This window comes from Oreochromis aureus, linkage group 20 (genome assembly GCF_013358895.1).
Source record: "Oreochromis aureus strain Israel breed Guangdong linkage group 20, ZZ_aureus, whole genome shotgun sequence".
In the NCBI taxonomy this organism is placed as follows: Eukaryota; Metazoa; Chordata; class Actinopteri; order Cichliformes; family Cichlidae; genus Oreochromis; species Oreochromis aureus.
Window position 1 is genome coordinate 25,206,505 of NC_052961.1, and position 113,737 is coordinate 25,320,241.

General features: G+C 39.1%; 1 protein-coding gene across 2 annotated transcripts; it reads left to right on the forward strand.

The window, feature by feature from the left end:
• Positions 1-44,295: 44,295 nt before the first annotated feature.
• sema3bl (sema domain, immunoglobulin domain (Ig), short basic domain, secreted, (semaphorin) 3bl) lies at positions 44,296-104,417 on the forward strand. 2 transcript variants are annotated; one of them, XM_039604478.1, is made up of 16 exons: positions 44,296-44,690; positions 61,701-61,861; positions 67,421-67,483; positions 74,169-74,288; positions 83,747-83,837; positions 85,826-85,942; positions 86,142-86,284; positions 87,946-88,060; positions 88,262-88,331; positions 88,453-88,597; positions 92,963-93,194; positions 93,328-93,419; positions 93,700-93,741; positions 93,854-94,079; positions 96,787-96,917; positions 98,332-104,417. In XM_039604478.1, exons 1-16 carry the CDS (start codon positions 44,582-44,584, stop codon positions 98,842-98,844), a joined length of 2,370 nt encoding a protein of 789 aa, XP_039460412.1. In that variant the 5' UTR covers positions 44,296-44,581; the 3' UTR covers positions 98,845-104,417. The 2 variants fall into 2 exon arrangements, with proteins under 2 accessions (XP_039460412.1, XP_039460413.1); XM_039604479.1 differs by having other exon boundaries at positions 96,790-96,917.
• The last annotated feature ends 9,320 nt before the right edge of the window (positions 104,418-113,737 follow it).

Genomic DNA, 113,737 nt, shown 5'->3' on the forward strand with positions numbered 1-113,737 from the left:
TGCTCTCTGATATGCGCACATAAATCTGTGTGGGGAGCTGTGATTTACTGTCCTTCACAGTCTATTCATGATTTCACTCTTCTTCAGCCCGGGCCAAATATTTCAACTTGAACATCTCTCTCAACATTAACCTGGTCATTCATTCAGAGCAATGATTTGTGAGTCTAGTCGGTGTGGCCTGTGTCAGTGAGTGTCTCTCTTTAACAAGCTTGTTGGTTCTTTGCTATAAAACCTGTTCACGGGGTCAGCTATGTGAGGCGTGCTGGATTTAAAAGCAGAGCCACATCAGAACTAAAAAGGAGCCGTGAAGGCTGGTGATTTAGTATGCTGCAGTTAAGTGAGCAGAATTCAAGTACTTTAAGTATTTCAACTCTGACATCGTGTGAATGAATGGAAATAAGCGCTTTCACCACTCTTCCCTACCGACACATCATGCCTCTGCCCTGTAGCTTGTAAGGACAAAGTAAATTAGACTCTGATTGGTGCAGATTTGCAGGTATATATGTTTGTGTATTAGTGTGTTTCTGTGTGAATAAATTACCTTTAGGTTCCAAAGTTTTTATCTTAATTAGTACTTTGCTAAACATAATGTGTTGCACATTTGCACATGTATTTGTGTATGTGTGTGTGAGTGTCTGTGTGGGTGTGTGTGTGTAAGCACATGTGTGTGTGTCTTCCAGCTGCCATTTAATCCATTCATCAGGTCAGGTTGCGCATCCACTGTGCTTCCCACATTCCTCCACCTTCCCAGGGCCCTGTGGACCCAGGGTGCAGGGCTGCAGGGTGTTTCCATGGTGCTGGGGTGATAGGGTCACCCCCTTTGCTACATCACTGATTGAATGAGAACTGAAGGGCTGAGATAGAGAGTTGTCCAAAGGCAGAGAAGACGAACGTGGATGTCTTAAAGTTGCAATCATCATGGCTAACCCAGGTCTTTAATTTGTTCTTCTAAAACTAGTGTCTTTCCAGCAAGGACTGACAAAAATGTTTACTTCCAAAACTCATATGGATTACAATACATGACAACAACAAAAGATTCAGAGAATCTGAAGAAATCTCTGTTTGTTCAAGCCTAAAATTAACATTGAATTGCTGTGATCTGTGACCCCTCAGTCAGTATGAACCATTAAATGTACAAAGCATTTTAAAAAAAAGTCACATTGGCATACGTAGTTTTTCTCTGATTCTGCCTGTTGTTACTTCATCCAGATATCTATAGCATATGGCCAAGATATATTACTGACATACGGACCCATATGAACGTCTCTTGGGGAGACGTAGCGTGCAGTCTTGGCAACGACAGGAAACTCTGCAAAGTCCATATTGTAAAGTTACGTTACCATCATTACATGCTACATGTTTTTTCTAAACACACTTGTAAAGTCAAAACACAAATGATTTAGCCGTCATTATGATGTCATAGATAAAACCATATGTGAATACTGACTCATATTTTCATGTAGTGTTTTTAGAGTGGAAAGGCCTTGAAAAGCTGTCAAGGTTAATAATAATGTGGTGCCCCTGAACTTCAAAAAAAGCTTTGTACTGTCCTTTTGTATCAGCAGAAGAAGCATGAACAAAGTTGACTGGCTGCACTGGATAAACAGTCCTGTCATAGTGTTTTTAAGTAGATCTGTTGACCAGTTTTTCTGCATGTATGGCATATATATGTCTGCTTCAACTGCTGAATTATTGTTCGTATATGTTTTGTTTGCCCACCAGGTGATAAGCAACAATAGGCTTAAGCTTGAATATTATCGCTTATCTGCCCGAGACTCTATATGTCTCTTTAAACTGTGATCTACTATGGTTCAGTGTGACTTGAGCCAAAGCCAAGTTCCAAAGCAAACTGAAGACACGGACAGGGCAAACCTAAACAGCAAACCCAAAGCAGGTGGAGGATAGTTCGAAGGAGTTTTAATAAACCTGCTAATGCTTTTCAATCCGTTGAGCTTATTTGTGTTAGCATTTGGTTGAAACATGAGTTGGGACCACAGAAAATATCATACCAGACCAAAATAAATTTGGATGGAGACAAAAATATATCCACCACATGTATGTGGTACTGACGTGTTGCTCTGATGTTGGAGTCTCACTGCGTGGATTCAGTCTCAGTAATCTGCCTCATCTCCCCGTCGTGGGACATGATATGAAATTATTTACATAACATGGCCACATATTGAAGAGTCAAGAGCAGAACATGTGTGTATGTGTTTCCCTCAGGTAGTGTACATTTAAATATTAAAGACAATTATTGTCTGTCTGTCTGTCTCTCGCACACACCCACACACACTAAGCCCAAACCTGGCCCTTTCTCTAACCTTAACCTTATCCTAACCTTAAACCTAAAGTTGTGTGATTTACGTTATGGGGACTTACTCTTTGTCCCATAAGGGAGGTGGATGCTCACAATGTGACTATGTAAACAGACTAATGTCCCCACAACATAAGTAATATAATCATTGGAACATACGCACACATATATGCACACAAGGGTGGTGTTGATTACTCATGTCTAAACACAGCATGTTTGATGAGGGTCGCCTCCGGCCTGCAGGTAAAGAGTAACTAACTGGTTCCAGATTGTGTGTGTATGTGTGTATGTGTGTGTGTGTGTGTGTGTGTGTGTGTGTGTGTGTGTGTGTGTGTGTGTGTTTGTGTGTGTGCGTGTGTCTGCTTTACTGGCATACAAATTGTCAAATTTGTAACTGAAGTTAGTTAAAAGTTAGGTTCACATTAACTTTAACATCTGATAGCTTTACTTTTTCCTGCTCATAACTTGGAGTTTCCCTTTTTCTTTTCCTTTCATTTGCTTGTACAAAAGTTTTGTTTTGCTCCCACCCCCTGCTGACCACAGCTACATTATCTTAATTTGGAGCCAGTAAGCTAACTTTACTCAGTATAACCCCTCACATAATGAAATGGGAAAACCCTGTGTTAATATCATGCCATGAGCTACAGCGAGCCATAGAGTTGAATTCAAAATGTGTCTGTTAAGGAATCATATTTGACTTGACCCAGACTTAAAACTGACCTACGTTCCTTCTGTTAAACTGTGACCTTCATGCCTGTGGATACACACGTGTCAAAACAACATTTATCACCTCTGGAACGGCCGCTATTCCCCGAGCACTCTCCTCATTTCTTTTCATCCCTCCCTTCATCTGTTTTCTCTTTCCTTGTAGTTTCTATTATCCCTACACTCCCTCTTTTGTCTTTTCCCACCATGATCTACTTCATTTCTTTCGCCTGATTACAACAGCAAACCTTTGGATTTTTTTCTAAATGTATTTTTTTATGTATTTATTTAAGAAAAATACATATTTTTTAACATCTTGTTTGCTGTACATATAGACTCTTGACTGATTTCCAGGGGTTTCTCCACATAATCTTTAGGTTGTCTGGAATAATGTGTCTTAATGCATTAGCAGCATACCCAACAATGATGGATTATTGTAGCAATTACTGGTTTCACATCATGTGATTAAGTTAAAAATCCAACTTTCTGCTTTTTCTTTTTATACATAAAGAAAAAGAAAACACACACATATATATATATATATACATCTCTCTCTCTCTCTCTCTCTCTCTCTCTATATATATATATATATATATATTTGTAAATAAGTTAGTAGTACGCTGGCCTCTCGTGTCTTCAAGCTTCTCCACGTCTTTGTTGACAGGGTTGTTCTTTTTTCATCTCTTTTCATTACTTTTATTTCTCATATACTGCTTCCTCTTGAGTTTCTTATTACACTCCCTCCCTTCTGAGTCTCATCTGCAGGGAAAAGATGAATGATGGGGCGATAAATCAGGAGAAGTGAAGCGTTGTCAAAGAACAATGATGAGGGTCAGCACTTTGGGTACCCTGCTATGTATGATTCCCACTGGGAAATCCAGATTCAGTATAATATTGCTGGCACTCTGTCTCAGTATCTTTATCTCTCTTTCTCCCTCACTTTATGCTCTTCTAGTTTCTTTCTTTTCACCCTTTGTGCAATTTTTCTATCTTGCACTTAATTCTAAATGTTTGGTGCAAAGTTAGAGACATGACATCTGCAGCGTCAGCTGAAGACTATTTTCTTGGAAGTGCATAGTTTGATTAAATTACATAGATCTGTAAGATAAAGAGTTTGCTCAGGCTCACTTGCTGAAAGTAAAGTCTGCTGGGCAAGGCCAAAAGCAACACCAACTCATGGTAAGAGCCACATTTTGAGAGCGAGACATACTGCAAAGGCAAAGAAAAATTGTCTTTGGGAGGTGGGGGTGAATATTTTACTAGTGTGACATTTCAGCATCATTCATAAATACTGTAAATACTCATTTAGTTTGTTTTTCAATAGTGTAAACTCCACATCTGTAACTGGACCTTCCTTTAAAAATACTATAAAGAAACTAAAACATGAGGAATTTTTGGACAGGATTTATGACACAGCTGGATTAAAGTTTGCCTGACAGAACGTTTGTATGTTCAGCCCCATAAAATCCAACACGTAGGAGCAGAAATGAGGGCAAATTAATTTAATAAACCAAAATATCACATATAATGCCAAATAATTTGATAATTGAAACAGATTTAAATTGAAATTGAAAACCACAAAATGTCTTTAAACAAGAGAAAAAAGAGGCAGGAGCAGATTTTATACAGTTCTTTGCCTCTCAGGAAGTAAATCAGCTAAACTAATCACTGATTCAGCATTCAGGACCAAAATCCCACAAAAGGATTTTAAACCCTTTACAAATTCCCCCAAGGACTGATCAGCATACTGAGGGAAACATTATCATGTTTCTGAATATGTGATTAATGTTCAAACATACACTCTAAATAACTCCATTCACTGTCCAACATACCTGCAGGCCTAATGCAGCAGTGGGTGCTGTTGATGGTTCATTTGTAAGTTCGAGTATGTGTCTGGAGTGTATTGTAAGTGCCTCGGGGTACAGGAGAAAGCGAGGTATTTTCATGTATGTCTAAAGGGAGAGAAAACATAGAGGCTGATTCTTCTGTGCTGGACATTGATGGAAAGATCACAGAGAATAGCGTTTCTGTTTTTGTGTAAATTCCGAACCCCAACCGAGTCTACTGGGCTTATAAAAAGAACTGTGGGACTATCCTGCTACTCTCATACATAAACACTTGGGGTGGTTTCTGCCCTATTGCAGTGTTCTGTGTATATAAATGTTGGTAAGACCTTAAAGGCAAATACCAGCTGAACTTTGAGAGCCACATACCAGCTTTGAAATTTGTTATTCCTAGGTCTTTGTAACAAACCCTTTCAGCCTGGAAAGGGTAGGACTCTTCCAAAGCCACAAGAGCAAAAGGACAGGGGGGTGAAATGCGTAACCTGGAGCTGCTCTGTTGATCCTAAATTGGAGACTGTATGTGTGGGAAATGCTTCTTCAGATTCCACTGGCTTCCGACTACAGCTGTCTAAAGTGAGAGGGTGTTCCTCAGAGATGTCAGTTCACTCACTAAGATTATACGATTCATTGGTGCATATGAAGAAAAGAGCTATCAACAGGCTGTAAGTTATTTTGGATGGAATATAAAATCTTTGAGAAAGTAATATAAAGCAACAACCAATACACGAATAAAGCTGAAACAATGATTGATTTCAAATATGAGGAAAAAAATCTACAGCATTCGTCAAATCCACTATAACTTAAGAAATGTTTTAGTTTCATTTATTATTTTAAAATGTAAATATAAATGTTACTCTCTCACAATTAACTCATAGCATCACACCTGGAGGCACTTATCTAACGCCAACAGGTCTTCTAGCACCCACTGTTGCTTTGTATTTCTGTGTATTTGAACTATTCATTTTTGGAATTTCTTCAAGGCTTATGGCCTCAACCACACAGGCCTCAAGATTGGTTGGTGACCCTGTGGCAACCACCAGCTGCTAAGCAAAAATTCATACTCCCCCGACCAGTTGGTGAGTGATTGTCAGAGGTTGCGAGCTGCTGCTGAATGAAGTCAGTCATAAGGAGGGTTAGAGGGAGCTAGCAGCAGTTTGCCAGTTCCCTGTGAAGCTTTAGGCCTGATTCTGTGAGTGGGACCTAAAGTTTCAAAGTACCAAAGATAAATGAGATAATTTGAACTAATTTAGTCATTCATCCTCTGGTCTTTTGAGAATCAACAAGAAAGACAGATTTACATTTTAGATTGAAAGAACCCATTTAGGTCGATGCAGCTGCAGGTGTGAAGACAAAGTGAGAAATTGTTCTTTTCTGTGATGGCCCATTCTGCATGCACATAATCCTTGTTTCACAATGAATATGCCATTTCCTTTCTCTAAGAATCATATCTATATAACTACTGTTTTTAGTGTTTGCTATTGCATAGTCCCTGTATATTTTGTACATTCCCTACTGAAGACTTCCTTGTATGTCAGGATTTTATTTTATTTTATTTTATTTTGAGCATTTGTTTATTTATTTTCATACAAAATCTAATGGAACAAAATAAAAACAGAAACATTTTCATTGTGAAATTCCCAAAACAAAATACAAGTTGTTGGATTTTGGTGTAACTTGCTTATCCTGCCTATACATATGCCCGGTCCATCAACAATGTGAAAGCAGTTTTTCGGTGGATTTTCCCTTTAAAGTTCAACCATGGGAAACCGTACTGTGACAACAGACTTCCTGCTGAGCGGACCAAATCACAGAGCTCTGTTCCAACTATACTGTGTGTCTTAGTATGTGGAGCAGCCTGTGTGTGCCTCTGTGTGTGAATGTGTATAGAGTCCATGCACACGCAAGCACGCACACACACACACAAATGTATATGTATGTGACTCTGGTCTGGATCATTTTTAACATGCATTCCTGCTATGATCTGTGTATCAGCTGCAGGTTCCTACAAGAATTCAGGATGAGAATCAGTTTGGACTGGATCAAGTGAGGCTACTGTGACATTTAATCTTCATAATACGCAGTGGATCTGTCAGTGTGTGCATGTATGTGTGTGTGTGCATGAGTGTGTGTGCTTGGACTTGACGGATTGCCTCTTTGGCAGAGAGATTTGTCACTCAGCAGGGGTGAGCATGGTTAAAACACACATTAAACAAAGACTGTTCTTAAGGGGATGAGAGACCGAGAGGAATGGAAAGTGTGTGTGCTGCAGGTTACGGATGGCACCCTCTGTGTGGATGAGGGCATCTATGTGTAACATGGTATAACAGATTAAATGAAATTAGTGCATGACTGTGAGAATAATGTTCAAATAATATGTGAATGAGTTTCTGTGTAGCTTATAAAGTCAGGTAACGGAGGTGTATGGCTGAGTGATGAGTGCATAATACTTGTTGAGACACACATATACACAAAAGTATTTGGACTTGTGAGAATTTATGTTTTGTGAGTATGTGTGTGTTGCATCCAAGCAAAATTACACTTGGGATTTGAAATCAACATACATCATGCAAACACTGATTTGTCACAGATAACACAAGCTGGTAAAACTGTATAAATAAGGGCCACACTAAAGCCTTTATTCATCATTTTTGACTCTGAAGGGTATGACCTTTACAAACTGAAATGTATTAATTCCATATTGAGTCCATACACTGATTAGAAAAGTGTTCACAAGGCTCATAGATCAAAAGAGCCAAGGCTAATTTTCAAAGAGGTTTCTATACAGGGTGGGCCATTTATATGGATACACCGTAATAAAATGGGAATGGTTGGTCATATTAAAGTCCTGTTTGTGGCACATTAGTATATGTGAGGGGGAAAACTCCTCAAGATGGGTGGTGACCATGGTGGCCATTTAGAAGTCGGCCATCTTGGATACAACTTTTTTTTCAATAGGAAGAGGGCCAAGTGACACATCAAACTTATTGGTAATGTCTCAAGAAAAACAATGGTGTGCTTGGTTTCAACGTAACTTTATTCTTTCATGAGTTATTTACAAGTTTCTGACCACTTATAAAATGTGTTCAATGTGCTGCCCATTGTGTTGGATTGTCAATGCAACCCTCTTCTCCCACTCTTCACACACTGATAGCAACACCGCAGGAGAAATGCCAGCACAGGCATCCAGTATCCGTAGTTTCAGGTGCTGCACATCTCGTATCTTCACACCATAGACAATTGCCTTCAGATGACCCCAAAGATAAAAGTCTAAGGGGGTCAGATCGGGAGACCTTGGGGGCCATTCAACTGGCCCACGACGACCAATCCACTTTCCAGGAAACTGTTCATCTAGGAATGCTCGGACCTGGCACCCATAATGTGGTGGTGCACCATCTTGCTGGAAAAACTCAGGGAATGTGCCAGCTTCAGTGCATAAAGAGGGAAACACATCATCATGTAGCAATTTCAAATATCCAGTGGCCTTGAGGTTTCCATTGATGAAGAATGGACCCACTATCGTTGTACCCCATATACCACACCAAACCATCACTTTTGTTGTTCCAACAGTCTTGGAGGGATCCATCCAATGTGGGTTAGTGTCAGACCAATAGCGGTGGTTTTGTTTGCTAACTTCACCATTCACATAAAAGTTTGCCTCAACACTGAACAAAATCTTCTGGGTGAACTGAGGGTCCTGTTCCAATTTTTGTTTTGCCCATTCTGCAAATTCTGTGCACCAATCTGGGTCATCCTCGTTGAGATGCTGCAGTAGCTGGAGTTTGTAAGGGTGCCATTTGTGAGTAGCTAATATCCGCCGAAGGGATGTTCACCTAATGCCACTCTCCAGTGACATGCGGCGAGTGCTATGCTGTGGGCTCTTGCTGAATGAAGCTAGGACAGCCACTGATGTTTCTTCATTAGTGACAGTTTTCTTGCGTCCACATTTTGGCAAATCCAACCCTGAACCAGTTTCACGAAACTTAGCAAGCAGTTTGCTAACTGTAGCATGGGAGATGGGTGGTCTCGTAGGGTGTCTTGCATTGAAATCTGCTGCAATGACCCGGTTACTGCATCCACCAGATATCAACACAATTTCGATCCGCTCCTCATGTGTTAACCTCTTCGACATGTCAATGGCTGTGAACAAAGAGAAACTTGTAAATAACTAATGAAAGAATAAAGTTACGTTGAAACCAAGCACACCATTGTTTTTCTTGTGACATTACCAATAAGTTTGATGTGTCACATGGCCCTCTTCCTATTGACCCCAGACCACCTTCAGATGTAAGCCAGGGCCTTAATGTAGGCTGCCTCTGGTTGTGGGATAAGCCAGAATGTAGATCAGACACAAATAGAAAAGCCCTGTTTTGTCCTCAGCTGCAAAAGGCTTGTACAAAATGTGATGACACTATTTAAAAGGAAAGATGTAAGGCACATAGGTAATCCTAAACCTTTTTAAAATAAACACAGGGCAGTGTGAAATGTAAGAGCAATCCTAAGCAACATGCCCTAAATCCCTGAAATTCTCTGTTTTTCTGTTAGTTTTGTAGGATTGCATTTGTAGTGGCGTGTCTGATTATCCTTCCTCTAAAGGTGGGGATTACCCTCAATGACCTCACAGTAAAGACACAACCATTAGGGACAACAAACACACATTGCTGTGGGGATGGTTCCAGGAGGTTTAAGTCAACCTGTGGTTCGACTGTGAGGTCACTCCAGTGGTATAAACACCTTTAAATCATCACATGATCTCATCAGAACACACACATGGAAAATACAGTACACTCAACTCAGGCACAGCTGTCCAGCTCTACATAAACTGAACTCTAAGCAATCATGGTCAAAGACAACATGCTAAAACAAAGCTAGTAATGAAGAATGATATTAAAGTTGAGTGTATGCTGAACCCAGAAAAGTTGTCTCCTCCAGCAGGGAACAAAATGAGAGATAAGCGGGTATGTTTGTAGCTACACTTCTAACCATATGTGTTTCTATAGCAGAATTGCAATGGCGACTGCTGTAGTTTCTCCTTGGGCTACTTTTTAGCCTTTGTGTTTATCCCTACACACTAAAAGAAAGATCCTAATGACGACACACACCAAGTACTGATTTGAGTCACTGTGTGGGGTCTTTTATTTTGTTAAATGGCAGTTATATGACAATGCATCTCAGTCATCAAAACAGGGGCGATTCTAGGATCAGAGCTTTGGGGGTGCTGAGCACCCAGAGCTGCCCAGCCAGGCAAGATAAACTTTACATGTCACGATGAGACTTCTTCCCTGTCTCTGTGAGTCCATGCATCCTTAAATGTCTCCAGTTGTCCCGAGTTCCCTCTGACTGTCTCCTTGGTGCATTTAACCTCCTAGGACCTGGCGTCCACATATGTGGACATCACATTTTGGGTTATTTAGATCAAAATACTAAATTTTGCTCTACAAGGGCCTGATATCCACCTATGAGGACCAGAGATGGGCAGTAACACGTTACTTGTAACGCGTTACTGTAATCTGATTACTTTTTTCAAGTAACGAGTAATGTAAGGGATTACTATTGCAAAAACGGTAATTAGATTACCGTTACTTTCACGTAGGAACGCTGCGTTACTGCGTTACTAAAACCATGATTTTTTGCGAGAATGTCTCATGACAGTGATGTAAGCGAGTGCGACGTTCGTGACAACAGCTGTCTGCAGATCATAATATATCAAGTGCGGGAGAGAGTGTAGCATGCAGCGTTCAAAGTGTGGAAGTACTGACCTTATTTTGAGTTTGATTCCATAAAAAGTGACAAAAACATTAGTGTCCGTTGTGCGTGGGAAGAAAACTTCTTTTTACAGCGAAAAAACCCCCTAAACTTCCAAGCAAGCACCGAGTGCGCTACGACGTAACGTGAAACTCACAGAGAAACTCGCGGATTCTTCCACTGACCGCTGCGGCACACCTGCACCAGGGTAAACCTCCGCCTAACCCAGTCCTGCTTTACAGGTGAAAATAGAGCAACAGGACCGCTAGTCTTTGATTTTATTTATTTTCTGCTGTGTTTTACTTTCATCTATTTGAAAGAGTGAGTGTAAACACAAAAAAATATTTTATTTTATGTGCTGGAATGTGCAGAAAATAGGTTTAAATGTTAAACAAATTTCTTCCAGTCAGAGAATGTTGCATATAATTAAGTTTTTGCTTGATGCATAAAGTTAAAAGATTTAAAGTTTTAAAAAGAGACGTTTCCATTTGATTACATGTTGTATGATGGATTATGCAGAAAAAGTAGAATTGGGCTGAAAGATCTATCACTTTATCACCTATTCAGGTTGTAAATCGTCTTTTTAAAAAGTAACTAAGTAACTAAGTAATTAATTACTTTTGAAAATAAGTAATCAGTAAAGTAACGGGATTACTTTTTCGGGGAAGTAATCAGTAATTAGTAACTGATTACTTTTTTCAAGTAACTTGACCAACACTGATGAGGACATTATACTGCTACTGTTCTATCAAAATTTTAAACGAATATCCTCATATGTGGCTCTGATTTTTCATAAAAACAAAAATAAGGTAAAAAAAAAAAAAATCTGGTAATTCTTTGTTTTTACATTCATTGGGCCCCAATATGCCCAAATATCAAAGAGAAATTAAAAATGCATGTCGTGGAAGAGTTCGGGTCTAAGGAGGTTAAACCCCTGTTCCTCCCTGTCCTCATCGTCTGTTGTCTTCATCTCCGCTATCAGTCATCATAATTTTACCATCTCTGTGCAAGTCTGCAAATTTCTTTCTTAAATCATAAGATTCTTAAATTCATCACGTCTGTCTGTGCCTGGGTCCTCGTCACAAAACATGACATCACCGTTTTGTACATTTTAACACAACCCCCACATGTGTGAAAGAAAAGCAAAACACTTTTTTGAGAAGTCTGTAACAAAACCATCAAATCTGATAAAGGTTATTTAAATGATGCTCATAGTGAGTAAGAAGTAAACTGAGTGCATGTTTTGGACAGAGATTCACTTTTAATGTGTATGTATAATATAATACAGATACATAAAAAACACTCCCAAAACAGAATAAATTATTACAAAATATTAATAAAAAACTATAAAAATGGAGGCAACTTTGCCTGTGGTAGAATGTATACAATGTATGAAAAAATCTTTACTGCAGATACTAATTTAACTAATTTAATAATACTAATTTTGTGTTGTAAGATTTATGAGTTTCATGCTTTCATAGTGGTACTTGACATTTTTCTCAGGTGGTACACACTGTAAAAAGTTTGAGAAACACTGATAAGTGTTTCTCTGCTGCATAAGTCTGTATGCGGCAGTCATACAGACAACTGGACAGTCCAAAAGTTGGCCTACCTATTAGTGGCTGAGGTTTTAGTAGAGTTGTGGCTGAACCACATAAAAATATATCATTAATTTTAATCTCCCCAATCAATGATAATGTTATGTTGGAATGTTGTTAAAGAGGGTCAAAAATGTTTCAACCCAGTTTGTTTTGCAGATTCTGTATAGCAGCTTTAATATAGGGAGGACACAACTTCCAGACTGTATGAGTAAAATCAGGTTTTTCTCTTTGTCAGTTTAACAGTTTCTGTTTTGCCTGTCACTGTTCCCTGTCTGTTTTCTTACCTGGTTCTTCCTGACCTTGTACTTTCTCCTCATGTTCCCCTCTTTCCTCTCTCTCTCAGTCTCTGTCAGTCTCTTTGGACTGACAATCATACACAAATAGATTGTATTCAATTAGATGAAAAAATTACATTAATATGAAATTTTTTTTTTATTAAGATCACTAACGAAAAGTCCTCTCTCAGTGTACTTTCAACCAAAAGGCAAATAACCAAACCACATGAACATCTAATAAAAGATATGAATATTGAAACACTGATCCAACATTATTTTTGATTGACGGATCATTTGATTTTACACTTTTACCTGAATGTGGCTCCTGTTTTTGAAAAAACTTCCTTATATCCATTATGAACCTGGCTGTCTCTTTGTACACAAACACACACACACACACACACACACACACACACACACACACACACAACAGGAGTTATATGGTTAATGAGCATTCAGTCAGTTAGCTAGTTAGTATCCATTTCAAACAGGACAGTGGTAACAACAGCAGGCTACGGACAATTTTAAGTTTTAGATTTTAAATAGGCTGTATACATTTCAGTGGGAGCAACAGGACGGTCAAATGTCGCTGAATTTACTACAGAGTAGTAGGACGGATTGTAGGGTAGCAAACATCATTGGAAAACACGTTTTCAACACTGCAGGTTACCTGGGTGTAAGGTTTTTCAGCTAAAAAGAAACATGACTCCTATCTAACTACATAAAGAGTAACTGAAGGTTAAATGCTGCTAATATGTCCTGTTTTAATCCAGGCACTCCACCTCCTCTCCGCTGCGTCTCAGCTACCATCGCTCTGGCAGCAACGACCCTAGAGCCAGAGTGGGGGCGAGCTGGAACAAACCATTTTGGGAGGGGGGAGGGGGGAGGGGTTATCTATAGTTTTGTTGTTAAAATGTTCCGTCTCAACCAAGTACTGTATGCTTTTTATATTTTTAGTAGTGTGTCACACAAACAGCAAATATTGTCAAAAAAAAGTAAGAAATCTTTGGGGGTGCTGAAGCACCCCCAAAAATGGGCTAAAGTCGCCCCTGCATCAAAATCAAAAGAATACTGCTTAGAGCCTATAAATCAAGACAACAGGAGCCAGACAACAGTAATACACTGGCCCGGCACAACATGGCTGTAAGCTAAAGTAAACAAATGGCTGGTGATAAAAGTCCAAGCCAAATACTGTTACACTGCGTGAATACTATGGAAGAGGATTAAGGCTAGTGGAAGAAAAATAAAAAGTGTCATTTAGAGATTGAAGTCAGACTTTCAGAGTTCTGACTTTTTTCTCAGAATTGAGAGAAAAAAGTCAGAACTCTGACATTCTGACTTTAATCTAAGAATTCTGAGAACAAAAAATTCTGAGAAAAAGTCAGAATTCTGAGAACAAAAAATTCCGAGAAAAAAGTAAGAATTCTTTGGAATTCCTGGAACAAAGAATTCCGAGAAAAAAGTGAGAATCCTGAAATTAATGGTAGAATTCTGATTGAAAAAAGTTAGAATTCTGAGATTAAAGTTGGAATTCCGAGATCAAAGAATTCTGAGAAAAAAGTCAGAGTTCGGACTTTAATCTCAGAATTCTGAGAACAGAAAATTCTGAGAAAAAGTCTGCTTTTAATCTCAGAATTGTGATCCTAAAGATCTTAAAAAGTGAGAATCCTGAGATTAAAGAAAAAAAAAAGAAAAAAGGTAAAAGAAAAAAAAAAATCAGAATTCTGAGAACAACGTCAGAAAGTGAGAATCCTAAAATTGAAGGTAGAATTCTGATTTTAATCTCAGAATTCGAAGAAAAAATTGAGAATCTAGAGATTAAAGTCAGAATTATGATTAAAAAAAGTTTGAATTCTGAGGTTTAAGTCAGAATTCTCATCTTAAACTAAAAAAAAAGAAAAAAAAAGTCAGAATTCTTAAAATAAAGCCACAATTCTTGGAACAAAGAATTCAGAGAAAAAAGTGAGAATCCTGAGATTAAAGGTAGAATTCTGATTTTAATATCAGAATTCCAAGAAAAAAATTGAGAATCTAGAGATTAAAGTCAGAATTATGATTAAAAAAAGTTTGAATTCTTAGGTTTAAGTCAGAATTCTCATCTTAAACTAAAAAAAAAGAAAAAAAAAGTCAGAATTCTTAAAATAAAGCCACAATTCTTGGAACAAAGAATTCAGAGAAAAAAGTGAGAATCCTGAGATTAAAGGTAGAATTCTGATTTTAATATCAGAATTCCAAGAAAAAAATTGAGAATCTAGAGATTAAAGTCAGAATTCTGAGGAAAAATAGTTACAATTCTGAGATTAGAATAGAATAGAATAGAATAGAATAGCCTTTATTGTCATTGTACAGGGTACAACGAAATTGGAGTGCCACTCCCTTGGTGCAAAAATACAATAATAAATATAAATGTAAAATATAAAAGGTGCAATAAAACAAACAATAGTAAGTACAATATATACAGGATAGCAGCATTAATATAATGACAGTAAGAATAGCAGCATAATAATTGACGGTGACAGTATGGAGTAGCTAAGCAGTTTCAATTGTTTTTGTGCTTATTTACTATGGTGATAGCTCTGGGAAAGAAGCTATCCCTGAATCTGTTTGTCCTGGTTTTATGTGACCTGTACTGTCAGCCTGATGGTAATGGTTCAAACACTTGATTGCTGGGGTGAGAATGGTCCTTGATGATATTGCCAGCTCTGCTGAGGTACCGAGAGTTTGCAATGACCTCCAGGCTGGGCAGAGAGCAGCCAGTGATCTTCTGGGCTGTGTTGATGACCCTCTGCAGTGCTTTCCTGTCTGCAGCTGAGCACCCTGCATACCATGTTGTTATGCCGTACGTTAGGATGCTCTCTATGGTGGCTCTGTAGAATGTCACAGAGATTAAAGTCAGAATTCTGTGAAAAAACAGTCAAAATTCTGACTATAATCTCAGAATTCTGTAACATCCTGAGATTAAAGTCAGAGTTCTTAGAAGAAAAGTAGAATTCTGAGGTTTAAGTCAGAATTCTGATTAAAAAATGTTTGAATTCTGAGGTTTAAGTCAGAATTCTGATCTTAAACTCAGAATTCCAAGAAAAAAAGTAAGAATTCTGAGATTAAAGCCACAATTCTTAGAACAAAGAATTCAGAGACAAAAGTAAGAATCCTGAGATTAAAGGTAGAACTCAGATTTTAAGATCAGAATTCCAAGAAAAAATTGAGAATCTAGAGATTAAAGTCAGAATTCTGAGGAAAAATAGTTAGAATTCTGAGATTAAAGTCAGAATTCTGTGAAAAAAAGTCAAAATTCTGACTATAATATCAGAATTCTGTAACATCCTGAGATTAAAGTCAGAGTTCTTAGAAGAAAAGTAGAATTCTGAGGTTTAAGTCAGAATTCTGATTAAAAAATGTTTGAATTCTGAGGTTTAAGTCAGAATTCTGATCTTAAACTCAGAATTCCAAGAAAAAAAATAAGAATTCTGAGATTAAAGCCACAATTCTTGGAACAAAGAATTCCGAGAAAAACGTGAGAATCCTGAAATTAAAGGTAGAATTCTGATTTTAAAAAGTTAGAATTCTGAGATAAAAGTCAGAATTCTAAAAACAAAGAATTCTGAGAAAAAAGTGAGAATTCTGAGATTAAAGGTAGAATGATTTTAAACTCAGAATTCCAAGAAAAAATTGAGAATCTAGAGATTAAAGTCAGAATTCTGAGGAAAAAAAGATAGAATTCTGAGAAAAAGTCAGAATTCTGAGGAAAAAAAGTCCAAATTCTGACTATAATCTCAGAATTCTGTAGAATCCTGAGATTAAAGTCAGAGTTCAAAGAAGAAAAGTAGAATTCTGAGGTTTAAGTCAGAATTCGGATTAAAAAAGTTTGAATTCTGAGGTTTAAGTCAGAATTCTGAAATTAAACTGAGAATTCTAAGAAAAAAAGTCAGAATTCTTAGATTAAAGCCACAATTCTTAGAACAAAGAATTCAGAGAAAAAAGTGAGAATCCTGAAATTAAAGGTAGAATTGTGATAAAAAAAAGTCCAAATTCTTTCGTCTCAGAATTTCTGAGAACAAAGTCAGAATCCTGAGATTAAAGTCAGAATTCCGAGAACAAAGAATTCTGAGAAAAAAGTCAGAATTCTGTGAAAAAAATGAGAATCTAGAGATTAAAGAAAAAGATCTGAATAAAAATCTGAATTCTGAGAACAACGTCAGAATTTTGAAAAAAGTTAGAGTTCTGACTTTTTCTCAGAATTTAGGGGAAAAAAAATAAATAGACGTCCCCAATTTTTTTCCCCCAGTGCCCCTAATCCTCTTCCGTAGAACAGTAGTTCACAGAAAAGATATTCCGTTTTTGCTGCTTGGTGCTATCCAGTGTGTGTGCATGTGTGTGTGTGCTCTTTGTTATGATTTTAATTTGTAACTTTTTCAACCCCCCCCCCCTCCAAAGCTGTTTTAAATCCCTTTATGACTCTCCTCTTGCACTTTCTTTTTTTTTTTTTCATTTCATTCATTTTTTTCATTCATTTTTCTGTTTTTCTTCAGTGAATGTTTACAACATATGGAAACACAACATGGAGTCACGGTTTGCATTTAAAGTAATTAGCTGATCCACATGAGTAGAACTTTGTTTAATAGGTTTTACTGTGTTTAATAATTGATCATTATTATTGTTACTCCAGAGAAATACAGATAAGTTTGTATTCATGACTTTCTGACGTGAATAAAATTAGGCGAGAGTCAAAAGCCTCTCATGTCAATAATCAGTGTTCAAAACTTCAATGATGTCTCACAACTGCTCCACTGAGAAATAAAAAAACAGACTTTTCTTTTCTCATGCAAATTGTGTCTATTAATTCATACGTGTGTGTGTGCAGCTGGTTGAGCGAAAAGCAGGAAGGATTTTCGAAGACAAAAGGGAGTCAGCTAAGAGGGCCACAGATGAAAACAACGGGGAGAGGATAAGATGAGGAGGGGTGCAATGAAAGAAAGCGAGAAAGAGAAAGGGAGGCAGAGGATCGAGAAAAGTGGGACGCTTTCCTGGAGGCCCCATATCATGAGATTCTCATTATTTGCCTCCATGGATACCAGCAACCACCCCCACCCCCCAAATTCTTTTTACCATTTATGTCATTCTATCTTTTCTTATTCTTACATCTTTAAGCTTCCCTCTACACTCTCACTCTCTTGAACTCTGTTTCCTTTCATGATTTACCCTCTTTTTATAACTGTTCCAATTACATGTGTCCCATATCACACTGAATGGTAATGGCTGGGATGTGTTTAGCTTCGATAACACACCAAAAAATATTTGCAGCGGAAGTGTTTTTTGGTATACACCCTGCTGCATTACTGAATTGCAGCACTTGCAGAGTTCAAATCACTACTGATTGGGTAAATCTTAAGTACTTCAAAGCCCATTGCACCTTGTTGTACACTAAAGCGAACATCAAGCCAAGAGACATATTTATTACATCAAGAGGAAATAATTTATCTTAAATGAGCAGCTAGGACAATTAGGACAATACTTCTTGTCTCAGATACTGTCCTTATTTAGAATAAGGAAAAGTTTAGTGGAAAAGTCTGCATTCTTTTTAATGGTTAGCAGGTGGTGACTCTCTGTAAGAAGAAAGAAGTCAGACTGTAAATCAATCTCTCATTAAATGACCCTACGCTGGTCACTTGCTGTATGACCTCAGCAGAGACTTTCCTGATAAGTTTATGGTCTCAGTTGCTAGTTTAAGATCTCAGTAAATACAACTTGACGTTGATTTTGTAAGTTACGTGTAAAAGGATGTTGAAGCAGTTGTGCTTCTGGAAATGTCTACTTGTGACTGGCAAGTCACTACTGCAAAGGTCAAAGGACTTAGTTCATGCTTCAAAATGTCAATGCCCATCTTTTATATACAGTCTACAGAACTAGCTAGGCCAACACGTCCTTCCTGAGTTTTTTTTTAAATCAAGTTGCCAGGAAGCAAGTGGACAATCCAGGAAGTTTCTGTTTACAGCCAAGAAATATCCCCCGTCATACGACCTGCAAAAAAAGCAACAATCTTATGCATACGTATTAACCAGTGTCAGCAGATTTAGTGTGGTTGGATGTGTTTAACCTGAACTTTTCTTTAACTTTTGATTTAAAAGCAAGATTCTTTTATTAAAGATTTTTAGCTCTCTGCTATGTGTGTGTGTGTGTGTGTGTTTTTTAAGTGATTAAATATTTATGTTGGTTTTCTCAGCATTCTGATTTATATTTGTGATCTTTATTTTCATACAGAGAAACAGAGTATGGTTCTCATTGTGCACAGCTCAAGCAGCCAAACTTCAATCTGCTATTTTGTCTGAGAGATATTTCAGTTCATGGAAGAGATCAAGAGCCAACAGTGACTTCATGGAGCATGTGATAGGTTACAAGACTTTGCATTAAGGGAAAGGCAAACAGAAAATGTCAACATGTATTTTTTATAGCTTTATGACTCACTACCAAATTGTTTGTGAGATTAGACCACCCACAGGCTACCACAAGGGTGCAATGCGATTATAATCCAGGAGCTAAATGGACAGTTTTTGTTAGCAAACCCTAACCCATCAGGCAGATTGTTTTCCGCCTCCTGACCATTGTTCAGTTTTCAAGGCAGAAAGGTAATCCTTTTAAATTTGAAAGGTATCCTTTTTCTTTCTTCGGGGGTTAAAACTCATAATCCTTTAAAAGTGGACCAGCTCTTGTTCTCTTTTCCCATTTTAAGAAGAAATTGTAATCTGCTTTTAGTTTGGCCCCGGATTTTCTTCCAACAGAAATCAGAGGATCTGCGAGAGGATCTCGATGATGGAGTGACGGCACAAGTGGAAGAATTAAATGTCTGCTTAAAAGTTATAAGGAGAAAGATAAAGTGAAAAATACAAACATGCCAAAAGAGAGAGGGAGATACTGTGAATGATTTTAATGAAATATTGGATGAAAACAATAGAAAGGAATAATGTGGGATCGACTGGAAACAATAAGAGGTGTAAAAGAATGAGAACGTAAATAAGAGGAAAAGCTGCGGGATGGAAAGAGGCAAAATAAAACAAGCAAACATTTGTGAACTGACATAACAAACCACACAGGATATTGAGCTGGTGGTCAGCCTGAGAAGAACGATTTTTATGGAGTGGTGAAGAGGCTGAACATGGCGTGCACACACACATGCACGCACACATATATTAGGAAACCAAATCTCCCAGTAGGAGCCAGTGTGGTTTTAACCTTTGACCCTGTGACCTCGTCTTAGTTACAACGCAGACAGCTTAGCCGCTGTGAAACCATCAGATACTTGTGGTAAAGTTGTAGCTGGGGAGTGATTATATGTTGTTAAGCCATCTCACCTGAATGAAGTGCAGTTAAAAGGCTTCGTCGTTTATGCAGTGAATTGCAGAGGTTGACATTTTGCTTCTTGTAAATAATTAAGAGTTCTGGAAGCAATCTGCCATTTCAGCGTGCAGATCTATGTATAGTTACACAGCCACAAACTGTGCAGGTACTTAATCATGTTGGTCATTGTTTCATATTTTTAAATAAAGTGTCTGTATTGTAGGGCAAGAATAGAAAATTTGCCCCACAAGTAACATTTTAAAGCAGATGTAGCAGCCACTGAGCCTCAGTTTGCAGGGGATATAAAACACAGTCTGTCTTAATTTCATAAGTTTGTTTCAGTTGCTAACTCTTTCTTTTCATAACTTATTGTTTTCAGTTCAGTTCCCATCCCTTGATTAAACTAGACCTTCTTTTATTCTTTCCTGGTCACATCTCCGATTTGAAACTTTCCTTCATTTTCCCTTTGCACGCATTGCTGCAGAACTTTTGAGATTAGATAGACACGTGGATGAGTAATTGAACAAAATTTCAAAGCTAATCTAAAGATTTTCTTCTTTTCTTCACATGGATTCCTTCTGATGGCAGAGCAAACACAGGGGTTAAAGGTAGAGCAGAGTGGTTTCAGTAAATCTCTGGAGAACAACCCCCCTCAGCTCTAATGCTAACTTTCTCGATTCCTCATTTCTTTTTTCTCCATGTGTCCTTTTTGAATTTAAGTCTCTCACCTTTCAGTGACCTGTTCAATGACACTGCACTGGGCAGCACCAGGGCAGGGCAGAAGTATTGACTGAAGCTTGGTTTGCTTTGTGTGTGCATGCATGCATAACAGCTGAATGTTCCACCGATCCACTGCTACGTCACTAAACCAGCTCTGAATGTGTCCCATCTCCTGTTCTTTAGCTCCTTTCAGACATGGAACCTTTAAAAATGCTGCATTTAGCAGGCAGTTGTTTTTTTAAGGAAAAAAGAAGTTTTAGCAAACACGTGAAAGAGCACCTGCTCAGCGCTTAAACATTGATAGAGAGTTACCAACTAGCTTGTAGAACATTTAGCAGCTAAAAGGCACAATATCTTCCCTCTGGAATAGAAAAGGACTGTAGCAGAGCTGCAAGCGAGGGAAAGGTGAATCATCAGTAATGAAAGGATTACAAACATGACTTTCAATTAATGCTAATGTTACTTTGTGGCTCCAAATTCTTCCAGTTATTCTGGGGTGGCAAAAAAAAAAAGAAATCCCTAGCTGCATTGTGACCACAGGAAATGCATTTTTGAATGAATGAAGCTCTACATTAATGAGCTGAAACCAGAGTCCCCAGGAGGTGATTGAGGTGGACCCTTTAGGTCATTTGTTCAAGCAGCTTGTTATAAACCATTGTTGGGTTCAGTCTGACAGTGCTCATTAAGGACTGTGGTCAGTACAGCTTTATTTAAGCAGAGGAAACCAATTGAGAGTGAAGCTTTTATTTACAACAGTTCCCTTTAATTACACAGTTTGAAATATATGAAGGAAGCAAGGAAAGAATTGAGATCTGAATAAGTCTGAATAAGCAGGCGATCTGTTTGTACGAATGGCTTATTCAAACGCAGGATTTTACCATATGAGACTTCACAATCGAGCTTCATTTTAACTGAGTGTGGATAATCACACCAAGTTAGTTGTGTGCCTAGAGGACAAAAATAGTTGATAGGGTCATATCAGAGCATACAGGGGCAAACAACCATGATCAGTCGGGCTGCCAACTGCAAAGCCATCACGGCTGCCTGTGGTTAGTTTAAATGGTGACAGATGTGGAGCAGTAAGCAGAGTAAATAACCATAATAATATGGTTAGGTAAAAACATTTAATATATAAAACTAATCAGATTTAAAATTTTTCAAATGTAAAAGTTTTTTCTTGACGTTTTCTTTACTTTTCTGTCTCTGAGCCGAACCACATCTTGAAAAACGGTCACTTCTGACTGCACTGCACAGTTTTTTCCAGCATACTCAGTCCTCAGGTGTTCCACCCAAATATGGAAGTAAAAAAGAAAAAAGAGAGAGACAGAAATTCTGTGTGTGGGGTGAGTGTAGGTATGTGAAGGGATTAGTGGCTGTGGCCATGGCTAATCTGCAAGTCCCCAGGGAGTCCCCACCACTGGACTGAGTTTGTGGAATGAATTGTGTGTGTGTCTGTGTGTGTGTGTGTGTGTGTCAGACCTGCCACTGCGCACACCAAGCTGCCTCCCTGTCTGCTCCATTGACTTGTGATTAAGACTTATCACATCAGGAAGTAACACTCTGCATGTGTGTCTTGATGTCTACGTATTTGTGTGGCTCTGTATCTGTGTCTGTGCTTAGCAACAGGCAGCCTTTTGCTCTTTGAAGTTTTTGGCCAAATCAAATTTATTTGAATCTGTCTGATGAATGGTGCAGTTTCTTTCACTTGCTGTTTCATGTGCGGTGCGTGGAAATGTCCCTCTGCAGAGCTGCTCATGCCTCTGCCAAAACAGAATGAAAGAGAAAAACCTTTCATTTAAAGCAAATGGGTGAAAGGCAGGTTCTGCTGTTGTATCCTATTCAAAGCATCTTTATTTAGCAGGAGCCACAATATTCTTTGTGCCAATTAACATATACACAAGCACAGTTTTTAAAGACTTGCATTCACAGCTGGGAAATAATATACTGAAATTCAATCTGACACTCTCGCGCATCTGGCATGAGTGATTTGGTGTCCCACTTTACATGGAGCTTCGCAATATATATTTCCTTATTCCTAATCCATCATAACTAGATAATATCAGACATGTTTAATTGGATCTGTTTCTCAGGAGTCAACACTGAGAGGGTTTTCATTCAGTATTGGCAAAGAAAGCAGAAAAGACTCAAGTGAGAGCAAAAGCTGCCCATGAATGCTTTTTCTCGTTTTACCACCTCCCAGTGAAAAATACATGTCATCACAAAGGGCTGTGTCATAAAGTGACACAGATCATGTGAATCTCTCAAGAAACATGCTGCTGAAAAAGACCCGTTAAGTAATGGATCCACCGGTATTAAAACTCAAAGGTGATTCCCCGAGAGCAAAGCAGCTGAATTCACACAACAGTTGTAGCAACAGCTCAAACAATTTATATAAGAGACAATAGGAGCAGATGAGTATAAGCAGACTGTCAAATAAGACCATAGGAGTAAAATTTAGAATTTTTTTTTGATTATTGTGTTTACTTATCAAAGGAGTTTAGATTTCGCTCAAATAAAATATGTCCTTTCATGCTGAATGTGTGACTTGCACGCTTGTTAGATTTATCAAAATTTCAGACTACTTTCAGACTACTCAGAGTGAAGAGTCAAACATGTTTCCACACAAACAAATCCTTTGCCCCACATTTAGTTTATTGGGCTCGCATCATCTACTGATCCACGATGGTTCCTGCCAAGAAAACACTTTATTCTTTGGCATTTTAAAAAGGAAACTGCCAACACAAGACCAAGGATAGTCTTACTCATGGCCAAACAAGAGGAGTGGAGTATAATCTATGAACACTGGGGAGCCTGGCATCAAATGACTGTGCACTCTAAGTGTCAGTGATGGATAAGTTTCATGCAAATACAGAAGTTTTTGCTTTTTGTTGTTGTTTTTGTGTATTTCTATCTTTTTCCTTACAGTAGTGGTGAGAAGCTGAACCATCAATCCAGCTGATGAATGAATAAAGCTCTATTCATTTCTTGAGGATTGGTATTTTCTTATAATACGGCATATCTTCAAAATTATACTGCGTTTAAAATATATATAAAACAATTAGTGACTTACAATCAAAGACTGATTGATAACAAAGATAATAAAGAAAGGTAAACTCTGAAATCACCCTGCCCATGTTACCCAAACACATCTGCTTCTGTGTGCAGAGATTGGACAGACCTTTGGGGGTTCCTCAGGGCTGCTGGTGGGAAGGTTAAACACTTTGTCTGTGTATTTGTGTGTGCAGGATTGTGTTTGTGTGTATGGTTTAACTTTGGGGAGTCATTTCAGCAGTCAAATCAAGGATTACGACAAGGCGCCGCATGGAAATAGGAAATTAGCCTGAGGGCTAAAGAGGGGTTTGAATGTGTGTGTGTGTGTGTGTGTGTGTGTGTGTGTGTGTGTGTGTGTGTGTGTGTGTGTGTGTGTGTGTGTGAGTGTGAGTGCATGCATGTTTCTGTGTGGCTCAAGTCCTGTATTGCTCATTTTGTGGGGACCTTAATATGCTCACACATTGTGGGTATGTGTCTGGGGCTTAAAGCAAGTTCCCACAGCATAAATGATTAAATATTAAGGTGAAGACTTGGTTTAAGGTTAGAGTAAGGTTATGTCATTGGTTATGGTTAGGGTCGGAGTTAGGCAAGCAGTTTTGGTTAAGTGTAGAGTAAGGTTCAGGGAAATGTAATGTCATGTCCTCTGACATAACAAATATATAGATAAAGAAGTACAAAGACACACTGGTCTTTATGCACGATTGCATATGCATATGTTAAATGAGCATCTGAGAGCATCAACAGAAACCAAAATTTTGTTGCATCTTGAAAATTAAATATATTTCATGCAAAACCTTTGTTGCTATTTGTCTTTGTTGCAGAGAATATTGTGTATATGTAACCCATCACATGTCGATGAAACAGAGGACTGAGTTCCAGACACTTGACCTCCCTGGTGACTATTTACAGTCTGAGGTTATTATTCGTTCTGCATCAAAACAGAACTGCTGTCAGTTTCACAGCTGTGTGCACCACCTAATTCATCTTTTTCTGTTTGTGTGTGAATTTTGTTTTGCAGCTGTTTGCATCTTGCTGTTGTCGTTACGAATGGCCTCTTATTGTTGTATTCTGTGTGGACCTTTGACTTTTTAAATATGATTGCATGTACATGTAAAGCCCTTTGGTAGTGAAAGCTGTGTTTAAATGTGCTTTAAATACATTTTACCTAATTACTTACTAAATCTACATTTCTTACAGTGTTGTGAGACTATGCGATTATATTAGTCATAAAGTATTTTGCATGATTAATCATATCTGACTCTATTGGTTTTTAATGAGTCTTATGTCATTGTTTAGCTGTCCTGTCCAAAACTTCTCATGTTTATGCAAATAGGGATGGAATTTTTATTTTTTTGGCTCATTTTCAAGGAACAGACAAACAGTTAGTTGCTTTGCCTGTTTATATAGTGTAACATTTAGCAGCTGGAGAGTCAGAAACTCCCCTATGACAGAGGAGTTGTTGCACATCAAAAACAGGAACAGAAATGTAATAAATAGAAATAAAATGCTAAACTTATATATAAAAAGTTAACAGTATCTTATTGGTTGGTTGATAGGTGACTAATAAAGTATGTACTAAGGTATACACTGAAGCGTAACCTGGCATGCACCTCCTGAGAAATGTTGTGATTGGCCTGTTCATTTTTTGAATTTATCACTGAGGAAATAACAATCATCACCTCAGTATAAAGAATAATAATCATAGCATCTATTCAAGGACTCACAAATGTCAGCAAAATTCCTGGAGTGAGACTGCTGAAACTATGGAAATGGACATGAGAGAATGAACAAAGGAGTGGAAAAAATTAGAGGGACAAACTGACCATAACAAAGAGCGGACCGAGGAGGGAAAAAAGTCCCAGCATTTTATTTCTAAAATTTTTTTGGCACTGCATATGAAACACCAGGACACGTCCACACGGTAATTAACACTTAGTATACCAGCACAAGCATAAATGTGAGCAGTGACGTCACCCATTTACATTGGTGCCCTGAAGAAATCTAAATTTGGCCTCAGGGGAAATTATATTGTATATTTGCTTCAAACCTTTAAACACATTTCACTGCTGAAATTTCAACAAATTTTTCCCTCTTTAATTAGAAAAGGCATATAGTGATAGATGAAGTCAGAGTGTGGCTCAATCTATGTCAGATTAATAAGTTTGTTAATTTGACACAATAAGTCTCATCAAATAATGTATCCTCTGTCCCACCATGCTATTTATGTGTGTTCAAAACATTTATTTCTGCTTTGATGAAAGTTTATTAGGATTTAATGTTGAGTATTGTTGTGAGGTTTACACTGTCTGATTTAAATTAATGTTTTTGGAAGGTCTCTGCTTCCCAGTTATAAACATTTGTTAGAAAAAGTAATCAAAAAATGATCCAGTGTGATTACTTAAATTACTTTGATGCTGTCATTAAAGCACTTAATGTTACCTAATTTTAGAACTGTAACTAGTAATAAACTATTATATTTCACAAGTAATCTTCCAACACTTATACGAACCAGATACCTGGCTGCAAAATATTCTGCAAACAATGTGACGTTTATGAAAATATTGACAATAACGTTGGCTGAAGTGATGCTCAACAATCCACACGAACCACTAAATGTAAATCATTAATGCAGTCTGGCTGCATGTAAACACAATTTGTAGCAAACCTGGTTTCCATGGTGGGTGTCATGTGCACAGGGAGAGACGTTTGTATTTGATGTGCATTTTATGTTTGTATTTGCTTAAGTACATGTGGAAATAAAATATATGCCAGATGAGTTCAGCTCCGCAACCCCTTCATCCCATGACCTTCTAGGGGGGATTAAAGAGGTTTCATTCACAAGAGGAAAACATTAAGAGTCTGGGCTCTGAGTTATGTTTGCCACACTTTAAAAGCCAGACTTAAAGGTGAGGTAGGTGGGAGGGGGGCTGGGAGGGATTAAAGGGGTAGTCTGTACTTCATCAGGGGTGGCAGAATCAGAAGAAGAGTCGAGGCCGCAGAAAAACAAACCCATATTTATAAAGTTAAAGCTTGCCATTAAAAGCACATTTATGTTTATGTGGTTAAAGCCGCTCATTAAATCGCACATTTGTGTTTAGGAGGGTAAGCCATCAACATTAAATATAAGAGAGGAGCTTATTTTGTTTAAACCAGTTACTAAAACACATTTTCCTGTGTTTATGGTGGTTTAAAACCATCAACTGAGGTTTTAAAGACACTCTCTATCAGATCCTGCCGTCAAAAGCACAAGTGCTTCGCATTCGTGTCCCAGCTTGTCTTTTTTCTCACTGGTTTCTATGTCAGCTATGGCATGTTTAGTTGGGGGTAGGATTAGGCATGAGCATCAGAGGTGCAGCTTATGATGAGCGGTTTAAGATGAAATCAGAGACCAAAGGATGAGATGGATTGGACATATGCAGAGGAGGGATAGTGGATATAATGGATAAAGGATCTTAAAGATGGAGCTGCCCAGCAGGCAGAAAAGAGGAAGACCACAGAGGCAGCTGATGGATGTAGTGAAGGAGGATATGCAGAGGTGGTGTGACAGAGGAGGGTGGCAGAGATAGAGAGAGGTGGAGGCAGCTGATGATGACCCATATAAGGAGCAGCTGAAGAAGAAGAATCCAATTTCTAATTTTATTATTAACATAGGAAGGGCAATTAAATCAAACTGAAAGAGGTATATAGTACAAATGAGACTCACTGACATTAGAAATCTGTAGTTGTACTAGTCCTTCATAGATATGTGCACATTGTTTTTTCCAATTACTGATTTATTTATTACTTTAGAGTTACCATCTGTGTGTGCCTGTTTGTCTGTGTCTATATGTCAGGTTGGGTATCAGACGCCACCTCTCTGGGGACATCTCAGGCCCTCCAAGGTTTGGAGGCCCATCTCCCCCCACCACTTCCCCTGCCGGTGGCGGACGCCCTCAGACATCAGTGCGTTGGTGGTTCTCTGTGTCCGGGGGTGGGCGCCCAGGTACCCACTGGCTCACTCCTTGGCGGCTGCTTATTGGGGCCTGGAGCCTGGGGCTCGCTCGGGCCACTTTGGGGATGGGGTGCCCTCGGCCTCACGGCCCGGGGCTCGGTCACTCAGGTACAGCTGGCTGCCGGCGGAGCTCACGGGCACGTCACTGCAACCCCCCCTGGCTTCTGCTCCGCGGCTGCTGAGTGACCCCTCATCTGGGACTCTCCTCAGCTCTTTCTGGGATAGTGGCGCGGCTGCCCTCTGTTGGTCTTCCTTGGTCTCTTGTGTTCTGGGGCCTCTGGATGTCTGGAGTCTTGATCTCCTCCATACCTGCTTCATGCCCTGGAGGTCGGGGCAGTGGCCCCCCACACCCTCTAGCAGATCGTTACATGAAGGAACCTTTTAAAACAAAGCGTTCATGCTCACAGGTGTACACACGGGTGATCACACACACAAACTACACCCTTTTGGCTCCTACCTCAAAGCACACTGTGCGCTGTCGATCTCACGTGCTGCACAATAATGTTTAATATTTAGTATTTACTGTCATATTCCCATATATCATTGTGATCTTGTTTATTACTCTCGTTTTCTTCTGCTTGCTTTCTTTTTTCTTTCTCAACAGGTGATCCAGGTGATCGAGGTGATATGTATTTTTTGTCTGCTTATTCTGTTGGTTTTTGTTTTTTGCCCTTTTTCCCCGTCCCTCTTCCCAGGTTTTTTTCTTTCCCTCTTTCTTTCTCCACGTTCTCTCCTCCAGTCAAGTCTGTCCCGTATTCAGCAAGTGAAAATAAAATAAACAATAAAAGGTGAATCAAATGGACCATTACGGCAAGGCTGGGATGGTCCATTTGGTAAAGTAAATCCGTTGGGCATCTTTCTTCGCCTTTAGACAATAATTCTGATGGCAAAAGAACCAAACGGGACAGGTTAAAAAAAAAAAAAAAAAAAAAAAAAAAAAAAAAAAGAGTTACCAGCTGGAAGATGATATTAAAAATGTGGTTTTATTTTGCTACAAGTTACTTTCTGTGAGACTTTGTGTTAGCAAATGAAGTCTGCCACTTCTGAAGTGCCTTTCAGCAGACTCTTGTTTGCACTGGAAATCTGAAAGGTGAATGAAATTCTTGGATAAAAGTGGACAAAATAAAAAGATCAATAACCATCCAGGACCAAAGTCAGAAGTTTTGAATTATATGTGTTCTTCCTACACAGTCACACTCACACTTTTTGAAATGTTAATTTTCTTTTCTTTTTTGCTTTTTGGCAATGCAAACCAAATTTTTGGCTCTAAAAGAATCCGCAAGCCAAAGAGAGCGAGCAGTCAGTTCCACTTCCACAGCAGCAATGCCACCAGTACTCTGTGTGTCTTGGAACGAAGGGGAAATATCACACTTCATGCAGCTGCATGTGTGCATTTCAACCCCATCCTTTACTGTTCATTTGATGCATTTCCATTTTATTAACTTTCCCCTTTTCCTCCAGTCAGTTCTCCTCATACATACTTCTGCTCTTCTATCCTTTTTTGCATGTTTGCTTTTCATATTTCACATAATTCCTGTTCTCTCAAATCCTTTCTTTCACTTTCAGTCTTTTTTCTGCACCATTCATCTCGCTGCTCCCCTTCACGTGAAGCCATAAACCTTGTGACCCTCATTTCTCAGGTGTAGTGTGAGGTGCAGTAAAATTTGTAGAGTGCATATGTGGGAGTGTGAGCAACACAAAGCGAGTGATGTGGGGATATGTAAAGGTAATTGGACTGGACACTGACTGTAAATCACAGAGGGTTTATGTTCTCTTAAAGGGAGTGTATTTCTGTTTTACCAGCTCACATATAGAGCAGAGTTCCTATGAGTGAAAGAACACACACACATCTACACACACACACAGACACACACACACACACACACACACACACACACACACACACACACACACACACACACACACACACACACACACACACACACACACACACACACACACACACACACACACACACACACACACAAAACCTGAAGGTAACTCAGGTTTTCTTAACCTATGCCTAACCTAACTGTATCCTTTACACATTAGTTGTATGGTTGGTTGAACCCAGAGAAATAAATGAACAATGAAGGAAGTGAAAAAATCAATGTGATTTGTCAGGTGGATGACAAAACCATACATTTATATAAAGAACATTTTTAGTTTTAAATGACACAATAAAGACAAGCCAGTCACAAAACAAAGAGAGAAATATATCGCCTCGGATGCATTTACATGCTTTCTCCTTACACACTTACACACCAGCACCATAAAGTGAAGCTGTTTAGCAGCAGCGAAAAAAAGGAATTGAAGCAGCTTTTTTTATAGACACTCCTGTGGACAAGTGCAGATTTATGTGTTCTGTAAATGTTCCTTATGTGTATAGTGTTATATCGCAATGGAGAAAGGGAACTCCAGAAATCTGTGTGTGTGTGTGTTTTTGTGTTGCCATCAGAGCTTGAGGATGGAGGGAGATTTACTGAGAAAGACTAATAAGAGAAGAAAAAAGGAAAGTGGAGAGATAAAAGAGAGAGGAGATGAAAAGTGGGACAGACAGAGGAAGGAAGGAAGCACTGAAGACATCAGACACTGAATGAGCGTGTGATGAAAGCAGAGCAGGGAAGTTGGAGATTAATAGGGTCATAAGGAGGCTGCCAGTGACAAAGACCAAAAGAGAAATAACTTTAGCAAATTAAAAAGAGACAGCAAGAGATAAAAGATAAACTTTAGACCTCTGTAACAACAAATTACAATACAGAAAGTTTGACTTAAAAGTGCTGAGAGAAGAAGAAAATGGTAAAGGTTTAAGTGTAAAATATAATATTTGAGAATAATAGAGTTTGTCAGCCTCTGTACCGCGCCATAGCATCAGTTAACATTTCAAAAGTCATGGATAAATTCTGCTTTATTTCAACCACGTATTATTTCCTGTTATTTTGGCAGTCGTGCCTCGAACAGTCATGCTAACTTTGGACTCTATCCTTTTCATGCAGACTTCAGACATACACAGAATAACACAAAAAGTGTGTGAACAGTTTATATTTGTATTTTTTTTCAAGTCCAGCCAAAGGTAAACATGGGAATGAATCACCTGGAATGGCCACTTGGTTAATTACATTCAGGATCAAAATCCATCTGGCAAAAAGGTCCCTGCTAATCACCTTCATCTTCATCTATGCTTGTCAGTTTGCTGCAGTTTGATGTATAACACAGATTTTCTGTAAAAGTCAACCATGTGAAACCTCACTTTACATCGATCGCTAGGTGTATTTATTCAAACCAGAGTGCACAGCACGGTTAATTAAAGCGGAGATGTGAGGATGGAGGCAGCTAGGCAACAGAAAGGCAGCGTAGCTGAAACTGATGTTCCTGTGTTTACTGCACCGCTGTGCTCACTGAGGAGGAACTCTTTTGATGCACAGAGTGAGACCTGTTGATGCCAGACCCTGAAAAAGTTTGATGTATTTATGGAGCTGTTTAACTGCAACTAAAAAGTTTATGACTTTGATACACGTCGCTCTTCTGTGGGTGGTGTTTCACCCCCAAAAACTGACAGGAGGGAAAGACCAAGGCTAGCTGTACTGTGCAGTCCCTTTCATTCTATGGTAAAGCTATTACAATGATTAAAAAAATAATTATATGTGCTGAGTTCACTTGTAATTTGAGTGCAAACGTTTGCTAAATAGAAACATTTGGAGGGACTGTATTGTATTGTAACTTTATTTTGAACAACAGAGAAAAAAAGAGAAACAAAAAAAGCAAAACAAAAGGAAAACAAAGCAATACTAATTATAAAGTACTTGCATGATCAAAAATGAGTAGGAAGAAGGATAAGCTTATTTATTCACAACCCCTTTCCACTATTTAGTAACTAGTAACATGATAACCCCAGTAACACGAGAACCCACACATATATACACATCCCTAGTGTGAAAATAGTGGGTGAGAGAACTCCCAATGAAAGCCCTGTTTCCTCCCTGTAATTTGCAAAAAACATATTTTTGAACCGCTTTTTAAACTGAGTCATGCTGAGACATTGCTTTAGTTCTTCACTTAGTCTATTCCACAGCTTCACTCCACACACAGAGATGCAAAAACTTTTTAGTGTTGTAGGGATTCAGGGATGTTTTAAATTTAATTCCCTTCTCAAATTTTATCGCCGTTCCCTTTTCTCTGACTCTCGTAGATATTCTCATGATTGCTGCTATTTCTTCTCCAGTAACAGCTTTTCTTCCTCCACTTGACAGCAACAGCTCCATTTCAAGGGTTTTAAAGAGATATTACATTAAAGAAAGTTGGAATATTAAAAACATTACAAAATCGATCTTCTTTTTTAACAATTTTAAGGTGACTCGTTTGGATCCACCTGCAGTTCTGAACTGACCCACCAGGGGCAGTGAAAATGCTTGGAAATTTAGGAAACACCTCATTGGTCGAAATGGATTCCAGCCATCCAGGTACAAAGAAAGCAATGCAGATTACATGTAATGCTGAAATACTAAAATATAATTAAACCAGTGTCTACAGAGACGGGGAGAGATTGAAAAGTAAAAATGACTTCTCAAGACACACAATTATTTTTTCATTTCTTTGATATTTGATCAAAATTTTGCTGAAAAGTTGGGTGAATAATAAATTGTGCAAATTTGCCATTACAACCTCGTAATAGAGGCAGCAAAACAAATAAATAACTAAATGTTTTTGACTTTGTTTGCTTCTATATGTCATTCAGTTCCCGGTTGCCATTTCATGTCATTGACTGGATGTGTTTTTACACAGTTTACACTTTCAGATTAGGTGTCACAAGCAACAAAAATCCTTATATTGTAGCATGCCTTAATACAGGTCTAGCAGATATTGTTTTGACATTAATTGTTAGCTTTAATTGTTTTAATGTAAACAAACAAGATCACTGAAACATGAGTATATCAGCAGTCATAGAGTGAAAGCAGCATATTTTAAAATGCTTAGACTGCTTAGATATGATGACAATTAAACCAAGATGATGTAAGCCCGAGTTATCCTACAATGGCCACTATGCAGTAAATGAGAGGTCTTGTTTTTTCCCAGTTACAGTTTTACTTGGTGCCTAATATCAAGGTACTACTTATCCAGTTGAGTGCTTTATATATACCTCTTAGGGCAAAGGCACACTGTTGGTTTGTTTATCTGGGTGTGTTAGTAAATGTAAGAAGATGGAACTGATAGCAGACGAGCTGCAGATTTCTCAAAGGACTTTTATAAGAACATGAAAGTCTGAAAAACAGAGTTTTTTCATGTTCTCTTTGGCCTGTGTTTAACTTGACCTTCCCCAATCCATCACTGTCAAACAGATGCATGAGCACACTGTGGCGATCAAAGCCAGCCTCTGGGAAAGGTCACACTAGGTTTATCCAATACTTGTGCTGCAGAGGAAATACATTATACTGCCAGTTTTTATTCATTATGACTATAAACACATCTTCTGCCATTATTGTGAATCTCTGTGCCGAAAAGTGCCAAAATACACAGCAAAATTTGTCCAAATTTGGCCGAAAAGGAAGGCTTTGATTTGAGTTCCAGTGAGCTGAGCTGTGTGAGCTGTGAGCTGTCCATTTTAGTTTTTAGTTAAACTGTGATCTGCCAGCCAGAAACCACTGGGGGCTTTAATCGGGCTCCACTGGGCACGCTCTGAATCAGCGGCTGGCTCGGTCCGGTCTGTCAACAGGGAAAGGCGGAGTTGGCTTTTGAGAGGAATATAAAGACTGAGCTGCACGGCTGAGCATCAGCGAAGCAGAAAGACTCTTAGGTATATGTTTAAAACTGAAAAAGAAAAAAGTCTAAACACTGTCAAAAAATTTTCTGGATCCAAAATAAAAACATACAAAGTAGTGGACAAGCATTTATGCTACTGTTTCATTCATTCTCAGCAATGAAGATAGATGAAAACAATGAAAACGAGAAAATTCTGAGGGCACAAGTTGACTAAATTACCCTTTTCATAAACTCTACTTTGGTAAAAAAAGAGAAAAACGAATACATAGTTTTAAGAAAAGTGCATGAAAATATATCTTTAAATTAAGTTAGCTATTGAATTAGCTATTTATTACAATAAGCTGTGGTATTTATGGGTTTAACAGCAAAATCTTAAAGTATAAATGAAAAGAACAAATCTTTCTATTTGTCTCTTAAACTGGGAAGTTTTGCTCAAGACTTAAATGCTATTAGACACCAAATTATAGTATTTAGTACCCAGCTGTGCAGTTATTCACACACGTAATTGATGCTTTCCTATCCTGCTTTTACACTGGACACAGTTTGTTATAAAGAAAATTTGCTGAAGCACATTTTCACTTGTATTTATACAAAGAGAAATACCTGTTCTGTCCATGAGATCCAAACTGGAACACAGAGACAGAGAGTCACATAAACTCACTCTCTCTCTCTCTCTCTCTCTCTCTCTCACACACACACACACCTCTCCCTCACACCTCAGCTGAAGCACTAGTTAAGCTGTTTTACAGGCTTGGTGATTATTTTGATAAGCCTTAATGATGATGGATTGACTGAGATTTAATGTAAAGGGATTTAATGTCTCATAAATTTTAAGGTGGCACCTTGTTTTTCCTTGTTTCAGAGGTTTGAAAACCATTACGCAGCGAGGGTTACAGAACATAAAACAGCCCACCTTTATGGCCCGGAGTGGGACGGCAGCAGGAGCGGGGCTGCTGTTTATCATCCCCAAGAAAAATGATATATTTGAAAAGAAATGTTCGAAATTTGGCTTACGATTTTCATTTAATCGAAAGTGATAGTTTGTTCTAAATTAAATGTTTTCCTTTGCCAGTACCCTCCACAAGTTTGATTAAGCTGGCCGGCAACCTCTGGCTCTGTGCTGCTTCCAGAGCGTGTGCTCACTGACTGAAGGTTAAAATTTGGAAAATATGATAAGTAAGCTAGAAAAAATATTATTTCAGTCAGGCAGCAGTTGACTGGAAAAGCTGTTAGCTTTGGAAATATGACTTCCAGACAGGCAGAAACACATCAAAGGTTGGAAAGTGGCATCAGCATCCATTAACAACTGTTTAAGGAAATCACACAACACAACATCTAACCGCTTTAAATTGAAATGTCATACTGTTTTTGACACTGACAGCTGTGGTTGGATGTTAACAAGCACGTTGACAGTGGTCAATATGCGTGTTATTGAACAAATCTTGCACATTTCCCCCAAATCACTTATCCAAATTAACACTGATAAAGAAAAAATAATAAAAAAAAATCTTTACTGGCAATAATTGAACCAACTGATGTCATGGAAAAAAGAACTGCTTAAAGGAGCCAGTCTGGTTTTCCTGAAACAAGATTTTAAAACACATAACATAGTGAACACCTACACTTTAGATCATGTGATGAGCTTCTTTAATATAAATTATTCTCTAACCTCTGCAACTATCACAATTACATGCTTTGTCCCAACCGTTAACATTAAAAAAAAATCCAAGTCAGTTTCAAATTCAAGAATTCCAGTCAGAACTGTCCTCATTCTAGAAACCTTAACATTCAAGAACAAACACCAACGCAGCGTAACCCCAAATCTTTCTTTTTTTATTTTAATGCATCTAAATATCATCCCACAGCACATCTCTCAGCACTCAATATGGCACCCTCACCCTCACCCCCAAACACACACTCCTCCTCCACCCTGACAGTGATGATGGATGCCGTTAAGGATGGGCGGAATCAATAAATAAACATCTGTGAATGCGGATCAGTGGGTCAAAAGGTTACAAGCCACGGCCAATGTCTGTCTGTGTGTGTTTGTGTGTTCATGACACCACCATGCTAATCTTGGTTATCGTGAGCTTCAGTGCAGGGTCTTGACCTTGGCATGCTGTGGTAACCACACAATAGTCATCACTCTGTCCCCACAGAGTGGTTGCACATCACCACACTGTTTGATTTAGTTTAATGGTGATTTTTTGATGATGGACAGGGAAAAAAATGTGCACTGAAGTGTTGGCTGTTTAGAAATAATCTTATAAACAAAAAATGTAAAACATTTTCCTCAAAAAACTGTCTCCACTCTGTGAGTTGTGAAGCTGGAGAGGCACCAATAAGAAAACAATAATACTACTAAAGCTCTATAAATTAAATAAATAAATGAAGAATTAATTAAAACCATATTATTTTCCTCACTCATAGTTAATATATGGCCTCTCTATCTATATCACAGAACAAGATACAGGCCGGGCTGCAGTCATTATTTTCCTACAGTGCTTATCAGATACTGTCATGCATAACGCATGCCTGGTATCTGCAGGAGATACTTTTGAATACATGTGTATTTAGGAATGTGAGCTACAGGAAAACTTGTTCCAACACACTATTAAACAGAATTTATGCTGGTATTTCTGTTGATAAGAAAGTCAGTGGTAGTTTGTCTCCTTGCAGGCTGTTTTATGCACTCACCTGGAAACCAGCTGAGGGTTCCCCGAGGGAGTGAAAAAAGAACAGAGGGGTGGATGATTCAGATGAGGGGGATGAGGGTGACGACAGGAAAGTTGCTCAATTGGGATTTCACCCAGGATAAAACTATCTCTGGGTCTGTTTACTCTGTGCTTACAAGGGCCAATTTTTCCTCACAGAGACGCTAAGTGAGGATTTTTTTTTTAGTATGCTATCACTTCTTTAAGCCAAGTCAAGTCACTTTTACTTATTTAGCCCATTTAAAACAAGAGGAGCTAACTCTAAGTGCTTTGCAGGCAGGCATATTTGCATTCCAGGTCCAAAAACCTACTTAGAAAACATAAAACCCCCACACAACAAATAACATGATAATAACATTATTCTTTTTTTTTATCCGGGTAAAAGTCTTATCTAATCTGTCCAAGAGGGCAGCAGAAATTAAAACAAATACAACATGTATTAGTATAACAAGTAAACAAGGAACTGATATTGAATACAGACATGTGAATACAAACATGAAAATCACATGCAATAACAGATATGCAGTAACAAGGGGTGCACTCTATCTCCTACTTAACGTGTGGGCCAATATGAATGACATGAACATCATCACACATGTAACTATTATTACCATCTACATGTTTTAAAAAAAGACTGATTAGAAATCCTTTGATTTTCCTGTAAGTTACGTTCATTTCCTCATCTCCCTGTGAATGCTGTTACATTTTCTAGTTGCACTTGTGTCATGTGCCATGTCCAACACACATAACTTAACAGTCACCAGTAATAACAGCTTAAGAACTTAAAAAAAGTTCCAGTAATTAAAAGATAAACATATGTGATAAAATTATAAAAGCACTTTAATAAAAATACTTAAAGATGTACAGAAATTAACTTTAACAGTAGAAAGAATTCAAATGAAAGTGCAGAAGGAAAATGTTCACAGTGGACTTGACCTCAGACTTGATTGATTTAAAATTGTCTGTTGTTTCACAGATTTTCTTATTACCATAAAGTATGGCAGACTATTCCCGAGCCTGGGGGCAATAACAACAAAAGCCCACTCGGCTTTAGTTTTGGGTGAGAAAGTTTGGAAGACGACCTTGTAACAGAGTACATGAAAGTACGACTCAGAGTGAGGGATAAGAATGAAGCATATGTCAAGGACAGGACACAGACGCATGCGAGTGTGTGTGTAGAAGTGTTTGGTAGCAGAGTGCAGATGTTATTCCTCGTGCATGACCTGACTTCATTCCTCCCACTACAGGATGCAGCTTCTGGGAGCAACCTGGAGTAAATTATAAATTAAACAGAGACAATTTTCTCTGAGAACAAAGAAGAGCTAGTCAACTTTTTCAAAAAAAAATTCAGCCTGAAAAGCCAAAAACATGCACACATGGAAACATGCACACATGGAAACATGCACACATGCTCTGCTAAAGAAATAATTCAAATCCGAACTGATCCACACACTGTTGGCAACAACACATTCAAATACAGCAACTCAGTTTATTTTTCTAATGTTAGACTTGTCCTTGAGCATCCACTTAGAATGTGTATTTATATATTTATTATTATATTTACAGCCTGGGATTTTTCAGACATTTATTCTCAGACTTAACAACCTGCCAGCTGCAGCAATCATCACGCACATCTGTGACATCTGTATGAAAATGATCTCACTCACACCCGGGCTCTTCTAGAAAAAATCTATATGACATGGAAACAATGCAATTAAAGTATTTCATATTTTGCATGATTTTTTTCATTGATTTATTTTTAGCACGACATCCAAAGCAGCAAAACACTAAACGCAACCACACTGAAGGGAGTAAAATGTGGATACGATCAATATAATCACTAAAACTGTCGTTAACTGACGTACTTTTCAAACAAAAAGTATCTTCTGAAAGGACTTGAAGGCAAAATAACTGATAACAGACGTGTCGGCGTTTTCCAATACGTTTAATTATATGTGAGAAAACACTCCCTGGGCATATGAAAAATCTAAATATCGTTATAGCAGGAAACTTTTGACTTTTCCATGCTGCAGTAAAGTGAAATTATCCACATTTTGAGCAGGACAAGAAGCTTTAAATGAGTTCCTCATGCAGTTCCACAGCTTAAGCTTTTTAAAAAAAAAAAATTTCTGCATAATGGAAGTCCCCATGTGGTCTCCCCAGTATGTCAGCTGTGTTTTATCCTGGTCTGGGAGTGTTTAGTGTCCAGTGGTCAGTGGCAGGGTCACAGCTTAATCAGGACAGGCAGGAGCTCTCCCTCTGCGTGTGTGTGTCAGTTCACTGCTGAGGTCAGGCTCTAATCAGTCTAAATTGAGACTGGGGGCACATATAGGTCCTAAAGGTGCCCTGCATGGTCTCTGTGTGTGTTCAGACAGTTCCCAAATGTCACCCTTTTATTAACAGCCCATATGTGCAAAAGGCCCGCGCTTCTGTTAGCTGTGTGGCTGTGTGTATTTAAAGGTGGATGAAAAAGTACAACGAGAGAAAAAAATTTGCAAGAAAACTAAAACAGAATCATTGTTGGCTCGTTAGCCTTCCAATTGAAACTACACCTAAATAGCCGTCCAGTCTGCTGGCTTGCCGAAGGAGCCCAGATGTTCATGATTATGTCTTCTGCCCTGTGATTTGAGCTAAATGAAATTAGCAAAATAACAAAGCAGAACACAAGCAAACAATGCTGCAAATTGTCGTCTCTGATGCCGAGTCCAAGGCGTCCAGGAAAAAACTATGAGCAGCATTACTCTCTTCATATCTTGATCAGTCACAATATTTAAACCACCGGCCAAATATTGCCTAGATAACTGATGTTCCTCAGCAACTCCCATCATTTCATCTGCTGCCTTCATCCACTCGGGACGGCTTTGTGTCAAACAATGTTACACTGAAAAAAAGACCATGTTGGATTTGCTTAAATTGGTTGCACACAATCGTTGTGCTTTGGCAGAAACTTAAAAAACTTAGTCAAATCAACACAACTTATTCATATTCAGTAAACCTGTGCATTCTGTGTTGATAAAACGTGATTGAAACATGTTTAGATGAAGTAAGTTGAGCTCTTGGAATATTTTAATCCTTTACCATTTTATCATTTTATCACTATTCAACTTTTACCCCGATACTACTTGGTCACTTAAATACTGCATGTTGTCTTCATATTACATAATGTTCAACAAAGTCTGGTTAACATAAAAATTGAATGGATCTACAACAACTAGCATCCTTTATACTGGTTGCAGGGGGGCTCGGGCATGACCCAGAAGTGATAGGTTAAGAGGCAGGACAGCTCTAACCAGTCTATCACATAAAGATAAAGAATTTTTTGTATGAATTTGTTGTTGACAGGTTAAATCACAATAAATAGCGATAGCATTCATGTGGTGTGTGTGTAGTTGTCTGCCTTTTGTTACTCCAGTGATTTTCCTGCAGTTTGAAATCTCATGTAATCTTGTGAATTTCATGAGTCCAGCAACTAACCACACTTACCAGATTGTATCATGTCATCTCAACAAGAACACATTAAGTTACAGATCCTACATGATTTAATTACGTTCACCATAGAAACATGAAATTATTTTGTTCAACTTACAAGTTAGACTTTTGTAAATGTAACAACCATCCAATTTCCTTTTTTTGGTATACTGAAAAAGTAGAGGCGGCTGCTCGACTTGACTGAGATGGACGCCTTCCTCAAACCACGATCCAAAGCGCGCGTGATCGCGAGATTTAACATTGCTATATTATTGACATACTTCACTCGAACATAATATGAACAATTTAATATACCCTCTCTGCATATCCTGTAGTTTCTACACTATATAGTTACACTTAACTTGCTTACATAAATCCAAGAGATGGCCACTCCCTTTTTTCAGTGTAGGATGTTCAACAACATGCACACGAATGCCAGGACCCAACCTTGCATTTTAATGAGACAGCTACACTAGCTGGGAAAGCCACATAATATAGCATTAGATGGAAATATTGCTTTCAAAAAAGTAAATTAATAAACACTACAACAAGCTTAAGAAACATACACATAAACAAATACAGCCATAGCCAAAGAAAGCCACAAAATAATGACAGAGAGCTGCATTTTGAAGAATGTGGCGAAACATTTCAGGGCTGTGTGGAAACGCTGCGCTCCCCCTTCTCGCAGATGCTGCAGCTGTTGTGAATATTTTTCTCAATGGATTTCTTTCTCTCAGTCTGGTGGAAAGCCCTCAGTGTTTGATTGCTGTTAATTCTTGTGCTTGCTCACAGCTCATACATATCTTGTTCCCGATCAGCTGGCTGTTTTGAGAAACACCTGACTGGAATGTGTGATCCCCGCTTACAATTATGCAGGTTGATCTTTCTTTGTCTAAAGTGAAAGGTGAGTAAGAGTAACATGTGCTTAATAATGTTGGCTTGTGCTGATCTTTCCTTCCTGCTTCTCCTGTGGAAAAGTGGGGAAAAAAAAGAAGTAACATGCTGTAGCCTGCTAGAAAACAGACTTCCAAATTTGGTCAAACTGACTCACTCTCATTTCAGTTTTCCCACAATTACTATTTACACTCATATCAGCAGCTCTTCATGTTAAGGTTTGCCAATTTTAGGTCATTTCCATTTTGTATAATGTCGTTGTGTGCCAAAATAAACCGCTCACTCTTTTATATTTAAAGTTTTCTTGAGCTTCTACCACTGAGTGGTACAAGATGCATCATCTAAAGGTTCAGATCCATCTTTCCAGTCCTTTGTCAGGTCTTTGGTGGATAATGGATCAAGTCTTTTGCGCAGTACATAATCATAGCTTCTAACAATTACTTTATTTGTTTTAACATCCACATACATTGTGCACTACATAGTATGTTTTTCAAACAAAATGCAGCAGCACAATGCTGTAACATCACCTCACAACAATACAGGGCTTTTTACCTGCATGTATTTTCCTCCAGGGTTTCTGTTTTCCTCCCACAGTGCAGAAACATATGTGTGAATAGGTTAAATGAAAAATAGCTGTAGGTTTGACTGACACATTGATGAGGTGATTGAAGTACTGTGCGAATGGTTGAATGTGGTGTACTGTACAGCACTTTAAGTGGCCGGTGCGACTGGAAAGGTCCAGTTTAAATGATATTTCATTTCAGTGTGTCATACTTTTTGGCAGTGCTGTGTTCACTGTCCTTGGACTGCAGAGTATCCCTGAGCTTCCCATTCTACACATTTGACACAGACTACAATTGACTGGTCATGAATATCAACACTCTCTCCCTCTGCCCCGTCACCACTGATCACTGCTTTCTTAACATCTCCACTCACTGTGCCTTTCCTAAACCATTTTGTTCATCGCTGTGCCTCGACACACGTGAGCTCCGTCCTTTGTAATTCTTTTTCACCACAAAAGATGAAACATTTACGAACCCTGTGGCATAAAAACAAAAACACCAGCTGTCTCTTTGCCTTGTGCCTCCAACTTCTCCATCCACTCTCTCTGCCCAACCTCCCACATTGTGAATTCATGAACTTCTGCTCTGCCATTCCTAATCACCACTCAAGGAGCAGCAGTGTGATTTGTCAGTGTGACGCAATGTCAGGATGATAGTAAATGGTCTTGGGTTTCATCTATACTGACAGCTCGAAGAGCATAATGTAGCCCCCCGGAGGATTTTGTGAGGTGCAAAGAAAGTCTTTCACTCATACAGTACGAATGGCGCACCTTTCAGAATGAATTATGTTGTTAAAGAGTTTTGGTGAGACTGAGAACCAGGGAGATCCATTGTGAGATTTTTGTAAAGAGAAAGCAACATGTTTGAAAACCACACCAGTGTCGTCTGTGACTGGTAATGACACTGAGGAATTCACGGGCAGCGTTAGAGAAAAGACAAGTAAAGCAGAGCAAAAGAAAATTGATTTAGTTTAATCATCTCAGCTCCCTGTAGTCCTCTCTGCCATTTCTGCTCCCAGGTCGTTCCCACTCCTTCTGACAAAAACGGGGAGCACTCATTCACCAGGATGGAAAGAGGGCTGCTGCTGCTGCTTTTACAAATTAATTAATTCAGCTCTTAAACACTCGCCCCGCTTGTGGCCTCTTGTGTTACTTTCCCACGTCTGTTTGTCCTTCTGAAAGAAGCTACATTTGAGGACCTTTGTCCAATCACGAGCCACCGAGGACTTTTGTTGAGCACTTCAACAAAACTGCCAGTCACAATGACTTCAATCACAATCGGTCACCAATTTGTAAAATCTGTTTGTACTTGTAAAGAAAATCTTAATTGTCCTTCTCTTTAGCAATTATGTAAACCTAAGAAATGCAATCATGTAATCTTTGTCAGCTTGCTTTCATTGTCATGTGAATCGTTTGTCTGCACAGTTAGTTAGCAGTGCGTTGTTGTTACACCAAAAATCTTCTCTGCATAAAGTTCAAGCAATCCTTTGTTTTATGTTAGAATAAGTCAGTTAAGATTACACAGTTATTGTTTTGACCGATGCATTTTATTAAAGAGTGCCTAAAAAAGCAATATCTGCTCCGCTTATTGATTAATGCATGAAAACAGGATTTCTGAACCATGTTTTTAGTGCAAACTGATTTCAGCCACCTTTTAATCATTAAAACAGAGAACACAGCCTCAAACTGATGTCATATTATTGGTGGCTGAAAGCAGAAAACAAACACAGCATCATCCTTGGCAGCTTCTACTGACTTACTCGAACATAGATCATCATGCACAAGTTGCATTTCTGCATGAATACCATTATACCTGATGTTTTTTTGTCTCTTTAATTTAAATACATCTGTTATATTGTTTAAAGGTACAAACATGAGAACGCACAGATACTGTTTCAGCATTTCTGGCAACAGAAAACTAAAGAATGTCAAATGGAAAAAAATCCCTCCAAACATGTTTGTGTACTAAAAGATACCGAAAAGTGCCCAAAGAGAAGGAGAAGTAGAAACATCTTTTTTCCATCAGTGAACATCAGTATTTACTCGAAATATGACCTCAATTTCACGAAGCACGATACCGCTAGAATGAGATGGAGGCTACCCCTTGTCAGCCTTATGGTCTCATTTATCTGCCGTCATTTTGCAAGTTATTTTGATAATTTGCCCAGTGATAGACTAATGTTTGTGTTACTTCACAAGAGACTTTTAAAGCAATGGTAATTACCGTGCATGTTTCTGTTCTTTGTAGTACAGACTGTGTACTGCACAATAACAGTGTGCAGTACACAGTTAGGTATCTCTCCAGTTCTTGAGAGATATTGCATTGTGGTTTTAAGTGCACTTTCAGCATGTATTCAAAAATAAGACAGTAGGTGTTGTTTGCAAAGTTTAAAAATCTCCCAAATACTGAAAAGGAACAAACGATTCATTTTAAAGAAGTATGCAAGAATATTTGTGGGCTCCACAGTGATGTTGACAAGAACTAAGAGGTGGCTCAGTGTTAGGAGCACACAGTGTGTGGGACTCTTTCCATGCTACAAACAAGCGTTTCCAAAAGACCCGGGGTTGCAGTAACACAGACACCTTGAATGGCTCTTTCTCACTCTGCCGTGACCTCTGTGTTCACTTGAAAGTTTGCTTGTGAATAGATGCACATAGGAGGAGGGGGGTATTTGAACTCCACAACTTAATTAAAATCATCACAATGGTGCTTAAGGGGTTAAAATAGAGAACTTGCTTAAAAGTGTTGTGGAGGAAAGAAATGTAAAAGGGGAGATCTTTTTGATTCATTCATAGTTCATAAATTTGTGGGTCTTTTGACGTCTTCAGTCCCTTGAGAGAGGGGCGTCTTCCTCCCTCTGTCCTGTGAAACCCACAGCTCACACAACATACACAAAAATAGCTTTTGCTACTTTTAGAAATTGGGAGCTTTTTATTTTTGTGAAAGGAATGTTCTGCAGTTTATCAGGAGTTTGCCTTGAGCCCATCAGCAGCATACAGTCCAGCTTGAGAGTCCTCAGTTTTTGCTACACGCTGCAGTAACCTTTCTGTGTTTGTTATGTGCTGCAATTGAGAAATATTTACAGAATGTGGGTGGAATTAAAGTGGGGGTTAAGATTTTATTGTTGTCCCTAAAAGTTTTACTCAGCTGTGTGTTCATGCTGTTAGAGTGCCTTCACTAGCAGATGATGATAAATTTGTACTATAAGTCATCTTCCAGGTGCGTCTGTTTGGAGAGTGCTTTGTTATGCGTAAAGAAGGGGCAGGTCACTTCTCGCTACTACAGCTCTCCCTCTCTCCCTTCTGTTGAGGCGTGGTACTTCTCTCTCCGTGGCTGCAACAGACTTCTGTGGGGCAGCTGTTGGAAGTGAACTGCTGAATCCTTTAGAGCAGAGTCAGTAAATCTTCTCACCAGCCCAGGCTCAGTCACTAAGCTGGTTGGTCAGAGAGCCATTTACGCGCTGGGGGGGGGAATTACACTTCCAAGTCAAATGCTGGCATCGTGAGAAGAAGAATCCGTCGGATTTTCCACTCTTAAATTCTGTGGGAATATTGTGTTTGACAGTTTCTGTGTACAGCTTCAGCTTAAGGCTGGAGGACATCTCCTCGGGATGATGAAGATATTTTCACCTTGCTTCATCATGATTATTGTTGCGCTACTTGTCGCCACCGTCTCTGCCACCAAATTAAACGTGCCACGGCTGAGACTGTCCCACAAAGGTAATCTATCTATCTATCTATCTATGGGCAAAAGCTCTCCATCACTATTTTATGCGCTTGGTTGTTTCCTGCTGTTCGTTTTTTTCGGGAGAAAAGTCTTGGTTGTGAAATATTTATCTGATACTTGGAGACGCTCCAATAACTGCTTCTTGTATTTTGCGCATTTTCTCCTCAAACCACTTATTGTCTCCGTGGTGGTCTGAGCTGGAAGCGCTAAATTGCTTCTTTTTTTTGGCTACTGTTTCAGGGAGTTAATGCGCTTTAGGAGACGCACATGTATGCATTTGCTGGTTCGCAGGTTGAAACAGCTTCGCAGTACAAGCCGGGTGCGCAGCAAGAGGAGAGAATTTGGCTGAGGCTCGTCTTTCTGCGGTCAGACACACCGCGGCGATCGTCTCACTGTAAAAGTTTTATAGGGAGGAGAACTGCGACGGAATAGGTACCTAAAGCGAGGATGTTTCATAATTAGGATTTTTGCTGCTAAATTGTTATCAGCACTGGAGAATTTAGCTAGACTTGGTCTTTTTATTTGTTCTTTGTTTCCTTTTTACTGCTGTCGCCCTCACAGGTGGATTTTGTGCGTCATTGTGTCCAAGCTGTTCCGCTGCCGTAATCTCAATTCTCCAACATATGACTGTACTAATTGCTTGCTTGATGATAGATTTTTTTTCTTGTTTACCAAATATTTTTCCTAAGCACTGCCATATCTTTTGGCTTGTTCCCACACAAGATCTCCTCCTTTCCTGGCTCTAATCTAAGCCCGGTTGTTGTCCATGACTCACTCAAGTTTAATGATAATGAGGCAGTAAAGTGTGCGAGTGGTTAGGTGATGCTTGACTGGATTTTTGCCAAACTATTGTCATTGTTTCGTTTCACTCAGGCCTGAGTGATTCTGTAATCATCATCAGCGCTAGATATCACACAGGATTTCCTTCTGTTCATTTTTTCAGGAGAAAAGTCACCAACTGAGCTTGCTGGTCTTCCTGTTGCCTGGACTGAAAATAAATACAGCTCAAGGGGAAGAAAGAGAGCGAGAGAGGCTCATAGAAAATAGGGAGTGGAAATGGAAGTGGTTTTTAATATTGAGGTTAAAGGGCAACAGGAGGAGCAGAAGTTAATAAATGGCATGAAAATCTGAATTTGTTTAACATTTTAGGAGAAGAGGCAGGGAGGAGATACTTCTGTTACGGAACAAATAAAGTCAGGCCCCAGGCAAACACCAGAAGTGGAAAAAGCTCATGATTGTGACTCACTCTATTTGCTCATGCAAAGCCCAGTTTGCAAATCCCATATTTTCACTTTGGTGGAGCAACAAGCAGATCCATATTGAGCCATTTTTCTTCATAGCTTGCCATCAAAAGACACTCACTTCTCATTTTATGAGCATCACATAGAGTGTGGAGAGGTCTCTGCTTATGAGATTATCATTAGGGAGCTTCCTTGCTTCCTTTCATGATGACCTCAGATTTGACCCATCACTTTACCCTATTTTACATAATTTCCCCATTGATTCAAGTCTTGCAGTTCCTCATCTGTTTTTTACAAGCAAATCTCTCATAACCTCTACATGTGTCTCATCATTTCACTCTTTAGTCTAATCTCTCCCCTGCCTCACATCTATCCTTCCCCTCTATATTGCTCTCTTGTGCTCTATCAGCTGCATATGCCATTGCAACCCCCAAAAGCCCAGAGGGTGTTTGTATTCCCAGGAGGATGTAGAGGTAATTTAGCAACAGGAAAAGCTGTCATTATCTCATTTCAATCACTTAGTTGGTAGAAGTTCAAGCAGGAAGAAGGCCATTTTTACCTCATAGGAACCATTAAAGTACTTGGATCCCTCTTCTCTTCTTAGTTTTTTTTTTCAAACACCATAGTTTGAAAAATGTATTCACAGGTTTGTTGAATTTAACAATTCAGTTAAATTAATGATAAAACATCTTTTCTACATAACACATGGCTATGGTGTCAATAGCATTTTAATGACTGTTGCAAAGTGCGCCCAGTTTCAGATGTTTTCATTTGCACATGCAAATCTTTCATTCACTTTCCTTTTTCATTTGAATGGTCTTGTGACTCGTTTCATTAGAAAAAATATATTGTAAGAATTTATTGTAGTTTATATTTTCTGAAAACGTGTTTGTGCAAAAGGAAAAATGCATGTGTTCATGTGTCTGTGAGCTGATGCTGCAGCGTTGAGGTCTGTAATGTGTGATGTGTTGGCTGGGCTCCCTGTCCTCCCAGCAAAGCATCTATACAAATCTCCCATCAAGCTTCTTTCTCTTTCTGTCTGTGTATGTCTTTCATTTGTTCTCCTCTCCCTTCAGCTGGCCCGCTTCTTTTATTCGTTCGAATTCTCTGGGTCTTGTGTGCTCACGCACTATCCCACACTGACTTTAGACACACACACACCGTGTCTAACACAATATTCACTTTGTCTGGCGTAAGGCAGGGGGTGCACTTGAAAACACAAATGTTCACATCAGCGTCCCATTCTGATCAGATTGCATTAGCTCTCCGTGTGAAGGGTCCTGTTTGTTTTTGCTTACAGCCTGTGAATTAATGAGTTTGTTTTCCTAGTTGGCTTTGCCTGGATGCTTACATGCAGACTGGTGTTAGTTGTTCTTAGGTGGAGGAGTGTAATCTGTCATCGAGTCAGGTGGAGATGGTCCGGACAGATGGAATGTAAACCGTCTCCCATCCTTTCATCTTTTGGGTCTTTTTCCTCTGGTCTGCATCAGTTTCTCCCACCCTCCTCATTTATTGTAGTCTTCTTCCCTAATGCCTTTGTCACATTCAGCTGAAGTGCTCCCAGTCCTCTGACCTGATTGAAAGTCCAGCAAAGAAAAAAAAACTTAACAAAGGAACGAGACTGGAGGGTTTAGTACCCAAGCCAATGAGCTTTTCTACCTTTTTTTTTTTTAACTAGAATGTATATATGTTTGCGCTAGGCAGTCAAGAATATTGTAGAGGTTTTTTTGTGTGTTTTAGTAATAGCTGACATGTGTTTAAATCTAAAATGCCTGTGCAAAATGCTAACGTACAGTCAAGGGAGCCTTTAGCCTGCAGGCTCAATAGGAAATATTTAAAGTTTACCGTACATGAACAATAGTCCAGATAGCTTAATAAAACTGGAAAAACGCAGGAATGGCAAGAAACAGACTTTAAATAAGGTTCTGATCCAAGTGAAAGTAGTGATCCTTTATTGATTTCAGCTGTACCATACACCTTAGTTAGAAAAAGATGTATCTAAAAAAGCATTTCAAAAGCTCTCTAAGCTTTTGGGTCAAAATCAAAGTGCTGCGTTGTTTTTTTAAGCCTTGTATGTGAGTTTTTGTCCAAGAATGATCCACTGGATCTTATTATGCATGTGTTTATGTGTTGCAATTACTTTTTTATAGTGGCAGTATTATACCAGTGATATTTAAATGGATCATATGAGGGCGAACAACTTCTACTTTCCATTCCTATCATGGAACATTTAAGTATGGAGGGTATGATTATTGTTCTTGTGCTAACAAAATGCTAAGAAACATCTAAGTGAGTATCAGGTATTTTACACATGCATAGACGAGGTCATTTAGAGGTTTAAATTTAAAGATGAACTTTGAACTGCTGCTGTTTCACAGTTCACAGCTTTCCTGCGGTGCACCAACTGGAGCGCATCGCCCCTCGTTTACCCACATCTGCAAACCTTTGAACACAGAAGGAGACAAATCCTACATTTACTGAGATCAGCTGCTGCATATGGGATGATGTTCATGCAAAGTTTTATTTGGATTGGCACACAGATTAATGAGGAGATAGGGTACAAACAGACACATAAATACGCTACCGTACAGTCATTATAGTAAGGAAAGAAGAAGAACATGTGAAAATGACTCAGTTCTGTTGAATGTATTACAGCCTCAAAGATTGCAGTCCCTAACTTGTGAATGATGCAGTGCAGGACTGTTCTTTTCACTCAGATATGCGTCTGCTTCTCTCTATCAGCCCATCAAAGCAGCTGCACCATCACTTGCTAGGCCAACAAACCATGTGCGTGATTTCCTCAGACACACAGCCTTCATAACTGCAGGATGTGGCAGACAGCAGAGTTTTAATTTAACAACTTAATGGAAGAAGCTGTAAAAGTCACCTTTGTATAGAATTCTGAAATCAGGATTCAGGCAAAAGTTCGGTACACAGCTGGAAAATTTCAAGGACTTTTCTTTGAGTTTCTCTTTTTACCTTGTTACTCTGAAACAGTGGTGTTTAGTGTCTTAATGAAAAGTTGAAATGGACAAGCTCATGTGTTACTGATCACGAGTGCTGAAAGTCAAAGTCAGCCTCTGTTTCTATTGTTGCTTAGATAAATTCAACCTGGTTTCTTCAACATTGAGTGAGTTCACTGTACTCAGTTGACTTCCAAAGTAACCAGAGCTCAATCCAGCTACATCTTTGGGATGTAGTGGCCAATAAATCGGAAGCAACTGTGTGACGCTATCCTATAATTATTCTGTAAAATCTCTCAGAAATGTTTCCAGCACTTTGTTAAATCTGTGTGAATGAAGAATTAACGCAGTTCTGAAGTCAACAGCAGGTACAACTGGGTATTAGCAAGGTGTACCTAATGAACTGCCCAGTAACTGTAAGCTGTAAACTGTTTCTAACCCTACAATTACCAAAAAAAGCACACAGCACATTAAACATCCTATCAAAACAGCATGTAACTGTTGTCCATGTTTGTTCAAATGGGTCAGAGTGGGCTGTTCATGTTATCCCACAGACAGCCTCCAGCAATCAAAAAGCAAATATTGTTTTAAAACATTGTTTTGGTATATGTAACCGAAAGCTAAGCTTTCACATTTGTTAGTCGTGATATAAGCTTATCAACTAAAACAAGGTACTTACAGCTTAAATCATAAGAGTGATCTAGAAGTTGCCTCAAAGATTTACACTTCTGACACCGTGAAATTATTTGCAAATGTGATTGGTTGAAGGGTGTGGATTAACTTGCACAAATGCATGTATGCAAAGCTGAGCTTTCAGAACATAGTGAACACATTGCCTGCACATGTCACTGTAGTTCAAAACTGTATGCAGTGTTTTGATAATATATAATTACTGTAAATCTAGTCATGGTGGAAATGTGTGTGTGTGTTTTAAACTCACAGGTGCTTTATATAAAATATAAAAGAGGCACAATAGTACTTTGTCCCGTTCAGGAATATCAGCCATAATTGTTTTTGAGGCTACAGAGACATAATGAGCGCTTTCCTGGCTGGTATGTAGACCTGCTGACAGAAGAAACACATTGCATGTTTCTAACACCACAGGCACGATATGAAGGGTGAAGAATGTCTGAGAGATAAATACAAAGCACTAATGTGTGAGTGTGCGTGTTTTATGTGTGTATGAAGTGTGTAATGTGCACGCGTGCGTAGCCTTCTCCTTGCTAAATACATAGACGTACTGCTTTTAATAGTAAACATCTGCTTGTACTGAACTACTAGAATATGTGTGCGTGTGCAGAGTTAACTGTGTGAGAGTGTCTCAATCAGAGAGCTAATGCATCTGATATCCACATTTGTGTCTCTCAAGGTGTCGCTTGTGTGGCCTCGTGTGACAAGCCTCAGACGGTGACAAGCCAAAATCACTGACAAGACGCAGATGGAGAAATTAGTGACGAGGGAAATAAGAATTGACAGTAAATGTGTGAGACACGTGTTGATATCAACGCAGAGCCAGGTTTGAGAGCGCAGATGCCAGGATGGAAAAATAGTGTATGCGTGAGAGAAATAGAAAGGATCAAGAAAAAAATGGCACAGTATAAGACAAGAAAGATAAAGACACCAGGAGGAGGAGGCTGTGTCTATGATGTGTATCTGTGTTGGTCCAACACATTCCTGACACTTAGTCAGAAACCCCTCATCACATTTCCAATGAACTTAGAACCTTAAAAAATGCATCATAATTTCAGTTAACAGTGTTCAAGTCCACCACAATTTTGCTGACAAGAACAAACAACCACCAAACATCCACGTTAACAGATATACAGAGTGACGAGTGACATAATCACGCAATTAAGCAATCTTGTTGCGGACTGATATTATGGCAGGTTTACTGTAGGCACCGAAACATCTTGGTAAAATTTTAGGGGAAAAAATGCTTTGGGTTAAAATATATCCCTTTATATAATTGACCAGACTTTAGTAGGCACATTTCTCCTGTTTGCAAGATGTGCTATACCTTTATCAACATAAGGAAGCACTTTTATTTCAGTGATTTGGTGCCAGACAGTGTTAATTAAGTGTTAATTTTGTCATTTTGTCATTTCACTGAATTTGCTTACAATAAGGAAAATATAAAGAACATCTGATAAGAAACAAGACAGCCTTATTCTGTCAAATGTTCAACCATCACTTTTCTGGGAGTCTCTGAAAGATGACGGCAATAATAAAGTTCTTTTAGGTTTACATAGCTGTAGCATATTTTAAGATATACTTGTGGCAGTTCTGCCTGTGGATAAGCACCTACTCATTATCCTTAGGAGATAAATATAACACCCCAGCATAGCCCTTAAAGTTCAAGGCTGTACTGATAAACCAGTGTTGGATTTAAATGGCTTAATGCTGGTGCAAAACATGTTCAGATAAACACTGCATTGATGCCCTAAAAGGTCAGTGCGCTCAGGCCTTACAAGGCTCGACTGTCTAAAGCTGAACTCTGAATTAACACATGCGCCCCCAGTAATCAGTGAGGTGAAAGATGAACTGAAGAGGGGGAATGCTCATGAAAGCAAAGAGACATCAATGAAATTTTAAGCTCAGAGACGGAAAAGGAGAGAGGTAATGAATGAAAGATCTGTGAATGTAGAGAGAAAACCAATGAGGGATTTTTGATAGAGAGGCTGTAAAAGAAAGCAAAAAAGGATGGTGAATTGGGGGGGGGGGCATTTTACAAGATGGAAATGCCAGAGGAGGGCAGATAAAAAGAGGTCATGGTAGTAGAGAGAGATAAATGGATGATAAAAGACGGAGAGGGGCTAGGAGAATGAAACGGAAAGGAAACGACAGGAGGTTGAAAGGGTTGAGAGAGAAAAATGAGAGCGGTGTAAGCATGACAGATAGAAGGATAAAGGGAAGACAGGAGCTAACCTGACGACTGAAAGACACTGGTCCCTTTGAGAAGCAAAGGTTGAGGGTTCAAGTCCCAACAATGTGGCTTTGACTATCTGTCATGTAGATTACTAAGTATGCCACTTACACAGAGGAGTTACAGGGTGTGTGTGTGTGCGCTGGTGAGTCTTGTGCATATAGTGGGAGTATCCTGTATCCCTGTCTTTTGTGAAACCCTTCTGGCTACCCACAATTGTTTGACTAACATGTTAAGAAGAGTTGATGTGTGTGTGTATGTGTGAGCGTGCACGTGTGCTACGAGGCTAGCCAAAACCAATCTCAGTGTCCTCAGAGTCGGCGGTTATGTTGTCTTGAGCGAGGGGGGGGGCTCAAGTCCTGACAAACTATTTATCTAGTCTTTCCACACTCTGCCACACCCGAAAGACACACAGCTGCCCCCCTCCATGCTTTTCACAATAGGTCTTCTCTACTCTGAATCTAGTTTGGGTCTTGTTTCCTGATAACTATCAGACTTAGGAGTAAGGAGGAAGTTTTCTGAAAGCTTTTTAGAAAGTCTCTTACATTTTTACGCTTGTTTGCCAAATTAGCACTTAGCATCATTGAGAGCTTCTTGAAGACAGCGTCAGTGGAGCTGCAGATCATGTAAACTAAACTAAAGTGAAAAGAAAAATGGTGAGATTATGACCAAAAAAGTGGCATAAAACATCCAAGTCCAGGCTCTCAAGGTAGGTTTGGAAAAGTAGTCAAAGGAAAATTAGAAGACATTGAAAATACACTACACCCTTCTTCAGGGTATTGAGACTCTTAAACTTGAAAAAATGCTAAAAATGATGCTTTCTGGCAATAAATCTAATGCGGTTGGAAAGCCTGTTTATTTTTTCCCTTAAATGGTGCCACATTTTAAAGGGATATTCAAATTTCGGGTCTAGCAGCAGAGTTGTATATGTGGGTTGCACCCATTATAAATTTGCCAAATCCTCATCTCCATTGCCAAAGTGGTGGACTGACTATAGGCCACAGACAGGCACACCCTTAACCCTACAACCTTTCTAATGACCACCAGTGGGCAGCACGTCTGGTTGCAAGAAATAGTCAGACTGTGTAGAAACCTATGAGAAAATGACCCTACATCTTAGGTGATCTATGACCTCATTAAACATTTTCTTAACTAGTTTATCATCAAAGGTGTTAGTTTTTTGTCTTTTGTAATGCAACAGGATGAAACTATGATGCCATTTCAGTTGTGGAGACTGATATTGGCACACACAGAGATGTGATGTGATTTGAACGTAAAACTATGCCTGTAAGAGTCATTCCAGTTGGTTTGTTACCATCACTTTAATAAAATGGGGATTTCACCAAGCTGCATGCATGAGCAAGCGAGAGTCTTTTGGGACCTGTAAACTGAACTGAAATCAGTGGTCACCCTAGGTAAAAAATAATGATAATTGTGTTATGGCCAACAAACAAATATAGGTTTAAAATGAAAGTCCACATATTTTACACGATCATCTGTACTGCTAGTCCACCCAAAGTTTTGAAAAGCTTTACACAAATCACACTGAAAACTTTGTACTCACTTGGACTAATGTTGAACTTGGCTTCCTCCAGCATGTCATCATCCGCCAAGAGCATGTTGGGCTGTGGTGCTGAAATGACAGATGCCTTGCCAGTGTTTTTCATACAAAGTCCTGCTGTTCCAGCTTGAGGAACAAACTTCATTCAGCCACTCTTTTTCTTGATCTGAGACAGATAAATGAATTTATCATTGCTTATGTATTCTTTCTCTGGAGACATAAAGGGAGTAGTAAGCATTTCAGATAAAAATGTGGTACAGCTGAGTCTTCCAACAGAAATGAAGCAAACAAAAAAGGACACAAAAACCCTTTCAGAGACAAAGAGGGTTCCTCTTGCCCACTCACGTCATTGTAGTGTGCTACTATTTAGTGTTTTGGCTCCGAGCCAAAGTGAAATGACAGATAAACAGGTCAGAGCCCTCTCTAATGCCGGGCGAGGGGCATTACAAGCCACACGTAGGGAGATGCTTCACCCCTGCCACCGAAACAAACAAACTCAAGCTTGTAGCAGTCAATTAGTTCCACAAGAGCTGCTGACAAGAAGAACACAGCACAAAGGACTCCACTGTGGACTGATGGATCTATTAAACAGCGACTGCAAACATACAAACATGGCCGTTAACTTATGCCAGAGGAAGGCTCTATGCGTGAATGCATCTTTGTGTTTGCTACTGTGACAGCCAAACGTGTATTGCAACCAGCTGTCCGATTTTAAGCGTTCTGTCTTTAATTGAATCCTGATTCATTTTGCTACAACAGAACAAATCAATCAGTTTTTTTTTTCACATTTCAAAACTGAATTTGAAATATTTTGTATGATTTAGAAATGATCTGCAGCGCAGCGACATCGTTCATCTTCATTAGCGCAGCAGCAGATTACAGCAGAGCTACTTCAGTAGTCCTGAAATCATTTAATCAGTGGATTTGATTTAGGAATGAGGAATTAAATGCATATTTGACTTCATTTTGTTGCATTTAGTTAAAGTGTGGGTGAGGCCTGCTGTAATCTGGTTGAATGTTGAAATGACATGACAGAATTTCACACAGATTTGGAGGCATCGAGGGAGCAATGACTGGGAGCAAAACCGTAAATTAAAAAGCTGAGTCTGAGGAGAAAAATCTAGAAAGATGCAGCATTGTTTTTTTCTCTCTCACACAGTTAAGTGCGTTGTAGGACTGATGAAGTGAAATTAAACAAGAGCCTGACAGGGGAAGACAGAAAGATTTCTGAAACAATGGGAGAAAGAGCGAGATTAAGAGAGGTTAGAAGCAAGGATGATGAAAACAATGGAGGAAAGCTGAGGCCAGGAGATAGGGAGTTTATGAGGGATCAGTTTGAATGAAAGACATAAAGAGTAAAGTGTGTGGTAAAATTGATTAATGGAGTTAGAGTGGATTAAAAACGGGAGGAGGAAGAAAAGATGAAAGAGGACAAAATAGAAAGCTGGATAAAAAGAAAGCATCTGGCTGTCAGAGAGGATGAAAGATAAGGAGAGAAAGAGAGGAGGTAGAGATGATGAAATAAGGGAAGAGGGGGGAGACCTGATGGGGATTGAGGGTGATGAGGTAACACCCTACGCTGTGTTTTGATTGGCCCAAGAGGGAAGATCGAATAACAGGAATACTGACAGGCATCCTGAGACGACTTAGGGAGAAGATGCTTTGACTACTTGTGTGTGCATACGTGTGTGTGTGTGTGTGTGTGTGTGTGTGTGTGTGTGTGCGTGTGTGTGTGTGTGTGTGTGTGTGTGTGTCAGAATTTTGTGACAGAAGGAAGATTCAGGAAGTAAGAAAATAAAGAAACTGAAAATCTCGCATAAGATTGTGCTCCCTTTCTGAAATTCATCTCAGTTTTTATTACATGTCATAAGGGACCGGCAGCATTAAAATGTGAGCTGTGAGGGTAAAATGACATCTGCAGTGAGGAGCAGTAACAGGTTGGCAGGAAATCCCAGGATTTATCCTGCCAGATAACTCATGACAGGATAAATCCTGGGGATATGTAATGTGGGAATTAATAGCTGCAAATTAATTCTTTCAAAATAACTGTATAACAAAACTGATAGATAGCACATGGGTGATATGTGCAAGCTGCATGAAAAAATTACATATTTTGTTAGATTTTTGTCCAGTTTCAGCAAACTGAGTAGAAAACCCCCCAAATAATTATCTTACAGGACAGATTTACATGAGTATAGAAAAGTGTTTTTTTGTGTGAGTATGTGACACAGGCTACAACCACAGCTGTTATTAAAAAATGTGTGAACTGAACTGTCCTAATTCTGTGCTGTGCTCAGTTTTGTTCTTGAGGATACATTTTTTTTTTTATAAATCATCTATAGAAACAGATAATCTGTAGACTGGATTCTAAAAGAGGTTGATTACCTCACTAAAAAAAAGAATAACTTTCAGCAAAGGTAGTAGGTCTGTGAACTGAGTAAACCTCACATTTAGTTTGGATGTTAACATGCATCCTTTCAAACAATGTGAAGATAGAGATTTGAAGCTTGTGTTTACCATTTTAATCTGTTTATTGTGTAAGTTTGCTAATAAGCTGTAGACAAATGCGTTATATTTTAGAAAGTGTTATAGACTGTATATAAAAGATGGACATCGCTGACCCACGAAAAGTGCGGCAAACGAAGAGATATATTCCTTCTAATGACCAGCAGAGGGCGACTTTTGGTTTTAGTCTTCTTTTTTCTGAATGCTTTGAGTAATTTTGCAGTTTAACTCGGTTCAGTTTTATTTATATAGTACCAAACCACAACAAAAGTTGCCTTAAGTTGCTTCATAAGTTTTTTCAGACAAATTTTTGAAAGAAATGTTCAGATTATCACTAAATGCGAGGCAATTTGAGCTGAAAGTGATAGAAAAGTGAAAGAAAAAGTGAGAGAAAAAGGAAAGGTAAAACTCTGTGGAACCATACCATAATGTAAACAAATCAACCCAGAGAAGAGTAAAGCCCGTGATGAAGCGTCAAATGCAATACGTAAGTAGTTAACAGTAAATGTAGCAGAATTACATTGTGCATTTTTTTTCTTTGCATATGCTGTCAAGAAGGAAATAAAAAAAGTGAGGACATAGGTCAGGAAGAGGTCCATAATTCTGAGGAATTTTCCAGCTCTCATAAAAATGAGGAAGAAAAATGTAAAGGATGAGAAGGAATCCGATATCCTTGAGAGGAGGATGAAGCCCAGGAGGAGTGGGTGAGGTGAGAGAAGGAGAAGCATTGTGAGATGACTTTTTGTGCACGCAGCGGATTCCAGAGATATTTGGCACTCTGCAATAATATACAGCCGAGATCTAATGATACCCTGGGAAGTCTGTCAGCAGTGTAATGAGTCTAATACGTCTCTGTTTGTGGGTGTGCGTGTGCGTTTTTGGTATCAGAGCTCATGAAAATAAAACATCAAAGAGCAATATTTAGAGAAAGCGTCTGACAGTAAGTTTTGTCAGCTCAGATGTGCACAGATGTGGTTTGAACAAGGATAGTTTGACCTTATTGGTTCATTATGGTATGCATGTGTGTCTTACTAGCACGTATTTCGTAGCTCAGGGGGTCTAATAGGCATCAGATGTGTTCTTTTCTCCTACTGAGCCAACAATAACACTGATATTATCAGACATGTATGCATGTTATATATATATATATATATATATATATATATATATATATATATATATATATATATATATATATATATATATATATATATATATATATATATATATATATATATATATATATATATATATATATATATATATGTGTGTGTGTGTATATATATGTGCATGTCTGTGTGTGTTCAGTATGCAGTAACATAGCTTGTACCTATACTTTGTTTGTGCCCAATTTGTATATTAGAGAGATGTTAACATGAGATTAGGCTTTTCTTCACTTTGTTAATTTGAACCCACTTTTTCTTTTGTTTCCGATAGTCCATTAATAAAATTCGCAGTTCAAACCAGCATTTATTCTTTATCACTAAATGGAGCCACGAAAATGACAGCAGCAGACTGGCGGACAATGCAGACAGAAGTGTGTGCTGCTGGCAATAAAACACTAACTCTTAGGTTTACCATTGAGATTTTGTGTTAATGAAGCTTCATCACTTTTTTCCTCCTAAATATTGCGACGTTGCATAGACACTCTTCAAATATGGTGTGTGATAATGGGCTGTACAGTTACTCATTAAAAAAAACAAGGCGTATTTGCTGCACATGAAAGCTTCTTTTCATTGTTATTCACTTGTTTGGTGATATTTTACATTTTCAAGCAAACTTTGTGGCACCAGACATCAGTGGCCCACACGGTAACATACAGTACAAAAATCTCAAGCCATCACTCAAGATCACAGCTCACTCATTTTCAGTCTCATCATTGTACTTGCCTATTTTCAGAGAAACATTTTTTGGTTTGTAAAGACACTTAGCACTGACCTATGAATTATTAAAGCATTCAACCCAAGGGATGTACCCTCCATATTGTGTGTTTTGTCGGCACATAAGAGACAAGTTTGCAAAGAACAAATTTTAAATTGTATCTTTAGACACTTTGTTTTTACTAGTCTGCCACATCACTATCAAAAATTCTGTTCCTTTTTCATCATTAAAATTGATGAAACATGACAAAGATAACAGAGTTTGACAGGCGTAAAACAGTATTTTCGCTGATTCCCAAAGATTTCATGGCTCTTTTGGCATATCGCAATGCGGTTTCCTTAAACAAAGGGGACAAAAGAAGACCTAAAAATTCATATATAGCAGAAGAGCAGTATGTGAAAGTGACATCTCAAGACTTTTGTACAATACTGGATGTACTCCCAATCCAAAATAACTGAATTTTAGTGTCTTTTTTTAACCTTTAAAAAAAAAAGAAGCTTAATAGTGTGTCATTAATCTCCACAACTTTTTTAACTTCTTGGTTTCATTCATTTCATTTGATTGTCCAGGTCCAGTTACTTTTTATGTTTCAGCCTTTCAACCTCAGTCTGACCGCAAAATCCGACCACTGCTCTGAGGGAGTCTGCAAGTTGGCAGCATTATTAGCGGTCTAGTCATAGTCCATCCATCTATTCTCCAGAATGTATTGGACATGAAGTAGGATCCAATGTGGACACACAACTTTCACTTCTACATGTAATTTAGAGTCCCCAGATAGCCAAACCTGCATGCCTTTGGACAGTCAGAAGTAACTGGACACCAGAGAGACACCCACGCAGGTAATGCAAACTCCACACGGAGAGGCCATACTGCTTAACATGATGGAAAAAACATTTGCAGATAAGTTTTCTCAGCAGAACATGTGATACCTCCTAGTTAAGAACCAAATTAAAATCTATTCAGGCAGTGGTGGTGCCCTCAATTTTACCTCACTTCTCCTCTTTTTCATGCTCTTTCCATCACTGCACAGGCTCCCGGATCAAAGAATAATATGCAAAACAGGAGCAGTGAATGAGATTGCAAAGTCCACACGTCTGACGTTTAGATTTGACAAACACCAGGGCATGCCTTAACCCGATTGTGCAGAAGAGAGAAATGTAAACAAGTCAATAATAAATTATTGCAAACACATCTTTGCAGCGGGTGAGACTGCGTGAGGGTTGACACAGTGAAACCAGATGCTCATTCGCGTGTCGCTTTGCTTTGGCACATCTGCTGTTTGTCAGTGCAGCACTGGCTGACTGCTTTTAGGGAAATAATGCACATTGAAGACAGATGTTTCACTATGGATGCTGTCATGAATTTGTGGATGTACATATAGACTGTGCAAAAAGATGGATAAAAAGAAGAGAGACAAGGAATAAAGATCAAGTAGCAAAAGGGACAGGAAGACAGAAAGAAACAAGAGATGAAACTTAAGACTCTATTATTCAAAAATGACTTCAAGCAAGGACGTTAAAGATGGATAGACCGAAGAGACGGAGTATGGTGGAGACTCAGAAGAGGTTAAACAGATAGAAGAGAGGTGAAGCTGGATAAAGAGCAGGGACGAGAGCGGGGGGAGAGGTTGGTGAGAGGTGAGACACTGGCGTGATTTCCACACTGAGGTGATGAGCTGCTAGAGTGATAACAAGCTACAGATGGAAGCTGTCAGCTCACCTTTCCTCTCTGTTTGGGTGTGCTTGCTGGTGTCTCTGTGTATGTGCGCTCTGGTATTTATGTCGCTGCATTTTTGCTTTGGTTTGAGGAAGATTTGTGTATACAATCGAGCAATTTATGAGAAACAACGGGAGAGAGAAAGGCTGCTCCCAGCCTGAGTGGGTTTGTGTGCATGTAGGTGGAAACAGAATGAATCCAATTGTGCTGTGGAAAGCAAATGGCTCAGAACTGCACACACTTCATATTGAGAAAGAAGAAAAAAGAAGAGTTTGGAGTTAATGACGCAAAACATGTCAGACTTTTGAGACAACACAAGACTGATAAATGCTATTCTCTGTCTATAAGACACATTAATGTTGTCAGCAGCTAGGCTATAAATTAATTCTGCCCCTGATTAGAAAATACACAATTTTATAAGATAAAGCCTTATATAAATTCTTTAATTATAAAGTTCAGTTCAAGTGCAGCAGCCACGTGGCTCTGGGGTTATGCTTGTTAAGAAGCCTAACAGCTTCATCTCTAAGTTGAAGCTGTCCCTGGAAATGCTTGGTTTGTGAAAATAAGCAAAGCAACAGTGCAGAGGATCTCTGTGCAGCAGATGTAAAAGTTGCAGCGGGTGGAAGAGACTGCTGAGCTTCAGCTACTGTCGGTTATCTTTCCTTCTGTCTCTCCAACATATTTTTTTCAGCCCTGCCAGTTTCAAGGAATCAATCAGTCGTGCTGCTCTCTTTGTCTGTCTGCCTTCTAATCATTTTCAGACTCTTACACGATGCTGAACTCTTCAATGTCTGCATTCCTTCTCTTACCAGTTATTTCTTTCTTTCTCTAACTTTGTCTAACTTCTTCTCTCCCTACCTTATATTGCTATTGCTTGGGAATTTTCTCATTAATCTTCCTGCAAAACTGTTTCCTCCCTCTTTGCAGTCACATTTAAACATGCATAGATGTTTAAATGTAAGGAGGCCACAGAGGAGGACAGTGTTTCACCAAAGTTTGGCTGCAGCAAAGACACAGGATGAAATGAATGTCAATATCAGTGGAAACCTCTTTGGAAGGCCTTTATGTGTGAGTGTGAGCTAAAACAAATAAATGATGGATAAGTGATGAAATAATACCTGAGAAAGTAAAGCATACTTGCAGCACTGCTGAAAACTGTTCATGCTTATGTATGTGAAAAATGCTGATTTCTTATAAAAACAGCTCCATTGTGTGTACATGGCCCCAGTGATGGACAAGGTATCACCGGTACAGAGGACCCTCCTGCTTCACTCAGTCAGTACTCACGCTGAGTGGCGAGTGACTCGGGCTCCCCCTCTCACTCTCTGTGTTTGTGCATGCTAGTCAGTGTGTATTGTGCTGAGTGAAAATGAGGAGAGAAATAACCGACGTGACAGATGAGTGATGAGAGACAAACGAAAAGTCGATTCAGCCCGAGCTGACTCCTCCGCTGAGAGTCTGACATACCAGCGACGTGTTCACACACACACACATACCCACACACACATTTCTCTCCTCATTTTGATACCTAGACAGAAAGAAAGTAAGGTGGCAGGCGATAAAGATGAACAGAAACAGAAAGAAAAACTGGGAAAAAATAAGACGTGTTTGGGTGAGAGAGTAGAAAATGTCAAAGTTGTCAGAGACTTCCAGGCAGTTGGGTTTTATGTTTGGTTTCTGTGGTGTATACGTGCATCAATATGCAGTGTGTGTGTGTGTAAAGAGAAGACACCCTGTGTCTAGCTGAACTCGAGTTCACCTCAGTCTGCACCTAGCCTGCAGAGTTATTGCAAGAACCTCTTTGAAGCTGCTGCCAGATCACACCATATTCGTTACCCTGGTACTTTTACTTTTAGTATCATGAATTTCTGCAGTACTGCATCATGTTAATATTTAACATTTCCTCTTATTGTTTTAGTGCCGTGTTTTAACTACAAGAATGTTTGACACACATGCAATTACAAAAAATGGCGAGGTTACATCAAGATTTTATTTCAGTGAAGTAATTTGATTTCAGTGAAATGAATTGACACAAAAGTTTTGAATCCCATACAAAATGCAGCAAATGTAATGCAAAACGTGCATTCTTTCAGAATGCACAATAGCAGGGCTGTGACAATAGCACATCCAAAAATATTACGGCCTTTATTCTGTTTTTTAGTCTGCACTCCTCCATGTTTTCTGTTGTCACTAATGCTTTGCTCTCTTTGCAGACCTGCTGTCCACCAACAGGTCATCCATCTTCAGCGGTCACCATGGCCACCTCTCTGTTACCGCCGTCTTCCTGGATGAATACCGTGACCGTTTATTCCTGGGCGGGAAAGACGTCCTGTACTCTCTCACGCTGGGACCTGTTAGCAGTGAATCGAAAGAGGTAAAAATGATGTGTTTTATATATTTTTTCTGAGTATGCAGAGGTCTGCTTCGATGATTGATGCACAGTAAAAGTTTTTTTACTGCACAGTCTACATTTGTCGTTTTATTTTGATTTAGGTTGTGGACACTGTGCTTCAAGTGGTTTCACCCTGTAGAGAGATGATTTATGACTTGAAGAGACAGATGCAGGATTTAACATTTTATCAGAATTCCTTCTTTGTAGAACATCTGTTTAAGTGTTCTGTTACAAATCAGCTACAAATATGGCAACAGCCATTTCATTTAATATTACTGGTATTGCATCAAACTGAAAAGTCTTTCTCCCATCACCCACAACTCCATGAGCCTGGTTCCACTGGAGGGTTCTTCCTGTTAAAAGGGGGTTCTTTCTTCCCACTCTTGCCAAAGTGCTTGCTTATAAGGATTCATATGATTGTTGGGGTTTTCTCTGTTTTTTTTTTTACTTTTACATTACTTTTTGCACTTCTTGTGTTATAAACAGGTTACCTCTAAACTACACTTCATTTCTACCCTTCCCAGTAAAGGAACACCTGTAATAATGCAGCTACCCATAAATCAAACATTGTATTTCTGTCTGCTTTGCTTTTAATTTCAGCACCGGTTTGTCATTAAGGTTTGTTAAACACTGTAACTGCAGAGAGACTTGAAAGGTAAATTATAAACCAGGATCCAGATGAGGAGCAGAGTGCTGCACCTCACTGCAGGTTTATCACAGACTGAGAGTCTAGCCAAGATAGAAAGAAGAGATGTTCTATTGCCTTTATCATAATTAAAATTTGAAAATTTCTCTCTTTTATATTAAAAGAAAGTATCTAATTCACAGTCTAGATTAAGTTAAGAACAATCATTGATTAGTTTAAGTCAAAAAGACTGAATATGTTAAAGATTATTGAAAAAAACTGCATTTCATACTAGAGTGTAATCTAGGTTTTATTAGTATTTATGCTCTGGAACAGTAAATCCATATGGGGTTCTCTGTGGTTTGTGAACTTGCAGAGTTATTATACCTTTCAGCTGCATCCTATAAGGTTTCAGAGAGTTTTTGTTAGAAGAATTTGTCATCGGGGAAATGAGTGAATTTAGGTTCAAACAGGATATAATTTCATCTAACTGTGTTACTTTAGAGCAAAAATGTACAGCAAATTTGCATCAATATTTAATTTTCCAGTAGGATGCCCAGTGTACTCTGTGTTCCATTAAACTGGTTTCTAGTACATAGTGAACAAAAATAACTGTTTTAAACCAAAGTCCCAGGTGTGCTACAGCACTTAGCTAAGAACAGCGGTGCTTGTACATGGGTCAGAGAGACTGATGACATAAAGTGAATGGGTGAATGGGGAATTTAAGAACGCAGGAAGCCAGATGTCGCTCACCGTATCTACCTCTTAATTTTCCATCCCTCTCTCGCATTCTCTCACAGCTCTCTGTCTTGGCTCGTGATCACACACGGTGTTTGCCGACAAAGTGCGCTGTGAGCGGTGTGAGGTTTAACAACCATGTATCTAAAGGAGTCAGCCATTGTGAGTTCAGTAAAAGAAATTTTTACAAGATTAAAGACATCTGCCAAATCGTCCACAAACCAGCACTTGAAGAAAGAAATTTTGTTTAACTTCAACTTTAGTTTCTCCTCACATGAGGGAGCATCACTGAGAGAAAGTATGCCTAACTTGTGAAGCACAGCATGTCCCGCAGCTTATCCCTTTTTACAACATGATTTTACATCATGCTGTAAAATCACATCCTTCTTAGTTTAGCTAGTTCGTTTAATATGCACCCCTTTCTCATTTAACCTGCCAAATGTTTCCCTCAGCATGCATGAGTGTGCAAAGATCTTCCCAAATATGGTAAAAAAAATCCAAAAGTTACAATTAAAAGTTTGGTCTGAATAATGATCTTACAAATTTTACTAAAATGTGATAAGAACTCAGTCAACTGCTCCAACAACGAGATTCACAGAGAGCTATTAGCTGAAACTTGCCATCTTTCAGCACAGTGTACAGTATTTTCTTAAATCTAAAGAATCCTGGACAAGTGGAGGACCAAAGAAGAAGTTGCAGGCCCAAAAAAGATCTACAGCAGATGAACGGTATGAAAGTCACGTCCTTAACAAAAAGGAAAAAAATACCTCCAAGGACCTGAAACAGAATATGGGAGCTATGTCTGGCCCATCTGGTGGTCCATCTACTGTTTACTTAAGCCTCATCAGACATGGTCTCAGTGGAAGGGTGGCTGTCAAGAAGCCATTCTTAAGGAAGGGAAACTGGGAGAAAAGGCTGAGGTATGCCAAATTACACAACAAGTGGAGTGAAAATCAGTGCCAACGGGTCTTATAGAGCGATGAATCCAAATTTGAACGTTTTCGCTCGAGTTGTCCTCAGTCGGAGGTCAGGAGAGAGGTACAACAGTAAGTGTCTATAACCATCTGTAAAACATACTGAAGGCTCTGGCATGGTTTGGAGCTCCATTTCAGCCGGTGATTTTGGAGATCTTATCAAAACTGATGGAAATATGAAAACAGAAAAGTGGCATCAGAGTTTGATCCACCATGCAAAACCATTTGGGAACACATTGCCAATGCAGTAAAAGCATACCTGGATAGAAAAACACACAGTGGAACACGACCAGTTATTGGCCTCCCCAGAGCCCAGACCTCAACATTGTTGAAGCAGTGTGGGATCATCTTGACAAAGAACAGAACAAAAAGCAGAAACATCCAAAGAAGAGCTTTGAAACTATTCATGAAGACTACCTAAAGAAATTACAAGGAAGACTTTTTCATAGTACTGCATATTGTAGCTTTTCAACTTAATCTTTGCCCATAAAAGTCTACAGTATATATTTGTTATATAATCCCAGGTTGGTGCCCTCTATAAATCTGACCAGCAGTGCAGTAATGCAGGGTGATTTAATTCTAAACTCAAGGCTTTAGTCGAATAAAAATCAGATGGCATTAACTCGGTCCATGTTGCATGTGTCAGCCCAGAACTGGCTCCACTACGGTCTGAATCACATCGGGAAAGTGGAAAAATTTCCTTAATGATAATTACCAAGGGAAAACTAAAACAAATAATGATTTAGTACATCTAAATGTTTCATGTGATCGAATAAATATTCCACTTGCTCCATGCGAAAAGATAAACACGTTTGATTGGTATTTGATATCCCGTCTTTGAAAAATGTATATGAAATCTTCACTCTTGCTTTTCTGGCTTGAAAATGTGGCTGGCTGTCAAAAACATTGTTTTTCAGCAAGTTTAGACAACTGGTTTACTTTGCAGAGTTTTTGGTTACACACTAGAGTGTATATTGTGTGCTTCCTTGGAGATTCTGGAGATGGCATCTAGCCCAGCTTATTTAGCGTAAGAGTGATCTCTTTGGCCCGAAAGAAGCACAGCGTAAAACGTGATGTGTTGATAAAAGTGGTGGTTGTGTTGACATTTAAATCAGTATTTAAATCTTCTCAGAGGGAAGATTTAAATACTGAGCAGGTTTTAATGGACTCGTAATGTTTCACCTTAGTATTTGAATCAAGTTTCCATTTACATCTTGCCTTGGCTCTGTGTTACTATGCAGAGATGTCAGATTATTTTGTGCATAAATGCAAAAAAAGCAACATACAGCACATAAAAAGTGTTGTGTTTGATGAATAAAACAATAAAATACATACATCTGGCATTTATTGTCTCAAAATTAAGGAGCACTTTAAGACCCTCTTGACTGTGTATATATTGAAAAATGTTGAAACAGACCATAATCGAGCCAAGCTTTAGCCTGATCCACAGAATACATTGTTTCCAGTTGATTTCTACCATTGCAAGCCAGCTTGTGGAGTTGTAAATGACAAATTAATCAGTAATAGTGTCCATTTTATGCTAAGATTTGTCTCCAATACATTTTTGATTAGGAAGCTGGAAAAGAATTGGATGAAGCGTGTCACCACTCACATGGCTGTGGTGAGAAGTCATGTTTCTGCTCAACTAAACAGTTTCCATCTATGTTCAGCTGCAGTGTACACACTGGCTGGATTTGTTTAAACTAAATGAAGCACACTATTTCAGAACAGCGCCAGGAGGTAGTTGGGATGGACGGCTAGTTTACAAAGCGCTAAACCTTCATCTAGGAGACCAAAAAGCTTTCTTTATGGATCCCAGTGCTAAACAATGTGGATCAATTTAGTTTTTCATTATGATAAACATACATCAACATAATGCTCTTTGATAACAGTGACTTTCACAGTGGCACTCAGTGCATGTGCACATGCTGTTCATCCACGCGCCGAGCGCAATCAGACATGGTGAAGCAAGTCAGGACCATTTGTTTTCCCCTCTGGTTGCTATCGTCCCTCTAAGGCAGTTTCCTGTTAGATCAGACAAAGACTTATTGTCTCAGAGAAACTCGTGGTAGTACACACAAACACTATGACTTTACACACGTCACTGAAGCGCAGCTCAAACCGACTTGGGCTTTTCTCTTCAGTGGCAGTGTGAAAACTAGCCCCATTGTTTAAAGTCCAAATTTTACCTCATGCTTATCTGAGATTCACCTCATCTGATTATCCAATTTGCAGACTGAGAGGAAGACTCCAGGAGTTTCCTAATCTATGCTGTGAGAACTTGTGTTTTATTATAGCTCCAGATGGTGTTGAAACGACACTCTTAAGGTGGCTGAACACTTTTCTCCCTGCTTATCTATAGCCAGAAATCTAATTTCCTGTTTTGGCACAGAAAAAGAAAGTCTTGAAATATTTCAGACATCTGTGTAGTATGTTAGTGTAGCCTATGTACAGTACATGCGAGATTTGCTCTTCGGACCAAGCGAATGGAAAATTTCAACCAAAAGACTTACATTGTGGTCTAAAGATTGTTCGGTGCTGTGGAAGTAGAGGAGAGGGACAATGACACACAGAGCATTACATCATTCATCAGAAGCATTTCTTTCCACAAGCCTTTGGCCTTGCATCGTCACTGAGAAGACATTGCTGTTGATCATTATAAATGCATTTGTTTTACTGTGAGGGCCTCAAAAGGACCTTCTTTCACTGTCATATCAAAAACTTGGGGAAAATCCAAACCAAATCATCTGCATGGCTTAAAAGAAAAACTTTATATAGCTCAGTTTTTGATGTTTTTAGTTTATTTCTTGTGATAGTTATGATTCAGTGTGTGGCTCTGGCTTCTGGTGTTGGAGTGGAAAGTACATTTTTGTCTTGTCCCACACAGGGTTTCAGCTTTACAAGCCAAAAGTTAACGCCTAACATCTTTGGCTGCCCACTGGAAAGCCTTGTTTCATCATTTGTGGATGAGCTGTTCTCCTCAATTTCCTTCTAACTGTTACAAAAGTTGTATTTTTGAGGAAGATAATTTAGATTTAACGACTCAAAGACTGATATTTCTGTTCTATCCCACCAAAGTCGCTCCAAGAAAAAATTAAATTTGGCAGTATGGCTGAGTAAGGCGGTTCTTTGCATTACAGTATTTGATAGTTATGAGGTCATTAATCATCAAACTAATTTTTCTGTGTCCCCGTTTTCTCATAGATCTTCTGGCCTCCGTTACCCGGCAACAGAGAAGACTGCATTCAGACAGGGAAGGACCCACAGGTAGCACTTTAATATTGTTAATATCTGCTTGTTTTAACATGGCTATTTTAATTTTCATCACAATATGGTACATAAACTCATTTATGTCAAACTGAACGCTTTAACAGGCACAACTACGTCCAGTGTTTTCCCGTCTCCTTTGTTTCCACTTCTTTCTTCAAATGGACACTTCGGGGCGTCTGTTGGCTCGCTGGCTTTAAATGGGTGTTGTCAGCTTGGCTACGTCCATCAGCGTGGTTCAAACATAGCCAAAGAGCTAGAGTTTAGAGCATTCATGTCCTTGACACTTTCATGCCCAGTCCTGCCTCACCTTTCCTTTAATTCCTCTCACGTTTCCATTCTTCAGGGACCTGTGCACGTCTTCCAAGCTGCTGGTTATTCCCTATAAAGTTTTGATGTCCACCTTTAGAGTCTTATCCTTGTTTCCAGAAACCTGGACTCTGACTGTGAATTGCTGCCAAAAATCTCATCAGAACATCTCCATAAATGTGCCTGAGTTGGCTCATGGTGCTCAGAAACTCTTTACTCTATAAACTGCCTCCACTATGACAGAGAGATGGCTCTCTCCGAGGCAACATCGTCCCAAGTTTGCCTTTAGGCAATTCTGAAGGCTCACGACTCAAATCCTGCATTCAGAGTTCAGTTGGGTTTACATTTTGTTTAGTTTAAAACAAGATTTTATTAGGTTTGAAAACTAGGATGCAAAATATTTACAATGCTTTTCATTAACAGCAGTCCTCAAATGGTGTGTTATGATGGGAGGAGCAGAGTGTTCCTCTAGGGATACTAAGCGTGCAGTAAATGGGATAACTTGACAGTTTGGTGCCATGTTGTGTTGTGCTGACACTGCAGTTTCCTGCCTTAAGGCAAGTCATACTTTGCCTTAAAAAAAGTACAGTAAACTACTTAAAGTAAGCCTTTTAATGAGTTAGGAGCCAAACAAGTTTCTCTGTATTGAAGTCTACATCAGAGGGAAGTTGAGGGAAAAGATTTTCGTTGTTCATTAGAGCTCTTAATAAAGACTTCAGTGAAGGATGCTGGGGAAGTAGGAATATAGAGAGGTAGGAGGAGAGGGAGGAGGGAAAAAAACAGTGATTTACTATCTGGGCAGTGACACAGAAGCCCAAAGCTGGAAGGACATTTCTCATCCAAATATATGTGTTTAAAGCTATAGTCAACAACCTAGAGTGAAGGAAATGTAGCACTCGTATTGGGTTTAAAAATGAAAACATATCAGTATGTTATTAACATTAGGAAAACATCCATTATGAAATCTATTTATTTTGAAAATGATCCTAAACTAAAGCATTATTGTATAAATATAAACATGAAATATGTGACTGAATGTAACACATCTTTAATACGAAGAGACAATAAATTTTAACATAGAAAAATGGGATCTCGACAGTACACAGACATGCAGTCCAAAGGGTTAGGTTAGCTGGTGATTTTAGATTTTCCACATTGTGACTGTGAGTGTGAACCGTTGTCTGTCTCTCCGTGTTTCTGCTCAACTAAACATTTGATTTTTTAGAGAGCGATGAACTCCTTTTTCAAATTGAAAGGAAGGAAGGCATAAGTTACGATGATAGAAGTCATAAACGGGTGTCGGAGCTGATCCTGGCAAAGTTTATTGGATTTAAAAATCTGACTGGCAGCAGGACACATGAGCTGCTAACAATCATCTTTAAATACAAAAGAAAAATGATGACAGAGGAAATTAACAGCAATATATCAAATTGAATTTGACGGAAATAAACAAAAGATTATTTCAAGCAAGAAAGCTTATTATGCAAATGTCATCATGTGAACAGTTCTAAGCAACTTCAGGTCAACTCGGTGCTTTTTTTTGGAAGGAAGGATGTAAGGAAGTAGGAAAGAAAGGACTGTAGGAAGAAACAGGCAAATTTATTAGAGTGTGGTTGATTTAATGAGACATCGCTGCATTTGGTTCCAGTTGGCGAAGCAAATGGTACTGTTGGTTAACACACATACAGACACACACACACACACAAAATGAATGCATAGTGTAAGAGTTATAAAAGCACAGCAATTTTTGTACCCTTTTGTGCTTATGGCAAGGAGTTTGACAGCCCCTCCATCTGGAAGTGGTTAGATATTATGTGTGTGTCTGTAAGTATGTGTAGTCTCTGTGTTTGAAGTGGCAGGTGTGTCATGGGTGTCTTATATCACCTTTATTAGGTGTTTCCTCAACAGGCCGCTCATACGGTGCTTGATGTGTGTGCGCTACTGTACTCTCTATAGTGGAGAAGTGATGTCACGATCCATTATTACACAGGTCTGAAAACCAGCTGTGTGAAACTTTACCTTACTGGTACCAAAGGGGTCGTATTGATTGTGTGCTTCCTTACACGGGAAATAAATTGAGATATTTGACAGTTTTTGTTAAACTGCACCGCCACCTTTATGCATTCCTTCACATATCTCCTTTACTGTGTGTTTCTGGGCTTTTTTTGGTGTCAAATGAGATGGATTACTGCTGTGTCCTATATAATCTACAAAGCAAAAGACGTACACACTGAACACACACACACACATAGGCGCATGTGTTACAACTTATATGGTTATTGTCAGAAAGCGATAAAGGTTGAAAGGTGAAAGGTCTTTGGACTTTAGTGTGTGGGTGTTTGGTGATTTAGGGAGAAAGGTCCAATCACACTGAGGAAAATCAGGTTAAAAATACAGTTCATAGTTTATAGAGAATGTATTTTAATCTTTGGAATAATCCTTGTTACACAAAGTAAAAAAGCAATGAAATGCAGTTTTTCTTCTCAGCACATTGCAGTAGAATCAATATCTTCAGCATCCACATCCTGACATCATGACACTGAAACTCGGTGGAAATAAATAAATGTGTTTTTCTTATCTCCTTAATGAAAGTCTGTCTCCACACTGTTCTACTGACACGTGCCTACCACCTAAAACATGTTTTTACTGATAGTGTTTCCTCCCAGAATCACAACCTCATGACCTTCACCACCATTAATCACAGCTCACACAAATAAATACCAGGCAGAAGGGAAGGGAGGCGGACAGCAGCTTCTGCTAAACATGTAGTGTCTTGTTTTAAATTTTCCTCCACTTGCCGCTGGGTTGATGATCAAATCAATTCATTGCTGCCAGGAATTGTCACAGTGTTGTTCCTATGGTGCACAAACAAAGCTTTCTAGGGCTTAAATCACTGAGATCAAGAACACAGGTGTTAGGATTGCAAAGTTGACATCTGAGTGTGCATATTTGAAGCATGAATTCTTTATGTAGGCTCCAAAAATCAATTGTGCACTCACAGCTCTGCTTTTTTCTTTAATGACAGCCCTGATAGTGTCAGTATTCCAACATTTCTTGTAGAAAGACCTGATTATGTCAAGATTCCAAGCATAAAACATTCAGTTTAAAAAAAATAAAATAATGTATGATAAATAATGCGCTCAGACTCCCAAGCTTTGGCCTCCAGATTGGGGCTTCTGCAAAAGCTCCTCTCGATTGGGTTTTACTGTTTGTGTTAATATAAATGTCAATAAGATGCAGCAAATGTCTGTGACTGCTCAGAATGACTTTTAAGTTCTCCAAGAAGCCACAAAGGTCTCCACACAGGAGTTTCGTGTCTTGACTGAGTGCTTTCAGTGCTCAATCGAGAAAAGTCGTTTCTTTGAGGATCAAACAGCAACTGAGACCAGCTTTGAACTGCCTGCACAGTGTTTGTGTGTGTCTGTATTTATGTAGGAGGTCCTGTTCACTGTAGCATTATACATGCGTATATTTGTGTGCATGTGTGTGTGCAAATGTGTTGGTCCTCACTTCCTGTTAGTATTACAGAATAACAGATTTCTTTCTGTTGAACATCGGCTGTTTATACTGGAAACTGCTCCCCATGTCCAAACCTGCCTCTCCCTACTCGGGTCAGTCATCCTCAAACATATTTGGCTGCTGCTTGAGCTTTCACTGTGGTTTGCTGCATGTTAGCTGTAGCTTTGTGTTCCAAGGACACGGGTAATTAATGGACCAGTGACCGCAAAATTAAATTTCTCCAATCAGCATCTCACTGGTGCCTCAAACTTCCAAGCAGTCCTCCTCAAATGTGATCCCCTCTTCCAAAATGAGGTATTATTGGCAAAAAAAATAACCCTGGACAACCACACAGTGCAGAACTGACCTTCCAGGATTAAACATAATAGCAAAGTACATACCACAATAAGCCCAGGAGATATACACTTCTGATTGCAATTCTATCTTTTAGTTAGTTTAAACATAGTTGGTCTCCAATCACCTTTCTTTGTTTCTTCAACTTGTGTTTTTTTTTTTTTTTACTTCAAATTGACTGAAAAATATGTTAAATATAGTAAAATATGTTAAATATAGTTTATTGTGCACACTACAAGTAGGAAGGTAGATGTCAAATAAAACTAAGAAAAAAACACAAAGGTTTCTCTGTCCAGTAGCACCCTGCAAATGTTTAACCGTCACTTTGAAATCTCGTACTATTAATGAAAGTACACTGCTTTACTCCTGTATGATCCAAATTAATAACCGTATTCAGTGGGAAAAGAGGTTTAATGCTGCAAATTGCAAAGATCTGCCAGAGATTTGGCAGGGATCTTATTTGCTTATGTTAATGATACTTTTGTCTCAGAGCAAAAGATTAAAAGGTCACTGTTTAAAATGCTGTACATTCTTCTTTTCAAATACCAGGTTACGCAAATGTGGTTTCTGTGGGTAATTTCAGATTTTTAAGCGTGGAAGCACTGTTGCTGGGAACACATTTTGGAGGGCGGCAACCTTCTCTTGATAATTAAAGGTTAATACAAGCACATTACATGCTTTTGTTTTCACCATCTTGCCCTAACCATGACTTTTTATGTGGTAAATTTCAGCCCTGGCCATTGTTACGACTGCTCCCCGAGATCTCCCAGTGAGACAAAACCAGATTTAGTAATCAAACATCTTCATTTTCTGTTAAACACCACTCCCTTTATTGCCACTTAATCCCAGTAAGCCCACACAGAACTGTGAAACCAAACGTCCCAGAGTGGGAGAGACATATTTCCTCTTTTCAACATTTCACTTTGCTCTTTTCTCAGGGCCACACAGATCTTCAGATGACTCCCCGAGTACAAGAACAGAAACAGAGGAGGGGAAGGTTTCTACTCATTTCCAATAGGCTTCGTGGGCTGTGCTGTTTGTCTTCTTACAACCACAAAATTAAATTTACATCTTAATTTTATCCCTTTAGAAGATGATTCCAACAGGCTGGAGATAAATTATAAGCAAATAAAACAACACTAATTTAGGATAAATAACTGAGGGGACGCGGTGTCCGAAAACCTTTAAAAGCCATGCCAAGCTGTCTCAATGATATCCCATCATCCTCACTGGAAACAGAATGTTTGAAATCTAGACGCTTGTACATCGAAAAACCAGTAGTACATTTAGATTTGCTGAAAACATTTTTAATATAAATGCGTTTTCTGTTTTTCACTTGCCTGGTTTTGTTTGAAACACAGAAATTATCCAGTGGAGAAGAGTAATATAATGATGTAAACTGTTTCTCTTAGTGCAGTGACATGGTTTACATCACGTCTGCAACGAAGCACTCGAGGAAACGATCAGAGGCGGTTAAAGGTCCGACTGCAGCATCGAGAGGGACAGGGGCCAAACGCACAGCATGGCAGATTTACTTGACACATGCACTTGTAAAAACACAAAGACTAGCAAATGCACGCATGTGGAGTTCAAGATGGCACATGCAGATAGACACGCAACACACGAAAACCATCACCAACACTCTAGTATCTAATTCTCAGTCAAGCACGCTCATGCAGACACACACACACACACACACACACACACACACACACACACACACACACACACACACACACACACACACACACACACACACACACACTCTAGGCACTGATTGTGCAGATGACTTTGACCTGCGAGTGATCGCTGCCCGGTCCTTTCTTTCCTCAGGCTGACACCCGTTTTGTCTGCTGCTTTTGTTACACAAAGGAAAGAGGAAGTAGTCATGCCCTCTGCTTCCTCTGCAGCTCTGTGTATCATAAAAAGGTCTTAATACTCATTTCCTTAGTCACTACATCTATTGTTCCTGTCATGTGTCACCAATCTCTGTTTTTAGGACCTTTAACATGTGTCCACTTGAATTTCTTCTGAATTTCCTTCTGTTACCGAGTGCCTGATAAAGCAGGAGCAGCTTCTAGCCTTCCTTTCTGATGTGATCTTTCTCTGCGTCTACATTTTTTTCCTCTTCTCTTTCTTGTTGCTGTTGTCAGAAGTTGAATTTAGATTTATTGCTGAACTCTTCATCTTATCCTCTACATAACCACAAATGTTTTATACAACACCCCCAGAATTATCTACCACAGTTTAACACTGGCTCCCAGGTTTTTCTTGGGTTTCATGAGTTCCTTTGACCTGAATATGATGAATCTCCTTCTTTATCATCACTTTGGCGGACATCCAAAAATCACAGATACCACTCCTGGATGGAGGCTATCACATTTCATCTTTCTCAGGGCTCAGGACTACATTTGGTATCAATAAGCTTGTTGGTTTCTCGTCGGTACCCTCAGCTTGTCTGCAGTTTGTTAACATCTTTGAGATACAGATTTTTAACCTGACTTTGTGTTTGTGTGCTTTGCAGACAGAGTGTGCCAACTTTGTTCGCCTGCTGCAGCCCTACAATCGTACGCACCTCCTGGCTTGTGGCACTGGCGCCTTCCAGCCCATGTGTGCCTTCATCTATGTGGGGCACAGAGGAGAGGTAAGAGGGGTTGAAAATGGGCTGCGGGTGGAGGTGGTGGTGGTGGCTGTGGGCTGCTACTACTTCTTATAGAACTCTGGACATCTGCAGATTGTCTTGGGCAGCTGATTATCTCACTGCATCCATCATTCAGCAGAAAATACAAAAACGTGCACTATCAGTTACCTAAATACAGCCACAAAACCCCCAAAACACAGACATGCAAACACATATATCAGTTGGGGTTGCTGATGAAAGCTCTGTGGTGTGCAGCTGTCACAGTTGTGGGAAACCCGTGTTTTAGTGCTGAACTGCACTCACTCTGCATTTTTGGGAACTGTAAATTATACGTGCTTTTTATGCACTGTGTAGTTATTAGCAGTTTGAGCTGCAACTTTAGAAACTCTGAATATATATTTCACATGACAATTTAATAAGAGCCTGACTTCTCACCTCCACATAACTGACCAATCACAGCATCGAATGCTGTAACGCACTCTGTAAGAACATCTGGCAGGTTATGCACAGAACTTTTATTGCTTCTCTCTCTTTTTAAAATAGACGTACAAAAACACTTTACTGATCGCTAATTTGTTAACATTCATATGCAGCCGGCATGGATCAATATATTTAGTTACACTGAATTACATTTCAGCTCTACTTTGCACTCCACAAAGTCCAGATGAAAATATGAACCTCTTAAATGGGTAAATGATTCTCTGTGCTCGGCTGTAAATTTTGTCTGTTTCACTGGCTTCAGCCACGCAGATTAGACACTAATCAATAATCCCCCCCCCCCAGCACAGTTTTACCTTGCACTCTGTGGTTGCCATGGAGTCATTGTCTGCAGGACTGGGACCTTACCAATCACTTCCCAGCAACCTACAGCAACCTCTTGCCGACCGTTCAGGGAATTTTTTTTCCAGCAAGCAGAGGTTTGTGTCTGCTTGTCTTCCTGCGAAGGTACCTGTCTCTACACCTTTGTGGCTGAGGCCTTAAGTTTATATTAGACTCTATAACAGAAACAGACATGGAAAACTGGAGACACCGCAGTAGCAATTCTTTTTACGTTTTCTTTGACGTCCACTAAAAGTCCTCTGCCTGGGGTGCATACGTAGCTGCTGCAATGAAATGTAAAGCCTCAGTGGACGAGTCTGTGGCCACACATTCCCTCCAAAAATTGGCAGGCATGTGGAGGTCCACTGACCATTTTGCGCACCGTGTGATGATGAAATTTATATCATTTGGACCCAAGAAGACCCCAGCAGACTCACAAGTGCAGAAAGTATAATCAAGGCCTAAGTCGGACATATAAAGATACCATTGGCTTGAATTTTCCTGGAAATGACTGTCGATGATGTATATGTTGAGACTGCTGAAAGACAGTAATATACAATCAAACCAGCAAGCCGAATAGTAAGAGAGTTCAAAAAAATGGGTGTTACTTTCTGCACACTTTTCCATTGGTCATCAAACATATTGTCCAGCGACTCTTAAAATGTTCATTTGAAATTAATTTGTCATTACTAAGTAAATGAACACTGACTAAAGGTCAGTTAATCAAACGTTTACAGCTGACATGATAATGAAAGGTTGGTGGTCTTACTACTTCTCAGTAGAAAAGCATGGCACCATACAAAGGAAATAGTGTATATGTATGAGATGATACAAGGAACGACTGGGTGGCCTCAAAGCTGTGGAGGAAATCAGTCTAATGGAGCAAATGGGGTTGGTGCCAATGTGGCTTTTCAGAAAAACACAGTTCAGACTGACTGGGGTCTGTGCACAGATCCCTGAGGTTCAATGTTAATTCTCTACAGGCAGCTCTGCCATGAGTTTTTCTGCAGGCTACTCAGCCGCAGCATTAAACCCTCTATACATCTTTTCAAATGCACAGGCTGGCTCTCAGATGCTCAGCTGAGTGGAAACCTCTGCAGACTCTCAGACTTGGAGCCACTTAAAGGACAAGAATGTATGAATGGAGCTATTAAGACAGACTCGTAGCTCTCTTTTTAACGGCACTTGAACAGATCCTTGCCCAGTGTGCTGCCCTGTAGGGCCCAGCAGGAGAGGGTCAGTCTTTAGGGGAGGGGGGAGGTGGATGTTGGCAAAGCGCTCTGTTAGGGAAATGAGACAGTGGGATGGGAGAGTGCCAACCTTGTAGAATGTGTGCTGATTTGTGTGTGTGGCTTGTGTGTGCATATAAAGCGCAGGAAGTGCATTTTTCCTTTTCTGTTATGGATTTAGGTGCTTGACACAGCGTGTGTTCTCCTTAGCGGTGTCATTTTCTTCCTCCCCCCTAATCTGTCATCCCAAGTGTGGTTTTTGAACTCTGGGTTTTATGGCACATCATGGAAAATGGAATACATATTTCTCTGTTCATGTTAAATAATTTAGCTCAGAGACAATATACTGTGGTCTGTGTGGCTCAAAACTGGGGAAACAAACACTGGAGATAGAAACAGTTCAGCAGAATCCTCGTTAAGGGTTGCGATGCATCTGGGAGCAGAGCAGAAATGTAGGCCACATGTTTTAAACTGCAGCCTGCTGGGAAGTGCAGGAGTTTCTGCCCCCAGTGCAACTAAGCAACACACTTGAACTCAGCACTTCTTAGTAAGCAGTTTTTTTTTTCCCTGCAGGAATGATTCAGATAGCCAGTTACAAAACTCGTGAGGTAGCTTTTAACAATTTTTCTTTCACAGATTTCGTTTTGATCTAAGAAAGGATTTTATCCAAGTGTGCAGAGACTGTAGGTGTCATTGTTTTTGTTAAAGTGCATTGAACCATCTGTTGCTAACCAGTTTAAGATGATGAAGGTGGTGCACCTGTCTTTGCGATCATTGCTCCTTCTGTTTTATTTGCCCCACGGGATGCACTTTGTGATAGGATAGTTGTGTTTGCACACGTATGCGTGTCTGCCCAGGTGTGTATTTAATGAGCGGAACAGCCTGCATCAGTCGTATGGGTGTCAAAAAACAAATCACTTCTTCTCTCCTAAAATATATCATGACACCAGCTGCTCTCCAGCGTGCATGTCTGTCTGAAACCACCACTCAGACTACAAGTGTTTCCTTTCAGGTAGTCAGCGAGTCCGGCTGAATGGACTGCACCAAAGACAGCCTGTCCATTTATATAACCAATTGTTAACTGGTGGAGAAAACACACCCGTTTGAGTGCTTGACCTCTCCCAGGAACTGAGGCTGCGGGCTCTCAGTTCCTGGACTCTGGGTGGGATGACCTTTGACCTCATAGGTGTTTCATCTCAGTTAGGGGGCATACACGTACCCTTTCTATCGCTCCAGTGGCACTCCTTTCTCTCCCCCTTCTCTTTTTCTTGGTGTCACTTTGTTGCCTGACTTTCAACAATGTTTTATGCAAAAATTTCAACATGTTGTGAGAAACTATTTGATTCATTTTACAACAGCTGGCTCTCAGTGGAAAAAAATGCACTGTCAGACAGTGTTTTGACAAAATCTATTAGTATTGGACATGCTGTTATTGCCTTTTGGTGTTAGCTAAGCCCAACTGTATTTCATACTTTTATTCAAAGATGAAAACAAAGAATTGGATTTGGAAACATTCTGGTCAACAAACCCACCAGCGTAACCTCATGATTGGCCGTGTCAGTAATGTTCATATTTCTTAGAGGTCGTGGAGGTCAGGCGTGTCTTAGACAACATTTAAAAACCACTAAAAGCATTTTTTATGCTCATGTGCAATGAGATTAAGTTTCATCGGGCCATTCAAGAAGAACTCGTGCGTCCCGTTCCTTGCTTCAGAAAAATGACCCATGATTTAGTGAATTATCACCAGTTGAAAGCATCATAATCCCCATTAAATGAACCTCTAATTTTTGTCCTAGGTCTGCGTGTCTTTGTCTCCCCCTTCTCTCTCTCCCTCTCTCCCCCACACTTAAAGACTAACATAAACTGAAGTCCCCCCCCCGGTGAGTGACACGGCTTGCCTGGGCAGCGTCATAGATGTGAAAATAAACCAACATGTTACAGTGACGACATAAAGATACAAGACCACACACACACACGGGCACACACTTATACACACACATAGAAGCCATCAAAACAAATAACACCAGCTAAAACATAAATATGTGGACAGGGAGACAGAAAGACAAGCAAACATTCAAACATAAACGTTCAATGTATATGTGCAGATACAGGCATTTAACGAAAGCTTCATTGATCCAGAAGCTCCATTTTTCACTTAAAGCTGACTTTTACTTAAGATTTGTGCTTTGTGGAGCTTACAGAAATAAACTTGCTTAGTAAAGAATTTGCTAAATCATTTCCGCTCACCATCATGGCCTAAAAAGAGTTATTTTTCATGTCCGTTGGGAAAAATAGTAAATGCCTTTCAGCGTAACAGCACTGCAAGCGAACTAAAAAGGTTGAAAGCATGATGAAAAATTGATTCCTTGTAAATCACCTGTTCTACTCTTCTCATGTGTGTTGCCTTTGGATCAGACTCTTCTCTAGAGCTCTTTAAGCGAAAGCTAAATTTACTGCCTGTGCTTTTTCTGCTCATTTTGCCCCATTTGCCTCATTTTAATTGGTAGTTTACATCAACTTTCACTGTAATAATTGCTATAATTGTATGCAATAGCTCTTATTCCGTCTATCCTTGTGTCTTTATTTTTTTTCTGCTTTATCTTCCCGGCTTGTCTTCTAATCTCCGTCCATTCTCAGACTGTTTCTCTTTGGCTGACGAATATTCAGAAATATTCAAAAACAAATAAAACCAGAAAAAGCAAATTTGAAAACAGAAGAGGAATGAAAGGCAACAAAAGATGAAATGGGAGAGTGTGATTCCCATGCTTGCTTCCCCCAGAGTGCGAGTTGAATGGTGAGAGAGGAAGCCCAGTCATTATTTGACTGGACAGAGGGGACATAGCCAAGTACAACATGGTGTCACATGAGGTCTGCTAGTTGTCCAAGATGTTTGAAGCGAAACCAAACACTTTTAGACGTTAAGTGTTTTATACAGTGTCGCAAAATTTTATCTGATGTTAAATAATAAACCTCGGACAAGTCAAATAAACTTGACGATTCAATGTCCAGGACAGATGATTTTATGTTTTAATCTGGCATCACTTCTTCAAAACATTTATAGCAATCAAGGATAAGATGGGATTTTTTTTTCTTTCTTTGTTTATCTTAATGGGACAGATGATCTAATTCAAACTGAAAGTCTAATTTTTGTTCCTGTCTGTTATTTTTGCATGCAGCCTATTATTTTATTTTTAGGATTAGGATCAGAATGAACAACCCCAAAGAGACAGTATCCATTTATTTAACTGGTGGAGAAACACACCCATTTGTGTCGTCAACCTGACCAAGATAGGATTGTAAAAATATGGGAGGTTGAAGGCGTTCAGTCTGAAATGTCTTGTAAAAGTTAAATGATAAGTAACAGTATAGATGCAGTCACCAAAATAGAAGATAAATCGAAATTAAAATCCTCCAAAAGGTTTCAACAGCACACAAACACAGTGAACAGGTCCAGTTTAATCACTTTAAGTAGTGTTGAAGCCTGTGAGATGCTAATTGAGACACTTATCAGTCAGTGCAGCCTCAGCTCTTACCATATTACCCAGATGAATGCATCACAGAAAAATGTCACCCAGTTCAGAGTCATTACAAAGGCAAAAACCCTCATAACCACTGAAGCCACAGAACAGAAGGAGCTGAACAACCTGTGTGTGCACTGGAAGATACAGAGATCTATACAGTAAACTATATGAAGAAATGACCAAATCCAGTAGTACAGACCTTTTGTTTAAGCCAGGCTGTAACGATCCCTTTTAATGCTGAAAGTTGGACATTTTAACATGTGAGTTTATGGGGACTTAGGAGCCAGCCTCAAATGGCAAGTAGAGGAACTGCACTCATTTCAACACTTCATTTTTCAGCTTCAGACGTTGCCCCTTGGTTGTAACCAGTAGCTGGTTTCACATTCCCAACAATAAGAGCAATAGAGTTGTTTTTACTAGACAAGTTGGGCCCTATATTTATGAATGCAACTTTGTTATTCATTGAATTCTGGTTTACTGTAGTTGCTGTCAGCAATGAAAACGCACATATTTGACTTTCCTGCAACAGATTCCTGTCTCTGTGAGTAATAAAAATTACAAGAGGTATGCAAAGAAGACAATAAATGTGCAGTTTTAGGTATAGACATCAATAAGGACTTGCTTTAAAAGACAGCCTAAGTGATATTTGTTAGTTATATCCATGTTACTGCTAACATTACTCACAAAATATTAGCCCCCTAAGTGGTCAAACCACCAAAACAGCTGGAACAGAAAACACCTGGATATCCTGCTTATAGCAAAGTTGTGTTCACTGTCTCGTGAATCCCAGTACCTCATTTATAAGAAGGTGGGTCAGTCTTTAACATTGAATGTGTAGTCTCTCTTTTAGTCCGCTGATTAAGGGTGAACATTGTTTTCAGTATTAGTTTTAATTTAGGCAGTGCGCAAGGTTAAATAATCCGCTGAATGGAGGTTAATGAATAAACTAAATAAATGAAGGTTTCCGCATGTTAAATTACACAAATGGAAGTGTGTGCCTGTGTCAGTAGTCACTTGTCTCGCTGGTCTTGTAGCGGGGGTCCGATGTGTTTTGCTTGGCACAGCTGTGTGTAAAGTGGCCTGGATGTTTCTCTCTCCCTGTATCACGGCACTTCTGTGTATTTGTTTTGGCAAAGTATGGGCAAAGTGACTCTGACAGTCTAATCAGCTGAACAGGCAGCTGCGCCATTCCTCCGGATCACAATGAGATAACGCAGACGCACACGCACACATGCAAACACCCCGAAAGCCGCACCGACTCGTATTTGCTGCACAAGTGCACAGTGGAAAGACTGCATATAGAAATGCAAAACACACACACATGCACACACACACACACATATAATTGCACACATGTGAGTGAAGAGGTGCTGAAAGGATAAGGATGACTAATGAATGAGCTAAACGACCTGTGCATGCATGAGAGGAGACGAAGAGCAGAAAGCAGCTGGAAATGAGAAGAAATGCAACACAGAAAGAGTCAAAGTGGTGGAGGAAAGGGTTTACTGTATGACATAATGAACTAATTAAACAATACATTTACACAAAAGGTTCTGCTCTTTTGCTACAAAGTTATTGACATATGAAGAACTTTGAATAAAAATCATCACGGTGTGGATAAAATCTGGTCAAAATGACAAATGAAGCCCTCATAAATCCCACTTGTGTAGTACTGGAAGAAATAAGGAGATCTTTTCTCATACAGGGCAAGACATGAATCAGATTACTTTTAACTTTACCTTGTAATCTAAAATTTGATGAAGTGTGAATTCTGTGCATATGCCTGGATTGTATGCCTGCCCTTCAACACCTTTAAAAGTCATTCAAACCCAAAATCTACATGTAGATTAATTGAAAAAGTTGGTGCATTAAATTTGAAGTGTGAAGAAATTTGACGTGTCCATGATATCTGGCACGTATTACTGCCCGGGTGACACACTGTGTGTTGGCGTATTTGCTGTCCACTGTGTTTCTTACAGTATTTTTATCAAGCCTACTTCAATGTCATCATCTCCCCTGTGATCTCTGCTCAGTCAAAGACTCGCCCACCTTGTAACAATGCTCCATTGTTTATTACAGGAACAAAGACTGAGACGGACAGAGTTCACTGTAAGGACACTTAAATCAGTAACATGCACTTGCATTAAACCAGAGGTCCTACTGCTGCTCTTGTCACCTTCTATTCCCCTTTTTCCCCTGGAAGTTGACTGCATTTGGAATTGATCACACGCAGGCGTCTCTGGCAAACACAGACTGGTACACTGGTGGCACTGAAGTGGAAATTCAAAGACAGAAAAACACAAGGCCTTTTGTCCACAATGACCCTTTTTTGAGCTGGCACGTCACACAATCCAAAGATGCAGTGTGGCCAGTATTTTTCAGGTGAACTTTACAAATGGGTAAATGACAAAGAACCCTTCTGTATGAGGCTTTTTTAATTGCTTCCTTACTCCGCTCTGCCAGAGTAAGAAAAAAAGAATTTGAATGCAGTTTCACGTAAAGTGGACGTCAGCAGGGAATGTGAATTTATGTTAACTTGGCAGGCAAGAACTGGATTATTAAACCTAAAATATATTCTTCACCTGGACGCACTGAAGGACTAACCTGTAAAATCATGTCTCCATCCATTTCCATTCAGCATACTCAAATTATCCTGCCAGGTTGGGGAAAAAGCACTTTACCTGTGTTTAGCTTTAATTTTGACAAAAGCACAGAAAGGTAAGTGACAGCGATGTAAGTGTGGCATGAAACCCCCAAAATGCCATCAAATCCCAGGTCATTTGCATCAAATGTGCTCCATCAGATACCTTGGGATGTTGTCAGGGTGCACACACGATGCCTTGCTTCTGCCTTTTTGGAGACAGGCTTTGATTTTGACTGAATTCACAGACTTTTTAGCCAAACAAAACAAAGGTGAGCAGTAAATCTGTAGTGGGTCAGATAACAGACTGATTTCCTCACAAGATTCAGCCATTGTCCCAACATGCAATATAGAGTGATGTCACATTCATATTTCCTACATTTTTCCAGCACCGACTGTTTTTAGAGTGAGTGAAGGAGCTGATGTGGCTGCAGACTCTTGTCGCCTTGTTTCAGACTATTGTTGGTGCTGCTGAAAACAGCAGTTGCTGTGCAGCAGGATATGCCGCTGTTATGAAAATAAATGAAATAGGAAAGGTTTGAATGAACATGGTGTACGGTTCAGTCTATCATCTGGCCACAGACTCAAAAAACTGTTTATATTTTCATGTCATGAATTTGGCTGTATATTTTTGCTTGTTTTTTCCCTGCAGAGTATGTGTTGACTGAGTTTTATGATCTCAGGATTGAAGCACTTTTTTTATTGTTGACAAAGTTTGCATTTTAAGTCTATTTAATAAGTGTTTTACGGACTCTTTTCCCCCCCCTTTATTACCCTCCTGGCTCTTCGAAATCCACAGCTCTAAGGAATAATCTGCACTGGGAACAGGGTGGGAAATTTCTCTGAACCCTGGCAACTGCTCTGATCCTGCATTTCCTCTTATCTCAGACAGCGCCGTCAGTCTCAGACAGTCGCCGGGTTCGCTGAAAGGACAAATAAATGTAACACCCGGTGAAACTAAAACCAGCCCCTGGTCTCTTTTATTTGTGTCGACAATGGAACAGAGGGGAAGAACAATGGCCTTTCAGTTATTAAAAAAATTAACCTTTTATACGAGATCCCATTTGCTCTGCTATGGAGACGTACCTGCTGAGCTTTTCCTAAGAATCATAATAAATCTCCGGTGTTAGGTTGAGTTTTGAAGCAAGACAGTTCTCATTTTTTCTGAAGAAAACATAAACATCAATACACTGATACATTATATCAGCTACTTAATGAATTAAACACTAACTGAGTGTCTTCCTTCCCCAGCACGTGTTCACAATGGACCCTCTAAATGTGGAAAATGGAAGAGGAAGAGTTCCACATGACCCCAGCTTCCCCTTCGCCAGCACCTTCAGTGGTATGCCCCGTATTGTTTGGCCTACATTTCTAAACAACTTCCTGAGTGGTTTATGAAGCGCATATGGCGAGGGCACCCATTTAAGATTCATTAGATGTTTTGTCGTACAGCAATAACGCTGACATATTCCAAACATTTAAAACACAGACTGCTCTGGCACGTGTCAATTCCCCTTTTCCTTTTCGTGTTTACTGTCTGCCTCTCTGCTGTCAGAGTAAAGGTAAACATGCCAAAAAAGAGAGAGTAGGTTAAAGACCCAGTAGGGGGTGTTCTAGCCGTCATCATTTTCCGTCAAAGGGGTTGCACAACAAAATATCAATTTCATAAGCCTCTGTGGCACAGCTGTTAATTCATTTGCCGCATCTGACTATTTAACCCCCCACCCCCCGGACAAGGTTGAAAAATTCTGGGTGTTTCTCTCTAAATGTCACGAGGTATTTACTGGGGCTTGTGAAATAACGCTGATTTATGCCAATGACACACAATCCCAGGATCCACTAAGGGTGGAAATATATATAGTGTGTGTGTGCATGTATACATCCCTTTCTGGCTCCACAGCTGGGCGCTTTCAGCATCAGAATTCATCCCTCAGTGCGCTGTAATTGGCAGGAAGACCGCAAATTAGAGCCAAATAGTAGTTTGGACATCTGCAGTGATACTGCAGCGGTCACATGCATACAGAAAAAGAGACACAAAAGCATTTGTCATAGAAATAGTAACAGATAGAGACAAGACCATACTGTACATGCTGGTAGAGGCTTGTAATTTGTTAAAGGTTTAGGATTCATCATCAATTTAAATGGTAGAATCTAAAAAATGCAGTCAGCAAATCTCCAGCTCCCCTCCGGGTCAGCAAGGATGTGTTTGATGACAGACTGAATTCAGACTCTTGTTACGAGACTGAATTTGACTTTCAGTCTGTCCGCTGGCCTCAGTGATCATTAGTGGTCAAAACCACAAGGTTTTGTTATGCATATTTTTTTTCTTCGCCTTAAAGCCTCTTCTTTTGTATTCCTAAAGCCTTAACCAAATGCTGAAAGAAAGAAACAACAAATACACACACAGAGCTTCGACCGACACTCTGTAGCCCTGGATGAGAAAGATAAAGAGAAACAGAGACCCTGAGAATGAAACAATAAAAACCTGATGAAAATCCTCTTCATCAGTTATCAACTCAATGATATCTCCTCCTCAGTTTTAGGATCTTTTCCCAACAGGCGCAAACCTCAATTCCCAACGACCTGTCAGCAATCATTATGATGTCCATGCGTTTATACTTGCACGTTTGATTATGTCATACCACATAGGTTTGACTGCGTGTCTCGCTGTACGGTAAAGAAGTATCTGTGCATTTCTAATACTATTATCATGGCCAAATAAAATAAGAAGAATTAATTTTCACTTTCCATAAGGTCACATGAGAGCAGTCTGTCACCAGGTTGAGTTTCTACACCAGCTGGGAAAAATTAAAAACAGTTGTGTTTTTGAAAACAACCCAGCTTCACTATGAAAAACTCACTCTTATAATTCTTCATTATGTGATAGTGTCAGTGGGTTGTTTTATAGCCGCTTGGGGTCGCTGTCTTGTCTTGTGACCGATAACCCCCAACAGCTGAGGATTTCCCAAAATATACTGTGACAAATGTGCTGGAGGAGGGATTCTGTTATTTATCTCCATTTGCAAGAATTTTCGGAGCGGCTGAAACTTAAAATTGGTCCACTGCTGATGGTCTCAGTGGAGGATGCTTAAGTTTCAAATAACACTCCCTGTGTGTTCTGTGTTGGGTTTGTTCATTTTCTTCTTTCCTGTCCTGCATCTATGTTCTTCATTTACCTAAACCTCAAACTCACCCATTATTTTTTGCTGCCTTTCCTTTTTTATTTACTAATTACCCTCTTTTTACATTCTTGCAACCATTTTCTGTAAACTCTGCTCTTCTCATCATCTTTTTTTCCCCTTCTTTTAAACATTTCCTGTCTCTCTGTAGGTGGGGAGCTGTATACAGGACTGACAGCAGATTTCCTGGGAAGAGACTCTGTGATATTCAGAAGTATGGGTGGTCGCTCCACAATGAGGACAGAGACTGACCAGAAACTCCTTCATGGTAATGTTTCACTCTTTGGCCAAGCATTTCTACAGTACAGTGACAATACAAGACAATGTTAAGTCAACAAGAAGTACAAACAAACAACAGCAAGTCTGTCAGAAATATGCAAAATTTTACTATAAAGATGCTGAAATAAAGATCAAAGTGATTTACTCAAACTCCCACATGCAACTCTTTTCCATCTTCAACCTTGCAGATCCCAAGTTCATTGCAGCCCACCTCATCCCGGATAATGATGACAGAGACAATGATAAGGTGTATTTCTTCTTCACTGAGAAGGCCACAGAGGCTGGAGAAAGAGAGGGGGCCATACACACACGAGTTGGACGAGTGTGTGCGGTAAGATACTCCATAATACTTTTCTGTTAAGGTTTAGAAATTAAGTTGTAAAAGCCACCTCAAAAGAGACAGACCCTGGCTTTTCACTATGTGTGTGTTTATTATTAATCTCTGTCTCTCTTCCACGGTGTGTTGAAGAGAGACACACCGTGGAAGATAAGCTACTTCCTCCCCTCACCCTTAACCGGTTGTGGCAGATGGCCGCCACACCTTCAGCCTGGCTTTGCTGGAGGTTTCTTCCTGCTAAAAGGGAGTTTTTCCTTCCCACTGTCATCAAGTGCTTGCTCATAGAGGGGACATTTGAATGTTGGGGTTTTCTATTGTTTATTATTGTACGGCCTTTACCTTACAATATAAAGTGCTTTGTTGCTGACATTTTAAGATAGCTACAACTACACCAGAAACTGCATTATTAGAGGATTAAGCATTGATAAAATACATATAGCATCATACATGTCGCATATAATGCCACAGAAAGACAGAAAAACAAAGTTTCATTAACTCGGGAGATCCACAAAAACTGATGCTTACATATGCTGAAACACTGAAAGATGGTTTGTTGATAGGTGTGGATGAGAGAAGCCAGATGTTCAGGTGAGCTAGACATGCACTTCCTCAAGGCGATTCAAATATCCTGTCCCCGGAATGAGTCATCTGTAGGGATATTTCACTTGAAGATGAGATTGCAAAGGAGCACAAGAGTAGTCACAATAGGTCTCATATTTTGAGTCATTGATAAGCTACAGAGACACTGAGCTAGATACTGTAAAGACAAATACTTTGACTCAGGGGACTTTCTGAGTGTATGGCCACATACAGATGTCTGCAGAATTAATTTTCCAGGATAGAAGGTAATGGTTTTATGGGTTTATCCTCCTATTATGTCAGTCATAAACTACCTTGTGGGAAAAAAAAAAATTCTTTTGGGGCGATCAAATATTTACTTTCCCCGAGGTTGATCGTGAAATTTAGAAGTATATGAAATGTTTCTCCTTCCAAAATGCACACAGCTGTCAGATTTCCCAACAATGATCTCCATCTGCCCTACACGCTCCGTAACATTCTTTCACGCAATGATTTGCCTTATAAACCCATGTCTGCACTGTAACAGCACACGCAAATACAGGCATGCATAAAATATTACACACAAATACACACAAGCACAAAAACATGCACACAGCTGCTGAGGTTTCCATTGATTTTGATAGACTGTGTCAGTAAAGTTTGGATAAACCACTCAGGCAAAAACCCACTTAAACTTTCACCATCTAACGTTCTTTCTCCTTCTCATGTGTTCACCTTTTTCCATCTTTATCTTTTTCTTCCTCAAACAAGTAGTATTTCCTTCTCAGGCCTCCAATTCTTTCCGAGACAAATGTCATCCACACTCCTATAGTGATTTTTGCCAAAAAGCTTTTTACCAAAGCTGATCACCATTATACGCATTCACACATACACATAAACTGAGGAGCTATGAGTAGATCTCTTGCTTCGAGATCAGAAAATCCTAATTCGAAGCTAAAGCTGAAACTCAGCACTTTCATCATCTTTCACTTCACATCCAGTGAGGTGGTGTAAAGAGCCAAAACAATGAATGATTTGTGTTTGGAAATAAATACGCAGCTGTGCTTTATAGATTGATTTTCTGTATCTCGAGCCAGAATGATGTCGGCGGTCAGAGAGTGCTGGTCAATAAGTGGAGCACCTTTATCAAAGCCAGACTTGTCTGTTCTGTACCAGGACCTCACGGAATCGATACTCACTTCAACCAACTTGGTGAGACACATTAAAGCGCACACACACACACACACACACACACACACACACACACACACACACACACACACACACACACACACACACACACACACTATTTACATGAGAATTTTCATATGATCCTGCACTTGGTTACAATGTATCATATCTGCACATATTTATACTCCCACGCCACATTGACACTGTCTTTTGGTAAAACAGAGGATGTTTTCCTGATGAGGACCAAGGATGAAAGGAACCCAGATGTCTATGCAATCTTCAGCACCATCAGGTAAACATGCATAGAGCTCAGCTTTCAAAATAATGTGCACTCAACATCCGTACGACTCAGTAACATGATTTTTGGGTATGTTATATTCTAACACTGTACATTTCCATTCTCTTCTTTACAGTAATGTATTCCAGGGCTTTGCTGTGTGTGTTTACCGCATGACTGATATCAGAGAAGTTTTCAACGGACCTTTTGCACATAAAGAAGGTCCTGACTACCAATGGGGTGCTTATGAAGGCAGGGTTCCTTATCCAAGACCAGGCGTGGTGAGTGATTGCAATCCAAATGTATCATTTTTAATTTTAAAGTTACTTGAGCATTGTTGCTGCCCAGCATTAACCATACAAATGACCCTGCTGTGCTTCCCAAAAACGTAATACATGTTGTTGATGCCAACATTATGAGGAAATACTCATAATGCAACTTCTAATGAAATTCAGAATCTGTCTCTATAATGTGCATAACTAGTGTTGGCGAACCAACTGCAAAGACTTTCTGAATGCAGACACCTCACTTTATCGTTATTGTCAGGTGTGCTTAGGTTGTCATTTTGAGGGTTTTTTTTTTTTTCAGAATCACCTATTCTTAATGTTGTTATTCACACTGACTGCATAATTTCACTGGACGAATTTGTGGCAAGATTTTCCAGATCCAAATAAACAGATTAGACCACTCAGACCACTGCATTTGGCAACAAGCTTAAAATCTGCACCTGTACTGAATATACAAATATTAAAATCATAGTATTTTACCTCATCCGGGTCAGTTGGGTCAAATATTTCTCTGCCTCCTCAGATGACGTCCCATCTTTGCCAACAAGAGTTCAAACCTCACTAAAAAGTTCAGTTGTGATACATCTTCAACTCCGAGATCAAACCTTAAAATTTTTCCTGTTGCTGACTTCTCTGAGAATTGGATGAATCCAGAATTTCCATTTCTTCTCTCTCGTTAGAAACATCAGGACCAGCTTAATATTGCTTGATGTCGATGCATTCAGTGTGCATGTGTGTATATATATATATTATTATGCAGAACAACTTCGGAACCAAAAAATGTAGACTTTAGTGTTGTGTTTTTTGGAACACGCTTGGAGTGTAAAGGCCTTACAAAAACTAGTAATAGTAAAACTTGACTGTTGGATAACTGACTTAACTGATGCTATTTCCTCATAACATTTGCAAATTAATTCCCGTACAGTAGCTGAAACATATCAGAATGTGGTTTGACACTAAAAAAATGGACTGCAGTGGTGTGCATATATAATAACAGTTGCTCGGCTCCTGTGTGTACTAAAACAAAGGGGAAAGAGGAGCTATCACAACATTAAGGATGGGGTGTAGAAAGTTTCCGTGTCAGTAAACTAAACTACTGTACACGGCGGTGCAGCTGTGGTGACTGTACGCAGTGCAGACCCTTCTTCTGGTTAACATCCTGACACTCAGCAGAGCTCTGTCATGTTCTCCCAGCCACATCGCTGTAACTCAGTGTTGTTATACACACAAACACATGTGTAGGCAGCATCATTACCATAGTGAATGGGAGGGTATGGGGGCAGGAGGAAAATGAATTATGTGAGAACAGAGCAGACACCTCTGTGGTTTCTCCGCACTGGCTCTTTGATTAACAGGAATGTCTTGGCCTTAATCTGCGAGTAAGAGAAGGAAAAAGGAAATAGAGAAGGAAGAAAGAAAGAAAATGGTGATGGCTCAGGGCAGACCGGAGGAGGCACAGATGGTGGGAAGATTGGGGTTGCTTTTTTTCCTGGCTTGATATTTGGCTGCAGTTAAAATTTTTACCCTCTCCTCTTAAACTCAGTTACAATAACCTACATTGTTCTTTTTCACTTGCACCGACAGAACACTAAAGTCCTTTTTATTTCCATGGATTTTTCATTGAAACAGATTTAAGCCTCATCCTACCCATCATCGACTCTTAAGTCACCTGTCAAAACATAAAAGAATGGAAAATGGAAGTTAATTTCAGATTTAGTTGATTTATCTGCTCAAGATATTTATCTTGGATTGAGATGTTCCTGTGTTTAAACTTCACCAGAATTGTTTCCAGCAGACCAAATGACGGGGGGATCTTTTTTATTACAGTTTTACTAAAGCTGTAGAGGTAATCCTACCAAGGCACAGATATGGAATTTGATAGATTTATTAACCTTATGGTTTCCAAAATTGTTTTTTTTTGTTTGTTTTTTGCCATCTTTACTGAAATTTTCATCACCAAAGCCTCAGATTTGATCTTGAACTTTATCTTAATTCTTGATCTTTATAGAACAGTGAAGTCAGATGGGATGAAACATACTTTTTGGCATTAAAGTTATATTTGTAATGCTTTAAATCAGCCCATATCTGCCCACACCAACCTATCTAGTATGAAGGATTGGGGTTTTTTTTTTTTTACCTTCGAGGTCAAAAAGGGGTGAAAATGCAGGTGATTCATTAGGATTTAAACTTACAAAACATATGCTTGACACATGAACATATACAGTAATAGTATAAATTAATAGGTGCCTGTCAAACATACATCATTTCCTTCTCATTATTTATTGTTGGGCTTTAAATGTAGACATAAGGCAGTTCAGCTGCTGCAGCAAAGTTTAGATAGGTCGAGTATTAACTTGGGAACTTTTTCAGTTTAGGTTTTACTTGAAGTGCAAACAGATGAGTGGAGACACATTAGTGAAGTTTCCTCTGCTGCACAAGCATTAAATGTTCAATGTGTAAGCTGAGCAGGTCGAAAACAGATGCATTTCAAGTCCACTTATTTCTGTTCAGAAACCATGTTTAGGGTTAAGTGTGAGGTCAGTTTTACTGTATACGAATGCCACCAGTTGATTTTGATCCATGTTTTATCTGAAGTTGTGCTTGGAAGGTATGCAAGGACAGTTTAAAACAATGTCATACATTCATATTTAAAACTGTATGATAAACATTTGAAGTTTGTGAGTTATCATTATTCTCTTTGAAGGATTTAGCTTATACATTCCACATCTTCTGGAATAAATTATAACCAGTGTGATTTGGAAAACATCCTCAGAAAAATTATGCATCGATAGTTTGTGCATATTTGAGGGTAACCTCCCTGCACAGCTCAAATCCCCCCTCTGAAACTGGATCTATGCCATTCCAGAGCTATTGTGTGGATCAGTTACTGTTGTGATAAGCAGTAGTAATTATATTCCCTCCATATGGAAGTGCAGTCTGGAAAGACAATTACACGCAATACAATATAACAATACCATACCTTCCATTATAATGTGATCAAATACGAAACTGGACTCTCACGAATCCGTTATGTGTAAGTTCATTAATCTCTATTTAATTTCTCTCCATTTCTCAACCTCAATTTAAGATTTTTTGGCAAAACTGTTACTACTGCAACCTTTTTTGTTCTTTGAATTTCAAACTTGTCTTCAGCATGGAGAAGCCAAACTTCAAATAATCAGAGAATCTGATAGTCTATAGTCTTTATTCTGTAACATAAAAAGCATTGGGGATACTGGTATCGCTACACGTTTGTGACATAATACCTCCAATTACCCTGAAACAAATGAAACTCGACTCAACCAGAAATAAAAACTCAACTGAAATGAGCAATCTGAACTGTTGAAACAAATGGTTGCAGCACTTGCACTTCAATAAAGTAACACTATTGAAACGAGCCACTATATTAAATTCAGACTGCAGTCTTGTGAACCTCTTTTCTTTATCTTGAAAGGAAAGACCTCTGTAAAGAAGAGGTCAAGCCCTACTTGCTTATTGTTGAAGTACTTGAACTTAATAAGAGCCACAGCAGGTTGCATCATCCTTTAACTGTGACAGGAACGCCATCAAAGCTTAAGAGAAAACTAAACGAAGTGACAGTCTGAAGAAGGTAAATCAGCTTTGGAAGTGCAGAAAAAGCCGTTGCTTTTCAGTGGTTTTGACCACCAGCAGAGATGGCGGGGTCAAGTATTTGGTGACTGGCATTTTCTCACCCATAAATCTAATGTAAAAGACTTGCAATGAAGATTAATGAAACTGTCAGTGTGTGTCACAAAACCTTAAGCTGCTTCATGGAGAACTGTAGATCTAAATCAAATAAACAAACCCAGAGACCATATAGTTCATATAAATGCTTTCATTTGGACTGTTTTCAGCACTATTAATTTTTTACAGAATCTCCTAGCACATTCATTTTCTCACTGTTACACTGACACAAATGGTTGGATTTTTTTTCTTTGTTTTTTGGCAAACAAACTGCTTCCACGCACATAAAGCTACAACAGTGGTTCTGAACTTTCATCCAAAGTTTTCAGGCACAATAAAACTCTTAATGAGGGCTTTCTGAGAAGTTTTCTACACGATAATTAGCCCACAGTTCTTACCGAAAGCACACCCCCTGTATGCAAGAAAATGCTGGGAATTTAATGTCAACGTGGAAAAGGCGAGAATTTAGATTTCTTCCTTCTGTTGTGATTCTGTTTGCCTGTCCATGTCTCATTCCACTTTCTTCACTTTAAATGGACCATCAGTTAGCCAAACAAAATTTGCTCTATGGACTGAATATCAGCTGTCATCATTCGCTTTCTCTCTTTTCCTTTGTTTCTCTATGTCTTTCTTATCTCCCTCATATCTCTCCAGTGCCCCAGTAAAATCATCAACCAACCTGGCAGGGAGTTTGGGAGCACAAAGGACTTCCCTGATTCAGTCTTGCAGTTTGCCCGCAACCACCCGTTGATGTGGCGGCCGGTGTATCCAGCCCTTCGTCGCCCTGTGCTTGTAAAGGCCAACATTCCTTATAAGCTGAAACAAATAGTGGTGGATCGTGTTGAGGCGGAGGACGGGCTGTATGATGTCATGTTTATTGGCACAGGTAGGTGCATTTCATTCCATAACTTTTAGCCATCCAGGTCCATTTTAGCCATCCAAGCACAGACACTGAATTATTGGAGCAGACAGCACTATGCCTGTTCTGTAGCCCTTTAATTTTTCTCCTTGTCTTTCAGATATTGGTACAGTATTGAAGGTCATTGCACTAAACAATGGAAACAGTCTAGAGACAGAGGAAGTCACACTAGAGGAGCTACAAGTCTTTAAAGTAAGGCTTATTCCATTAATTATGTTAAATATACACTCTGTGATAATGTACTGTAGGATTCATCCATATTCCAGAAATGTTTTATCATTATAGGTAACATTTCATTTACTTTATCTTTTAGGACTTATTTGCAGATGATAGTATCCAAGAACTATGCAAAAAGCTGGTTCATAAATTGTAAAATTTATAATTCTGCTCTTCACTTTCAAATGCATCTGTTTTGAGTCTTCTTTAAGTCCCTAAGTGCAACAACAGAAGTTAATCATTTTCAATATTGCAGGTGCCAACTCCAATTACATCACTGCATATATCCGTGAAAAGGGTGAGTTAATCCAACTGTAATTGCTACTTTCAGTTCCTGCTTCTGTCAGTTGACATGCAGTGTTCTCTACATGATGCCTTACTTCCTTTTTTCCCCTCATCATTTCAAACAGCAAGCCTTGTATGCAAGCTCTCCACTAGGTGTGGCGCAGGTGAAGCTCCATCGCTGTGAGACTTACGGGAAAGCCTGTGCTGAATGCTGTCTTGCCAGAGACCCTTACTGTGCATGGGATGGATCGTCCTGTACGCGATTCATTCCCAACAGCAAACGACGCTACCGCAGACAGGACATCAGACATGGAAACCCTGCACTGCAGTGTGTGGATCAGAATCTCAGTGGTAAGCTTGGCTGTAACTCTGCCCCTTGTTTTGTTTCTTCTTTGTTGATTATGTGGGACTGGCCACAGCGACTTCTTGAAGTAACCACTGTAAGGCTTTTCTCTGAAAGTCAAACAATTGAATCATCTGTCACATACCCCTTCATTGACTGGGCTTCACTGAATCAAGTAGTCTTTGGTTTTGTCATCTAGTGTGCATTGCAATCACTGGATAAACAAAAGCTTACTAAATTGATATTTTCATATTCTAGTAGGGCTAGCTGTCATGATTAAAAAAGAAACCTACATGACATCATGGACTGGTGGTTAACCAATCCATCATGGGAGAGCTGAAACCTGAGATGGAGTGGTTTTTAAACTATGTTAGCTACAACCGCGTCTTAACGAAGTGTAAGGTATGGCAATATTTCAGACTTTTGTAGGACAACCCAGAAAAACATTGAAGTTGCTGATCATTCCACATCAAAGTGGCAATCAGCTGAAAAATACATGACCTCTTTTCACTGATTTTAAGAGATTTAGGAGTAGACAGGAAGGACACCAGTGAGATGTCAGTCTCCTGTATACTGCACATCTCTTTAGAAATCAAAGACCAGCTTCTTTTAGTTTGAAAGAATGAATGAACGTGGTTGTGCCTGTCTGGGTCAGATTATGTTTGTGAGACTTCTTCCACAGGATGAAAACCATAGCGATTACAGTAGGAGGTCATTAAAACAGCGATTGAAAACCGCAGCTCAACCAAAATGATTCTCGGTCCAATGAATTTGATCTCATTGCCTTTGAAATGGTTGCTTCACCATGTCAGTGACCAGTCAGTTGCCATCTTCAAAGCAACTTTGGTGTAGCAATGAAATAAAAAGCTAAGAAATCAGAGTCAGTCATCAAGCTGTTTGCATCAGTTGAAATGGTCAAATTGTCAGTTACATGTACTCTATTAAATCTTGTTACCCTGCACAGAAATCAACATTAACTAGTCACATGCAGAGTTGAATCACGAGCTGACAGATTTGAAACAAACATTTTATCTGTTTTCAAATGGAAACTCGGAAACTTTGCTTTTAACTTTATAAGAATATAACCAGATAACAACTAGCTGAATCAAGTCACCTACTGCAAAACAGATGAGTTGAGTCAGGTCAGTCAGTCTGCATCTCAGTGCAGACTGACTCACACTGATTGCAACTTGCTGGCAATCTGTCTGTGTTTATAAATTAGACTGCAGTTATTTAAGAGCCCAGCCAGTCTAAGCTGGACTGTAATTGTTTGAAGACAGGTCCCACCAGGCAACCTGTACAATCAGCTTGTAAATTAAAGTGGTCATCTCAACTATTTGCAGTTGGTCTCCGACTACAAAAAATACTATACTATCTCAGGGTAAGCTGTCCTATTTTTACTCATGTGACTGAGACATATTTGCCAAGTATATGAGACAGAGGTTTTACAATACGTTAGTGCATGCAGAAAACAACCTAGCAATCATTTAAAACTAGTTCTCATAGTGTAAGCTTTGGGATTTGTGAAGTAGAAATATCAGCTAACATACTGAGTTCTTGGCAGAAAATGGCTGAGTTGATACCGGAGATCAGGGTGAGAAAAATGTGAAGACAGACAAGAAAAAGGAATTACATCATTGTGAATTGGGATAGAAAGAGTGTGTATGTTTTCTTACCTAAGGGCACACAGTGTAAGGGAGTGCACGGATGAAAGATGCCTCCCTAACAGCCTCCTGGTGAACCAAAGTTTCTTTGTGCCCAAGTGTGAGGTTGTTTACATAAGTATTCAAGGGGCAGACGTCTTCAGATTCCATCTCTTCATTGTTTATGTGTAGTCACATGACAAACACTTAACTAAGTCAGTCAGAGTTTTATTTTATTCACTATATTGTCTGGGACTACACACCAAATATTCAGGTCTTTATATTTATCTTTATATTCATTCTGTTAATTCTGTACAGTAGAAGGTGTCCTTGAGGAGAATGTAACCTGGATACAGGCAGTGGTACTTATTTTTAAAGGTCTGGGCTCACACTGTCAGATAATGGTGAAGAGCTCAGTCATTCAGGAGGGAATGAAAGTAGAGTCACTGTCCACTGCCACAAAAGAAACCAGCTGAGATGATGATGATGTTGGATGCTTCACTGGGTAAACCCAGGACAGACTGAAGATGTTCGATGGATGGATGGATGGATGGATGGATGGATGGATGGATGGATGGAGGGATGGATGGATGGGTGAATGGATGGATGGATGGATGGATGGATGGATGGATGGAGGGATGGATGGATGGATGGATGGATGGATGGATGGATGGATGGGTGAATGGATGGCTGGATGGATGGATGGATGGATGGATGGATGGATGGATGGAGAGATGGATGGATGGATGGATGGATGGATGGATGGATGGATGGGTGAATGAATGGATGGCTGGATGGATGGATGGATGGATGGGTGAATGGATGGATGGATGGATGGATGGATGGATGGATGGATGGATGGAGGGAGGGATGGAGGGATGGATGGATGGATGGATGGATACACACATGGATGGATGGATGGATGGATGGATGGATGGGTGGATGGATGGATGGATGGATGGATGGATGGATACACACATGGATGGATGGATGGATGGATGGATGGATGGATAAACAGATAGATGGATGTATTTCATTCTTTAACTATTTGTCACTCTCTGTTTAAAAAAAGAAGACCTTGATGTAACAGAAGACAGAGTGGTCTTTGGTACTGAGAACAACAGCACCTTCCTAGAGTGTGTTCCTCGCTCCCCACAAGCAACTGTCACCTGGCTGGTCCAACGTGATGACCACAAGGAAGAGGTAAGATTCCCAGTGAACAACATTCGGGTTAAAATCAACACAATAAAAGGCCTGTCGATGTCACTGCATCCAAAATAGGATGAAGGTGGGAACGTTTTGGCAAACAGTCGAGGGGTGGAATAAAACTTCTGGCAAAGAATGTTCTGAGTAATTGCCTTTAAAAGTTAGACTTGAGTGTGAGTTTGGCACGTGGTTGATACAGTTGACAACCATTTGGCATGTGGTTGAAATTAAGCAGCTGCATTTCAAAGCAAAATGCACAATCATTCTCTCTCTCTCTTCCATAAACAGTGAATTCTCGGCAAACCTTGACCATATGCCACTGAAAGTGTCACTCACTGTCTGCTGGTCACTGAGACTTAAATACAGTCTTTTTTTTTCTTTTTAAGTCAGAAAATTATGTTGCTCTGTGTGCCCAAACCCACAGTAATCACTCAACCGTTTGAGGTCATGTTCCTCCAAGCTAAACTGAGTGTCGTGGTCAGCCATGCAAGTATTAAAGCATTACCACCCTTCTCCATTTCCCTGCAAATAAACATCTGGCTGCCACTCTATCTGACAAGGCTGCCATGTTTTTGTTGGCATCAAAGGGTGGTTGAAGGATAGGATCTGACGAGGGAGTTGGGAGGTAGATGGAGGAAAATGTAGAAATGAATAGGGTTGGCAGAGAGACTTTGGGTGGCAGTATGGAAAGATTAGAGAATGTGAGGAAAGAAAACGGAAGAAAACTAAAAGATAAAAACAGTGACTGGATCCCATGATATATTTTTGATGTTGCAAACCAAGTTGAGAAAACAATACAAACAGTTCTCCCTTTCTCTTTTTCTCATAATGTGAAGTGAAGACTAAAAGCTTTCTTGTCCTGTTTTCTTTGTACTGTGTTTACACATTGTTGGGCAGTTTTCAGTGTTTACTTCTTTAAAGAACAATGCCTCTGTGGTATTTGCCCTGGGAAACATGTGATATTTAAGGTCAAATTCTGGTCAGAACTAGAAATTTCTGCTCCTTTAGGGACAGAAAACACAGAAATCAAGAATTAACCAACCAACAAACAAATATATATATATATATATATATATATATATATATATATATATATATATATATATATATATATATATATAGCAATAAATTAAAAGATAAAGATTAAGTTAAGGGTCTGATTGCAGTTATATATAAAGTGCCAGATAACTTTTTCATGCTTTTTTGATTAGCACGTTTAAATCAGTGGAGATTTAACCAAATCTGTGAAAAGTTATTTCCATCACGTTGCATCATTATGACTTGACAAATTGAAGCTGAGTCATTGGCAAACTTCAAGTGAAAAGCAATGATGGTTGAATTGACTTGGTGAGGTCATTAATATGTTGTTGTAGCAAATATCAGACACATATTTTCTATCTGCCACACTTAGGTGAAGCTAGACGATCGTGTGATGTCCACGGATCAGGGTCTCCTGTTTCGTAACCTTTTCCACCAAGATGAAGGCGTCTACATCTGCCGCTCTCGAGAGCACGGCTTCACGCAGACGTTGGCCCGCATCACCCTCGAAGTCCTCCAAGGGGAGACCGTGGATGAGCTCATGTCGCGTGGACACACAGGAAACTCTGACTCAATCAAAGACCGGTCTACAGGGACTTTCAGAGTCTGGATGCCTTGCAGCGCCTACAGCAGGGGCGGTTCATCAAGCCAAATCGGCCAGTCGCGCATATGGTTCAAGGATATCATGCAGCTCATCGGGCCGTCGAACCTGCCGCACGTGGAGGAGTACTGCGAGAGGATGTGGTGCAATGACAAGCTGAGGAGGAAACACAAAAGCATGATAGAGAAGTACCGCCAAGCACAGGAGAGCGCCAGGAAGACTCGTAGCAAGAGCTCCGGTGAACGTAACAGGACGCCGCGGGATCTAAGGGCGTGGGAGGAGTGACAAAAAGAAGGAGAGGAGTGGAATATGAGAGCAAAAATGTAAATGTGGGAAAAAAGACAAATGTTAGTTCAGGACAAGATAAATAGACAGGCATGAAGACCAGCCTAATAGTTTTTTGTAAAACCATGGTAGATCAAAGCAGCGTGTCTCTTTTGCTCATTTCAACAAAATGAATTTTAGTGTATAAAGAAAATTAGTGCATTAAAAAATTAGTGTATAAAGAATCTGAAAAAAATGCTCAGAATATTTGACAGTCATGTTGGATGGAAGCACAACTTGAGCTGAAAAACTCCTGCATGTGAAAGTGTATGGGAAGTTTTGGGTATTATGAAGTTAGTGCATAACCCGTGTGTTTCTGACTGTCCCCTGAACAAAGACCGAAGTGTTCACTTGTCTGGAAGGATGGCACAAAAAGAGACTCCAACTGAACTGACCAGGTTGTTGCTAATCCTGATGTTGACAGTAGTTTAAAAAAAAGAGATCAGAGACAATTTTTCAACAACACTCTGAGGATGCTTTTTAAAATCTCAGTCACTGAGGAGTTGTCTGCCTTCCCCACCTTTGTTCTTTCGTATTTCTAGTGTCACTGATATGGCAGGAAGTGTTTTGATTTAATCAACTTCTGTCTTCACTGAGAAAACATGCAAAACTTCTCATTCTCAGATTTAAGTGACATACACGTACCTGCGGGGTGATTTTAGTTACAGCTGGTTTCCTGCTTTTCAGCCTCATTGACTCTTCAGTGATGGTTTGTGATTTCTTGTATGTAATCATTAATTTTCTTTTGCAAAGCACACACACACACACACACACACACACACACACACACACACACACACACACACACACACACTCTCTCTCTCTCTCTTTTTTTGCAAGAATTTCATACGATGCAGTTCACTGGATTCATTTCCTTTTTGTTTTACATTTAATGACCTGTGTCTCTTACCTTGCTTGTTATTACATATTCATGTTTGACTTCAGCTCATAAATGACTTTGCAGTATATTTGCAGAAGGAAAGTGCAACTTGTAAACATGTTTAGGCAATTGCTGTATCTGATCTTGGTCTGTCTGGCTCCATTTGTGCCAAGTCTTACATTAATGGAAGTCTTTAAATGCATAAGCTCAAACCAGAAGCTACCATAAGACGACTGTTGATGGTTCAACAGATTAAAAGCACATGGCTTTATTTTTATTCCACTGGGTTGAACTTTCCATTAAACAACATGGTGGTTTATTTTTCATGATTTTGGTTACATGTCATAACACCTCTTAGAAAGAACCCGCATGATACTTGTCTCTGATATTTACCTCTATGAACTTTATGCATCTCAGTGCACTAAGTGCTCTCACTAAAGCTCCTTTTTAGTCCTTTCCATCAAGCTAAAGTCACTGACACATGTCAGCATCGTGTCTGAATGAGGACCCTGATTTATTTTGCCATACAAAAAACAATTATTTTAATAACCTCTTAATTTATGCATTTATTTTGTCTGTACAAAATGACTTAGCATTATGCTTTCAGTTTGTCTGCGTGACAATCTCATAAACATTTTCAAATAGCTTTTTTTTTCTTTTCAAGTGCTAGTTAAAAGGAGCTATTCAAGTCAAAATTACATAACTTGACCTCTCAGTGGGGGATCCTGCCTCACACTTAAGCCACCCACTAACCTAATTTTCCCACAGTTTCTCTGTGTGCTGATAATGGGGGAACAATAGAAAGGGGTCAAGTGTATTGGCTGGCTCCTCTTGTTTTCTGCAGTGTAAACACAAGTTTTAAGTGAAGCTTTGTTGTTAAAATATGATTTATGACTGCCGAAAAGATTTTTTTCTAAATTCGAGGGTGGAAAAGAGAATATAGGGTTGACATCATGGAACAGAGCACATATCTCAAGACAGGAGGAACTGACACTGAACAAACATACTAGTCTGGAGAGGAGTGAATTTCACACTCACGTTCGTCGTCCCTGTGTTGGTGTAGCAGTAATGACGAGACCTCAGTCTCCCTCCATCTCCCCCAGGTCCTCCTAAGGCTTCACTTTACTTTTGGTTTCTGTTGAGTGTTGTTTGAAAAACTACAAATATTGAATAAGGTGAAATATAAACATTATATTTTTGGATAAAACACATAGTTTCTGTTAGGATTATCAAAGTATTGCGATTCTGATTCTGATTAAATATTCATGAACAAAATGTAAAAATCCATCATGACAAAACAAAATCTGTTTGTTGAACTGATGCGGGTGAGACATGAGTGTTGGGATGACTCCTCTGTTAACACTGGCCTCATATTTATTCAGACTATTATCCAAAGACACCAGATATATTCCTCAAGGCCAGTGATCTCTTCAACATAAACACTGTTTTGGGAGATTTGCTTAATAATGAGAAATGCTTTAAAAGAAGTGAAGTTCAGGAAAGACAAAAACTAAATAACAGAATGGCTATGAAGCTGCACGTCGATAGAAATAAGATCTTAGGAGCATCTGAAGACACAGAGATCTGGTAAAGAACTGTATAAAAAGACCAGGTAATCAAGTACGCTTAGTGAAAGGCAATTCTTCACAAACACAGGGAGTGTGTGCTATACGCATAACGACAACAATGCACTTATTCTTATAGTCCTTCCAGTATTTACAGTTTAAAGGGAAGCTCTGTGGTCTGTGTCGATGGCTTTTTAAGACAGAAATGAAATGAGTAAAGTGACAAAAGCAGAGAAAAAGAGTCACAGTGTTGTTAATTAAAGAGGTACTACAAGCATCTTATGAAGGCTGTATTTGGAATTCCTAAGGATCCTAACCCATATTATTATTTTTTTAATACATCATTGTATAATATTTCTAAAATGTGACCCCCCAAACTCCAACCCCAGTTTTGCAGCAAATGATGATTTTTAATCCATCCAAGCTTATTTTCTTAGTTTGAGAGTATGAGAAAGCCTATTAAATGACACCTATTACTTGTGTTTTCTCTGTAAACTCTTCTTCTACTGCACTGTTAATCTTAAAGAAAATGACTATAACAGGATGGAAGAGGGTTTTTTTTTTTTCTCAAAGCTTCCTATTTTAGTGTGAACGTTTTTCCTTTTCTTGTGTTGTGTCTTTTGTTTGAGCTTCTGCTTATCTAAGTAAGGCATGAATTACTACCACTGCGACATTTTTAAAATGTATTTAAGGTGTAGTCGATTTGTAAACATAGTAAAACTGTATAAACATGCAAATTTCCATCTAACAGTAACTGTCAGAGGAGAGGAAGAGGAAATTGCCAAAAAATAAATGCTAAAACTTGCTTTTACTTAACTTATACATGAAATTTAACAAGTATGGACTCCATATTTACCGACAAATGTGCCGTGACTGACTAAATGCAGTTATTTGTGCATGGTTCATAAACAATGTAAATCCATTCAGTGCTTTTCAGATTTGCACAAAGTGTGTTTTGTTATTGCACGTGATATTTTCTATTTTTATCTTCTTAGGATGATGTTCTTATAATGTTCGCTTTCTATAGCTATCCCATGCTCTCGACATCATTTCATTTTCATGTAAAACTGTTTTTTAATGATTATATAAAACAGCTGATGGATTGGTCATTTGATGGGGATTCAAGCACCCGTTAATAATGTGATACTTGTGTTTTAAGACATCTTTTTCACAGTCTTCATTCTGACATGCAGATAGATGTAAATGCAAAACTTTTCGTCCCATTTTATTTGATGTATAGAACCATGGCATATATAAATGTCATGGACTATAACTAATGCTGTTAATCACACCTGTGTTTAAGCAGAAACAATCTGTCAAAATGAACCTTTCTGAGGCAGGAAGCTTGTTTCAGTGTTTACACCCTCTGGCAAAAATTATGGCATCATTGCAAGTGGAGGATCTTCATTCAACTCCTTTACCTTGTAGCAAATAAACAAACTGTGCCACAAAACTGTTTTTGTTTAATAGCGGAACATGAAAGATACCTCAAGCACATTAAATAATTGTAATTAATGTATTTAGTTTTTTCAAAATCAAGTAGAGGAAGAGAAGCTGTTGCACCAGGCTGATTGAAAGGAGGCAAGCCCCCAACAAGAGAGCTGTCAGTCGAATCAAACTCATTGCCAGAAGAATCCAACACTAAGTGTGGCTAAAGATGTTTGTTCCCAGTCAACCGTGCCTATAACTTGGAGTAAGCACAAACCAAAATGGGACAGTTCTAGGAGGAAAACATGCGGGTAGACAGGAGATGTCAAAGTGTCAGGATAGAAAATCAAAGCAGTACGCCCTGAAAATGGAAAATGTTCAAAGCTGTTAGCAAATGGGCCATAACAGAAGTCAATGTTTGTGACAGAATTATAAAAATGAAAACCAAAAGGAAAACCAACACTAACATCTAAACAGAAACAAGGTTACAGTGAGCTAGAAAGAGAAAGAAAAGAAGCAATCTTGGGACTATGGATGATTGGATGAAAGTGACCCCAGGGATAAATCACAAAGTCAGCCTACTGGGCAAGGAAAAGATACCCTGATGCTGTTCCACTGACACATATATGAAGATGACTGCTTGATGAAAACAAGCAAACGTTACCAGATAAAAGGCCCGGGGAAGATGGCAATCATTACTTCAGCAATAAATGCAGAAGTGTACACTCAGATTTTAGGACCCTTCTCATCGGAAACCAGGTTTAGTGATGATAATAAAGTCGTTTATCAGGTTGACAGGGCCTCTTGCAAGAGCCTTAAGAAGTTATAGAGCCTTAAAACCTTGAATCAGAAAAGGCACATTACCTCAGTGCTATGGCCACAAAAAAAGGGTTAAGATTTCAATCTGACTGAAAATTTATGGTGAAAAACTGAGCTCAGCTGTTATTTGAAAAAGTTGGAATTAACCGGATGGAGAGTATTGCTTTTCATTAGTGAGCTCCATGCCTCAAACCATTTGGGGCATCATAAAAGCCTGAGGAGGTACTAAATTCAGATGATTTCCTCAACAGTGATTCAATTTTTTTCCCTCAACATGATCTTGAACAGAAATGTCATGTATTAAAATAGTTGAAATTAATTTGTTTGAGGTATGATTCATGAAGCCAGAATGTTCAGCTAATGAATAAAATAGCTCTGTGTCATATCTGTGATTTATTATTGTGCCGTGATACCATAGTTTTGCCGGGGGCTGTAGCTGCTCCTCCTGAATTTGACAGAAGTCTGCACATGCTCTGAACTCCACAGTTAAGGTGCATTAAGAAACAAAATGTGGTTTATCAGTTGTACAACAGCAAAGACTGTAGTTCAGTATCTACTACCTACAGTATCTGTAAAGTTGCAGTCCAGCTAGCACATAATCATTTTAAACCTGAAAGGTTCTTGAAGCATGCTTTTGATCGTAAGGATTCTTCAGCTAAAAATACTTTGCTTTGTGAAGTTTCCCATTATTATGTGGTTTAAACAAGTGTGCTGGTTTTAGACTCTGGCAGAAAGAGTCTTATTTAAATGCATATTTAAATACTATTTAAATGTCTTTCTACCCTGCATGCTATGAACTTGTATGCTATTTAACACAATTAAAAGTTTTTAACATCAGGTGATCCATGACTGGCTGCTTTGCTTTAACTTTATTCACAGACTGCAGTGAACATTGGTTGACTTTGCAGTGTTGTGGGAGGACTAGACTAATGGCACCAGTGACATAAATGTGGACAAATAGCAATGCCTTAAATCGAATCACTCATCAAGACTGCAATATATACTCTACTGAAACCAAGACATGCTCTATTTCATACTCAGCAACAAGCACCATGCAGCACACTGGCGATGAAGCACTAAATGTCACAGTACAGGACACTGACTCTAATTTAATATTGTTAAGACCTAAAGCATTGTTTTTTAGCTCAAACCAACCTTAAAGTTAGAAAATACATACAACTAAAGGTTTTCATACTATAACAAATATCTCAGTGCAATAGTATTTGCTCTTCACATGCTTATGAGTGTGTGTGTGTGTGTGTGTGTGTGTGTGTGTGTGTGTGTGTGTGTGTGTGTGTGTGTGTGTGTGTGTGTGTGTGTGTGTGTTTGTGTGTGTGTGCACTCTCTCAAAAGTCTTCATAATAGCAGGAAAACATATGTAGGTCATTGGAGACTTAGAGACCAAGTGTCTGCCTATTTTACTGCCCGGTTACTGGTTCTGGCCATGCGTGTGATTGGAGGGTAATTGGGCTGTAACATCTCTGGAAATGTGGGGTAACAATGGCTGCTTGTCGCTTCAGCAAACAGACCATCTCATAAAAATCAAACCTGCAACTGAACCCACTAAACGACTTCACACCCTGTCAATTACTACAACCACAGAGCAAACAAGCCTGAGTGAACGTTGGCTCGTGTGTTTGACGTGCAGATGAGAAATTCTAGCGTGCACACAGCTCGCTATAAAACTCCAAAATACCAGTTCTGACGTCAGTCAACGTGTAAAAGAGAGTCAAGCAGCCTCGGTTGTTGAAGTAAGTTTGAGGATTTACTGATGTGCAGAAATCAACAAAGGGAAACCAACAGGAGCCTCAGGAGGTTCGTGTCGGTGGATTCCGAAATGTTCAAATTCTGGACACATCTCATTAACATGTAAAAGCCTTACAGCCTGTGGAAAATAGCTTTATGCTTTGGTTTCCAGTGATTTAATGAGAGATTTCATTTGGTTGTACAGAGATTTTCGTCCAGGCTATGGGCACATCAAGCAGAAATCTCTGAGGTTGAAAAATTAAGTTCACTTTGTCAGGAAGGTGCATTTTGTTTTGAGTCTGGCATTACGTTTAATGTCACAGCGACTTATGGAAAACTAGCATGGGGGGATATTACCTGGTAGATTAAACGATTTTATCCAAATACGGCGATGTCCTGTTTTGAAAATAGTAAAGTTGAACTGAAAACCAGGCTCGAGGGTTCAAAATGAGAGCCCACAAAACCAATGGGTGCCATGACACTGGCCACATCCATCTTATATATATACTTATATACACTTTGTATCACTGATAGACATAAACATGGTCAGCTATTACTGAAAAAGGAGATATAAATTTTCTAATGATTAAATTCACTTTGGCTGTTTAACCTCTATTACTGACTACCGGGCTTGTACAAGTGTAACGAGCACAATAGACTTCCCAGTCTTAAACATATAAAACAAGTCTAAGCAAAGGCTAAAGCTAAGGATATTTCCAGTATATGTTTATTATATTTTACTTTATTTTACTGCTTCAGTCTGTCTATTTTATATCAGTTAACTAAATTGTTGTTTTACACTTTAGTTTAATTTTAGTTAACTAAAATAACCGTGATCCACAACAGCATCATTGATGCTGCTGCACTGCCATCGAGTTATGACCTACATTTGCTTCCTGTTATGACTACAGCTCAGAGGGAACTGCTGCTGTCTCCTGTAATAACAATTAAATTCAAGTGCTAAAATGGTAGAATAACATTTATATTCTTTTGTCTGTGACATGTTCAGGTGTATCCTAGACATTTAAATCATAACAAAACCTGTCCTGTTATATAATGCTGCAGATACCAATGTGTCTCCCAACAGAGGTTTAAATATAATGGCTATACTGGCCAAAAAAAGTGAAAATCCTGCAGAAATAACCTAGAAAAGATAAACTTTTACTTCAGACTTTTATTATTACATCCTTATTTTACGTCCCCTTATATCAGAGAGCAACTCTCTCAAGATGCTAAGCTTTTTACAGTCCCTGAAACCAAAGGTGTTGGTGTCGTTATTCAAATTCAGTTATGTTTTACACATAAGTCATTACTTTTCTTGAAGTAATCCAGTATCCTATTGAAATAATCACTGAAAACAGTAATTTGTCACATTAGCTTGTCTGTAAATGATATGAAGCACAATTTTTGATGATTACCATGTAACAAAAGAAACCTTATACTACAGTCCCACAAATCATTATCCTAATGAGGAGGCACCTAGATCTGTCTTTTAGTTTTTATGTATGAACACAAAGCTGACAGCACAAAGCAAAAATAAAAACCAACCCAAAGAGCCGTCAAAGTAATCGCCACAGTGATTCTACTTTAGAAACATGAATGGGGAGAACTGGAGGCTGCTCACCACTGCTCTTGTTACCTGCTGAAGATCAGACTCTGGCTCCCTGCCTGGGTTCAGTTTTACTTTGCTTTATCATCATTCTTGGTTCTTTGCTAGCTTTGTGTTAGCATGCTGTCTGTACTTGCAAAGAGCTGAAGCTCTGTTAGGAGCAGAACACGATTGTTTCGGTCCCGGATACCATTTGCATTATTTGCATTTTACTGTCACACTCATGTCCTATTGTTCAGTAAAAAAAAAGAAACTACTGGCAGCAGCCAGTGGTACCTTTCAGCCTCCTAGTAGATGTGTACATACGTACGAATACATGTGTGTGCATATACACCTATGGTATCAGTTTCAAAATCTTAGCATTCACAAGATTTTCTGAAATCTTGAAATCTGACCCCTGACCTTGAGGTTGAGGTCACTGAGATTTGAAACATTCTGAGATTTTTAGTACATAGTAATTTTGCAGAAACAAACGGACTGTATAGAACTAGACATGGGTCTTTTTAGCTTAAATGCTACTTTGCATTTCTACACTTTTTTGTGAAAGAAAACTTTATTTTAATTTGAAAATAAATGCACCAACAACTATATACATAATTCCCCTGTCACTCCTGCGGGTGGTCTTTATCCTTCAAGCTCGGGTCCTCTACCACAGACCTGGGAGCTTGAGGGTCCTGTGCAGTATCTTTGCTGTTCCTAGGTCTGTGGTCGTCTGGACAGAGACCTCAGATGTTCCTGGGATCTGCTGGAGCCACTCGTCTAGCTTGGGAGTCACTGCACCAAGTGCTCCAATCACCACTGGGACCACTGTTACCTTCACCCTCCACAGCTTCTCAAGCTCTTCTCTGAGCCTTTGGTACTTATATTCTTTCAGGTCTTTCAGATCTTACAATCATTTATTTGTACTTTTTTTTAAAATTTTCTTTGTGTCTGCACTGCATACTAATACTAAAGCATTTTCTCTCTCAGAGAAAATAACCATTGCATGCACTGGTATCAACAGTCTTGACAAACATATTAACGTGTTTATGAGGAATGAAGTGAACTTTAACGACCAGGGCTCAGACAGTTTCCCATATTCACAGACAATTAACTTTTGAAAAGGGTGTTTTTGATCATGTTGTATTTGTTTCCTCTATTCACAGTTCCTGTAACCATAAAATTTATAATGTGAATCTGAATGATAACACTTTGTTATAAATTACACGCCATAAAAATCCGTCAGATGATTTAAAGCTGACTGACTGAAGCCACTTTGTTTTAAAAAGAGGAATGCTCTTCCATGTCTTCATCAGCTCAGGCTGCATTGTTTCACTTAGATGGATTAAAGCTTTTTTTCTGGTTCACAGTTGAATTTTTTGGAAGCACGAATCTACATGAATCAGCTTGGCCACCATTACAGATTTGATTCACATATGCATACGTATAATGTTTCATTTGAAGCTGTAGTACACAGCCTTCTTATGCCTGACTAAACTGTGACCATATGGAAAAACACTTGGCCTGTTAAAGTCAAATTTTGGGTATGTTTATATACTTATCTTTATCACAATATCTCTCATTTTATAGGTTTAATGATATTAAATTAGCTGATCAGGCATACATTTAATAGCTATAATGGATCACACTGAAAGGACTTTAATTATTTTAATAATACCATGCCCAATGCTGAGCAGTTAATGCAATGCATCACTTTTTACCAGTAAAAAGCATGAAAAGGAAAAGAGAGACAAATATAATAGAACTATATTTGACACCACTGTGGTTAAATTCATATAATCAAGAACAATCATTTATCCCAGTGAACAGATTGCTGCTGAAGGCTGGCTGTTCCCAGGGCAATAAACATGTTTTAAAAGTGGTAAACGTTAGAAAGGAAATACAGCACACGACTGCTGTCTTATACTTTGGCTGCGTGTCTAGAAAAAGTATATATTATCTCCGTAATAGATCAACCTTCATGTTTCAGCCACCACTGTTTCCTTTTGCTAAGACCAAAAATATGTTGTGATACTGTCTCTGCTACTTTCCCAGGATGCATTTAGCCACAGTCCGGTGTTGAGGTGTCATTTGCGTTCGAATAGGTTGGGCTAAGCAGCTTTATAGCCTCTGATTTAACTTTATCACAGCACCTCACAACAACTTTATAGCTCAGTTTTCCCACCTCACCATGTTGGCCTCAGTAGGTCCACTTTTTTTGTCTGGAGGACTACAGACAAGTGTCCACTTGTTGAGCTTATTTTGCCCTGTTTCAGGAGCAGTCTGAACTCACTGCTCCTAACTGGGAGGGTTAGGCTGTCTTTTTAAGTCTGTGTGCTGGAAAGTGTCACACGGACTGACTGCCCAATACTGCCATCATTTCTATAACATTATATTAAATAATATATTTCAATTTCATTTCATTTTAATTTTTGGCTGTATTGTGATTTTGTTATGCCTCAAATTTAAGCTTTGCTTCCAAGTCTAGGACCCTTTTACAAAAATTAAAAAAAAAAATGATTTTGAAAAGATCAGAAAGTATTTAAAATATGTATAAAACATTACACATTTACTATGGTGCCTGTACTATTTCAGATTATCTGCATCCCTGCTGTCCTATCCTTCTTTCATAACAGCAGCATGTTTCACATGTGGGCAGACTCACTACAGCTGAGCTTTCCGGTATTTGTCTTTGGAGAGCCATATTTTACTTACTTACTTATTTCATTATTATGTTCTGCATTTTGTGCATAACATACCTTTGCAGTAAGGGTATAATATAATATCTTCAAACAGAGCTATCTGCATTAGATGTATTGGCTCTCACTAGAAAATGTATGCTGATTGCACTTTGCTAAAAGCAGATGAGAAGCTTTTGTGAGCTTTAGATTAGGCTGGTAGTGATTACGTTCTGAGAGGGAAATCATAAAGAGACACAGTGTGTGTGTGTGTGTGTGTGTGTGTGTGTGTGTGTGTGTGTGTGTGTGTGTGTGTGTGTATGAAGTACTGGCATTCTCAAGCAATCTACAGGGAGCTGGCTATAGATGTAGAGGCTCCATTTTGACTGATGAAGATTAATCCACAGAGACGGGGCCGGCTGTGCTGGATAGATGGTGAAGTGATATTTCATTTTGGAACACTCTGGTTTCTGTAGAACTTTCCTCTAAAGTAAAATATCACCCATCAGCAGCAAAACCAGGCTGCCCTGGGGACTTGACATCAGGTCTAAAAATCCACATGTATTTGTAGTAAGCTGAAGTGGATGAGATCTGTCTTCATTCTCAATCATTTTTTCCTGTTACTACCATGGCAGTTATTGTGAAACGGGGAGCTTTCAATCATATGTATCAATTTAAAAGGATGTTTCTAATATTTTTTTCTGACTTGTTTTTTGAACATTTTGATAAAATCCCATTTTTAGAATAACGACTTTTCATTTCCTTTTTTTTTTTTTGTAAGGGAAGCTCTTAAAAGACTACTTTTTTACAGCTCATCTTAAAGCAGCTATAAAAACAGAACCAAGCCAAATGAAACTTTGGTTGGTCACGTTGTCCTTAACTTCCACATGTCAGGATCTCTCCCAGGATGCATACTTGACTGCCATTTTTTCTGAACTGTAAACCAGTGGACTGTGGATATGCACATATCATCCTAATTATATCAAAGCAACAACTTTGGACTAGCAGGAAAGAAATAGTACACAAAGGAAACGGAGGAGGAAAACATAATAGTGTGAGTGTGGGGGTATGGATGGATGGGGTTGGGGGGGGGGGGGTACGCTTGATAGTAAATTTTTGGAGGGAAAGTGATGATCAAGGGCAAAGCTGAGGAAATGAAATAATTGGCCAAGGGAAGAAGGAAGACTCATGAGAAATGAAGCAAAGCTTGAGCATCAGTCTTTTATGTTTGGTCTCAGTCATCCCGAAGGAAAGAAATAAAAGACATTCAAAATAAAAGATTAATTTGTGTCAAAGCCTTTAGCAGAATGGGACTCTGTATACAACAGAACCATTACTCATTAATGTCATTATCCCACGGTGTTACAGGAAACGCAGTCCCTGGATGCACTTAAACACTGTGGCCCACTTTCAGCTGGACTATATATTACTTATCTTTCAGTACACAGTCCAGGTTCATTTATCTCTCACTGACCCTCCTTGATGTTTCACATAACCAAAGAATGTCCTTAGGCTTGCATACTTCATAAAACCACACTGATGCAACTTGAAAGGATGCTTAATTAAAATAGTGTGGAAATCTTTTTTTTTTTTAATCAGCTCAGACTTAAGTTTCATTTGAAAAAGAACAGAGCTCTGAAAAAAAGTCTCCAGACACATAATCTGTTCGCTGAGAAGAAAGATATTGCAAGTTGTCTTTCCTTTTTAAGATTTAAGATGACAAGATTTGATTGCAGCTTCAAAGTTAATAAGACAAATAATAGGTTTGTTGCAGGGTCACCAAAAAATGTAACCCATAGAACAAGGAGGAAAGGAACATCTGGCTGAAAAACACAGAGTTGATCGATTTTCTGTTTAATGATTAATGTAGTTCAAATTGTTAACTCAATCCCAAGCGACATTTTTTTAATGTTTTCCCCCATATTTATACCTAATATCAACTTTAACTTCCATTATGTGGATTAGTCTGTCATCACTTGCTTAAAAATATTAAACTTCCACTTGAAAGTACGTAAGTAAAATCAGTAAGTGTTTATTGGATTTCATGGGAATTAAACTTCCATTAAATGCGCCTCCCTAACTGAAAACCTTTCCCATGAGCATGTGCTCCAGTTTAATTACTCGAATCTTTCTGAATTAAAAAAAAAGGTTGTGTTTGGTGTAAAAAAAAATCTTTTGTCTGTCTTGAAGATAAACTAGGACTGTTAAATTCAATCCCAGCAGTTTCTTTTGTCTTATGTTAGTGAACTTGGAGAGAAGCGCAGGGAAGCAAGAATTTTTTTAATCATTTTGTTTGTGTCTTTGATGAGTGACAGGAAACCCACGACAAACCTCTTGACTGTAAGACTATCCCCGACATGGAGACGTCTGGATTCATTCTGCTGCTGGAATCAAGTTGATCATAATTCGCTGTGACACATTTATTTGATGTTGAATTTTACTTCTTCTGTAAATCTCACTGAGACCAACATCTCTTTTGAAAGAGATGAATGAAATATGAAAAACATCATATTAGATGCTGACGTTTCCAGCCACTTTCTTAGTCACACTTTATGAACAGTCTACATGTCTGTAAATTGTGAGGATTTCTTACTTCCTGGAAGCACAGATGGATTATAAAGGCTTAATGACATCTGAAGAGTAAAAATAAGGCAAGTGAATTCTAACTAACAACTTAAACTTATGAGTAAAGAAAATAAAACATCCATTCAAATCTGGTCACTAGGCAGGAGGAACAGATTAATGGATTAGTGGTTGGGCGAAAGGTGAAAGTCTAATACTTCAATAGTAAAGCATAAGACTTTTGCTACTGTAGATATCCTGTCTGGGTCAGTGGCAAAGGCAAGGAGAGGGAGGATGGCTGTAAATACCACATTATTTTCCTTTTTTCTGAGTCTGGTGGGTGTAAACGTTGTCCTGATTGTGGTGATAGACTTGAAGTAATGGACCTGGGTAAGATGAGTAAGGAAGCACAGATTTACCTGCTGGTATTTAAAGAAAATATGAGAGACAGAGCAATTTGCTTCACCTCTGTGGTGGTGAGGCGCTAATGTGGCTGCATCTGGGGTGTAGTGACACTGTGGCCTGTTCCTGCTCCGCGCTGCGTTCATGTCTGGACGTGTAGACTTAAAGCAAAACAGATTATTAATAGTCTAGAATCCAGACTCAGAATATTCACCCACCCCTCGCATACCTGATCCTGAACATGATTTATAGCGCATCAGCGTTTATGAGTCATCACTGAGGTTAGCACTTCATTTGCACTGTTTACCAAGCAGATGACAGGGTTTTTGTATCATCACTGTATAACGCAGCCTGTCATCGAGAGATATACATGATGATGTTTGGGCTTTTTAATTTCCTGATATTAGCAAGATTTTTTTTTCGTCTTTGACCCTTGAACAGATGTTTTCTGCACGAATAAAAAGAACATGTGTTTTCATGCGGGTTGGCAAGAAGAGTCATCTGTTAGGCATTGGAAACTGATTGGATGGGAGACAAAGTAATAGTGTAGTTACACAAAACACGTCTCAGAGAAGAACAAACACCTGGTTATTTAAAGTGGAAGTAAACAGTACAACAACACACATGTTCATGCCAAATGTTTGAATAAATGTGGAAACTCCGGTGAATAACAGACATACCACTGGTTGTTTACCGTCACACACACTTTCAGTCCACTTCCTGGTCTTTTTCCTGTTTGGGATCAGTGCTGCATTTGGATTTTGTCCTTATTATGTCAAAGGTAATGAACAGTCTCAGAGCACTGGGCAGTTGTGTGTGTTTGATTGCTACAACAGCTGTACCTGGTAACAGAGCAGACACGGTGATGAAGAGAGGAAGAAGAAAAAAAAGAGTACATTATTTTCCCACCCTCTCTCATATAATTCAGTACGCAATTCACTGCTGTAATGTTTTCATCAAAACATATTGGATAATCATCTAAATAAGGATTCATATAGTGATTTAATAAGCTTATCCCCTTGTTTTCCTCTTGTCCCTTGTTTTTCCTCTTTCAAAAGCCTTGCAGTCCATGCAGCTGCAATTTGAAGATGTGTTTTCTTTTAAATTTCAGTGAAGTTCAGCTGTGTGTTTCACTGCCATGTGCTGTGTGTAAGTAAGTGTAATCCATTATCCATGTTTGTATATG

Coding starts and splice junctions, on each gene's coding strand:
- sema3bl (XM_039604478.1), top strand. CDS start 44,582: ATGATGAAGATATTTTCACCTTGCTTCATCATGATTATTGTTGCGCTA. Junction 44,691..61,700: donor GCTGAGACTGTCCCACAAAG/GTAATCTATCTA, acceptor CTCTCTTTGCAG/ACCTGCTGTCCACCAACAGG. Junction 61,862..67,420: donor TTAGCAGTGAATCGAAAGAG/GTAAAAATGATG, acceptor GTTTTCTCATAG/ATCTTCTGGCCTCCGTTACC.